At 41.8% G+C, this 144,179-nt stretch overlaps 1 protein-coding gene across 1 annotated transcript; it reads left to right on the plus strand.

The window, feature by feature from the left end:
* The first annotated feature begins 22,671 nt into the window (after positions 1 to 22,671).
* Positions 22,672 to 105,569, plus strand: LOC147882075 (Vacuolar protein sorting-associated protein 26). Its single transcript, XM_087401714.1, has 11 exons — positions 22,672 to 23,130; positions 23,362 to 23,454; positions 23,545 to 23,609; positions 26,143 to 26,197; positions 35,755 to 35,844; positions 46,765 to 46,849; positions 64,138 to 64,236; positions 92,771 to 92,955; positions 100,163 to 100,251; positions 100,516 to 100,615; positions 105,143 to 105,569. Exons 1-11 carry the CDS (start codon positions 23,080 to 23,082, stop codon positions 105,179 to 105,181), a joined length of 951 nt encoding a protein of 316 aa, XP_087257840.1. The 5' UTR covers positions 22,672 to 23,079; the 3' UTR covers positions 105,182 to 105,569.
* The last annotated feature ends 38,610 nt before the right edge of the window (positions 105,570 to 144,179 follow it).

Here is a 144,179-nt window from a genome sequence, read left to right on the forward strand (position 1 = left end):
CTCAACTTAAGGACTAAAGTTTTGGGAAGAGATGAAGTTGGTAGCTTGCTCTTGATGAAATCCATTTTGTAAACCTTCTCCATTTGAATCAAGAAGGATTCTCATATGTCTCAAGGTCAACAATCTACTCCATGCTTATAATCTCCCTTTACTAGCACCATCAAGGGATCTTATTATGGGTAGTGGTGAAGGACCTATTGTTTGGCTTGGAGATCAACTAGTTCCACCCTATTCCACCACCAAAGAGGGAGGAAATTCTTTGAATTCTCTAGAGAATAAATTATTTCTTTAAAGAGATTTCAATTAATTAATGGATAAATGATATTTCAGAATCTCATAGTTGCTACAAAATATGACTAGGAAGAAATGTTCTCTAGCATGCCTTTGGTGAACCTCCAGTGCTAACATTTTTTGTACTATCAAGGTGTGGATATTGATGGCTAGATAGTGTTTTTTGACCAGGAATGATGAAGCTTGAACTATATTCAGACTTACATACTAGATGCTCAATTAATGCCCAAACAACTTGTGGATCAAATTCAATCAGAAGGGATCATTACCTATATTCTCACTAAGTTTCCACCCATTCTTGCATGTTGCATCCCCCTTGTCTGTCAATGTTGTGTATGGGGTGCATGTACTCCCTAATTGTTGCATTTGAGCTCCACAATTTGGATGGTCCTTAGTAGCCAAGATAACTCCTTGCTGTGCAATCCACAACATTCAAGAAATGAAGATACCTAAAATAAAGTATTGCAAGTTTCCCCCCGCCACTATCTTTTCTCTCTAATGTAAAGTATCTCTATCGTATCAGGCTCTAGGTATTCATAACAGAGGAGGATATCTAGGTTCGATCCTCTTAGGTTCTTATCAATCTCTTTGAATGATAACCCTTTGAATACAAAACCAAATGAGGTCTTCACCATCTAATTGATTGTAGAAATAATGTGGGTTGGTGAATCCATGCGAGATCTAGATTTCCTAGAAAATGAGGAGGTTACACTTGAACACCTTGTTCTTTACATCTTTTGTTGTATCCCTAGAATGGGTTTATAGAAAAGTATTCAATGCCTACATCTTTTCTTGAAATTAGATTGAAAGTGGGAAATTTTCAACATAATTTAAATTCTTTAACTTGATAAAGCTTAAGTACCTTACTTGATAAAGCTCAACTTATGTTTTCATAAATCCTTATCATCCTTGTCTCCTCGTCGAGCACTCTCATCTCCTTATAGCTTATTGATTGCTTTTGGTAGAGAAGTCTCCTATGAATTCATCTTTGCCAAAGCATTAATCTTTTCTCCTCATAGTTTCTTACTTAAATCTCAAGTTATAGTTGTCTGCTTCTTTACTTGGTAGAAAATTCTCCTCTACTCATCTTTACCAAAGCATTCTCATCTCTTTATAATTTCTTGCTCAAGCTTCCTTATAGTTGTCTACTTCTTTAGTTGACCTATAGTACTCACCTTGAGTTTTCAAATTTTGTGGAGTTACAAAAAATATACATACATGTATAAGGGCTTAGGGGTCCCATAGAAGGGTGTTTTAATTAAGAAAAGGGGTGCATAGGGGGTATATCTAAAACTAAAAAATATGTAAGTAGGGGCTTTTACAAATTCCCTAGGGATGCACATGCTATATAGGGTTTTCATGTACTAACATTTGTGAGGGGAAGATGCTCCTTATCTTTCATTGTTATTCCTATGATGTGGAAGCTAAAGTCTTATTATCTTCATGAGTATGTTCACTATGATACCTAATGGACATCATCTAGCTTAAGTATTAAAATATTTCGTAAATGAGTATTGTTTCTATGGCACTTTTCCAAAGCATTCACAATCTCTTTATAGCTGCTTGCTTCCCTCTCCCACAATAATCTCTGGTAAAGAAAAATGGGTTACTTTTATCGATCACATAGGCAACCCTATTTCTTCATGGCCAATGCTAAAACAATATCCCATCTTTGCAAGTATTCCTTGATCTAACATTATTAGGACTTAGCAAGATATCAAGATTTTCAAGGCCTATATTCAAAATATCAAGGTTTTTTTGATAGTTGCCTACAACCATTCCTTGCATAAATATTTTTCTTACATATTAAGTTGTTCTTTAAGATGCTATACATCACAACTATTAATATCCAAAATAACAAATGCTTAGAATAGAATTTTCTAGCTAGATCCTTACTAAGCACTAAATACATACAATCCTTAATACTTAAGAACTATGTACTTTTATCAACCTTTGTACATATTGTGAAGAGATTGTGAAATTTTCTAGCTAGATCCTTGTTAAGCACTTCACATACAATACCTAATACTTAAGAACTATGCACTTTTATCAATCTTTGTACATATTGTGAAATTTACATCTTAACACATGCTCTTAAATTGCATAAAATGAGACTTGCCCTAGCCAATTTTTATTTATGTTTTAGAGCTTTATTGTCCGCAGAGAGATGGGACCACTCATATTATGGATTCATGGGTGATCTTTAATACTAGTGGTCTCTTTTCAAGGCTTCAAAAGACCAAAATTGTGTTTAAGCACGAGACCCTCCTTGTCTAGAATGGCTCTCATAAAAGCAAAATCATTCATTAATCATAATATGCAGGTAATAGTGTGGATGCCTTAGAGTGGCCTTAGCACTATCCTTACAATGAGGGCTTAATGAGGACACATTACAAGGGAATCAGGAGGTGGAGGGAGTAGCAAGGGGGCATGGGGGCCAATTGGCCAATGGGTTTGATTCAAATTTTTGCACAAAAGATAAAAATTTGGTCATCTTTGAGCTGCATCCTTCTCACCATCACTTTCTTGCACCCCGTGCTCCTCTTGCCCTCTCTCTCCCTCCCCCTTGCTCCATGCTACATTGTGTGTTTGTGTGTGTGTGTGTGTGTGTGTGTGTGCGCGCGCGTGCGCGCATGCAATTTCAAGACAAACATTTTCCATCTTCAACTTATCAATCAAGACAATCTGTGATAAGATAATCTCTACAGAGAAAGATAATGAAAAAATCATGAAATCTTGCTCAATTATAAATGCCGAATGATATTGAAGGAGCTCTACTCACCTGCATCCATCCACAATAAGGACAAGTTAGAACAAGAACCTTAACTTATGGGACTATAGGCTTCAAAGCATAGCTCCATTTGTTATCGATGTCACAACATTATAAGATATTTATAATAGCAAATCTTATTGACCTTGGATGGTGGTGCATCATGTGGCACCCTAATGTTTGAGTCACAGGTATCCATATGCTCTATGTATTACACTCTCTTGGATTGCCATTATGCAAATTCCCCAGTATGGGGTCATGAGAGAATTCTTATCATGATTTGTAAGGTGCTCTCATTTATGACAAATATGGTCCATTGGTCAATATACTCAAAACTTACTATGATCATCATAAAATAGGGTTATATCCCTATGTGGAATCCATAGTTTCCCAAACCAAAATGACTTTTTATACTAAGGTATTTATTGCCATACCTACCCATATAACAAAGGAAAAAAGACTTGTCAAAGTCATTCACATTTTCTAACACACACCTAGAAAAACATGATGGGCTTAATTCCATAGGCATGGTGTTCCATATCCAATCCTTTATAAGGTGGTAAGAACCAAAAAAAAAAAGTATATATCTACAATAAGCCATCAAATATAAAAATATCACCTTCTTTGAAGTAGAACCATATTCTTCTACTCTTGTCCAACCAACAAATTCCAAATAGTCGTAATAAGCCTTTCGATCACTTGTTGTCAACACATTAACTCTGATCATCAACTAGCCCTTATAAAGCACCATCAAAGTCCAACTAGTAATGATAGTTGTTGGTTGATCAGTAGATTATCAGATTAAGTGAGACTATAAAAGAGCTATGGAACATCAATTAGTCACTAAAGTACATCATCTAGTCAACTGTATTGTTGATCAACCATGTTATGATAATCCGTAATAGGTTGAATGTGCAACCTCATTAGTGGATGCTCACTCCTCATGATTCTACAACCTTTATGCTTACTCTCTTTGAAGTATGGAGAGCCAAGTAGTATATTTGCATGTCATATTGTGTTGAATCGTGCTCTCAAGCTTCACATACTGTGTGTTCTCAAGCTCATGAACTCAAGTAGCCAGTGATCTTGATGTAGGCAAACAAGGTGCTAGCCAGTTCGGTAATTCTGAGATGCAATGGGAGTGTTGGTTGTGGGCACAGCTCTCAGATAACTACTCGTATATAGCCGGAATGCTAACATGCAGATGTTAATAAGGACCTTAAATATAATCGATCGATGGTTGGTTACCAAGAAGCAGTTATCACGTCAAGACTAAAAAAAGATCATTACATGTTTTGAATTTCTTACCTACATTAAGCTTGACATTGTAATAGATCATGCTTGATACTATAGAGACTTGAAGGAGGTGACTGCATACACTCACGTTGCATGCAAGCTCAAGCGATGCCTCAGGCAAGTCAAAACTTTAGCTCAAGATGAATCTCATGGGAGGCACGGCCGTATCAATCTCAAAAGGTAGGCTGCAATGGCCAAGGAGGCGAATTGAATTGTGAGTGTGGCTAGTCGAATGAAGTTTGAGTTTTCATGGTGCATTTAAATAGCCATTCATGCACCCAGGCCAACCTAGTTGGTTAGTCTTCAATCATCGTTACGTATCTAGGTGCGCATTATTATGTAAAGTCTCTTATAGTATGCTTTATATTTTTCCATGGTTGAATGTGCCATGTCAGTTCATGTTCTAGTGTATATGCAAGTTATAATTATGTATACCTCTCATGCACAATTTCAAGACAAACATTATCCATCTTAAACTTATCAATCAAGACAATCTGTGATAAGATAATCTCTACAAAGAAAGATAATGAAAAAATCATGAAATCTTGCTCAATTATAAATACCGAATGATATTGAAGGAGCTCCACTTACCTACATCCATCGACAATAAGGACAAGTTAGAACAAGAACCTTGACTTGTGGGACTATAAGCTTCAAAGCATAGCTCCATTTGTTATCGATGTCACAACATTATAAGATATTTATAATAGCAAATCTTATCGACCTTGGATGGTGGTGCATCGTGTGGTACCCCAATGTTTGAGTCACAGGTATCCAAATGCTCCCTGTGTTACACTCTCCTGGACTATCATTATGCAAATTCCCCAGTATGGGGTCATGAGAGAATTCTCATCATAATTTGTAAGGTGCCCTCATTTATGACAAATATGGTCCATTGGTTGATATACTTAAACTTTACTATGATCATCATAAAATAGGGTATGTGGAATCCATAGTTTCCCAAACCAAAATGACTTTTTATACTAAGGTATTTGTTGCCATACCTACCCATATAACAAAGGAAAAAAGACTTGTCAAAGTCATTCACATTTTCTATCATGCACCTAAAAAAGATGATGGGCTTAATTCCATAGTCATGGTGTTCCATATCCAATCCTTTATAAGGAGGTAAGAACAAAAAAAAAAAAGTATATATTTACAATAAGCCATCAAATATAAAAATACCACCTTCTTTGAAGTAGAACCATATTCTTCTAATCTTGTCCGACCAGCAAATTCCAAATAGTTGTAACAAGCCTTTTGATCACTTGTTGTCAACGTATCAACTCTGATCATCAACTAGCCCTTATAAAGCACCATCAAAGTCCAACTAGTAATGATAGTCATTGGTTGATCAGTAGATTATCAGATTAAGTGAGACTATAAAAGAGCTATGGAACGTCTATTAGTCACTAAAGTACCTCATCTAGTCAACTATATTGTTGATCAACCGTGTTATGATAATCTGTAATAGATTGAATGTGCAACCTTGTTAGTGGATGTTCACTCCTCATGATTCTACAACCTTTATGCTTACTCTCTTTGAAGTATGGAGAGCCACGTAGTATATTTGCATGTCATATTTTGGTGAATCGTGTTCTCAAGCTTCACATACCGTGTGTTCTCAAGCCTCATGAACTCAAGTAGCCAGTGATCTTGATGTAGGCAAAAAAGGTGCCAACCAGTTCAGTAATTTTGAGATGTAATGGGAGTGTTGGTTGTGGGCACAGCTCTCATATGACTGCTCGTATATAATCGGATCGCTAACATGCAGATGTTAATAAGGACCTTTAATATAATCGATCAACGGTTGCTTACCAAGAAGTAATTATCATGTCGAGACCGAAAAAAGATCATTGCATGTTTCAAATTTCTTACCTGTGTTAAGCTTGATATTGTAATAGATCACGTTTGATACTATAGAGACTTGAAGGAGGTGACTACGTACACTCACGTTGCATGCGAGCTCAAGCGATGCCTCAGGCAAGTTGAAACTTTATCTCAAGATGAATCTCATGGGAGGTGGCCGTATCAATCTCAAAAGGTAGGCTGCAATGGCCAAGGAGGCGAATTGAATTGTGAGCATGGCTAGTCGAATGAAGTTTGAGTTTTCATGGTGCATTTAAATAGCCATTCATGCACCTAGGCCAACCTAGTCGGTTAGTCTTCAATCGTCGTTGCTTATCTAGGTGCACATTATTATGTAATGTGTCTTATAGTATGCTCTGTATTTTTCCATGGTTGAATGTGCCACGTCGGTTTATGTTCTAGTGTATATGCAAGTATATAATTATGTATACCTCTCATGAGTCATACTACAAATCCCATGCAAAAAATTTGGATGAAAATAATGCACCCCCATGAGCATTTTTTCGGCCATAAAGTAATAGTATATGTATCATGAGGCTTCATTTGTTGCTATCAATGTTTATTATAGTTACATATGTCATGCTATATGAATTCGACCTTCATCACTAGCTCTTACTGGTGACCTATAGTTTTGAAAACAATGCATGATAAGGTCTAGTCAAAGGTTTGTTTTTAGTCCATATAGTTGCAAATGTAGGTCAATTATGGGCCACACAATTTGCCTTAACATATATAATTTATCGGCAATGTATATCCATGTTCAGTTAGGAAGAGACTTGGAATCAATTCTCTATCAGGTGTATATAATGAGAAAAAAATATATCGTGGTCTAGCAAAGATAAGCTTGCCAACCCAAATCATGTATACACAGATACATCTAGAAAAATACAATTAAACTTTCAAAAAATGCAATTGACTCGATCTGGCCTTTGTCCCTAAAGGGGACCCCCCAAGGGCCATATCATTAATTGCATTTTCCTTGGTTGCACAAGGAAATACATTTTCCTTGGTACACAAATATATAACTCCAAGAACCAGTGCGGTGGCTGTCATACATCTCCTTTTGTTTGCCAGTGCAGTGGTCATCATAGGCTTCCTCCTATAATAAATAAAAATAGGTAACGGAGCTATAACTCCAAGAATCAGTGCGGTAGTGGCTACAAGATAACCTTGAATTCTGGGTGATAATAGGTCATTAGGCCAGAGACTACATTGAAGCAATGTTCAGAATGATAGATTGCGTCTCATTATTATGCCAAAAACCAATGCGGTGGTCTCTCCAAGCCAACCTATGATCTGCATGGGCACACTACCCAGAGGCATGTGGCAAAGCTACAGAAAAAGGCTGCACAATGACAGGTGGTCAGGACAGAGACTGTGCTGTGATGATGTTCAGAATGATAGATTGTGTCTCATTATTATGCCAAAAACCAACGTGGTGGTCTCTCTAAGCCAACCTTGAATTTTAATGAACTACATGGGCACGTTGCCTAGTGACAAGTGGTAAAGCTGTGACAAAAGGCTGCGTAATGACAGGTTGCACTGCGAGTAGTGCAGAGATGCACGATGTAGTGCACAATTGCTATGTGTCGAGCTCTATGGTGCTTAGAATAAATAGATTGCATCTCTTTATTATGCCAGTGTAGCATCATGATGTCAGGAAAATTTCTGGCGAGAGCGCACGTCTGCCAAAATTCAAAATTTCACCTAAGAGCATGTTGTATCGTGGCCCCAAAAAGAGTTTCGTGATTGGTTACACCCAAGCAAACATTGACCCTATACATACATACATACATACATACATGTATTGGAGCCATTTTTGCATATGTTTACCAAACAACTGCACTTAAATCATGTTTCTTTTATTCGCAATCTTTTAGTAAAAAACATGTCTCTTTTTAGAGCAATCTTTTAATGAAAAGCTATGTCATGAAAAAAGAAATAGTACTAGGAAATGGAGAATTAAAAGCCATGTTTCCTTTTAGAGATTTTTTTCAAATAAAAAACTGTCATTAAATAGAAATAGTACTAAGAAAATGGAAGCATTGGGGCATGAATGAGATTTTCCTAGAAATAAGGTAGCAAAGGGTTGTGGTTCTCCACGTGAAGTGATTTTCCCAAAAATAAGTAGCATCATTCCCAAAAATAAGTGGTTTTGGTTCTCCACATGAAGTAATTTTCCCAAAAATAAGCCAAGGCTGCTACTTGAAGTGTGTTTTGGTTCTCCACATGAAGGTTTTGAGAAAATATAGAAACCCATGGGGAGAAAATGTAGGCCCATTGCAATGAATTTGTTATAAGTGAAAGACACGCTTAGTGGGTATTGGTTCTCCATATGAAGTTGTGAGAAAATATAAAAACCCATGAGGAGAAAAATGTAGGCCCATTGCAATGAATATGTAAAGCCTTCTGCTTGTTATCGTAGTGGACCTCACTTTGCTTTACAATTGGCCTTGTATGGGCAAGGATTGAAAGTCACATGGCGATCACATGTAGTTGCAAACTTGGTGCTTGTTAGTCTTAAAGTAAACATCATATCATTGGTGAAGTAAACCTCATGTTATTGGTGAAGCAAACCTCAAATTAGTTGCTTTCTAGAAGGCAAAAGCACACCACCTAATTCCTCCCTGTATCTAACCTATTTCAAACCATGAATAAGGGGGGGGAAACATATAGCAAACAGAGGGGTGCTAGAGGACACCCATGGCAAATTGATCTTGTAAGGGTAAAACAACCCACCACCCTGCCATTGAGACACAATGTAGCTGAGGCATTTCCAAACAAGGTGGATACCTTTTTTATAAAAGCAAAACCAAATCACAGTCTGTCAAGGACCTCCAAAATAAAATCCCACCTAATCCTATCATAGTCCTTATCCAAATCCATCCTAAATAAAATGCAGTTCTGCCCAAAGGCTAAGGCATAATCCTGGCATAATCTAAAGCTGCATGCGGAGACACTTGTCAACAATCCAAAGCTTTGCTGAATTTAAAAACGGATCTAAGGGTATAAGTGATGTACTTTTTTACATGCTTGTGGCAGTTTTATAGCAACCCTTCATCTAATTGTTAGTAAAATAAGTGCCATTTGCAATGCCTTGAAAAAAGGCATGATTCGATGGATAGGCGATTGTGAGGAACAATTACACTTAGTAGGCTATTTGTGAAGCCTATTTATAAATTGTATGGAGATAATTTTTCTTATTAGGTTATTTATAAATTGAAATGAAAGAGAAGAGAGAAAGGAAAGGAATAGAAAAGCACAAGGGACGGGAGGAAGGCAGTGGGAGGGAGAGAGGCAACGGACAAGAGGGACGGGAGGGAGGTAGCCAGGAGGGAGGAACATGGCAGCTAGGTCAACGTTTTCTTGGGCATAGCCAATCGTGAAACTATTTTGGGGCCATTTTGGGGCCACAATGCGACACATTGGTGGGTGAGATTTTGAATTTTGCACAGACCCGCGGTCCCGTCGAAAGTTTTTTCAACATCATGATTACCGCACTGGTGTAATAATGAGACACAATCTTATCATTGTCAATGGCGCAGAGCTCGACACATGGCACTATATGCATTTACTCATGAGCACAGATATTGTTGCTCTGTGTCTCTGGCCTGCTGACTACATCACACAGCTTTTGCCTTGCTACTTGTCATTGCGTAGCTTTGCCATCTATCACTGTGCAACACAATCTTTTGTTGCGTTGACCACCGTGCTAGCTTGAGTAATGATGCTGGCATGGAGCGACCACCACGTTGACCTGACTATAGCATAAAAGTTTTGCCTTGCTACCCGTCATTGCGTAGTTTTGCCATCTATCATTGCGCAACACAATCTTTTGTTGCGTTGACCATCGTACTGGTTTGAGCAATGATGTTGGCATGGAGAGACCACCACGTGGGCATGAAGACCACCGTGACATGTCAATCTCTAAAGGGGACCCCTCAAGGTCCATATCCACAACCACCGTGCTGGTTGTTGGAGTGATTTTAATTCTAAATCAAGGAAAATATAGTCTTATTTTGGAGATATCTAAGCTAAGGAAAATGTAGACATTTACAATTTATGATAGTTTCCTTGCAACCACCGCGCTGGTTATTGGAGTTATTATAGTTTTAAACCACCGCGCTGGTTATTGGACTTATTATAGTTCTAAACCAAGGAAAATATACTCCTATTCTGAAGCTATTTTAGTCCTACTAGTCCTTGTGCAACAATTTTTGCTAGTTCTTGGAGCTATTTTAGTGCTATTTTAGTTCCAAGCTAAGGAAATGTAGTCCTGTTTTAGAGCTATTTTAGTCCTTCTACAACAATTGTTTGTGCTGTAATCGCACCGGTTGCACTGGTTCAATAAATCCTAAATGAGGGCATTTGTGAACCATTTTCACTACAGTAACAATAATTTTTTCAACAATTTCTTGTGCAACGATCCCTATGGTTACAGTAAAATGTAAACAAGGGCAGAAATATGCCATTTGTGCTTCGTTAGAGCCACTTTCATTATCGAAGTAATAGCAACAATAGTTTTGGTGATAATGGGTACTACATTGAAATTAAAACAAAAGAAATTACATCCGATAGTTTTTCCCATAATAGTATTACATCGAAATTGAAACAAAATAAATTACATCCGAGGCAAACATTTAACATAATAGATTACATCCAAAGATGCTAGCACTTTGTCTTTATGACACTTCTCTAAACACTCTTGTCAACACCACTGCTGTGATGGTACCTAGTGTCACTTTTTGCCCTTGTTATCACTTTCTTACACTTTTGACTGGTGCCTCGTATGCAAGGGACAATACGAGCACCTCGTAGTGCTATCATAGTTAGGACTACAATTTTGACCCGAAACTCCTCATATGAAGGGGACAATATGAGCACCTCGTAATTGACCATAACCTTCTTCATAGCAACTTCTTTCAAGGCATTGGGAGAGAGAACTCAACTTGGTGGTGAGCACAATTGAGCACAACATTTGACAGTGGACAGGGAACTCAATCTGGTGGTGAGTTGTAGCACACTGAAGCATGCTCTCAGTGTGTTAGAGCTCATCACCAAGTTGAATTCTCCTTCCCTAGTGCCGAAGGTTGTGCTCAATTACGAGAGGCTCATCACCAAGTTGAGTTCTCTCCTAGTGCATGATGGAAAAATGACGACAAACATATGTAGCTAAGAGCAGGATCAAATGCAATGGACCTGAAATCCATTTTGCAATCCCCCCCTTAAGACCCATTTCCCTTATCTCCCCATCCTGCAACTCCCTTGGTCATGGCTATGGCTGGTGGAGTGTTATAGGATGGAGAGCCAAGGCAAACAATGGATCCCATGACTTGGGTAGCATAATGAAGGGGCATCGAGGTTGTAGCAAAAGATTCTTCATAGGGGTGGAAGGGGGATTGGAGAGCATGGAAGGGGGTAGGAGAGGAATTTTCCTAGTGCAGTGAATTGTTTCTCTGCCCTTATGGCCTTTATAGAATTTCCACCATCCCACTCTTTTCCCCTTTGTTTCTTATGTTAGCTTGTGTGACTCTAGGTGCCTATCACTACTAAGAGCACACAATCCACCCACATTTTGCTAGTAGCCCAGCCTAGTGTAGGCAGTCATATACCTCATCATCTGGCCATGACATGTGATTAGATAGTTTTCATGGCATAATTTCTCAATCATTGGAGCCAAGATCATAATAATTCAATGAGATGAGGTGGGAGGAGTAGTGGCACATGCACCCAGCTTGCTAGTAGCCTAGCCTAGCATAGGTGGTCATATACATTATTGTCTAGCCATGGCGTGTGATTAGATGGTTGCCATTGGATAATTTCTCAGTTATCAAAGCCAAGATCATAATAATTCAATGGGATGAGGGGGGAGGAGCAGAGGCACATGCACCCAGTTTGCTGGTAGCCTAGCCTAGCAAAGGCGGTCATATATATCATTGTCTAGCCATGACGTGCGATTAGATGGTTGCCATAGGAGAATTTCTCAGTCATCGGAAAATTCTAATATTCTGATATGTTCTCATAGTCTATCTCCATCTTAATGCCAATCTGAGCATGTGAATTAGATGGTCCCTCATGCAAAGTCATTGTTATTTCAGTCTAATTCTGACTCAATGCTAATCTAAGCCTATGAACTAGATAGCCCCACATGCAAAGTCATTGTTATTATAGTCAACTGAAGAAAGTCAAAATCAAAATAGGACATCATATTAGCATTGAGTCAGTTCATCAGATTGTAATAACAGCAGTTCTTGGTCATAAGAATGAGAACTATTGTTATTACAGTGTGATAAACCAACTGAATGCTAATCTAATAGTCTGATATGTTCTCATAGTCTATCTCCATCTTAATGCCAATCTGAGCATGTGAATTAGATGGTCCCTCATGCAAAGTCATTGTTATTTCAGTCTAATTCTGACTCAATGCTAATCTAAGCCTATGAACTAGATGGCCCCACATGCAAAGTCATTGTTATTATAGTCAACTGAAGAAAGTCAAAATCAAAATAGGACATCATATTAGCATTGAGTCAGTTCATCAGATTGTAATAACAGCAGTTCTTGGTCATAAGAATGAGAACTATTGTTATTACAGTGTGATAAACCAACTGAATGCTAATCTAAGCTTGTGAACCAAATGGTCCCCCATGCAAAGTCATTGTTATTATAGCGTGATTCTGGCTCAGTGCTAATCTAATCCTATGAATTAGATGGTCCCTCATGCACAATCATTGTTATTACAGTCTGATTCTGACTAAATGCTAATCTAGACCTATGAATTAGATGGTCCCTCATGCACATTCATTGTCACTAAAATAAGCACGGTGGTTATTGGGATTAGTATACTGTTTGGGATTTACATTTTTCCTTGTTTGGGTTTTATTGATTGGGATTTACTAAAACAAGCATGATGCTTGTTTTGAAAGTCCAACAATCTCTTAGTTCAAGTTTTCCTAGATGATTTTACTTCTTGGGGTGGGGTGGTCATTTGGAAGATGAGCCCAAAGCATCACAACAATTTTTTAAAATAGCATTAGGTATTACCATCGCAACTCTTATAACAATTTCCTCCCAGTGGCTATTCTCTTCCAATGGCTCCCCAATTGATGGCAAATGTTCTACAAAAGCTTCCATGAATTATTTGAGATAATGTTTATAATACACTCACTGAGACATGCCTTTAAAAACCTCTACACAATGATTGTACCGACCTCATAGTTTCTTTACTCATGGGCACCTATCCAAGTGGGTAGTCAATCCACCAAGTGTATTTGATTTCTAGGATTGTATAGTCACTAGGGAGTGACTTGTTACATATACAAAAGAAGTTGGGCTGATGCCTCACTGTGTGGCAATTCACTCATGTCCTCCAAAGGTTCAAGAAGGTATGGCACATGTTCATCCCTTTGTTTTCTAAACTTACAATCAAAACCAAAGGGGATTTCCTCCTCATAGAGCTGCAAGCCAACAAGGATATCTTTAACTTTTGTGTGCATGCTCTCGCAATATGCCTCTCACATTCAAGCACATCAAAGTTCCATAGAAATTATCTTGAAAGATTATTGCCTTAAAGATTGTTTCATCGTCTACGTATAATATATGTGGCAATTTTCCATGCGATTACCACATCATGTAGGCAGTTTACATTAGGTGCCTAACTAGCACCTTAGGAATTTGAGGTGCCATTTTGTTCAGTGTGTAGCTTCACACACACACAAACTTCTAATCACTCTTAAGTTTTCAAAAATTCACAGTGTCCAAACTACTAACGTTTTTCAAACAGAATAAATTGCAAATGATTTGTAATTTCATAAAAGAAATTTCACAGCAAACAAAAATAGTAATTTCATTACATTTACTATGGATGCCAACCAAACTAGTGGATCTGTGGCAACTGCAACCAAATTACATAGTCCCAAAAAAGAAAAGGTCTCCCCTACAAATTAAAAAAAAGTATTTGGATTACATTCCCTTAACTACAAGCCATTACATAAAAAGTTTTCAAGCAATATAGGTTCCTACATTCCTTACTATAACAAAAGGTATGAAATCGGGAGGCATTCAAGGAGTTGTACTACTGGTTGAGTCACTAGCACAAACATCAGCAGTAGCTAGTTCTTTTATAGGCTATCTACCTGGAAATTTGCTTACACTGTCATGGGCCTCACCATCCACATTCTCAAGACCCTTGTTTCCACTCTCTTCACCACAGCATGTGTTATCATAGTAATAGGAGACACTCACATAATAGGAGACGCTGGCTGAGAAAACTTGAAATACCTTGGTCGCCTTCACATGACAACCAACACGAGGAAAACCAAGTGGAACATCCACTTCTCGACCCTGGTAGGGGATCACCCATAAAGCAACCCCATAGTAGTTTTTGCTCTACAACATTTTCAACAAGCACCTACTCTCCACCTACTAAAAGACACACCAAACCTACAACTAAGCTTATACTTCCAGCACATGAAACACCTACCAAAGACATTTTGACTATTCAAGCAGACCCTATTTTTCGTTTCATTCACTCCATATTTGACATATAACTCCACTCCTATCTTCATATCCTCCGAGATCACATCTTTGGACATGAACTTGAAGTGCGACAGTCCTGCTTCCTTAAGGCAATACCCAACCATCCCATGAAATGTATGCATGTTGCATTGCTTAAGGGCTCTGCACATAACAAGGCCTCTAGGGGGGCGGGTTTCTATCCCAACTGATATGATTTTTAATTAGCTTATTCATAGCTAGCACGCTGTTCACCATGATTCGAACAACCATCTACAAATGAAGATGATACAAATGCCCCCTCTCTCCAGCAAAGATTCATGCATACTTGTGCATCTTGTGAAAGAGATGTCCCTTGTAGGCATCGCTACTTGTCAATGGGATGTCCTTTTGTGAGAGTCTAGAGATCTATCAAGGGTCTTGTTCATCAAAGAGAAGGGCTTTTTAATAAGTCTCTATTTTACATGTGAATATTTGACAAGTGTAGATCCAAAATCTCCAAGAGTATGGAATGATGCAGATGATGAGAAGATATAGGTGAGTCTCTATTTTACATGTAAATATTTGACAAGTGTAGATCCTAAATCTCCAAGAGTATGGAATGATGCAGATGATGAGAAGATATAGGTGAGGTGTTGCAAGGAAAAGGAAAAAATGTTTAAATTATCTCATGAAACCCATTATCATATTTTTGCATCAGATTAAATGATTCAATGAATATGCAAATGTGGATAAAGATCAGTGAAAATGAGAAGGAAGATAGGTTGTAGGAGAGGAAAATGCTTAAACAAAGAAAAAGGGGTGGAAAGAAGTAAGACATCCTCTCGAGTTAGAGATACTCCCAAGAAATTGTTTTATGGATTGGCACCAATATTCTATAAGCAAGGCACACTCTAATGGAGGTCATGTTACTTGTGAGGAGGAGAAGATATGATTTAGGTGTGCGTGGCATGTAGTTGAAATTATTTCTTTATGCATCTTTGCATTCCATCTTGCAACTTTTACTAAAATAGGTAGATGCCTATGGTGGTATGTGGGCCTATGGTGCATCATTTCAACAACAAAGTCATGCAAGCATAGTGACATAATAAAGTCTATGATGATGAGCTAAATTGTGTCGAAGTATTGGAGCAAATAATTGAAAAAAACTATAGGCTTTTTGGGATTGTACTATTCATAGCATGATTGTTCCAAGTGATGTATGGGGGTCAAACTGCAATAGTGAGAAGGGAAATTTTTTATTTTATGCCATTCATTCTTTAAAAGTACTTTGCTCATCTAATGGATTATTTGTACTACCTAAGCATTGTTAGCAAGTGATTTTCAATAAGAGGATGCAAACGATGAGAAATGGTTACATGTGATACATGTAAATCCTCATGGGGTTATTTTGAAACTGTAGATGCGGATGGCCACTATGAAGATGACCCCATCATATTGATGCCGGGCTACACACATGGCTACCCTATTGTAGCATAAAATTCTCAGGGTCCATGTGTTATCCATGTGGAATCCTTCCTTGGTACCCACATGGAGTGAATTCTCACCTCTTCTCTCTTAGTTCATGCTTCTCTTTTGCCATTTGGCCTTTCTTTGATCCCTTCCCATGCTACTAGTCATCCTCCCCCATGGGCACTTTTGAATCTACTTCCTCATGGCACCTTTAGAATCTAGCAATCTACATCCTTTCCTGTAGGCTATGGTGGGCCTCTTGATGGGCTTCAACCTCTTGCTAAAAGGGATTTCCAAAATGGCAGCACGAGGCCTCCCTTTACAAAGGTGAGGGCATGGCACCCTGCAACCTGTAGAATAGTTGATAGCAAGCCATATAAACATGTATATCCAACCCCTAATCATGGAATTGTAAGGTATATGGCAAATATATGGACCACTGTTTAGTTGCCTAGCAAGAGACCTTTAAGTTCTCCCTTCTCTCCTCATTTGAGGATCAAAAGTAGTAGCTCCACATCTCAAACACCCTCAACCTCATCTAGTAACATTTCAAGACTTTCAATTTTTGAAGTTCTATCCTCGGCACAAGAACTTGCTCACTCTTATTATTGATATCATCATACTCGTCATCAATGTTATCATCAATTTTTGTATTATTGCATTCATCATTCTCGTCTACCTCATCCTCACTTTCATGTACATGATCTCCTCTTTGTTGAATAATACAAAGTTTGGTAGCTTTGTCTACTTTATATTCATCATAATCCCCATCAGTAATGTTGGCATCAATTGATGGGTTCATCTTTATAATGGGCATCCACAACTACATCCATAATGGGTATAGGTTGCCACTTGGGCTTCATCCCAAGACAGTTTTAAAAGGACTAATAGGCTTGTATGTGGCTGGAGAGCTTTTCAAATAGGCGAGGTAGAGGGTGGATCAACAGAGGCGCCTTTTATTGGGTTTAGAAAATAGGACAATTGAGTTGATGGATATGCCACATGTTGGGCACCCATTGTTGGACATGTGTGCATGTAGGTTCCCTCACTATATAAAGGGGAACTTGTGCCTTCATTTTGGAAATCCATTCTAGCAAGGACTTGTAGCCCATTGAAGTCTATGATAAGAAGGCATGTAGGTTTCTAGTTTATTGGGAGAAAGTAGAAGATGGCAAAATCGAGGTGCTAGGAGCCCACCTCAAGGTAGCACCTTGTTTCTTGTTTGATGGTGGTACATTGAAGATCTTTCATATCATCGAGTGGCACACAACTACATGAATATATGATCACAACATGAAATGGGTGGAACTTGTCTAAACTACATCACGATCGCATGTACTTTGACTTTTGATTTGGTTTCTCTTTGAAAATTTGTATTGAAATTTAAAGGATTTAATATTAGTGTGCATGATATATGAGCTATACATTTATAAAAGCTAATACTCCAATAAAGTCCATTTAAAAATAAAAACATGCTTGAGCCTAATCTTCTTGACATTTTGATGACTACAATCCCTAAAGGTTGCTCCTCGTGCATGCATGTTGCTGATGGTACTATCTATCTTCTCACATGAGGCCAAGCTACCTATGCATACCAAGTGGGTGCTTTTGGTGTCATGGAGAGGTATCAAAATCATGAAATTTCATGCTTTATAACTAAGTGCCCATGCCTTGCATTGGAATGCTAGAACCATTTAAGCAAAGGATCATAAAGAGTGAAATTCACACACACACACACACACGCGCGCGCGCATGCGCATGCATGCACGCATAGACACACCCACATGCACACACACGTGCACACATATAGAGAGAAGGGGGGTGTTCCACCTACATGAACAATGCTTTACATATGCTTCTCACTAATATGTGCGTACAAGAGCTTGTCTTGACCGAATGTATATTTGCTATCATGAGGTATTATCCATACAGGTGGAGAACAATCATGTTTTGTTTGATCATTTTCCTTTGGTTTGGAAGATGCATAGTCATTATGTGGATGCTTATCAACTTTTACTGGGCAAGGCTCCTCTTAATGTTACCCAGACTTTCTTGGTTGCACGAGAATCAATAATTTTAATATAAGCTTTTGGATTGCATGGATGCCATAAAGGATGCTGATTATCAATAGCCACATCCCTTGTTTGCTCATTTGCAGGAAAAGCATGCACGTAAGAATATTGTCAGCATGCATGATAGGCAAGGAGTCTTGATTACAAGCCCTGCTTCTATTTTAAATGTGTGTTAGAAAAGGCAAGGAGGCTTGATTACAAGTCAAGCTTCTATTTTAGATGTTTGTATGGAATTTTATCATGATTTGTTGGATCCACTAGAAGTCATCTCACCTGTTTTATACGTTTTATGGCATTTTATCATGATTTGTTGGTAGTCATCTCACTTGATGTCATTATAGCCAGAGAATGCTTATTTCATTTTGATTCATCAGCAAGTATTACATGCATCTACCACTATGTTGTGCAAAGATATTTCTAAGGATGAGATTGAAGCTGTGTTGAAGCATCTGCCAAAAGGGAAAGGCCCAATTCAATGGGCTAACCAATGTGCTTTTCACTAAGTATGCTGATGAATTAAAGGCTCCTTTTACTTTTCTTTTCCAAGAGGTGTGTAATACAGGTCTCATGCTTGTGATTTGGCAAATTGGGCTTATGTGGTTATTGCCTAAAGTCCCTTTCCCAATTAATCTGCATCAATGGGGACCAATTACATTATGGGGCCATGTATAAGGTCTTTACAAAAGTCTTGGCCAGTAAGCTACAACACTTCTGTCCTACTTTGATTCATTGCAGGCAATACGGATTTATTGAAGGTAGGAACACCTTGCATAATATCCTGAATGTACAAAGTGGAATTGATTAAAGGTAGGGACATCTTGCATAATATCCTAAATATACAATATCTTGCATGGGCTTTGCGGTAGCAACAGCTCAATACAGGTCAACCAGATATTAATAAGGATATTGATAATGTTAGTTGGCCACTCTTTCATAGTTTATGCAGGCTATGGGATTTGGGCTTTGCAAGTCTTCTTTGATTTACACTTTTAGCTAGCAAGCATTGGCTCGACTTATGATTAATGGTTGGGTGGCTAAGCCTATTCATATGAGGCGATCAATCAGGCAAGGATGCCCCCTTAGTTATTTTTCATGATTGCTGCCCTAAAATCACATATCAAGGGAAGTTGTTTACTTGCACATTCTAGTGGGAGGCTGACCATGGGCGACCGATTGTGAAGTGGCAGATTGCTTTTGGTCATGGTGTGTTTTCTACTACATACGTGAAAACTTCTTCATGTCTTTTTATTTGATGCCCAGTGGCAATGGATGTGCCGCATGAAATGGACCACCTCGACTTTGTAGCTTTCTTTCATTTTTTTTTCACATGGATAGGTTTGTGGCATATTTGATTGACACGGAATGCTTTCATTCTTGATGCTGACATAAGTAGTATCAAAGGGCTCCTATAGTGGCATGTTGGAACACTGAAAGGAAAGAGTAGAGTGGACACAAACTCAGAATACTTGCTTATAGAATGAAGAAGAGTGAGGTCCTTAAGTAGGCACCTCATACATGCTCACTGACATCACTGATGACTTCAGAGCTCCACAATCATCTCCTCAATCTGCTCCTAGATTCTCTCAATCATCCTATGTGGCTCTCCACCACCTAACTGTGCTTGTGGGCACCTAACTGTGCCTCTAGCACTCACACATAGAAACATAAGGTGTGCCTGAGGCATACACCTTAAGATATCCCAACAAACCCCCCCTCAAGGAAATGCCTCAGGCTATGTCAAGGATACATCTAGTCTCATAGTTTCTCATGCCATCTCATGGTGGTCAAGGATAAATCTATGGCTGGGTTCTCATGCTAGCAAGGGTTCCCTTGGGTGTAAGGTAACCAAAAAGGAATACAGAAAGACCTACCAATGGTTATCTCCCCTACATGTACATGCACACAATGTCTGCAGGAGGTACCATGGAACAAAACATACACATGGCCTACATCATAAGGTGACCAGAGGTGTTTACAAAACACACAAAACACAATAGTTTATTTTCATTCATTTTGGAGGACTATCCAGGCTGAGTACCTTGACATAAAAAGAGAGATTTGGAGCATACATGGAGATGTTTTAAAATGCATAATCTTCAAAGGATGCCTCATCTTGTGGAGGCTCATTAATTGTAAGTGCATTTTCTGTCTTTGCTTTGTCTCTGCAAAACTTCTCATTATGGTTGTTCTTGCCACAGTGCTTGCATGGATTAATTTTGAAGCAGTCCTTTGAAAGGTGATTTGTCTTTCCACAGTGATTGCAAGGGGTATACTTGCCCTTCTGGAATTTTACAGCATAAGCAGAGTCATTGCCTTTCCTGAGCTCCATATGCCTTTCTTCTTCTTGGAGAGCAGAGATAATACCTTCAAGATTAGGATTAGGAAGATTTTTCAGAGTGCTCACTATGTGATCATAATGTTCAGGCATACTCTTAAGTAACACTGCCATAGCATCATCTGGAGTAATAGGAGAGTTGATAGAAGCTAATTGAGTCATAAGACTCCGCATATAGTTGACATGAGCTGCTAAAGTAGTACCACTAGCCATCTTCAATTCAAAGAAAGAGATTTTAAGTGATAGTTTAGAGATGTGAGAGCTAGCACCAAAAATCATGTCAAGCTTCTACCAAGCTTCCAAAGGAGACTCCAAGTCAGAGATATGGTGAATATAATCATCTCCTAAAGCAAGAGCAATGATACCGTATTCTTTTTCTTCTCTAGCTGGATCCCTTGCCGGTCGTGTCGGAGTTGAGGTTTCTCCAGCATTGGAGGCCGTAGAAGTAGCAGTAGGAGTAGGTTTGACAAGTCCCCATAAGTTCTCCCTCATCAATGCAAATTTCACCTTCATCTGCCATGTGTGGAAGCCCTTTCCATTGAACTTCTCGAGATTAAATAGGGTAGCCATGAGAGGGTCTAACCCAGATATTGGGCAGTGTCTATCTCTCTTACAAGGCAAAGAATAACTGAAGGACTTCCAAAATATGAGCACTTGATGTAGCAAAGACTAGTGACCAATATTCAATCAATGATGCTTCTTCTTACATGCTTCACAGAGGTGGCTTAAAATGAGAACTTTCCAATCAAAACCAGATCTAGTAATTCAAAGAAAAACTGAAGCCACACTTGTACTGATGCTATTGAAAACTTCAAAAACTCAAAATGCTAGAGTAGCATTTTATGTAGCATCATCTTCAAAAACTTGTCCAAAACTGTCAAAACTAAAAGACTGAACTTGGAGGGCTTATAGCTCACTCTTCAAAGCAAAGAAAAGAGGGGTTTCTGAGGCAAAAGAGAGCTGGTATACCATAGAAGGTCCTCTGGGAAGAAGAGGCACAAAAACGCATCAGGTCGCCCTGTCTTGCCTCTTCAAAGTCGACTGGTTTTTCTCTGATTTCTCCTTGAATATGCAACCATTGTTGCTCAGATTTCAGCACAGGATAGCTCTAGGATGGACTAACTCCCCCTGAAAGGAATTAGAGAAAGACGAAGTGTGCTGGGAGAAAACACAGACGGAACAGTCGACGACTTTCGTGCAATGGCGACGAAACGGGCGCGCCTTTCTTCAATTCCTCTCAGCCAGAAGTTCTCCCTTTTGAGATAGATCTCCAGCAGGAAGGACGTGGGAAATGGCTGAGAACCAGAGGAGAACAAGCTTAAGCAAGTTTGGGAAGAAGAGGGAGAGATGGTGAAGAAGAAGATGATGATGTGGCAGAAATGGGATCAAGGGGGATCAAATGGCTCTGATACCATGTTGGAACACTGAAAGGAAAGAGTAGAGTGGACACACACTCAGAATACTTGCTTATAGAATGAAGAAGAGTGAGGTCCTTAAGTAGGCACCTCATACATGCTCACTGACATCACTGATGACTTCAGAGCTCCACAATCATCTCCTCAATCTGCTCCTAGATTCTCTCAATCATCCTATGTGGCTCTCCACCACCTAACTGTGCTTGTGAGCACCTAACTGTGCCTCTAGCACTCACACATAGAAACATAAGGTGTGCCTGAGGCATACACCTTGAGATATCCCAACATGGCGCGCGCACACACACACACACACACACACACACACAAAGTGATGATGATGTTAACATCCTTTTTGGAAAGGGTGGGGGGGAGAGGGGGGGTTTGCTTGTAGAGAGGGGGAGAAGAGGCTCAAGAGGAGGCCATGGCAGTGCTAGAAAAAAACTGTCCTTTAGTGTATTTTGTCTTGGTTAAAATTGATAAAAACCTAATAAAATTTTGTGTGTCTTAAATACCGGCTAAGATCTTGAATAATTTAATGTAAAAACCTATTAAAATTTTAGGTATCTTAAATACCGGCTAATTTAATGTCTTGGAGGAGAAGAGCCTGCCACATGTCATAAAGAAGGAGCTCTTGGAGGGGGGAGGAGGCCGAAAGACAAGAGGCAGGCTTTGGGGAGGAGATGGAAAGACAGGAAGAGGCAGCTTTAGGGACAAGGAGGAGATAGAAGGTCAATGGAATGGAGGAAATGGAAGGTCACCTTCGGGAGGAACGAGGAGATGGAACGTTGAGGAGGAGGAGCCATGGGTTAAGACTTGGCCAAAATATAAGAATCAAAGATCCACCTTCAGATGGGAAGTGGTTGAGGATCGTCATGCATCTTTGCCCAAGCTGATTCAGGGCCGTACAGATTTACTGAACGTGGTAGCTTGCCTGAACCCAAAAGTCCAGCGATGCCACCTAAACCAGTTGCGTACCTTTCATCCTGGCTTTGAGAGCTTGCAACACAGTCTCGGATGGAAGTTTAGTGGTACAAAACTGGTGTTCTCACGCTTTTCAGCGCAGTTATGGCTTTGGAGCTTAAATTCTCCAGGCCCGACCGAATTTACAGACCTCCAGTGAGTTTTCAGGCAGTTTCTTTCCTCAGAGAACTTGGATGGATGGAGCTGTTCTCTGTAGCTCCTTGTCCAGTCTGTCCTTGAGCTCAGCCAGGAGCGTGCACAGTTGGGCAGTGAAATTTGTGCTGGATGCCTTGCTTTTGACTTGGAAACGTCCTTTATATGTCCACGTGATGTGATTTTTGGAGAAATGCTGGCCGGGACTTCAGTGTGTTTGGATGGTGGTTGCAGGATGTCGTAGACGGTTGCATTGTCGTTACAGCACCTTCGATAATATCCCATCAAGGGATACGAATCACAATTGCTGGCACAGTGATGCTACAGGTTCTTTTCCAAGCATTCAAAATATTGTGAGGGCTAGTACTGGATGATGTGATACATTGTTTAATGCTAACTTCACTTTGGGTTGAACAGCCCAGTTTACGATCTGTGGGGGTTCTAGAATCACTGTACAGTTCCATAAAGCCGATTGAATTATTGTAAGCTGCTGATCTCTATCCTTCCTCGCAAAACAGGTCATGATTAGAGCGCAAGATGCTGATCGGTGAAATTTTAAATTGCGATGAATGCAATAACCGACATACGTGACATGTTCAAGAAAATGAAGTTAAAAGCAGAATCAACCTGTTCCAAGCAATAATTGATGAACATGTTGATCCCCATCGGTATGATATTAGATGATGAACATGTTGATGCCCATCGGTATGACGTCAAATTATCTATATGAAGAATTGGTTCACAATCGGGTGTTTTGCACACCTAGTATTGCATTTACTGCTGTTGTGAAACAGGTGCTCATTGCCTATAGTATAGGCCATTCTTCGGTACAAAATAAGTACAAGCCATATAAAGATTAATTTTGTTTGCATGCTTGTATAAGCGGATTTTGCATTAGTGACATCCAGCCTATGATTTTGTTATCCTGAGTACAGCTCTGAGACGGCCCCTGCAAATTAAGGTCGACGGATCACCTAGCTTACAAATGCAGCTTTACACCGCACCCACCTTGCCCCTTCCCAATGAGAACGGACCAACATCTAGCTTCCTAAATAAGATCCTAACCTACCCTCACCAATGTGTCCTCCTTGCTGTCTAAAAGGAAAGACGTATTGAATGAATATCTCTGTAGTGTGTAATGAGACAAATACTTCTAAGCTCTACCTCTAAGCTCTGCATGTTGCGTTCATCAGGTTCTTGAAGTAAAAAGTACCTCAAAGTAGAAAAGTGAAACTATCGAAGAAGTATCTGAAAATTAGAGCTGCAGAAATAGAGTGATAAATTTACATGGTTGAAGATTCATCCTAGCTCTAAAACTTTCATTTGATAGCAGTCAAAACTGGAATGGCTCAACTTCAGGCTTCTCTTAAAGGTGAGCAGCTCAACAGAACCTCGTCTTTGACCATTAGTTTGACCCTATAAGCCGTAAACCAAACATAAATCAGACCATGGTTTTATACCGAACCAGTGCATACATCAATTTACACATCCAGGTCGCATCAAACGGTCTTATGGTCTCTTTAAAGACTTCTGTCAACCGATCCATCCAAGGTTATGTGGAATTCGATTAGAATGTAATATCATCTACAACCTAGCGCCCAAGGCTTTAGGAGATGTTTGTCACCCGAGTGCCCACATTGTCTCCACTTGACTTTGCAGCTATTAGATTAACAAGCATAAGAGCGTAACATGTGCAATCCACCTAGTGAGCCTTCACATGGTGACAGCCTTGATCGTACAAGGAACAATCCATGAAAGCTGAAACAAACTTCGATTGTGGGAGTCACTAACTACGCAAAAAAGTTTCAAAACATGGCTTATTTTTCCAACGAATTGGGTGCAAGGTGCAATTTTCCCTGTTTCCATATCAACAGTGCACACATCTACACTTGCTCGTCTCAAGTTCATAATATAGTCCAAATGTCTAATGTGATTTTACCTCCAAGAACATAACATCGTGTAGTCTTGTGTCGCAATGTGGAAGGAGGTCTAGACAGTACACAAGGAAGATTCTAGCAGATGCATTGAGAACATGATTCCACCCAGGTACTTGAGCTGATCTTTTTTTCAGCTGAGTTTTGACATAAATGTTTGACTTCCACCAAGGTTAGAACAGGAGGAATAGGAACAAGTAAGGATAATGTTCTCCAACAATAGTATATATGTAAGAGAAAATGAATAGGACAATAGACAGCAAATCATACAACTTGGAGCAAGAGGGAGCCAGTAGGAGGATTTCAATGTAAACAGAGAGGGGCTGGAATACAGCTGAAGTGTTTCCTATCGACTGTAGAAATTCTATACTATAACTTTTCACCGACCTATAGAACAATGGTCGCACAACAAAAACAGGGCACTTTCCTGAGTGCATGCATACAAGAAATCTAGTACGAAATTTTAGAAATGGCTTGTTCAATGGTGTGTCAAACAAAAAACCAGTGCCTGAAATGTGCCACATGTGCTGCCATGTCATCAGACATTTGCAGACTCATCACGCTGACTTGGCAGCAGTATGGGCATCAGCTGAAATCTCTCTGAATAAGATTTCCAATGTTATATACCACTCATCATAATGACTAATATATTGTGAGGTGTACATAGTTTTATGCAAGTGAGCATAGTGAGATGTACACAGTTTTATGCAAGTGAGTATAGTGAGATAGTACAAGGTGGCCATAATTGGTTCTAACAAAGAACAAATTATTTTTGCATCCAAATGCTGTTGACTATGCCACAATGCTCAATAGAGAATGGGATGAACTGGATGTCTGTGGATACCTTGTCTTTATTACAATAGTCTTACTTTCAGAGGAAATTGCTTTTCTGTTTTCCAATCCCGTCCCACTGTCGATAGATAAATTTGGATTTCTAAAGGAAGAGAAATATTGCTGTGATGGGTTCCCACTAAATTTTATATTCTTGTGTATGGTACTTAGTATCGATTATATGTGAAATTATGTCAAGAAGAGGCTTCTAATTTCCTAATGGCTGTTGCCAACTTCCCTCTTGCCACAGATACAAGTCTGTCCAGATAAGCGCACCTGGAAAGCTTAATCCAGGCAACAGAGAGGTGAGTGGGTTGTTTACTAAGGGGTGTGAATGATTATGGCATTTTAAGTAGAGCTTGGGAGAAATACAGAGTGGAAAACTTGAGTCCAGTATGTGTGTACACTTATGGAAGCTTTCATGGTCATGGGGTTCTAGATTGCATAAGAGTTGTTAAGGTAAAGAGACCCAAGTTTTAATACATATTTTCAGATGCCCTATCTATTGTGCAATAAGAGCAATCTCCATAATTCATATTTAAATCTGGGGACATTCACATGAGTTCGTGTATGTATCATGATACAAAATATAATGCCCTATGCCTTTTGGACAGACATTGTTGCATCACAATAGGTTGAAAGCTGATGGTGTTTACAAAGATCATGTAGGACTTCAAAGGAGAAGGATGAGCAATTTATTCTTTCATGTATGCCTTTGTAAGGGACTGTGTCTTTGCCTTGCGAGAGACTCAAGGTAGTTGTGGTACACATACTATGCAGAATCTCCTGTATGGTGGTAATAATGCAACACGTTCCATACTGTATGGTATGATACGGGATAATGTTTGTTTGTTTGTTTGATTGTTGTGTTTGTGTTTTGTGCATTTTAATTTAACACATCAAATTTAACGAAAGGGAGGTGGTTCAGATCTGTCTTCCTTCTTTAAACATATAACTGTAACTATAAAATGTATCTAAAAATTCCTCCGCATCTTTTGTGTACACTTGCCACCTCCTCCCTTATCATCCCATCTCAAGGTTGGTTGCTGCTCCTTCCTTCAGCCTACACAACCCCCTCTGCACATCCTCCTCTTCCAAGCTGTAGTCACTCCAATGGTTCACACAGCCCCATAAATTGTAGACTATAGAATCTTAAGTTATGACTCGTTGCTCTAGTATGTTCTACAATCTCGATCTAGTAATTGATCAGTTTCAAGTTGAATCTTCTTTTGTATTATTTAGTTCCATGTATGATGTATGTACATTAATACTCAAATTTGATAGATTAATCATTGCATTCTATGGACTATAGTCAACACTACTACATTGTCCATCTCCCTCTCTTTACCTCCATATCAGAGCTGAGGGATACTTGGACATGAGGTTCTGCGGGTGTAGCTGTCCTTTTCCGTTCACACTTGAGACTACTCATATCCATGATGCAGAAGGAGGAGCATGCACAATACATTTGGATTCGGATTCAGCCATGTGGTGCAGGGATTTTCATTCCTGTGTATTTTCATTCCTGTGGGCTACTTTCCTCCAGATACATCGACTTATGCACATGAGGTCAACAGAGGGTCACAGCCCATATGAGAGGATATATGATGAAATCATAGAGTTCTCTAGGCAAGGGGCGACTCTTCTTCTAGGCAACTTCAATGCACATACGGGGAACAGTTAGGTTGGCCTACTTGATTTCAAATAGGACCCTCTTAGAGTACCAGAGGTGGACCCTATAAAGCCTGGGATAGTGAGACATTCAGAGGATGCATCACATGTGATAGGCTATTGATAACACTTCTAGGAGATGGGAGCAGTGCACGACTTGATCATCTATAGCTGTCTCCATAGATGGCCGTAGTTTCTAGATGCCCTTTCCTCTATGCATTCCGCCAGATAGGACAAGAGTTCGAGGGTGCTTTCCGCCAGATAGGACAAGAGTTCAGCCAGCAACTTACCACAGCCATGGCTATGTAGGATACGGGTAAGCAACCCGCATCCCAGCAAGGGGACCATTCGGACAGTCAAGATGTTTTGTCTGCTCCACGCAAGGGTTTTATGGCAGATGCCCATCGTGCCTATGAGCATCAGTCTTTTGGACCATAGCATGCACCCCAGCTTGGGGATTATCTGGACATAGGTGATGCATTTTCTGTGCCACAGAGCACCTTCTTGCAAGATGTCAGGCCATCTTTTGGCTCTCAGCTTTTTGCATCTATGTAGGCTGAGCCGTCTCTTTTGGGCCGACCCGTTGGTGTGCATCCGGCTAGTGTTCCTTTCACTGCACTAGCAAGTATACCTGGAGCTGGCTTGGGTTTATATGGCAACCCACGCCCCTGGGAGAGAGGTCAGTTCTCTTCTCAGCCCATTGGTATGCCATCATTTCGGAGAGATGCATTTGGTAGACCCAGCCCGGGGTTCATGCACCTATCGCTCCGCCAGTGAGCACATATAGCCAGACACAGCCAGTGCATTAGATGGTTGCAACTTCTACGCAGCAGGGAGTTGGTGGTGGGCAGCAAGCCACTTTTGGTGACATGTTGGTAGATTCTTTGCATTCATACAGGGTCCTACGTGAGGCCATCAAACTTGAGATGCCCTTCTCCGATTATGTGAACCTCAAGCGTGATGATGCCTACACTTCTGGAGGTTACACACACAAGAATTATGCAGCCAAGGATATCAAGGATAAACTCACAGTGCATAACTTTAAAGGGGACACTCGCACTCCCAATGAGTTGAAGGAGTGGCTCACGAAGCTGGAAGACTATTTCCGCTTCTACCCCAAGTCTGAGGAGGAGCGCATCATTTTTTGCAGGTATGCATATGTGGACTATGCCCACACATGGTGGCGATACATGAGGGATTCGCCTCAGAGACCAACCACTTGGAGGGGTTTCAAAGAATTGATGGTCACTACATTTAAATCTCCACTTGTATTGGATCAATACTTGGCTGAATTTTATGCCTTGTCATAGATCGGTACGGTCCAAGAGTACTTGCAGCGCTTTTGGAGGCTTTCCTTGTTTGTGCAGGACGTATTTGAAAAGGGAAAGCTGTTGCGTTTCATCCACGAGTTAAATTCTTCTCTCCTTGTAGATGTGAAGGCATATAACCCTCAAACAATTGAGAGGGCAGCTCAGCTTGCAGAAGTATTCGAGCCTAAATATGCTGGCAAGCACAGTGGCATGGGCAGCTCGCATGCTATGGGGTATGACGCTGAGTCGAAGCCTAAGTTTGCTGAGTAGATTGACAAGAAATATGCAGCAGCACCATTTCCTCGCTTTCCTAGTGTCTCGGGTAGTAAGATGCCGTATGCCAGGCCTTACAAGTATCCTGATGCCAAGCCTGGAGACAAGCCTACTGCTGGAAATGAGCAGGCTGAGATAAAACAGCATACACAGGCAATAATGGACAGCAGAAAGAACGCCAACTTATGTTTTAAATGTGGCAAGAAATGGACTCCTGAACATAGGAATGTGTGCAAGATGCGCAACAGTGGTATTGCTAAGCTCAGCATGATCATTGACCTCTCAGATGACGAGGAATTGTTTGATGCCCCAGGTTCTTTGGATACGTCTCAAGATGAAAAAACACATGATGCAGGTGAGGCTCCTGACACTGGAGCCACGAAAGGCACTGACTTTCCTTTTGATCCTGGTGGTGGTAGTGTGCATGACACTCATGCTTCGCATTCGTATGAGATTATGCCCACTGGTGGCATGAGAGGCCGTAGGCCCACACTCTTCTCTATGGAGCATCACGATGCGATGCCTTTTTATGCACGTGAAGATGCAGGTGGTAATGCTCATGTGAACGAGGAGGAGGTTTATTGGGATGCCCAGCCAACACATTATACTATTTCCATGCATGCCCTGATGGGTGCCAAAAGTGTTGATACTATCAGATTAACAGGAATGATTAATGGAAGGATTGTGCATGTGTTGGTGGAGAGTGGTAGCACCCACATTTTTGTTAACTGCAAGACCTTACAAAGGGCGGGACTGATTGCTACTGAGATAGACCATGGGCTGAGAGTAGAAGTGGACAATGGACAGCATATGGTTAGTAGATCTTGTTGCCAAGATGCAAGGATTAAGTTCTCTGATGACTATGCATTTGCAGGTGATGTCTTGGCACTTAACATGGGCCCAATAGATGTTGTCCTGGGCTGTGATTGGTTGCAATCACTGGGCAAAATCAGCATGGATTTCAATGCCACTCAGCTTTGGGATGGATCAATTACATTGCATGGTATTGCAGCTCCTAAATTGCAGGTCATTTCAGCAAGGCAGTTGGCTAGAGAGCTCAAGAGGGGCAGTGCCATATATGCATTAAATGTGTCAGTGACTAAGGAGGATGGCACTCCCCGTGTTGATGATTGTGATATGCAGAGATTGCTTTCAGAGTTTGCAGATGTGTTTGCTGATTTGCCATCACAGTTGCCCCCGAGAAGAGATGTAGAAATGGCAACTCAAGTGAGGGACTTACTTCAGAAAAGTTTCATCACTCATAGCACTTCTCCTTTTGCATCCCCTGTGCTCCTGGTGAAGAAGAAGGATGGTTCTTACCGTATGTGCATTGACTATAGAGACTTGAATAAGGTCGCTATTAATAATAGGTTTCCAATCCCTAGGATAGATGACCTGTTGGAAGAACTCAAGGGTGCTCAGTTTTTCACTAAGATTGATTTGAGGTCCGGCTATCATCTGATTAGAATGAAAGCTGGAGATGAGGACAAGATATCATTTCGCACAGAGAGGGGACTGTATGACTTCAAGGTGATGCCTTTTGGATTGACCAATGCACCAGCTACCTTCCATTAGGGGCTGTGCTAAGGCAGGAACACGGGGTAATTGCTTTTAAAAGCAGGAAATTGGATGCCAAGGAACTGGATTATCATGTGTATGATCAGGAGATGTTGGCTATCCTCGATGCTTTCGAAAAATGGCACCACTACCTATATGGTAGCAAAATTAAGGTTAACACAGATCATAGGCTCAGGTATTTCCTTACAGCCCAACTTGTCAATGAAGCAGAAGAGGTAGCTGGCTAAGGTTCAGTCTTATGATTTCAAGTTTCAACATTGAGTACAGGAAAGGGAAAGAAAACGTGGTTGCAGATGCCTTATCCCATATGTGGGCTTGCAGTTTGTCTACCATTTCTACCATCTACCAGGAGTGGATTCATGATGTTCAGGAAGAATACATGCAGGATTCTAAGGCAGCTTCCATATTTGTGGAGTTACAGAGGCCATCGAGCCAGGGGCATGCTGAATTTAAGCTGCATAATGGGCTGTTGTGGTGCAAGGACAGAATTTATTTGGTGCCAGATTCAAAGTACCGACTGCTGGTCTTACAGGAAATGCACTCAGCTCCTATGGTAGGACATGCTTTGTCAGTGAATGTTTGCCCTGCCAGTAGAATAAAGTGGACAGCCGGTTACCCACAGGTCTCTTGCAGCCATTACTTATTCCAGAAGGCAAATGGACTCACATCGCTATGGATTTCATCACAGGGTTGCCTTCCACAGAGCGGGGATGGGATAGCATTTTTGTGGTGGTTGACAAAATGACAAAGGAGGCCCATTTCATATCCACTAAGACCCGTTATTCAGCATCACAGGTTGCTTGGCAGTTCATCGAGCATGTTTTTAAGCATCATGGCTCCCTCGGGAGATTGTTAGCGACAGAGATGCAAAATTTATGGGTCACTTTTGGCAGGAGTTATTGACAGCAGTGGGTACTTCTCTTACACCTAGCACTGCTTACCACCTTGAGACAGATGGATAGTCAGAAAGGGTTAACAGATGGTTGGAGGAGTATTTGAGGCATTTCTGTCATGACACACAGAAGTCTTGGGATAAGTGGTTGGCACTTGCTGAATTTTGTTACAACAGTACCAAGCACATCTCTATTGGCATGAGCCCGTTCGAGGCTATGCATGGATGCATAGTGGGTATGCCATCTTCAGTTGCAGACATGGCTGTGAAAAATCAGCAAGCAAGAAATGACTTGGAGAGTATGGATGCCCTTCTACAATTGGCTAAAAAGAATATGCAGGATGCCCAAGCCAAGTAGAAGAAGTATGCGGATGAACACAAGAGGTATTTGTCTTTTGAAGAAGGGGATTATGTGCACTTACGCCTCCTTAAGAACCGTTATGCCTCGCTGAAAGGTACACCAACACAAAGCTTGCTCATAGATATTACGGTCCATACAGGATCATCTGCAAAGTTGGCGAGGTGGCATATGAGTTGGAGCTACCCAGGACCTCCAAGATTCATAATGTTTTCCATGTGCCCTTGTTGAAGCCACATGTCGGACAGCATGTCCAAGTCCTTCCTGAGCTACCACCTATGGATGAGAAGGGCCACATACTCTATGTTCCGGAGCGCATCATGGGTTTTAGGGATCATGTACTCCGAAACAAAGTCTACACCGAATATCTTATCAAGTGGCAGGGACTCCCTGAGGATGAGAACTCATGGCAGCCAGAGAGCATTGTCCAGGACAACCCCTATCTCCTACCGGGCTGACTATTATTTGCTGTTTGCTGCACCTATTTAACAGCCTGCATATGAAATTTTAAGGGCAAAATTCTTTGGGAAGGGATGGCTGTAATGACGGGGAAAAAGAGGCCAAGTTAGAGGCCCTTTAGGTGGAAAATGTGGAGGGACTATATAAGTCTCCATCCACCCCCTACTATGTACCTTTTTTGATCTGACATCTAATCCTATCTACTCTCCTTCCTCCTCCTTGCTTCCTGCTGCCTACACTCACACTCTCTCTCGCCTCTCTCTCTCTATTTCTCTATCCTCTCATCCTTCTCTCTCTTTCTCTCTCTTTCCCCCCCTCTCCTCTCTTCTCCTTCCTTCTGCTATTCTCTCCCCATCTCCAAATCTGTCCCTCCCCCCTTCACTACACTAATGTTTTATATGCGTACTAAGCACATTGAGGTTCATTATAATTATGTTAGAGAGGGGCCGTCAGCAAGGATATTCACGTGTCTTATGTTCCGACACGACAATTTGGTGGATGTCTTCACCAAGGCGTTTCCTGGACCCAAGTTTGAAGCTTTTTGGCAAGCTTTACTTGATTCCATTTGTAACGTCATTCCTGTACTTCCATAGATTGCTATATCCTTTTGGATGACCATGTGTAACCATGGCATTACTTACAAGGTATCTTTGAGATGATTTCGGAGTACTCCACCCATACCATGGAGGTGGGTTTGATAGATTAGCCCCTATTTTGGCCTTGTAGGCTAGTGCTAGTTAGTGCACTAGTACTACTAGTTCATTTTGATAGCAACTCTCATAACATTGCTCCATGAGTTTACCACAAGCTAGGGTTTTAGGACTAGCCTTCATAGCCATGTACTATCAATTCAATTGTACCTTTTGCACTTGAATGCTGTTGCAATACTGTTCTACATCACATCTCCCCTTGCTCGCATTTTTTCTCCAATGCTTCCACACAACCCCACACATACCATAGTGTACTATAGTAGCCAATCTGCAACCAGCTCTGGGTAAAACCAAGGTCATGATTTTCAATACATCTCGAGCCATCATGCGTTAGGAGCAGTTCACATTTGCAGGGTCATTTGTTAAGATAGTTTCATCATACACTTATCTTGGGATTATCTTCTCCGGACCGAGCTTCACTATGAGACCCGCGATGCAGGCACGCTTGAGTAGAGGGTATGCCTCATTGGCCAGGCTAGAGAGGCAGTGCTTCCGCTCGCACTTTCAAGATCCACGCACCAAGGGGTTTCTTTTTGACTCCTTGGCTTGCCCAGCGGAGATGTACGGCAGCCCTTGTTGGGGGCCAGACTTGTTGGATATAGAGTGGGCCCGTGTGGAGCGGCTACAGGTTCTCATGTTATACGGATGATTCCTGGTAAGCCATCTGTTCCTCACCAGATCATTTAGGCTGAGTTTGGGTCACCCCCTTTACAGCTAGATGCTGCATTTCAGGTCATCACATATCTGTACCGAGTTAGGGAATATGGGCATTATACCTCGGGGCGTAGCAGGCTACCATGGATAGCTCTATCCTCTTCTATGGCACTTGCAACAGGAGGAGATCAGAGGTGCTGGTATGCACGTACAGAGAGATGGTTTGAGCGACTGGGGCTCCACATGGATAGACTACCTCCCTTCCAATATAGCATGGATGCTCCGTTCTCTCCCCTCTTATCACACGAGGTCAACCAGGTTATCCGTGAGGATCTACTACAGCTACACACTTTTCGGACCTAGTTGGAACCGAGTGAACTCCTAGTGAAGCTTAGCTTCTACAGAGATCACTTCTTACATATCACAGCGGAGGGTTTCATTGACCCACCAGGATACACACAGATTCACCTACCCCACTCGCTGAGGATCTCTCTTGGGCAGTTCCAGGTCTCTTCACACAGACTTCGCATCGAGAGCGGCAAAGCAGAGCGAGTACCCAGGGAGCGGCGCATATGAACAGTGTGTGACATACAAGAGATTGAGATAGAGGAGCATTTCATCTTCAGGTGTCCTGTGTACTATGAGATCTGAGGATGTTTCCACTGCCTCTTCAGGGATAGTTATGGGATTTTAGCCTATTTCCTCTCCTACCCAGACCAGTGGTGTTTGGCAGGTTTCATTCATGAGGCACTTAGACACCGCGAGAGGATACTCCGAGCACGGAGATAGGAGCAGACTTCTTCCTTGGTTGATCCCTCTCAGAGCTCTATCACGGAGTTCTTTCAGCTAGATCACATGGACCCCAACGAGACTAGGCCTCGACATGATTGTGACTGGGAGCCCGTGCCCCGACAGCTCAGAGAGAGGGTCGATACACATATCACACTTGGAGACATCCCCTCCTTGTTTAGAATCGGAGCCCGCCGACCGATGGGGGTCACAGTAGCCTTGGTTACACGCAGAGCTACGACTAGGAGACGTGCCAGGACCGCAGCTTTGAGTGGCCGACAGCACTCTATTGCCGACTTTATGCCTCCACTGCCTCATCCATCTTGATATCTTGCTGTTGTTGGGGATGATGATGATATTGATGATGATGCTGAGATTGATATATAGTCGACCATCGACATGACTATGTTGTACTCAGGACTTAGTACTACCATTCTGCATTTTTGCATTTTTTGCATTTTGCATTTTGCATTGGTATGGATGCTCATTTAGTAGCTCCACTACCACAGCTTGTTGTATCAGGATTTTCACAGTCTCATAGACCCATCGGTCTTCCGAAGACTTTAATAAACTTTCTTTCTTTATTTCTTCTGTAAGAAATTCCCACATACTAAAATGTATCTTTGAGGAATTATTGAATGTTGTATAAACTTATAAGGTAACATATGCTTGCTATTCTTTTACCAAAAATGTGCAACAGGACTGCTAAATGTGTAAGCAAATCTGTGTTTTGTCCACACAGTGAAAGAGTTTAAGAGCAATAGCTTTATCCAAAAGTGATGAGATTTCAAGAGTTTTTGTTCTGATGGCTTGAAATATTTGAAAAAGTCTTGTGCAGCATGTAGGTATGTTTTTTAGTTGGCATAAAAGCTGTGTTGAGCAGCTCTGAATGAAAATCAAAAGTTGCATAGTGATCTCATGTCTGAAATGACACAATACTTGCATTTGCAATTTGTCCCTGTTCCAAAGCATATCTGTGTTCTGGAGCATTGCAAAGACAATCATGTGAAATTTCAGGGTTGAGTAACACTCTTAGACAAATCCATCATGTTTGGATATTTTCTTATGTTCGTTACTATGAAAACCATATTTTTTAGAAGTGTTTTCTACTTATGGTTTTTTTAAAATCAGACTGAGGTACTTATTGTAGTTTTTTTTTCCTTTGCAGATTCCATTTCACATAGCGTTAGATGTACCAAAAAGAGGTTCTTTAATCAGCCTATACGAGACCTTTCATGGTGCTCATGTGAATATTCAGGTGTGTTTCATAGAAAACTTGTGATCTTATCATCATTGTATAGTATTGTGCACAACTAGTATTATAGAACAACCCTATGAAGCTTCCCTGCCTTGTAATTGTGCCCGCCTAGTCCAGGTCGATTGGTGAGGTTATTCTTCTTGTTAATTTTGCACATGGTTGCATGTAGCTTCAAGCTTTATGAAACACAGTCCTATATGCGTCTCTAGCTTGCATTTTTTTGTTTTGTATCAAATATTAACAAATGTCTTAATTAATGTTCCCTTTCCTTCCAACAGCCTCCTAGCCCCTTGCCAGGCTGCTGCTCCCCACTCCTCCTGCTGCCCTCCCCTCGACTCCCCTCCTTGCTGCCTCCTCCCTCCCCTCCCTCCCTACCTGCTACCCCTTCCCTTCCCCTCTCCTCCCCTCCCCCTCCCCTTCCCCTGCTGCTGCCCTCCCCTCGACTCCCCTCCTTGCTGCCTCCTCCCTCCCCTCCCTCCCTACCTGCTACCCCTTCCCTTCCCCTCTCCTCCCCTCCCCTTCCCCTGCTGCTTCGCTACCCCCTCCCGCGCTGCTGCTGTGCTACCCCCCCCCCCCCCCCGCGCTGCTGCTGCGCTGCCCCCCCTCCCCCGGGCGCTGCTGCCTACGCTGCCCCCCCTACTGCTGCTCCCATGCCCGCCCCCCCCCCCCCCCCTTTCCCCGCGCTGCTGCTGCTTGCACCTCCCCCCCCCCTCCAACCTCCCTCCTCCTTCAACCTATCCCCTACTTCTTCTGGCTTGCTCTCTCTCCTCTCTGTTCTCTTCCTTCACCCTCTTCCTTCAGGTGTACCCCTGTTTTTTGGGGGTCTCCTGCGCATCAGGAAAGCGGACGGAGTTTTTTTGGCGTGTTTGAGTCAGCCTTCCTCACCTCGATTGACGAATGGGCACCCATTCAGTCAATCCGTTACCGCACACACCGGCTGCGAGAACCGTCACATTTTCAAAAGACGAGCTGTAGCAGTTGCAAAAGGACTTGGAGCATGATTATTCCACGGCTCTCTTCGCACGCATCTTTGGTTCACACCCCTCCAGATCACAGGCTAGAGAATGGATGCTTGCGGCGCTTCCCCAGGCGCTCGTCCCCCACCTTAAGGATGTTTGTTTGTTGGGATGAGGTTTCTTTCAAGTGTGCCTAGATTCCCCAAATGTCACGAGAGACTTGCTACAGGCCGGGTTTCTATGTCTAGGCTACAGGAGGATTTTTTTGTTTCCCTTTCAACTAGGCTTTGACCCAGTTGAAGAGGACAAGCAGGGAGTTTCTGTTTTCATTAGGCTCCCTGGTCTCCCCTCAGTTTATCACCAGCTTCTTTCAGTTATTGGTGAGAGGTTGGGTGTGGTAGTAGAGATCCCCCCTCTTCCTGGCAAGCCCTCTTCGGCTGCTGAGGCGGTTAGGATGGATGGGGTACCCAGGGTTAGGGTCATTGTCTAGGACCCTAATATTTCAGATGACCACATCATGCTACAGCAACCTGATGGGTCTTTCTTCTGCTAGAGATTTGAGGTTGCAGGCCGGCAGGACCAGTGCAGGATTTGCAGATCCTCGGGGCACTTCGCCAGAGATTGCCCAAAGAAGAAAAAGAGGCCCAGAAAGCAACTAGCTCATACTAGCTTACGACAGAGAGCAGGAGCAGGACCTATCGCTCCACAGGCACGGGCTCCCTGTTGGGGAACTGAAGGGAAAGCATGAAGTGGACACAAAATGAGAATTCTTATTTATGGAATGAAGAAAGGTGAGGTCCTTATGTAGGCACCTCTTACATGATCACTGGCATCACTGATGACCTCTGAGCTCCACAATCATCTCCTCAGTCAGCTCCTAGATTCTCTCACTCATCCTATGTGGCATCTACCACCACCTAACAGTGCTTATGGGCACCTAACTGTGCCTCTAGCACACACACATAGAAACCAAGGTGTGCCTGGGGCATACACCTTGATATATCCCATCATACCTCCCCTCAAGGGAATGCCTCAGGCTATGTCAAGGATACATCTAGTCTCATAGTTTCTCATGCCATCTCATGGTGGTCAAGGATAAATCTATGGCTAGGTTCTCATGCTAGCAAGGGGTTCCCAAGGGTGTGAATTAAATAAAAGGGATACAAAAGACCTTCCAATGGTTATCTCCCCTGCATGTACACAATGTCTGCAGGAGGTACCATGGAGCAAAACGCATACACATGGCCTACATCATATGGTGACGAGAGGTGTTTACAAAACACGCAATAGTTTATTTCATCCATTTTGGAGGACTATCGAGGCTGAGTACCTTGACATAAAAAAGAGAGATCTGGAGCATATATGGAGATGATTCAAAAAGCATAATCTTCATAGGATGCCTCATCTTGTGGAGGCACATCTACTGAAAGTAGATTGGCAGTCTCTGGCTTTGTAGTTGCTTCCTTTTTGGCCTTACAAAACTTTTCATGGTGATTGTTTTTGCCACAATGTTTGCAAGGATTGATCTTGAAGCAATCTTTTGAGAGGTGATTAGTCTTCCCACACAATGTTTACAAGGTGAAAACTTGCCCTTTTGAAATTTTATGGCATAGGCTGTGTCATTGCCTCTCCGGAGTTCCATGTGCCTTTCTTCTTCTTGAAGAGCAGTAATAAGACCTTCAAGAGTAGGATTAGGAAGATTTTTCAAAGTGGTAACAACATGATCATAATCTTCAGGCATACTTTTGAGCAACACTGCCATTGCATCATCTGTAGTGATTGGAGAGTTGATAGAAGCAAGTTGAGTCATGAGACTCCGCATATGATTGACATGGGCAGCCAAAGGAGTGCCACTAGCCATCTTCAATTCAAAGAAAGCAATCTTAAGTGACAATTTTGAGATGTGAGAGCTAGCACCAAAAATAATATCAAGCTTCTGCCAAGCTTCAGAAGGAGACTTCAAATAAAAAATGTGATGAATATAGTCATCTCCTAAGCCAAGAGCAATGATGCCATAGGCTTTCTCCTCTCTAGCAGGATCTCTTGCCGGGCGTGTCGGAGCTGAGGATTCTCCAGTATTAGAGGCTGTTGAAGAAGAAGTTGAAACAGGTTTGACAAGCCCCCAGAGGTTTTCCCTCATTAATGTAAACTTAACCTTCATCTGCCATGTGTGAAAGCCTTTACCATTGAACTTATCCATATTCAAGAAGGTAGCCATGACAGGGTCTAACCCAGAATGGGCAGTGTCTACTCTCTTACAAGGCTAGAAAGAGTTGAAGAGCTTCAAAATACAAGCATTTAGAGTAGCAAAGGCTTGCAACCAAATTCCATGCTACAAAACATGATGTTTTCACTTGCATGCTTCATAGAGTGGCTAAATGAAAGCATTCCAAGCAAATTCAGGTGTAGCAACTTGAAGCAAAGCTGTAGCCACAATTGTACTGATGCTATTCAATATTTTAAAACATCAAAAATGCTAAAGTAGCATCTAATGTAGCATCAAACTCACAACTTTGTCAAAACTGTCCAAAACAGAGGCCTGAACTTGGAGGGCTTGTATCTCACTCTTCAAAGCAAATAAAAAAGGGCTTTCTAGGTAGAAACAAAGCTCATATACCAGAGAAAAGCCACTGAGGAGGAGAGGCGCAATTCCGCATCACGTCGCCATAGCTAGCTGCTTGAAAGTTGACTGGTTTTTCCGTGTTTTCTCCTTGAATATGCAGCCATTGCTGCTCAAATTTCAACACAAGATAGCCCAAGGTATGGAGAAGCTTCCCCTAAAAGGAATTAGAGAAAGGTGGAGTAGAAACAGAGAATACGCAGAAGAGAGTTTTGACGATTTTCGAGAAATGGCGACCAGCAGCGACGACCTTTCTTCAATTCCTTGCAGGTGAAAGTTTGCCCATACGAGAGGTATCTCCAGCCAGAAGGACTTGGAGAATGGTGAAGCGACGAGGGAGAACAAGCTCTAGCAAGTTTTGGGAAGAAGGGGAAGAAATGGTGAAGATGAAGAAGAAGAAGAAGATGGAGAAGAAGAAGATGATGTGGCACAAATGGGCTCAAGGAGGATCATAGGGCTCTGATACCATGTTGGGGAACTGAAGGAAAAGCATGAAGTGGACACAAAATGAGAATTCTTGCTTATGGAATGAAGAAAGGTGAGGTCCTTATGTAGGCACCTCTTATATGATCACTGACATCACTGATGACCTCTGAGCTCCACAATCATCTCCTCAATCAGCTCCTAGATTCTCTCACTCATCCTATGTGGCATCTACCACCACCTAACAGTGCTTATGGGCACCTAACTGTGCCTCTAGCACACACACATAGAAACCAAGGTGTGCCTGGGGCATACACCTTGATATATCCCATCACTCCCCCCCCTCCAAAGGCTACTCGAGTCCCTCTTGCACCCCACACCACCTTTGGCCCATGGTAGGTTCCGGCCGCGGTTAGGCCCTCTACTTCAGATTATACCTCCAACATTTCAGAGGCTTCCTCCTTGGAGCCTCAGGAGGCTAACGCCTTGGAGCCTAGTGTTTAGGAGCCTTCTTCCACTCCACCCCAGGATCAGGCTGTACCTCCCTCAGCAGCCCAGGTTGTTGGCATCTCGTCCGCAGTACTTCTTGATCAGGACCCAGTACAGGTGACTCCTTCCGTGGATAGAGGGAAGGGGGTCTTACATTCTCTCCCTGCTTCAGTAGGAATCCTTCGGACCCCCTCCCCAGGACTGGCTCAGTGGAACTTCTTTTCCGCTCTGGAGGACCTCTCTGACCTCCCAGATGACGATTTTGTACCTTCCACTTTCAGAGAGCCAATTATCGGCATTCTTTTTTAGAGATCTTTCTCTCTCTCACCTGTGGACTTTCCTCCCCTTGGACCTTGTGTGTATGGTAGGAGGTCAGCTCCAGTGGAGGGTTCTTTTTCCGCCACCAGGTTGGGTAAGGTATTCCAACCCGCTGCCTCCCGCCGATGAGGATAGCCAGTTGGAATATATAGGGATTGGGCGGTATTCCTTATCGCCGTCGCAGACAGTTGATCAGGAATCAGCTCTGTCCAGGTGTTTCAGGTGGCTCCTCAGACATTATTTTTCTTCAGGAACACAAACTAGATGTCAGAGATTGCTCTAAGTCAGGTAAGCTGCTTTCGAGCTGGACTTTTTGGCTTCTTGCCTTGGGAACTAGAGGAGGTACATGTACATCAGTTTCAGATTCTATTCTCCCTTTGGTCATTGGACACGGTACCATCACCCCCTCCAGGGCCCAGTGGGTTTTACTTCTGATTGATAGATGTAAGGTTGGTTTCCTCAACCTCTATGCTCCGAGCAACAGAGGGGACCGTGTTCTGTTTTGGAAAGAGTTGCTCTCGTGGGCTGACATTGCAGATTCGTGAATTATTGGAGGTGACTTGAACATGGTTGAGGCACCATCTGATAAGCAAGGGGGTAGAGAAGGTGGTATTCATTCCCTCGAGAGAGCAGCTTGGGATGCCTTCTTGTTCAGGTTCAGTGGCATAGATGTTTGGTCGGATGATGCATTTCATATTCAGTCTCAGTCACTTTTGTTTTCATGGTCGAACCGTAGGGTGCAGATGCCTATTCATGCTTGGATTGACAGATTCTATGTGGATGACTGGGCTCTTGATAGAGGGGGGACAGTTTGCATTGCACCCGGTGTTTCCACTTCCGACCATTTTCCGGTAGTTTTGTCTATCTCAGAGCCCCATCTGAGAGGACGGTCTCACAGTATCAGGATCCCCGATGCCTTATACATAGATGAGACTCTCACAGAGGCAGTCTTGGAGATCTGGGTTTCTCACATGCAGGGGGGGTGGCCGGTCCTTCACATGTGGCCACAGCACTTGCTTAGTATCAGCGACTTTTATCACTTTGTTGCTAGTGCTTGGCGAGGTGAGGTATTCAGGCGGGAGATTGGTATCCGCCGGCAGTTGGCAGCCTTGTAGAGGGAGGAGTAGAGACGACCATCAGATGCTTGGATACAAGAGCGCCTTGCTGCAGCAAGGACTCACTTGCAGACATTGCTTGATTAGAGAGTAGAGTATGCTTTCCATGCATGGGAGTCCTTTTGGATACAGATGGGAGGGAGAGTCAATAAACACTTTTTCTCTACACTTGGTCCGAGACATAGTAGAGAGAGTGTCAGGCAGCTTATTGACTTTGACGGCGTTTTGTAGTCTCACTTGGATACCGTCATGCACTTAGCGACATATTTCTATGCCTCCCTTCTTTCTATAGATCCTAACACACAGGCCAGAGATGTAGCTAGAGATTAAATTTGGTAGAGTTTACCTGTGTTGGTCACACCAGAGATGATATGCTCACTTGATGCACGCTTTACCAACACAGAGTTAAGCACTGCTCTCTCCGTCCTTCATAAGGGCAAGTGCCCTTGTTCCAATGGTCTTACTTCATCTTTTTTTACAGCCTTTTGGGATATGATAGGTGATCATATTACTTCAACCCTGCAGGGCATTTGGGACTTGGGTGAGATGCGTGACTCATTGACCGAGGAACTCATACACCTTATCCTGAAAGGTGGCAACAGGAATTTTGTATCCAATTGGAGACCTATCACTCTTTTGGGCACTCTATACAAAATCCTTGCCAAGGTGATCGGCATCCGACTGCAGCCCCTTCTTCCAAACCTCATCCATGATACTCAGACAGGCTTTGTGCATGGCAGGAGCATATTTGATAATATCTTTTCCTTTTGGGAAGCCACAGAGTGGGCTATGCAGAGCAGGTAGAGGCTGGCAGTTCTACTCTTGGACTTTGAGAAGCCTATGACAGAGTAGATTGGGATTTTTATGAGGGCACTCTTCTACGATTTGGATTTTCAAATGTATGGATTAGAGGGGTGGCCTCCCTTTACAGATCAGCCCACAGCCAGGTTTTGATTGGAGGGGTAAGGGGTGACAGGTTTCAGATTTCCAGATCAGTTCGTCAGGGATGCCCTTTAGCCCCCTTCCTCTTTCTTTTTGTGGCAGAAGCTATGAGTATCTTCCTTAGATCTCAGGCTGAGCTTTATGGGCTGAGATTGCCCTTGAGACAAGAGTAGGAGCTTCTTGACTGTGAGTTGGCTGATGACACTGCTATTTTTATTGAGGCCTCTTCGTAGTCACTTGATTCTTTCCGGACAGCCTTGGATATCTTTTGCTCAGCTACAGGGGCACACATTAACTGGCATAAATCGTTTGGCTTTTGGATCAGTGATGAGGACACTCCAGGCTTGGGAGTTGACATTGGCTTTCCTGGATTCAGAGGGGTGTTCCTGTCAGATATTTGGGATGCCAGGTAGGATTGGGGATCTCTCCAGCACAGCAGTTTATCCCAGTACTAGAAAGTATAAGGAAAAAGCTCCTTTTTTGGAGCTCAGCCAAACTCGACCTTGCATCTAGAGTTGTGGTAGTGAACCAAGTTCTTTTGGCCACCGCCTGGTTTGTGTGTTCTTGCTGGTGCCGGTCTAGGGATTGCATCACTCAGCTCGTTAGACCGGTCATGAATTTTTTATGGAGTGGACTTGATGGCACGGTAGATGTTGCAGTGAGGGTGGCCTGGGAGTCTCCCTATATGTGAAGGGGGCCTTAATATCATTGACCCGGACTTGTAGTGCAAGGAATTGCTTTGTAAGGTGGTGGTGAGGGGACTCATGCTTGGGCAGGAAACTTGGAAGGATTTCTTTTTTCGACGCATTCAGGCTTGCACACCTGCCTTGGGAGATGATTGGGTGGACAGCCCTCGCTGGATTTTTACTTCCAGCTCTCTTAGATCTCCTGCCTCTCCTCTCATGACTGCCATCCTCAAAGCTTGGGGGAGCTTCAGGAACACTCTTCGAAGGGTTCCGCCCTCTACCCTCGAAGAGATTGATAGGCAGCCGATCATTTGGAACGATAGTATAGTTGATGAGCATGGCAAACCACTGGGCACTTCCCATTACATGCAGTGGTCTAGATGGGAGAGAGGCCCTACCTACACAGTAGGCACTTGGAAGGCTTTTATCAAGCTACCTGAGGATCAGAGACTACAGTCCGTGAGTCACCTCAGAGGGGTAGCACGCAGGATTCAGTAGATAGATGCATCCATCCCGGTGGAATGGACAGTTGAGATGCCTATTACTTCCACCACTTGGATGGGAGCTTTTTCGAGAACAGCAATTCCTCCGCAAGTGATCGCTCTTCGAGGTCTCGGGGAAGATGCATTGGTCTTTGACGTTGGGAATGGAGGTATACTCTCTAGATCCACGGATGATATTCTTCTAGAGGTTGCCTTTCAGCTTGTCAGGATTGCTAGTTTTGTGGACCATGGAGCGGGCTTGCAGTGATACTTAGACCCCGACCCTCTGCTCTTGGCCCTGGGATCCTGGAGGTTGTGGTTATATGGAGGTGGACCTATCGGGTGCTTGCAGTGGGACCTAGGAAAGTGGGAGTGGATAGATCATGGGCATCGAGAGAGGGGGATTCCCTTCTTTCGTTTCACGGTTGGTAATGCCAGGAGATTTCAGCTGAGCAGTAGGGGTTGGATTCCCTCTAGCAGAGCCCCCATGGGGACAGCTTCTTCATCACCGTAGATTTGCATAGGAATTTTTCGAGGCTCTGGAAATCCCTCAGAAATAGAAAGATCACTCTTTTCTTTTGGCTTTCTATTCATGGAGGGATTGCAGTGAACCTGTGGAGATCACGATTTGGCGCTGATCCCACTTGCCCTCACTGTCATTCTGCAGAGGAGTCAGTGCGACATTGCCTTTGGGACTGCAGTCAAGTGAGGACTGTTTGGAAAGGGGTTGCTCGGATACTCAGCATTTTTCATACTTCCCCTTTCTTTATGACTTGGGGCTCGGTCACATGGTTATCCCTTACTGGGCCCCAGGTGTTTTATGAGGGTGAGCCTTCTTCTTGGGCACCCTCGATCCGCCGGCACGTGATAGAGCCCTGCTCTCTTCAGGATGTACCACTTACTCCCTTCAGAGCTTCGCATGCTTCAGTGGACACCTCTTGGGAGGTTTTGGTTAGCATTTCCTCTTGGCACATTTGGAGAGCCAGATGCACAGAGGCCTTGGATGGCACCCAGATACACCCATCACAGGTGTTCACGGGTATTTGGAGTGACACGGTTCACACTTTGATAGCCATATGGGCTAGCATGCAAGCCCTTCACGGGCAGCCTCTTCTAGGAGGATTGTATTTCTTCGAGTTTGGAGGGGTTCTCCCTTTTTCTCGGAGGTTTCTACCGGATTGAGATGGCACTATCAGCCCCAATCATTTCTTTTTGGCTCTTGAGCTTTTCATGCATTGCATGATGTATCCCGTATGGAGCTTGCTCTAACGGTCTTATTTAATACTTAATAGAAGTCTCTTTTTGCAAAAAAAAAAAAAGTTACATTTCTAGTTGGGACGATGAAAGTATGCAAGGAGAAGAGAAGAAGATTGATGCAAAGTTAGTTGATGGAGCATTTATAATTTATTAGCTTTTGATTTTATTTAAATTTGTGAGATATGTTTTATTTATAGTTTTTGTGTTGATATTCTATTGGAGGTAATAGAGAATGATTTGGTGGGGGCGATGGAGCCAGTATTAGTGCATCTGAGTAAGAGTAAGCAAATTGTGGGAGAGTAGAAGAAGCGAGGACGTGGAGATAAGAGAATGAGATTGAGGCAAATTTAAATTGATTGGACATTTATAAAGCTTGTAAAGGGAAGAGAATGAGATTGAGGCAAATTTAAATTGATTGGACATTTATAAAGCTTGTACTGGCTTATGATTTTTTAAACATTGTGAGGACTTTATGGATTTCAACCTTGTGAGTGACTGTCATGAGGTTGAAATTGTTGTATTTTTAGAGGATGATTTTGGGCATGTTCTTGGATCATCTAGATGTATGTTCCCACTGTATTAGCTGGCATGCAAATTTCATCCTGTGTAGTTTTCGTTCATGTTGCGGTTTCGAGGTTCCTTAGAAATGCTCGTTTGCTAGAGACTAAAATGAAATCATATAGTCTTCACAAGATTCTGTAGCTTGAATTAAGAGAATGTAGACTATTTTTTATTTAGCCTTCTCCTCAAATGCTAGCCTTTGTCATGGCTGAGTCTCCCCTTCATGTCCAAAGTGTAGACAAAAACTCAGTATGAAGACCCTTGTATAAATAGATGCTCAAGTATGTGTGAGTGTGTCGAGATGTATGTGTGAGAGCTTATGTTTATACTATGGTCTACCCATACCATGCTGATGAGGTCAGTGGGGATGTTAGTAGTAGCTAGTCCATGCTACGCAAGAAGGAGCTCTTGTTTGCAACCTTGTGAGTGACTTTCATGAGATTGAAAGTGGGCAAAGTGGATAGAGGTGAGAGAAGATGGATTGAATGAGGTGGGAGAGGTGTGGATAGAATGAGGTGGCAAGTGTGTGCAAGCAAGCACCAAATCAGCCCGATTTAAAGCAGCGATGGAATTTTTAGGTACGATTACAAGTATGTATTTAAAGTATGTATTTAAAGTAGAGAGACACATCTAGCCATCAAAATCTTTAAATAAAAAACACACAAAAGCAAAACAATTAACTAATTTTTTTTTAGGTGCATGTATTGTGATTCTGTATCATACTGTACTATATGCCATCTACAGCACACTCACCTAGCAATTCAAGGTATCTTAAGTTTGGAAAACCTTTTCGCATTTCAAGGGTTGATATTGAATTTTGTGCACTTTTGCCTTTTTTAAAAGGTATATATGTTATACATGTAAATCTAAGACACATAAAGTCCATAAAAACCAGAGATGTATACACATTTGCTTGTATGCATTTGTAAATGTTGGCTTGTGACAAGACGTATGTAAATATTTTTAAAATCATGAGATAATATTTCTCTAGCACAAATGATGATCACTAATTGCTGTCAGTGTAGTGAGGACACATGCAAAGCCTAATTTCGTTTTGTTTCATTATTGCAGTATCTCTTGACAGCTGAAATTCTAAGAGGCTATATGCAGAAAAGTCTTTCTACAACACTTGAGTTTATTGTTGAGAGTGGTAAAGGTATGTAATCCTTGCAAGTCCACCTTGATTTTGTTTTTGAAATAAGAGAGAGCATTCATGTGTCGTTCTACAAAAAGAGAGTATCAACCTTTTTGTCCAGTGACAGTTGTAGACATAGCTATCATAAAAGGAAATCATTTCGAAGTACCTTAATTTGGCTGTGCGAGAGCATGGTGAGTACACCATGTGGCTGTTGTTATGAGAGATCCTGACGGGTCATTAAGTGTTCTGTTTGTGCCTGGGCTCCTACTTCTAGGTGAAGCTCCCTTCTCCCCATCTCAGCACCCCGATCTTAGCTATTCTCTTCCTTCCTAGTCCTTCATGTCCCTTCCCTTGTGTTCCTTCGTCCCCTCCTTTTGCAGCTTTCTTGTTGCAATGCTCCGACCACAGCCCTTGTTATCCACTTGATTTATTCTCTCCTCTAGGCTCTTTTTCCTGTATTTCCCCAATGCATTGCCCCTGTTGAGCAATGCTTGATAGTTCTTCCCCTTTGGTTCCCTTTTTTGCTCGTTGCACACCTTTGTACAGCTCCCTTATTAACTCTTCCTTCCCACCCCACCATTCCTTTTTAAGCCCTCCTAAAATCCCTTGTAAGCAACAACTGGCTGCTCCCCCCTTTATCAACTCTATAAAGCACAATGCACTTGTGTCTCTCCTATACCTTCCATTCTCCAAGCTAAACAGCAAGCGTGCAAACCTCCCAAGTGCCATACCACCATGGAAATCTAAGGCCTACAGCTAGGTGAAGCCCCTTGTCTATGGTGATGAGGTCAAGGTGAATTAGGTTGGCAGTCGTCATCCAATTTTTGGGAAGAATATGGGAAAGAGGCCTAGGCAAATCCAATAAAGCGCATATAAGACTATCTATAAGTTACGGGCAGAAATTGGAAGTAAGATTCATTATCTATCTCCATGCAGCGTGCACAGTGTACTCAAGGTGTCTTCCTTCATGTTATTTACTTCATGAGGCTGTCCAAATAGCCTTGTCTCCATGGGGATGAGAGGTAGAATTTTTTTTGGTAGTGATGTGCCATATATAGCTGGTCTCCTTCTGCAACAGTTTTGGGTTGTGTGTGACCCTGGTTGTTGGGTTGTGGATTTAAGATCCAATGAGAGAACTAGCGATTTATCCTAGCATAGGGGACATGGGCATCAAGAGAAAGAAAGAAAGAAAGAAAGTTTATTAAAGTCTTCGGAAGACCGATGGGTCTATGAGACTGTGAAAATCCTAATACAACGAGCTGTGGTAGTGGAGCTACTAAACGATCGTCCATACCAATGCAAAATGCAAAAAATGCAGAATGGCAGTACTAAGTCCTAAGTACAACATAGTCATGTCGATGGTCGACTATATATCAATCTCAGCATCATCATCAATATCATCATCATCCCCATCAATAGCAAGATATCAGGATGGATGAGGCAGTGGAGGCATGAAGTCGACAATAGAGTGCTGTTGGCCACTCAGAGGTGCGGTCTCGGCACGTCTCCTGGTCGTAGCTCTACGTCTAACCAGGGCTACTGTGACCCCCGTCGGTCGGGCTCCAACTCTAAACAAGGAGGGGATGTCTCCAAGTGTGATCTGTGTGTCGACCCTCTGTCTGAGCTGTCAGGTCACGGGCTCCGAGTCACGGTCATGTTGAGGCCTCGTCTCGTTGGGGTCCATGTGATCTAGCTGAAAGAACTCTGTGATAGAGCTCTGAGAGGGATCAACCGAGGAAGAAGTCTACTCCTGTCTCCGTGCTCGGAGTATCCTCTCGCGGTGTCTAAGTGCCTCATGAATGAAACCTGCCAAACACCGCTGGTCTGGGTAGGAGAGGAAATGGGCTAAAACCCCATAACTATCTCTGAAGAGGCAGTGGAAACGTCCTCGGATCTCATAGTACACAGGACACCTGAAGATGAAATGCTCATCTGTCTCAACCTCCTATATGTCACATATTGTGCATATGCGCCGCTCCCTGGGTAGTCGCTCTGCTCTGCCGCTCTCGATGCGAAGTCTGTGTGAAGAGACCCGGAACTGCCCAAGAGAGATCCTCATCGAGTGGGGTAGGTGAATCTGTGTGTATCCTGGTGGGTCAGTGAAACCCTCCGCTGTGATATGTAAGAAGTGATCTCTGTAGAAGCTAAGCTTCACTGGGAGTTCACTCGGTTCCAACCAGGTCCGAAAAGTGTGTAGCTGTAGTAGATCCTTACGAATAACCTGGTTGACCTCGTGTGATAAGAGGGGAGAGAACGGAGCATCCATGCTATACTGGAACGGAGCATCCATGATAAGAGAGTGAACGTTGTCGAGAGGAAGGCATGCCAGTGTGCTAGTGGATGTCAACATGCATGGCTTTGGGTAAGTCAAAACATCGAGTGACCGCGTTCGAGTGAGTCCAGAGTTCGAGCGATGCTTGTGACAAACTTTGTTTAAAACCATGGTTCCAATTGATTCTTTTAACACATTGATCATATGGAAATATAGTGCATTCTTGAAGTTTATTTTATTGAGAGGTGGACATGATTCGAGCAAGAAATCTGAATGATACCACATAGCATGACAAGTGGTTATTTCCATGCACTCAAATGGCACAATATGCATTTGGGGTTTATAACTCCATGGTGTTCTATAGTGCGGGTTTCCCAATGGAGTCCAAGACAGCAACATACTCTTTGACACAAAATGAAGAGTAGCGTTTAATACAATATAAATCCATTATTCATTCAATCCATGTCATTCTACATTATGCAATGCTAATATGGCTTTGGGGCCTACAATATGCCCAATACTCCAAAAGGCACAAAGATCCACAAAACACTTCAACCACTATCTTCACACTGGTCATCTACAAAAGGACTACAGATGCGTGAACGTTGTGTTCCAAGTTGATCAAACCGCTTGTCCTTCGCCATGGCTCTAGCCATTCCTTCAGCATATGTAGGCAAAGCACTACAAGGGCAAAATTAATAGAGAGTAAGTTGGAACTGCATAACATTGGCCACAGAGTAACAAGATAACGAAGACAAATCAACCATTTCACCATGCAAACAAAAATCAAACGTCTAACTTCAAGGATGACATAAACTCTGAAAATGTAAGTTTCAAGCACAAAATATAAAAAGTGTGCCACTAGCCAATGTAAAGCATGACAATAGGAAAGCAAAGTGTCTCACTAGTCATCAAAGGGATTATAAGTGGGATTTGAAGAATATTCATCCTCCTCCATATCCTTCTCATCCCTACGAGGTCTCTTTGCTAGGGATGCCTGCACTAGTGGCAGCACATATGTATCCACCATGATTGTATCGACATCAAATGAATAACAACATCTTCCACTAGCTTGGCATGCCCTCATGAGAGGGCCTGTGCCACATCCCATCTCTAGAACCAGACCTCTTGGCACACATAGCAAAGCCAAAATCATAGAGACAAATCCTGAGGAGCACTCGAGAGCACCCCTAGCACCTTGAAGCTGCGAGCTGGAAGATGAGGCACCACGAGTCCGCTCTGCCTCAGGCATTTAGTCGGTCCACATGCCATCGCTCACTCACACCCCATGCATATCAAATAGAGAATGGCTCTCGGCCTTGAAAATGGGTGTGGAGGCTCCATTGCGACATGCAAATACCAGCATGGAAGTACGAATCTACATAAGAATACTTAAATCAGCTTCATTGTTCACTTTTCCAATTGCGAAAGGCTTTCAAAAAAGAAGATGAAGCGTATACCGGCATGTCCTCCCCTAATTGTTTAACGAAGCCGTACTCATTCTTGTCCAACACCATCACTCTTCTTGCTATCTGAAGGTCTTCGACTTTGACATACCTCTCCATTCATGTCAAGCAAGGGCCTGTAAATTCGTTGCATTAGTTCAAATCATAGTAGAAAGCTTAACAAATGCACATATACATATTAAGACTCCTACTAACATCTCACACCACCTGCAATGGGACAAAGCATGGCAAGCCATCCATTGTCTCCTATGGTGGCTGCGGCTATGGCCAAAGCATACTTCACATGGTCCTCAGAAAGAATATTCCAAGGAGGTAATGGAGTACTGACACCCAAGATCCGTCTTGTGGGAAAGTCTAGGAAAATAAAATCTGCTGCCCATTTAACTTTTCTCCCCTTTTTCTTGTATTTCATAGAAGGGTCACGTGCGGACAAAAAGAACTCATGGATCTTAGCATACATATCATTTTTTCTAGCACGTGCAAAGTCCTGGCCCATCAGAATGTAGTCTCCCACAGAGCATCCATACGTAGCCAACCCTCCATAACGCATAGCATGTTGTAGCGATAGTGGTGGATAGAAGATAAATGGAGTGACAACTTTCACTATCTTTTTTCGTGTTGACAAAAGCAATCCATTGCTGAACATATGCAAGAAGCTCATCCCAAGTCTTATGCACTTCAAATAAAAAAACTCAAAGGTTGATGGAATTGAAATAATATCATCTATCCCATCACCAACATCAATAGAAGGCTATGTAGGTGCGGAGATGGTGTCCTCTCCACATCCTTGGCTGCCAAGAAAAAAAGGGCAAACGATCTCAAAATACTTTCGATTACAACTAGTTTGATTGATCCTACCCCCCTGTAGCATGTTTCAAACACACCAAATAAACCAACCTTCCCTGTAGTCTTTCTTCTCTATTTTTTGTGTCTTGGATTATCCCGATCCTTGCTTATTTCTTTGGTCTTTTTTGCTGTAGAATATTGCTTGTACAAATCAAGCTCTCGTGTAAGCACATTACCACCTGAAAAATCTAACCACCAAGGGCAATTGGCGAGCTCCCACTATGAGTATCCATGCATGGACTTAGGATACATACAGGTAGTTGGATTGGCCATCTCTGTCCAACCCTTGCAATGTCTCGGAAGCTCATCGATCTTGCCCTCATTCTTCAAACATGTGAGATATCTGAGCCATTCCCAATGGTAACAATGGTTAGAATTATGAGGCAAACAATGAATGGAAAAGAATACATGTTGGAAGAATCGACAAAGTGTTCCCCTAAAGACGATTCGGTGAGCTGCCTGATCGAGTTCTGTCTTCTTGGTAGCTACCTTCTTCTTCCCAACACCACTGAGTTCACTAGACTCTCTAATTTTCAAAGAGGTAAACATACACTTTCTTCCCTCCAATTTGATGTCGTCAAAATACTTACGAAGACTGTAATCAGAAGATAGGGCAAACAACTGCCCTATACTTTTTAGCTCCTCAAGCACACCAATGGCATGATTTTCAAACTTCTCCAAGAAAATTTCTCAAGCCAGCCACCTGTAATAGCAATATGCCATCGCATTGGAATAAGAAAACACAAGAAGTAATATTATGATTGCCAAATCAATAGCACAAAAAAAGGAGACTTGTTTGGCTTACGCTCGGTATGGAATATCTGAAGGAGGCATGTGATACATATTCCGCATGATTGTGCTAGCCTCCAACAAAGACATGTATTGAATTTTCTTCTCCAATTTCAATGGTGCGAGGGCAATGCACTTAATCTTTTCAAGAGTGATAACCTTCTCCGCAGCATCAAAGTTCAAAGAAAATAACTTGGCTTTCCAAACATCCCCTAGTTGGGGGTCAAGACAATTGAGCACCTACAAAACATTATTAGGCATGATCTTTGGAACTTTTTAAATTGACCAATGTACCTGAGCCATAAACCAAGAGTGAACTTATCTGTCCCATCCGATTGGATATTTTTCTTTGCACTGCATCTATCTCCTTCTTCTCTGCCGCTGCTCTCTCCTCTACTTGAACTATAGATTTGATCCTCTCTGGAGCTGTCTTGACATCAATGTTAAATTCAACCTGCAAGACATAATGAAAGCAACCAAAATGCACCTTTTAGCGTTGACAAACAATCAATGAGGCTTTTCATAACAATAAAATCTTAGGGTGGATAGAAATATTAGTATCACTTGGAATACAAGCCATACAAAATACCCTCTGCTCAAAGGGTACCAACCAGCATTCCCCTTAACCTCCTTGGTTCTAGCATTGTTAATTGCCCTGCGCTCTTGTGAGGACAAGGAGTTCATGAAAGCTTGGGCATCGCACTCACAAATGTTGTTGGCATTTATGAGCACATCCCTCAAGCTAGGCTTGATCACAGCATGCTCATTCAATCTACAAAGAAAAAATTTTGGAGTTCTTCCACCCAAAATTGAATGAAGACTAGAAAAAACGGTACTATTAAAAAAATTTTACGAGTTCATGCGTTGCAAACTTGCTAAAAGAGAAATTTCACACGTCTTTCGTGGGTCAATCAAGGTGCACATCACCCTAATATGCCGTGCTTTGGTCTCTCTATATGATTCCTCAATCACAGCCATCCAAGCCATGGTTCTATGGTTTCCTTCCCACACATAGAACATCTTGTTAGATAGGTATAGCAAATCAGGTTTTGTTGCAAGTCCCTTCTCGAATGCTCCTTCAACTTCTCGCCACATCAGTGACCAAGTCTGCCTAATCTCTGATGTAACCTCTGTCTCCTCTCCACTCCCAATGCAAAGAGAAACTATAAATGCACTCTTCTCAGGGAGATATCCCTCATACTGGAAAGCACTCTTAAGTGCAGCCACATCACTTCTCAAACCCTAACCTTGGCATATGTAAGAAGCCTACACAAGGGCAACCTAGGACACTCATCTGAACTGAGAATCGTGCATCTTGAAATAACATCACCCCCACTAACAAGATCCAAGGAAATATCTTCCACCACTGAGTCCATCTCATCTCCCACAACATCTGCATCATGCACATCAGTAGTCGTGTCTTCTGTGCTAGCAGGAACATCCATGTTTGATTTATCGCCACCTTGATCTCCCGCCTCGAGTTCCTCTTGAACCTTTCTGGTCCTCTTTTCGCCTTTTTTTTGAGAGGTGTCCGGGATTTCTCTTTGCCCCTCCCTCTCATCTTGGTAGGGCTCACACTTTCTCCTGTTTTCATCTGCACACATGAAGCTCTGTTATGTTAGTCACATAGTATAATAACTAGGTAGTATACTAGTACCATCTCAGAGTAACATCCATGTTGATTAGTAAGTATACTAACTATATGTGAGTAAAGTAGGTAGAATACTGACTAGTCACTATATTTTTCATTGTAGATTTGTTAGTATTGTGACATCTAACACCAGTCTGATAAATCATAACCACCCTGGTTAGTTTAGGGAATAGTAGCACTATCTGGTTAGTTTTGATAACTAGCTGGTTAGTTTTGAATGGCCACTCCTTGCTATTTAATGGCCACTCTTGGCTAAATTTGCTGACACCTCACGAGCATCAAAGATTTGCCGTCATTTAGGGTATTGCCACTCTTAGACAACTTGGATTGCTTTTTGCTTGCTATCCATACTCGTATCTAACTATGCCATCTTTCCTTGTGATCAAGCATGGAGCTCAAACTTTGGATATCAGATATGACACAAGTATTTGTGAGGTTTCTCTTTTGGAGTTGAGAGATTTCTTTCAACTGCAAGACAACAACATTCTTCTGCAAGAGCAGATTGGACTAGAGGATGTTGGTGTCATTCATCGACCCATTGAGCTTGAAGCAGGAGAGCTTGGGTTCAAGATAGAAGCAAAGTCGGAATGTGTTTTTCTATCATCATAGAGCAAAGGCATGCGGGAGGATCGCTGTTCGTGACGGGGAACCTTCGTGGTGGCGGAGGATTTCGATCAGGTGTAGGGAATAGCAGAACGTACAGGAAGGATTCGTTGAGAAGAATCGATTGCAGAAATTGGGACGCGATCTTTTCAAAGGGGAACTGTGGCTTACTTTTTCAAGTAACAGTCGTGAAGGCGATGCAAATTAATTAAATCGTGATTTTTCTGTAAACGTGGACAGAACTGTGGAAAAAGGGAGCACGGCTGTATCGAGGGACGGAATATAATTTGTAGATCAGGATCGTCAAGAAAAGAATGAACGGCGAATCACTATGAGAGAATTGCGATTGTGTATAGCATCGTGAAAGGGAATCGTAATCTGCATCTTTTTATTTCACCTGCCAAGAGAGAAAACAGTACCATATATATTCCATTAAGAGCTGCGAAGTGGGGATTTTTTCCTAACGCAGGTGGAGGGAAAAGATCGTGGTCAGCCCAGGATGCTTAAACCTGATCGTTGAACTCGGAATTAAAAAAATTGACAGCGAACCAGAGATAGATACGACAAGGGGAAAGACGCTTGCAGGCTGAGGACAGTTGGTGGCTGAGTTGGGAGATCAATCGACATTTTGAGAAAGAGATCAGGGAGCACCTTCTTTCGATATAGTTTTTACAGTTATTATTTATGGTCCTGTTATTCCTGCACAGTAAAAGGAAGGTTCGGAGTATTATATATTTGGGAGTTTAGTGTGCAGGAGAAAGAAAAACAGGAAAGCAAAATAGAAAAAAGGTGCATATATATTTTATTTGGGTTCTAGAAAAGACTGAAAACAAAAAAACTATTTTCCCTTTTGAAACTATGGAGGCAGAAGGATAAGATTCCAGGGTGAATCCTAGTGAGTCTAGAGCACGGTCTAGATTACAGAGCATTGAATAATATCACTGTTAAGCACATGTATCCGATGGCTCGGATTGATGATTTGCTAGATGCATTACATGGAGCCGTGATTTTCAGCAAGATAGATCTTAAGTGTGGCTACCATCAGATCCGGATTAGAGCCGAGGATGTGCATAAAACTGCTTTCAGACGCAGGTTTGGTCATTATGAGTTTTTGGTAATGCCCTTCGGACTTACGAATGCTCCAGCGACATTCGTCATGCTTATGAACGATTTACTACGTCCGTATATAGGAAAGTTCGTAGTACATTTTATTGACGATATCCTGATATTCAGTAAAAGTATTACTGAGCATCGTGAACACTTAAGAGTAGTGTTCAGTACTTTGAGGAAAGCTGTCTTTATGTAAATAAAAAGAAAACTATACTGTGTATGGTTAGGCTTGAATATTTAGGGTTCATAATTGGGTAGAAATGGATCCAAAGAAAGTAGCTGCGATACTAACTTGGCCAATCCCTCAGAGTCTGACCGTGTTGCGATCATTCTTGGGATTTGTCCAGTTTTATAGAAGGCATATCAAAGGATATTCCGGAATAGTATTGCCATTGACTGATCTGACCTCAGATAAAGTATCTTTTATTTGGGGACAGAATCAACAAGAAAGTTTTAACACCATAAAACAAGCTGTGGTCTCAGGACCGGTGTTAAAAATAGTTGATCCCTAGAAACCGTTGTTTCTAGAAACCGATGCAAGTGGCATTGCAGTAGGAGCAGTCCTCCTTCAAGAGGGAAGGCCAGTAGCCTTTGAAAGCAAGAAGCAGGAATTGGCCAACTCATGAATTGGAGTTGTGTGCTGTTATCCATGCTTTGAAAACATGGAGGCATTATCTGTATGGTTCAGAGTTTTATGTGGATGTGAATCATGATACTCTGAAACATTTTAGTAAACAGCCTGACTTGAGAGGCCGCCAAGCTAGGTGGGCAGAGCTCATGCAGGAGTTTAATTTAACGATTCGGTACCGAAGAGAAAAAGATAATAAGGTTGCTGATGCGTTGTCTCACATTATGCACAACCTGAGTTTCACGGTATTAGAGAGTGCTCTAATGACCGAGATTAGAGAAACTCAAAAGGTGGACGAGTTTGTTCAGAGCTTATGGCCTAAAGCTCATGTGTTTAGACCCGGGGAAAATGAAAAGGATGACCTGGCATCCAGAAAAGGCCAAACTTATGCAAGATATACCATAAGGGATGGTATGCTAGAAAGAAATGGCAAGGTCGGAGTACCTAGTCAGAATGATCTCAGGCAGAGAGTCATTCGACAATGCCATGATAGCCCGTGTGCGGGACATCCAGGGGTCGAGAAGACCTATGATCTCGTGAAGCGAGACTTCTTTTAGCCAAAGATGAAAAAACATATTCATGAATATGTGACACGGTGTTTCTCGTGTCAGGTAAGTAAGGCCGAGCGGGTGAAGCCACCCGGACTTTTACAGCCCTTGGAGATACCACTAAGTAAGTGGGAGAGCATTTCCATGGACTTTATTGTAGGGCTGCCTACAACACAAGGAGGGTATGATTCTTTCCTTGTGGTGGTTGATCGTCTAACCAAGATGGCTCACTTCATTCCGACTAGAGAGTCTGTTAGTGCCCCGCAAGTGGCGGATTTGTTCATTAGACATATATTTCGTCTGCATGGATTGCCTAGATCCATAGTGTCAGACAGAGATGTCAGATTTACCGGTCATTTTTGGACAGCGGTATTTGAGACACTAAGGACTGAGTTGGAAATGAGTAGTGGGGATCATCTTGAGACGAATGGTCAGACGGAGAGAGTCAACCAGACTTTAGAGGATATGCTGAGAGCATATGTGTCATTGAGGCAACATACGTGGGACAAGTGGTTGCCATTGTTAGAGTTTGCCTACAATGATAGAAAACATTCATCTACCGGGTTCAGTCCATTTGAGCTGAACTATGGTTATAGACCAGCCAATCCAACTATAGTTGGAGTACCTCAGAAAGTGCCTAGTGCCGCGAACTTTGTGGTTCAGATGCGGGAGATGCTAGCACTTGCGAGAGCTAATATCCGCCAGGCTATGGATAGAGTCAAGGTGTATGCGGATGAAAACCGGTCTATAAGAGTATTTAAGGAAGGAGAAAAAGTTTTTCTCAGAGTTCCTTCGCACTTGAAGTCGTTAACTTCAGGAGAGTGTGCTAAGTTATCACCTCGATATTGTGAGCCGTGGTTAATTCTGAAAAGAATAGGTAAGGTAGCCTATAAATTAGAATTGCCACCGGGGTGTAAGGTGCATCTAGTGTTTCATGTTTCTCGTTTAAAGAAATTTTTGCATATTGGTGACTCACTAATCGAAGGTGTGGTTTTGTTTCAGGAGATAGAGAATAATGCAAGACGCAAGCCAACAAGAATCCTGGACCGAGGAACAATGCAAATACGAAATCGGAAGATACCCACGGTGTTGGTTGCATGGCATGGTCAGCCTCTATCGGAAGCTACTTGGGAATCCGTATACCAGTTATGGAGAGTGTTCCCAGATTTCATCATCGAGGACGCTGATGCTTGAAGAGGGAAGGAATGTTATGCTCTAGCCGAGATAGCATGACCTTGGAAAGATCGGTGGGCATTTTCTCTTAGATGACCGACTTTTGTAATATTTAATGTGCGTAAATGAAACGGTCAAGAGAAGTAACTGCCAAGGTCCTAGGTGAGGGTGAAATGGCATTGACTAGGTGGTTCTGAGTGCTAAGGCCTAGGTGCACCTAAATGTGCAATAATGCCAAGGGGCAAAAGGTTTAAATGTGCCCCAAGAGAGGGGTAAATGGTGCACCAAGTGAAAAGGCTAAAATGATGACATGTGGCAAGGGGAACCATCTAGGGAGTTGAGGGTCTCGTGGATATGCATGAGGAGAACTAAAAAGACGTATCTATTGAAAAAATGCGATCCACAAGAGTATGGCTGGGTGGAACAATTGAGATGCCATCGCCCGTGATCTGAGTGTGAATTAGAATAGAGACTGTGTCAGTTTGCCACATGCTTGGTTGAATTTTGAGATTGGGTTTATCTTTGAAAAAACATTTTGTACAATTGGCATATCTATTGTGTCAATTTGGGACATATACAAGTATATTAAGCGCTCAAGCGGCCTCGGAATGTATTTGGGGAAGCTTTGGATTATCTTTGGGAACTTATGGAAGCATATTGTATGCTTAAGCTATTTTGGATAATGCTACTTAATTAATGTATTTGGCCGATGCTGTTAGACTTGTTAAAAATTTATTCTTGTAGTATTAGGTAGATGCTTAAATCAGATGCTTAAAGGTTTCCTATTTTCTATCTTTAAGAAAGTATTGAATATATCATGGATTGAATTGCTCTATCGAGGACATTGCTACCTTTCTTTTTTTTTGAATGCTAAGAAATAATTTCCAAATTATAAGGGTGCCGTTTTATTTCTATGTAAGAACATATTTTATTCAAAGTCAAACGCTACTTTTGTAACATAAATATTTGCATTGAAATGTGGAAATCAATAGCCATGTTCGCTAGAACCTCCACCTCGCTCGAACGCAGTCGCTCGAACTTTGGTAATTTTCCATGGCTTTGAGCATAGACTTGATGGTCTCAATCAGATGTCTGCTCTTTCTCTCTGGTATTCCATTTTGTTGAGGAGTTTCGGAAATGGTTAACTATTGCTTGATGCCATTCTTCCTACAAATCTTTTGAACTCATTGCTTTTGTACTCACCCAATTATAAGATCTAAAAATTCTTATCTTCTTGCCCCTTTCTTTCGTAACAAGAGGCTTGAGTTCAAGGAATTGGGAAATTGTCTATGTTTTCTTGTGCAAGAAATACACCCAAAGCTTTCTGAAATGATCATCTATGAAAGTTTGGATATCTTTCTTTCGGCCAAAAGTTTCAATGCTGATAGGCCCAACCAAATCTATCTGCAAGATCAAGAGGGGCTGCTGCCCTTTCCTATTCATATCTTTGGAAAGGCAACCTGTGCATCTTTCCATAACATGGCCCTCACGAAAAAAATATGTGGCTCCCAAGGCATCCACCGTCTAAGCCTTTTTAGCATGCAAAGGCTTTTGGGGTTGCTTTGAGTCATGCTTTTGTGCCAAAGATCAATAGTGAGCTGTTCGGATGTAGGACGTGCATGTTGTGGCTCCATCACTTTGCCATTTGGGGTTGCTTTTAAGTCAATCTCTTGCCACTAGTGAGCTGTTCAGATGTAGGATGACCATTGTATAAATGGATGCTCAAGTATGTGTAAGTTGTGGATTTGTATGTGTGAGAGCATACGTTTATACTATGGTCTAGACCCACTGTTGGGTGCTGATGACAATAGTGGGGATGCCATAGTAGCTAGTCCTTGCTATGCGTGATGGAGTTTATGGTTTCAACCTTACGAGTGACTATCATGAGATTGAAACTGCACTATGTGGTGTGTTTCTAGAGGATGAGTTTGGGCATGTTCATGAATTCATGCATGTTCTGGCTTCATTTACCATAAAATGTGTAAAGGCCTTCATATTTGCTGCCTATGCTGACAACCGTGGCAAGTGAAGCCTTTATTGTGCATTTTAATTTTGTGAAAGGAACATCATTCTTATCATCACATAATGCTGAAGCTCTTTTTCAGTGTTGGCACATACCTAATACTTTTTAGATACTTCACACATTTTGCATGTGAAGCCAATGCCGGAATTGTGCCATGCCCTTGGATATTCAACTGGAGGCATTGCAATCTCCACAACGCAGCTTGTGTTGAAATCACTCTTTGTGCTTACTAGCACTTGAGACTATCGACCATAAATCAAAGATGGTGGTGTTTGAGAGTAGGCACATCTGACTTGCTAATGAGTTGCTCACATAGGCACAGCTTATCCTCATTCAAAATCATTGAGGATGACATCGCCATGATTGTAAAAACCCTCATTTTTTGTGGCTGCACATGAGTGAACTGTTTTTCACCCTCAAAAGCATCAGATGGTTGTTCGATAGATGCATCCAAAACATCACATGAAGTGGCTGCATGCAGCCTATTCGAAGACATGTCATCCTCAATTATCTATGTTGTGAACAGGGTTGCCTATGTTCGATGTACGAAATGATCCGTACTGTTCCGTGCGGTGCATACGTCCCATACGGTCCAGTACAGTCGCCTGTGGAGTAGGGTTTCTAGCCGATTATTTCTGCCCGGATTTTATCGTTTGGGCCTGCCGCTCCTCCAAACCTGCATATAAACCCCTCTCACCCCTCCCCCTCTCCACCAAGCAGAGTTGTAGGTAGGCTCGTGAATTAGGAACCCCTAGCTGGGCTGAACCCCTAGCTCAACTAGGGGCTTAGCTCAGCCAGGGGGTAACAGGAGATATGGCTAGTAAAGAATGGCCCAGCCTACCCTCCTCTTCAAAATCACCCTCTACTCCAGCAACCTCCAATAGCAAAGCTGATACGCCACAGTTGTAGCTAGGACGCCTTCCCCGTATGCACATATCTATGAACAAGGTGGTCTTTTTCACCGACCCATTATTGTGTATCACGAACAGATTTGCTTCTTACAAGATCAAGTGAGAGAGAGATAAGGATGCAGCTGGCAGATGCCATAACTAGAGTTCAAGTTATGCCAGCTGCCAGTAAAATCATGCAATGCGTCCTCTCCTACCCCCCAACTAGTCTCTGCAGTCAAGAATTTAGTTCAAACTGAAGTGCAGACAGCCAAGCAAGAAGTGATTGTGGAGTTTGATGCAAAGGTCAACAAAGCTGATATTTAAAAAACATGCAGCTAGAAAGGATTCAGAATTGGGGGGCTTCTAGATGGATGGTATAAAGAAGAGGAATCATTCAGTGATACCTTTGCACATGTCAAAGCAGCCATGCCTACTATTGATTGGACAGCTGACGCGGATGACAATCTTGACAATCCTGATGATGATGATGATGGTGAGGTTCGAGTAGGATCGGTTGGCGTAATGATCATGCTATCATTACATTCAACTCGCGAGACATACGTATAAAAGTACTACGACAATCTCACAAGCTGAAAGGGACTAAAATATGGATAGTCAAAGAACTCACGAGAGTTCAACTGAAGGATAAGGCAAATGAATTAGCAAAGGTTCGGGCTGCCAGGAAGGACGGTAAATGGGCAGTCTATCGTGAAGGAGTAGCACTCATTAAAGAGTTTAAATCAAAACCAAGAGACTCTCAGTCTTAAACTGATGTATGGCCAGCTATATATATGTATGTTTTATTTAGGTTGCCACAACTTTAAATAAAATGGAGCTGCCTTTGCACTCCTTGGGAGCTGCCTTGTGCCCTACTGAAGCTGATGTACTAGTTGGTTTCTCACGTTGTCCCATAGACTTCTTGTTCTCCCTTGGATGTTAATAGACTTTCTTTCTTTATTTTTTTCTTTCTTCCCTCTCCATCTCCCTCTCCACCAAGCAGACCGCTGCCCACCTCTCCATCCCCCTCTCCACCAAGCACTCTTCCCTCTCCAAGCATCCTGATATATCTTTGGTCCTTTTAAGTTTTGCACCTATGTTACATGTCGAATGATTGTGTTTCAACTTTCTAGAATCAAGTCATGTAGATCTTCTAAGCATTGAATGTCCAATTCAAGAAAAGCTTGTACTTACTCAAACTCTAAAATATGTTGAAACTGCACTATGTTGTGTTTTTAGAGGATGAGTTTGGGAATGTTCCTGGATTCATCTAGGTATATGTCTTTTTTTTGTGGTATCAAATGTACCATTGAACATATGCTCAATGTTTTTTAGTTCTCTTAGTACCGCGCTAATATCAAACGGTACGTATCGAATGTGATCGGACGTGTCAACCATGGTTGTGAAGAGGTGTTTTGTGCATGATTATTTGCTCATCATTAATGGCTGATTTGCATTATTTGTAGGTGTCAAGACTGTATTACCTTGCTGTATTTGACTTGTTCTGCCTTTTTCATCCTGCATTCATTCTGACAATGCTCCAATTTTCCACAATATACCCTTTTTGTAGAACTTAGTTCCACTTCTTAACCTAGAGATATGCCATGCTGTAATACTCGCCAATCAAGAAGACTCCATAGACGCATGTACAGCTCTGAAAGATCATTTGCTTGATTGTCTACCCAAAGACCTGGAATTTCATGAAATAGCCTATAAGGTTGGTCTGTTGGTCCCTCTTCAAAATCAAAAGTTTTGTGGATCAAGCCTCTCCGACAATCTTATAAGCTGAAGGGTACCAAAGTATGGATAGCTGAGGAGCTTACATAAGCTCAACTCAAGAAAAAGGCAACAGAATTAGCAAAGATCAAGGCTGCCAGGAAAGATGGGAAATGGGCAGTATATCGTGAAGGAGTAGCACTTATTAAAGAGTTCAATTAAAAACCAAAAGACTCTCAGACTTAAACTCATGTGTGGCCAGCTATATATGTGTATGTTTTATCTAGGTTATCACGTAGGTACTTAAAATAAAATGGAGCTGCCTCGGCACTCCAGCCCTGTGCCCTCCCTAAGCTTTTGTACTAGATAGTTTTCATGTTGTCCCATGAAGTCAATCATGCAATTATTATACAGGTTCAGACTAGTAAGGGCATAAATGTCAAGGCATTTCAAGCTGATTGTTAAGGCTGAAGGAGCCAATGCATACACAGTCTTGACACACTAAACTGCCACATGACTTGTATCTTTAGATTGTCTTAGCTCTGTGTGCTGAGAGCAGGACAACATGCTGCTTGATCTTTATAGGTCCAGGCGTTGTGTGTTTATGTTGTAGGAAAACTGGTTTTATCTTGTGCAGTGGATTTTACTTCATAGGTTCTTTTTACTTGAAGGATTAGATATCACATGGGAAAATTCCTCTGTAGGATCCGCTTATTTTTTGCTTGCCGTGAATGATGATGCAATGTGTTGTGTGTATACTAGTTGTAACCAGTGCCATTAAAGAGTGAGTACAATAGATGAACTACTGCAATTTTGTCAGGCTGGTGATATGTGGTCGGCAAGCCATGATGCACCTAAAATTATGTTTGTGGACTCTAGAGTCTATACATGAGGAAGTAGAAATTCTTTGTCAAAAATCTTCCTAACAATGGATAAGAAGGCTAGGCTCTCCTTGGTAAAGTGAAGGTTGGATGACAGCATTTTGGCCCTAATTGTTTCTGATATGGATATAGCCTAAGAAGGATTTATTCTTGGAAAGCTTGTCTCACAGGACATGAAAAAGGCGCATCTCTTTAGAAGCCCTGGAATTTTTGATGCATTGTAAGATAACTATGAATTCATCTTGAAACGTCTAGATGGTACCATTTCCCTGCATTGAGCAATACTTCTATTCTTAATTTCTCTTGGTGTTACAGTAATATTTAAAGCATTGCAAGTTATTTTATTCTCTCTTTGTATTTGTAGATGCCAGGCTCTGTTCCACATTGTAAAACTGTAAGATAACTACAAATTCATCTTGAAACGTCTAGATGGTACCATTCCCTTGCATTGAGCAATATTTCTATTCTTAAGTTCTCTTGGTGTTGCAGTAATATTTAAAGCATTGCAAGTTTTGTTATTCTCTCTTTGTATTTGTAGATGTCAGGCTCTGTTCCACATTGTAAAACCCTCCCTCTCCCCTGCCGCAGTCTTCTTCTTCTTCTTCTTCTTCTTTTCTCTCTCTCTCTCTCTCTCACACACACACACAAAATATGATTTGAAAGCTATCTTTGAGCTGGATAGTAATCCCAATCCTGCTTGTTTGTTTGTGTAGGGAAGGTTCCACGTTCTCCCACAGTTCAGACTGAGTCAGTTTGCTTTTATATTACACAAGATACACAAAAACATCCGCTTTTGCCTTCAATCCGCTCTGGTATGTTTCAGGATTCAGCTTCCTAATATTTCAATAAGCTATTGAATGTGAGGCTATGGCCAGCATACTTGATACTTTTAAGATATTATATATTAGACTGGAGCAAGATACTATATATTGGACCAGAGCAACAATGGCTGGGATATGGTGATGGCGTTTAGAGTTCTGTGAAGACAGAACTCTCAGGATTATGATGATGATGGCTCTTGAACCAGGACTGCAAAAGCGGAGGAGTAATTCAATCCATTAAAAGCCTGTTGTACAGAAGTAGGGCTGAACTTCCTCTGGGGTGCTCAGGAAAAACATGTGTGTGGGTCTTTGCGGCACAACTGAGAGCTTAATATTTGCTTTTTATTGTAGAGTAGAGTCAATAGTCTGCAACTCCTGAGAAACGTTTTATGTGCTCACCAATTTTGTCTCTTGTTGTACATTTTCCCGTGACAAAGAGATGTATGGGATTAATAGGCGTTTGAACTCTGACATTTTTCTGACCTATAGGACCCTCATGGTTCAATTGCTGAGTTCTTGGTAAATCAAGGATACAACAACACTATGAGTATCATCAATGCGCAAATCTAGTGTTGAGAACCACCGTAGGTTTTAATTGGTGCCTTGGCAGCTTCTTTTTTTGGCAAAAAAGATACTTCTATTAAGTATGAAAGAACCTTTGAGAGCAAAGCTCAGTGGAAAAGTACACCATGCAAGGCATGAGAGAAAAGAACCAAACTCAAATCAAGCTTTTAGAATAGAACGAGAAAATAACCAAGGTTAGGGCTTTTTTGCCACCTCAACCCTGAAGAAGCTTCTGAGGAGAATGGGGAGCCATGGCACTCCTCAAGAAGACATTCCTCTTGGTAGAGGCTGCTTGTGAAGACCCTTGCATAGTTCCCCAAATGGCTACCAAAGTGTGTACTGTGTCTGTCCAAATATCAGCCGACGTGTGTAGGTGGACTTGGGAACCATTCAAGGCCTCATCTCCAAATATGCCATGCTGAAATGCTCGCTGAAATCTCTCATGAAGTATCCACAGATGCATGCGCAGCTCTCTACAGGGAGCCAGGAACCTCGTCCAAAGAACATGACTCAACTAAATGTTGTTGAATTGAAAGAGCCCAAGAAGAGTCATGTCTCTCGTAGAATACCTGAGGCCCCTAAGGTGAGAGCCATGCTACCGAGCCCCAACTAATGAACAAAGGAGAACTCATAAAGGTGCTCTGTAGTCTAGCAATCCCCTTCCAAATGATCCTTGCATGTCTGTAGTCTCATAGGTAATGCTGAATAGATTCATTAGCAAAGAGGCAACGAGAACAAGTGGGATTAGTCCCAAACTTCGACCTCCACTAGCTCACAACAATTCCTCCATGAATATAGAAAGCCAAAAGAAAAGAGTGATTTTTCTATTTCTAAGGGATTCTTAGGGTTTCATCCAAAAGGATTTCTGCAGTTTAGGAGAAATCTGAAAATTCTCCCAATGAGGAGCTCTGATGGGCTTCTAGCCTTTAAAGCTGAGCTAAACCTCCTGGTATTACTAGCTGTGTATCGAAAGAAGGGGAGGCTCTCAATGCCCTGTAATCCATTCCCACTCCCCGGGGTCCCACTACAAATACTTTATGGAAACACCTCCATAGAGCCAAAGCCTCCATGAGTCCAAGGGATAATGATTTGGATTGGGACCATCCTGCCTCCAAAAACACTGTTCCACATGATCTACAACCTTGACAAGCTGAAAAGCAATATGCATAAGAATATGATCTGCGGATCTAGATAACCTGCCCCCAAAGTGAACATCGAAGAGCAAGGCATTCCCTTCTGCAAGTCCTAGGGATCCTTGCTTCATAAAGCCTCCCAGCCTCGTGTCCGTAGAGTGAGTCATGTGAAAGAATCCGATCCAAGAGTATGGCTGCATCAATCTGTTGGATTCTCCTTACGCTTCCTTTAAGGTGGCCTACTAACTGGAGTCTATGATCATCTGGAAGGCATCTAAAAGTCCTTTAAGAGCCGTCCTTTAAGAGCCTACGAAGGAAGCATGTACTCTCTCCCAAGCAGGCCATTGCATATCGTGAGTATCTAATGGTCTTCCATGCTCATTAAGTATATTTTCATTCCACATGATTGGCTTGCTATCAATCTCTTTTGGAGAGGAAGAGTGGACTCTCCGAAGAGTAGTCCTGAAGCTGGCCCAAGGAACTCTGAGATGGGCTGAAATAAAGATCCATCTGGTACTATCTTTCTAGTCTCCACGAAGGGAAGGAGTGCAAGACTGTATGCATCTCGAGAAAAAATCCTTCCAAGGTTCTTGCCTTGGCAAGAGTCCTCTAATCACCATCTTGCATTACAAAGGTCTGCTCTGCAGATGTACATGTAAAATATTGAGGCCACCTTACTACTTGGGTAGGATAAGAGTATCCCAAGCCACCTTGGCTCTAGTATCGGCTAAACCATCTTGACCACTCTAAATAAAATTCCTTATCAATATTCTGAGCTGAGTGATGCAATCCCTAGAATGGCACCAACAAGAACAAATAAACCAAGCCGTGTCCCGCAATACTTAGTTGACCATGAGCGAGGTCAAGTTTGAGTGAGCTCCAAGAAAGAAGCTTCCTTGTGACACTCTCCAGCACAGGGGCAAATTGCTTCCAAGGAGATATGCCCACACCGACCCGACAGTCCAGGGATCTGACAGGGACACCCCTCTAGATCCAAGTAAAACCAATATCAACCCCCATAGGCAGGAGTGTCCTCATCACTAGTCTAAAAGCCATTGGATTTGTTCCAATTGATGTGTGCTACAACACAAAACAAATCCAAGGCTGCTCTAAAGGAAGTGAGGTTATGTGAATTGGTATCCAAAAAACAGCAGCATCATTAGTCATCTCCCTATCCAAGAGCTACTCATTGTGTCAGTAGAAGTCTCAGCCCAATAATATCCACCTAGGAACTCAAAAATCTGCTCATTGCTTTAGCTACAGATAAATTCAAGAAAGGGGCAAGAGGGCATCCCCGACGAAGACCTAGAGATCTGAAATCTCTGCTTCCTTTCTCCTCTGATGAGCACCTAGCTGTGGGCAGATTTGTATAAGGAGGAAACCCCTTTAATCCATGCATCTGAGATACCAAAGTGTAAAAGAGTACCTTCTAGAAAACTTCTACTGTGTTATATGCTTTTTCAAAATTTAAGAGTAGAATGACGAGGCATTGGCCAATCTGCATAGCCCAATTTGGCTTCCTAGAACTTGAAAATATTATAAAAAATGCTTCTGACATGCATGAAACCAGTCTGCGTATCGTGAATAAGATAAGGAAGAATGGGCTGCAAACGCAAAGCGATTGCTTTGGTTAGAATGGGTCTCCATTGGAGATGAGATTTTTGCAACCTCCTTTTGGGATAAGATGAATGAGACCCTCTGTAACTGAAACGGTCATCGTACCAGAGTCCCAAACACCTTGCAGGGCTAAGGTAACATGGCCCCCCCATATCCCAGAAAGCAATAAAAAGTGAAGGTGCTAGTCGATCTGAGCACGAGCATCTACCCTTGTGAAGGGCAAGAAGTACAGTCGTGTTTGGTGAAGGGGGCATCAAGTAAATATATCATATGAGGTTTCACCAATTCTAAATACTATGCCAAACACCATCCCTAGCGGGTATATCAGGATTTGTTGAATGAAGGGAGCCACAATAATTTGTAGCAACCTAAATGACAGCATCAAGATCTGTCTGCAAAACCCTGTCTGAGATACACACTCTCTACCATGTCGCGGGCCGAGAATACTAACAAAGTGTTTATTGGCTCTTCCTCCAATTTGGATCCAGAAGGATTCTTGTGCATGAAAGGCATAGTCTGCTCTCTGATTAAGCAAGATCTGCATATGAGCCCTTACTGTAGTATGGCGCTCCTGAATCCAAGCATCTGTAGGCCTTTTTTGCTCTTCCCTTTGAAAGATTGGTTATTGTCGACGAAGTCCCCTCTCCTGCCTAAGAATCTCATGTCTCCTGGTGTTAGCAATAGTAGGGTAAAAATCACTAACACGTGACAGGGCTGCTGCAACATGTGAAGGGGGCGACACTCCACCTTGCAAATTATAGACCCAAATCTGCAACATGTCCTCAGTGAGGCCCTCCTCCACATACAATGCATCTGGAATCCTGATACTAGCCTCTCGTTAGGCTTAGAAATCATAAGAACCACTGGAAAATGATCCAAAGTGGTTACCTCTTGTGTAATGCTTAGTGAGCCTCCTCTATCACGTTCACAATAAATCAGCAACATAGAATCTATCTATCCGTGCATGGATGGGCATCTGGAACCTTCTATTCAATGAAGAAAACTGGAGTGAGTGTAGCAAGGCGTGAAAAGCATTGTATGTCCAAGCATCTCTACCACTGTACTGAAAAGGAAGGGCATCCCAAGTTGCTCTCTCCAGAGAATGAATGCTACGTTCCCCCCCGTTTTGTTTGAAGGAAACTCCACCATGTTGAAGTCACCTCCAATAATCCATGGCTCTGTAGTGGGGGCCCAAGACAGGAGTTCTCTCTTGAGGACACGGACCCCGTTGTTGTTGAGGGCATAAAGATTGACAAGACCAACCCATCCTTCTTGATGTAGAGGGTGCTTTCCACGGGACTATTATGTAATCCCTTACTTGCCAGGAATGCATCTATCTTGGCATACCATGCACGTGGAGCTTGTTTCAGCCCATATAAAGCTTTGTTAAGCTTGCAAACCTGAAGTGCATTGCCAGAAAGTTCAAATCTAGGAGGTTGTTTGACATAAACCTCTTCCTGCAAATCCCCATAAAGGAAAGCTGTTTTTATGTCCAACTGATGGACATTCCAAATAAAATTTGCAGCCATTGCAATAACTGACAGTATGGTGGTCATCCGGGATGTAGGAGCAAAAGTCTCCTCATAATCTATGCCCTTCTTCTGTGGAGAGCCTTTGGCAACCAGCCGTGCCTTGTACCTGTCAATAGACCCATCTGGCTTCCTTTTTATCTTGAAAACCCGGTAATCATCTCTGAATCTGGAATGACTTCATCAATATTCAGCAATTGTTCCCTCAAGTCTTGAAGCTTTGTGAGGTGAGAATTCATGGAATCTCCCTCATCCATATGCGTATGAGAAAGCTCTCGCTTCAGAAAGGAAACTTTGGCATCATTTCTTGCTGCAAACATACTCTCTAGTATCTCCCAAGCTGCCATTGATGTCTTGCATGACCGAATGTGAGGTATAATGAACCTCTTGATAGAGAGAGAAATCATTGAAAGAGCTTGTGCATCTCTAGAGTCCCATCTTTTCTACTCTGCTGTGGGAGCTCCTGGAGCGGCAGCTCCAACTACTTGTGCTGTATTTTGACCTCTGCCCCTGCCTCCAGCTGTAGGAGTGACAGGTGTAGCCACTGTATCTGGTCTTGCTTCATCTCCACTGACATAATCCCAAAGATGTCTGCCAACCAAGATATTGCGAACCATGAAACTCCACGAGTAGTTGGTGCCATCCAACTTATCCTCCTATGTGAGAACTCCGAACACCTGCGAGATAAACTCAAAAAATACAGCAAACTGACCGAGTAAAATCCCTTCCTGGGATGTCAAATGCACAAGTAAACTTTGCAAAGAAAATCTGCCCACAGTGACAAATACTGTCACAACCTATCCAAGGCTCAAAATGCACCAAAATGCTTTGCTGAATACCCAAAAATCTGCAAATAGAATCTGCAAAAAGTGGCAAAAGTCTGCAAATTGACTCGTACTTAGTCTAGAACTACTTGCAAACTTCCAAAATGCTCTTTTACCTGCAAAATTGCAACCCAAATGCAAAAGCCTCAATTTCTTGCGGGAAATTGCATATAGAAGAGGGAAAATGATCTGAAAGCCCCAATTGTTGCATAAATTGCACTCTGCCTGCAAAAGCCTCAAATTTCACTGCAAAATTGTAGTGTAATTGCAAAAGCCCCAAATTTCTCCAAAACTTGCAGATCAACTGCAATGTCTGCTAAAGCTTCAAATGTGCTCCCAAAAGCTAAGCCAAACAATGGCTGAATACACAACTGAACTTGCAAATGAACTCTGCCAAAAAATGACGGACGCCTTCAGCCTGCAACGAGTTGCTAGTACGGAATTTTACGGAATCCATACGGTATACGGACGTCTGTACGACGAAATGTACGGAAGCTGCAAGTACAGAATGCAGGGCAGTACGGATTGCCAGTACGTACTGTTGTACGGACGGCACATGTGTACGGACGAAATCGTACGGTTGTAAGATGAAACCTATATGGGTTGACAGCTATGTACGGGCGGGAGCAAGCAGCTGGCACGGAATCTGTACAGTGGTACGTAATGGAAGTTGTAGGTCACGATGAAGCTATACGGACATGAGGCAGGAAGCTTGGCGATGGAGCTGAAATGCGGGAGCTGGAAGAGGAGTAGGTCCGGGAAGGAGAGCTGCTCTGATACCCAATGTGAGAAAGAAAGGAAGCAAGAGCAAGAGTGAGCAAAATGGAGAGAGTGAGCTGAACGTGGCTCAATCCCCAAAAAGTGTACTGAACTGAAGTGAAAGTATAATGAAAGAGATAAGGGTTTTGTCTAAGTGACAAAACCCTATCTAATCACTAGCCGTAGTTACAGATTAGACCGTGGTTAGGGGGAAAAACCTCTAAGAGGGAAAAGTGCCCCTAACCCACTTATTACAATACATGGCCATTGCCTAGAATATAATAATAATTCTAACAAGATTGGTATGGGCAAGCCTACTATGAAGTGTTGTGCCTCAATCACAAGCACCACTAACTAAAAGAACAATAAACATTGCAAGGGGAGGCGACACCAAATGGGTATAATCTCCCGTCTCTAGATGAGTGGCTTATGCTTTCTTTTTGCAAAAACAGGCTTCCATTAGGTATGAATAAAACCTACAAGAGCAAGCTCAAGGCGGAGATACATCATGTGTGTGTCTCCGATGGGTATGATACTTTGCATAGACCTTAATCTTACTCACATTAAGGCCTTTGCAAAGTATCATATCTATAGGTAAATATTATTTGCATGGTTGGGCATGCATATTTCCTTATTTCTTACCATACACCATGCATGAGTGTTAAAAGATATGCATCACTTTGCTTTAGGCCGTGTCTCCGATGGGTATGGTACTTTCCATAGGCCTTAACCTGAGTAAGATTAAGCTTGTGAAAAGTATTATACCCATCCAATATGTTTGCATGGTTAGGCATGTATATTTTCTAGTTTCCTTTTCCCCCCCTTAACACACATCATGATAAAAACCCCTCAAAATGAGGTCGAAAATAACCAAGGTTGAAGCTGAAAGTGCCACTGCAACCTTGTGGAAGTCTTAGAGAAGAAGGGAGAGCCCCTCCATTCGCTGAAGTAAATCACCCTCCTGGTAGAAGCTGCGCAAGAGGATTCCTGTAGATTCGTCCAGATGGCCATCAAAGTATGTATAGTGTCTGTCCATATACTGGCCAAAGTGAGGGAGGGGTGAACCTAGGATCCATCCAAAGCCTTCGTGCATCTGGCTCTCCAAATATGCCACGTTGATATGCTTGCCAGTATCTCCCAAGAGGAGTCAACCAAGGCATGCACATGACTGAAGGGTATGGCAGGAACGTCCTCCGGAGGACATGACTCGACAAAGTGTTGCTTGATCGTTATGTCCCAAGATGAGTCATGCACAAGTTTATGCTTTCTCATCTAGAGTATTTGGGATATTTCCATTAAAGCACATAGAGCCAAAAATATCATTTTGAAAATGATCCCTTTGTGACTTGTCACGAATATAAGGGATTCTTTCACATAGCCCCATAGGGCTTATTCTATAAAAAACGATTTGTCTTCTCATGGCATAAAATAACGATGCAAATTCCAAAACTGGCCAATGGCCATATAATGTGCATCGTGCAACAGGTCAGTCGATTTCCTCTCATTGTCTCCAATCCTCGTTATAAGTTCCATCAGGTGTACTCACATTAGTAACAAGCAATTGAACAAATCACCGGATCAATCAATTCCAATATAATTGTGCTTACCATACAATAGTGACATCACAGCGCCATGCTCCAACAAGTGCTAGTAGAAAAGGGGATGAAGTCGGTCTGTAGTCAGCATCTATGCCATTTTTGCAGGACAACAGGAAGATCAATGTAAGCATGCTCAAGATTTTGAAAGCCGTCAAGATGCTAAGGATAATCATACAAAGGAGGTGTCTAAATGGCGCCCAAGTGGTGACATGCAAGGTGACAAAGGGCCTATCAGGTCAGGGAGGTTGTTGAGCTCAAAAGAAGTAACATGCAAACTGTTAGAAGGTCAAATCTGGTTCCCTCCCTGTAGATAAAGTACATATGTGGTGGATTATCTCGTAATTAAAGGTAAATCAGGTGAGAAGAAGAATGAGGTTGGACGAGAAGGCTGTCCAAAGGTCTGGTAAGTAGCCTATACACTTGCATGAGGGTAGCCAGTCAAAAGTACAAGGAGAAGCCCTAGAGAAGCCTCTATGCACGCATGTGCACACATGCATGCACAATCACACGTTTAATCATGAATACATATCCTGTTGGTGTCCAAAGTTTATGCACTAATAGAATAGCTCCCTCCCCCCCTCGTTTCATATGGTTTTCTCCTCTACTCGTGGCATGTTTGAACTCATCGCCTAGCCCAAGGGGTTAGGTCTCAGCTTATAGCCTCCAAGAAGATGAGTTTGCTTCAAACTGAACCTTAGGAGATCCCTCACTGGCCGCCGTTCTCCTCAACTCGATGTTTTACCAGGCTATTGCTCCTGATTGGTTCTTCATGGGCAAAGATACAACCATAACTTTCCGAGGTTTGCTTGGATCACTCTAAACTGAAAAGCTATTTATTCCTTAGAAGATAAGCTAGAAGATAAGCTATGTTTTTGTCTTCTAGGTAAAAGATAGAATCCACGTCATTTGGTCCTGGCGTACGTTGCAAGAAAGGAGGGGGGGTCTCTAGCAACGAGTTCCTATACTACAACAGTATCATCACCTCTGCCTAATACTAGGTAGAATGAACTCATACTCCTTCTCCATCAGGAGGTTGCCCTCCTCTGAAAGGAGAATAGTGAGCGGAGGTGCAGATTTCAAGAACTAGCGGAGAGTGAAAGGTGTTGAGCTCAAACTAAACAGTCCAACTCCCCACTTAATTTTAGATGACGAGCTAGTCTCTATTCAAATGGAAGAGAAACCTAAGAAGCTTAAGGGAGAGATTCAAGAGAAGATCAATGGTGAAGTGAAGAGCTCCTTAGGATGGTAGAGATTGTGCCAAGTCAAGTAAGCTTCTTTTTTGCCATACTTTTTGGTGACCTGCCTTGGGCACTAAGGGAGGTATTTGCATCTCTATCTCTTCTTCGATGCTCCCCTTGGTCATTGGACACAGAGTCATAGTCCCCTCTAGAGCACAGTGGGTTATTTTGATGATTGGTGGGCATAAGGTCGGCTTCCTTAACCTTTATGCACCCAACTTGAGAGGGGATCGTGTCCTCCTTTGGAAGGAGTTGCTCTCTTGGTCACATATTGCAAATTCTTGGATTATTGGGGGCGATTTCAACATGGTTGAAATGCCTTCAGACAAAAGAAGGGGTAGGGAAGGTGGCATTCACTCCCTAGAGAGAGCAGCATGGGATGCCTTCCTTTTTCAATTCAGTGGCAGAGATATTTGGTATGACGATGCTTTTCACACTCAGCCACAGTCTCTTCTGTTTTCTTGGTCGAATAGGAGAGTAAGGATGCCTATCCATGCACGGATTGACAGATTTTATGTGGATGATTGGGCACTGGACAGAGGTGGGACAGTATGGATCAGCGTTGGGGTGTCCACTTCATATCATTTTCGGGTTGTTTTGGTGGTTTCAAAGCCTCGTGCGAGAGGCCACTCTACGAGTATCAGGATTCCAGATGCCTTCTACGCAGAGGAGGGCCTCACAGAGGTAGTGCTACGGATTTGGGATTCTCACCTGCAGGGTGGGCAGCTGTCCCCGTCAGATGTGGCTGCAGCCCTCTCTGATATTAGTAGCTTTTATCATTCTGTCGCTAGTATTAGGAGAGATGAGATTCGCAGGAGAGAGATTGCCACTCGACAGCAGCTGGCAGCTCTTTAGAGAGAGGAGCAGAAACAACCTACAGATGCTTGGATTCAGGAGCGCCTTCCTGCAGCAAGGGCTCATTAGCATACACTTTTAGATCAAAGAGCAGAGTATGCCTTTCACTTTCTGGACGCAGATCGGAGGTAGAGTCAACAAGCATTTCTTCTCTATTCTCAGCCCTAGACATAGTAGAGAGAGCGTTTTGCAGCTTGTTGACTCAGACGGGATACTTCAGACACATCCGGATGCCGTCATGCAGATTGCTTCAAATTATTATGCCTCCCTTCTGACTGTAGATTCTGATTCACAGGCCAGAGATGATGCTAGACAGGTTATTTGGCAGCATATTCCTATATTGGTGGATAGAGGTATGAGAGCCTCACTTGATGCACGCTTCACCAACATAGAGTTCAGGACCGCTGTTACTGCCCTTCATAAGGGTAGTTGTCTAGGGTCAGATGGGCTTACACCTTCTTTTTGTTTTTTTTTTTTGGGATCAGATTGGGGATTACATCACCTCAGCTCCTTCAGGGCGTTTGGGACTTGGGTGAGATGCCGGACTCACTCTTGGAGGGTCTCATTCATCTTATCCCAAAAGGAGGTTGCAGAAATTTAGTGTCTCAGTGGAGACCGATCACCTTACTGGGCACTTTGTATAAGATCTTAGCAAAAGCCATCAACCTGCGATTGCAGCCCATCTTGCCAGATCTTATACATGACACACAGACAGGCTTTGTCAATGGCAGAAGCATTTTTGATAATATATTCTCATTTTGGGAGGCTTCTGAGTGGGCTATGCATGAGGGCCATAGACTGGCAATTCTACTCCTGGATTTCGAAAAAGCATATGACAGGGTAGATTGGGGTTTTCTAGAGGGAACCCTTCTTCGCTTTCGATTTTCAGATTTGTGGATTAGAGGGGGTTTTGCTCTTTACAGGTCAGCCCATAGCCAGGTACTCATTGTTGGAGTTAGGGGACACAGGTTTCAGATATCCAGATCAGCCCGACAAGGATGCCCTCTAGCCCCCTTTCTATTCTTATTTGTGGCTGAAGCTATGAGCCTCTATATTAGAGCTCAAGCTGATATTTTTGGGCTAAGACTTCCGTTTGGACAGGAAGAGGAGTTGCTTGACAATGAGCTGGCAGATGACACAGCTATTTTTTTGGATGCCACTCCACAGACACTCACCTCTTTCAGGACAGCCTTGGATTTATTTTGCATTGCAGCAGGGGCTCACATTAACTGGAACAAATCCAATTGTTTCTGGATTAGTGATGAGGACACTCCAGATTGGGGTGCTGATATTGGATTTACTTGGATTTAGAGGGGTGTCTTTGTCAGGTATCTTGGATGCCAAGTTGGGGTGGGCATTTCTCCAACACAGTAGTTTGCTCCCGTGTTGGAGAGCATTAGGAGGAAACTCCTATTTTGGAGTTCGGCCAGACTTGACCTTGCATCCAGAGTGGTGGTTGTAAACCAGGTACTGTTGGCTACAGCCTTGTTTGTTTGCTCTTGTTGGTGCCGATCGACAAGCAATATCACTCAGCTCAAGAGACCTATCAGGAATTTTTTGTGGAGTGGATTAGATGGCACTTCGATGTGATAGCCAGGGTGGGTTGGGAGGCTCTTATTCTACCCACTGAGGAAGGGGGCCTCAATATTATTGATTTAGACTTGCAGTGTAGAGCCTTGCTCTGCAAGATGGTGATGAGAGGTTTGATGCCTGGTTAGGAGCCTTGGAAGGATTTTTTCTTACGCAGTATACAGACATGCACACCTTCTCAGGGAGGAGATTGGATGGACAGCCCTAGATGGATCTTTATGTCAGCCCATCTCATATTTCCTACTTCCCCTCTCATGGCTGCCATTTTGAAAGCTTGGGACAGCTTCAAAAGTACTCTTCGGAGAGTTCCACCCTCCTCTCGTGAAGAAATTGACAGGCAGCCCGTCATGTGGATTGATTGCATACTAGATGAGCATGGCAGATCACTGGGCATGTCACATTATATGCAGTGGTCTAGATGGGAGTTGGGACCTGCATCCACGGTGGGTGCTTGGAAAGCTTTCAAGATGCTTCCAAAGGATTAGAGAGCTCGTTCAGTTAGTCACCTCATAGAAAGTGCAGCCAGGATGCAAGAGATAGATGCAGCCATACCAGTGGAGTGGATGGATACAAACCATTTGCCTATTTCTGAGTCCACCTGGTTGGGGGCTTTTTCAAGGACAGGTATCCCTTTGCAGGTTATAGCCTTGCGGGATGCACATGAGGATACCCTTGTCTTTCAGGTTCATGCAGGAGGCAAACTCGACAGATCTTCAAAGGACATTCTTTTGGAGGCTCCTTTTCAGCCTGTCAGGATTGCAGGATACATGGAGATGGGTGGAGACTCACAGTGGTATCTTGATCTAGACCTTGTTCTCCTGGCTATTGAATCTTGGAGGCTTTGGTTGTATGGAGGTTCCCCTATTAGGTCCTTGCAGTGGGATCTAGGGGAATGGGAGTGGATAGTTGCAGGGCATCGAGAGAAGAGCATCCCCTTCTTTCGTTACACGATCAGAAATGCCAAGAGATTCCAGCTCAGTTGTAGGGGCTGGAGGCCCTCTAGAGCTCCTCATTGGGATACTTTTCAGATTTCTGCAGAGATGCAGAAAAACTTTTGGAGGAGGCTTTGGAAATCCCTCAGGAATAGGAAAATCATGTTATTCATCTGGTTTACTATTCATGGAGGAATTGCAGTGAACCTGTGGAGATCTAGGTTTGGGGCTGACCCTACATGTCCTCGATGCCACTCAGCAGTTGAGACAGTTCAGCACTGCCTTTGGCAGTGCACTCAGGCGAGGACGGTTTGGAAGGGGGTTGCTAGGATACTTCACACTTTTCATAGAGCACTCTTCTTCATGACTTGGGGATCGGTTGCTTGGTTGTCACTCACTGGTCCACAGGCTTTTTTTGAGGGACATGACACGGACACAGATTTCTTTGTTCGACGACATCTTGTGGAGTCATGCTCCCTCCGGGATGTTCCGTTTACTCCATTCAGAGCTCCCTACGCTTCTGTAGACACATCTTGGGAGATTCTTGCTAGTATCACAGCATGGCATATTTGGAGAGCCAGATGTACAAAGGCTTTGAAGGACTCCCAGGTTCACCCTTTTCAGACTATGGCCAGTATTTGGGCAGATACTATACACACTTTGATGGCCATTTGGGCGAACATACAGGGAACCTCCAGGACTGCTACTGCTAGGAGGGTTGCTTTTCTCAGAGTCTGGAAGGATTGTTCATTTCTTCTCTGATTCTCCTTTAGGGATGAGGTGGCATTTTCAGCCGCCACCCCAGGATTTTTGTTTGCTCATTCTGAGCTGTTTTTTCATGCTTGACATGATGTACTCTTGCACTGAGCTTGCTCTGCGATTTTAATTCATACTTAATGAAGTACTTTTCCTGGGAAAAAAAAAGGGAAGTAAAGGAGCAAGTTGAAAGGTAGCTAAACGCAAAGAAAGCTTAAGATCCGAGAACTAGTAGACAGTTGGAATTTAGCAGAAGAATTTTGGGAAGAGATCTTCAAAAAACTCAGTAAAGCTTTGCCAGACATTGAATGGGTAGAGTTAGAATTTGACATTGCAAGATGGAGTTCATGCAATTCTTACATTCAATTCAAGAGCTGAAAGAACACAGATGTTTAGACAATCCAACAAGCTGAAAGGATTACCAATGTGGATTGTAGAGGAATTCATAGAACCTCAACTAAAAAACAAATCCTCTGAATTTACAAAGGTGAAGGCGGCTAGGATAGAAGGCAAATAGGCTGTCTACCGAGATGGCAAGGCATTGATCAAGGACTTCAAAGTTTAACCAACAGATCCTTAGTCTATAATTGATGCATGATCTTCATTTTCTTTCTTTTGTTCATAGTCTCTTAGTTTCTCAGTCTCTTGGTTTATCATGTGTGCTAGTTAAACCAGTTGTAATTGGACTTCAATAGATTATCTTATATTTAAGACATAGTATCCAAAAAAAAAAATCCCCCCCAAAGAAAGTGTACCTTGTTTGCAATAAGGCATCTCAAGGGACCCGTGAGGCCTTTTGCAGACAGAAATCTCTCTCTCTCTCTCTCAGACACATAGGCACCATACCCTCTCTAGATCGCCGAGCCACCCTTATCACCCACTCCCTTCACAATGCAGCCCGCCACATCTTTCCTTCCACTGCCCGGTCCACCCGCCCTCCACCCGCTGGCTCTACCCCTTGCAACAGATGGTATGATGACGAGTGCAAAGCATTACACGGCACACTCCGACTCACAACCCAGCAAAACGCTAGGGCCAACCCACGTCTCACCAGGGATTATCGTCGACTAGTCCGTCACAAGAAGCTAGCCTTCCTGCGCCAGAATGAGGATACGCTACTGAACATTCTGTTTAGCAGCAACTCCAAGGATTTCTGGAGGAAATTCCTAGAACGCCGATCCCCCTCCCCCCTCACAGACACTTCCCTCTGGCACACCTACGCACGCACACTCTATGATATCCCTGATCAGCCCCCCCCGACCTCTCAGCCACCCCCCGCCCCGTTTCTTGTATCCTCTTCACAACCCAGGGAGTCACCCACGCAGCACATAAGCTTCATAACGGTCGAGCTAAGGATCATGAGGGCCTATGCACAGAGTTTGTTGCCTATGGCATCAAAACTCTAGCCCCCATCCTGGCAACGCTGTTCAATGAAGCTATCTGTCACGGGTGCCCCAGAGCCTGGACCCTGAACACTATCACACCCATCCACAAAGCAGGAGATCCCATGGATCCAGGGAATTACAGGACCATCATGGTTAGACATGTTATGTCCAAGATCTATGCATCAGTGTTAGATGGCGAGGTCAGTGCTCGCGCAGAGATACAGGGCTCAGGGCATCTGGACAGGCCGGCTTCAGGGTGGATCACTCGACTTACGATCACATTTTTACACTTAGAGGGATCATTAAGGAGGCCAGACACAGGAGACAGAGAGTATATTGTTGCTTTGTGGATTTCCGCAAGGCATTCGACACCGTTCCCCGCGCCCGACTCATCAGACGTCGGTAGGAGTTAGGCTACGACTCGGCGATTATCTGGGTAGTAGTAGCTCTCTATGAGCGGGTGACGGGGCAGGTTAGGATTGGCATCAGCTGGACCCCAGAGATCACGAGCACTATCGGAGTCAAACAAGGATGTCCCTTGTCACCGACTCTATTTGGCCTCTACATCGACGAGCTCGAGACCACCATCAGGACACTCGGAGGTGCAGGCTGCTCTCTTGCGGGGACTGCCATCCAGATTCTCCTATACGCAGACGATGTAGTACTACTATCCTCTTCTGCTACTGGTCTTCAGCGACACTTGGATGGACTTCAGGCCTTCTGTGATACACATGACTTGAAGGTCAACCTTGGGAAAACCAAGGTGATGATCTTCAACACTTCCAGACCCGCTATGCACCGAGAGCAGTTCCTCTTCGCCGGCGACCCTGTTGAGATAGTTGACGATGGAGACCAGCGATGTTGGTATAGTTGTCTTTCCAATTGGTTCACCCGACTAGGCCTCGACTTAGACCGGTTGCCTCCTTTTCAGTACAGCCTCGACGCTCCACCATCTCCTCTCTCCCCCACTGACCAGGAGGTCAACCGGCTCATTCGGGCGGATCTGCTCCAGCTCCACACCTGGTGGACATGGTTTCTTCACTCCGAGCTTCCTGTGAAGCTCGACTTCTACCGCCGACACTACCTCCAGATCTCACAGGAGGGCTTCATCACACCTCCGGGTTACACACAACTTCATCTACCACATGCGCTCCGGATCTCCCTCGGTCAGTTTAGGGTCTCGTCACACCGATTACGGATTGAGAGTGGACGCGCAGAGGGTATCCCACGAGAGGACCGCCTTTGCCCACTTTGCTCCTTACAGGAGATCGAGTCGGAGGAGCATTTTGCTTTCAGATGTCCTATCTATTATGCCATTCGAGGCCGATACCACTACCTCTTCCGCAACAGATTCGGCTCCCTCTCACACATGCTACAATTCCCGCATCAGCGATGCCTTGCCGCTTTCTTACATGAGATGACCCGCCACTGAGATACTTCTCTCCGAGCACGGCGACACGAGCAGCACACACAACGTGAGGATATCCAGCGGCCTATCACTGACTTCTTTCAGCCACAGGATACCTCTTCTCAGTCTAGCCGACGACGCGGACGTGAGCGAGAGCCAGAGTCACGACAGCTGCGTCAGCGGACAAATTCACACATCCAGGTCCATGACATCTCGTCTCTACTCTCGGCCCGCCCCACTGGGGTTACCGTTGCCCTCATCCACAGGGCCACCCGCCGCCCCCGACGACCGAGCTCGACTAGGCCGCGTGACGTCAGAGGCCAATCATCTATCGCAGGGTTTTTTCCGACTTCCCATTTGACGGCCCCTCTATGATTGGTCTCTGACGATCACCACCTGCACATGTATACTGTATCTCCCCCCTCTGCCCCACTTTTTTGTGCCCCCCCTTTCTTCTTCTTTGTATCATCTGGAGGTAGAGACACATATTTTTTTGTATCAGGACTAGACACATAGTCCTTCATAACCTCTTTTTTTGTAGAAACGGTTGGTTGGCCCGTTTTGAGACCACCACCGTTATGCTCATTGTATCAGTTATCTTTAGTCTCATAGACCTTCACGGTCTCCCAAAGACTTTAATAAACTTTCTTTCTTTCTCTCTCTCTCTCTCTCTCTCTCTCTCTCTCTCCCTCTCCCCCGCTACCCCTCGCTCCCCGCACCACCCCTCGCTCCCCGCTACCCCCCGCTCAGCCCCCTGTCCCTCGCTCCTGCTCAGCCCCCCTTCTCGCTCCTCACTCCGGCTCAGTCCCTCGCTTCTCGCTCCTCGCTCCCCTCAACCACCCCTGACCCCCTCACTCCCCTCAACCACCCCTCGCTCCCCGCTACCCCCCGCTCAGCCCCTCACTCCCCTCAGCCCGCTCAGCCCCCCGCCCCTCGCTCCCGCTCAGCCCCCCTTCTTGCTACTTGCATCCCCCCTTCTCGCTCCTCGCTCCTCGCTCCTGCTCAGCCCCTCGCTCCTTGCTCCCGCTCAGCCCCCCTTCTCGCTACCCGCACCCCCCCTTCTCGCTCCTCGCTCCTGCTCAGCTCCTCGCTCCTCACTCCCCTCAACCACCCCTCACTCCCCTCAACCACCCCTCGCTCCCCGCTACACCCCGCTCAGCCCCTCGCTCCCCTCAGCCACCCCTCGCTCCCCGCTACCCCCTCACTCAGCCACCTCCCTCCCTCCTTTTCCGCTCATCCACCCCCCCCCCTTCTCTGCTCCCCTCGCCACTTTTTTTTTTTTTTTTTTTTTGGGGAAGGGGGGGGGGGGGGGGGGGGGAAGGAAGGCTGCCTCTCCACTTCAGGCTTCCACACTACCTCTCCACCACCTCGCACTGGACGTGCCTCCCATTATGGGGGGGGAACCGGTGCTCCCGCTCCCGGCTGAACATTAACACTAAGATCTGCACCCGCACCCCAAGAGAATGGGGGACAAAGCCAAGAAAGACGAAAATAACAACAAAAAAAAGCAAACGACACAACTGAATTTGGAGGATGTGAACACACGTTACAACCGAAGTGGACTCGGGGTAAACACAGCAAGGCAAAGGTAGGACCCGCCTCAGCTTCTTCAGCCTCTATCTCTACCTCAACCTCAACCTCAACCTCAACTCCCGCTACAGTGTCAGTTTCGTTTTCAGCTCCAACCTCAGCTCCCTCTATCTCTATCTCTACTTCGACTTCAGTCCCCGCTTCAGGCCCAGCTCTAGTTCCAGTCTCAGCTCCATCTACATCAACGATTAGTGACATACTCATGCCCATGGCACCGGTTGTTATTCCCTTTCCCTCTTCTCCTGTTACAGCTCTCGCACAGCTTATGACCCCTACTTCGGAGGTGTCATACACTGTGCCGCATTACGCTTCACTCTCCCCTCTCCCTCTCATTCAGCCCACCCTTCCATACCCCGTTGGGACTGCCTCATCCATTCCACTGTCATCTCCGTTCCTCACTCAGCCACCATCCAGTTTTCGGACTGAGTCCCACTCTTTCATGCCACAGTCACCACAGTTTCAGCATGGACATGGGTGGACTGACACACCAGAGGCCCATGAGACCCTACTCATGGAGATACATAGTTTTCGTGAGCGTGAGATGGAGCTGGCTCGCTTCGCATGGGAGCAGGTCCGCTTCAACTAGGAGCAGAGCCGCATCATACAGGAGCAGGCTAAGGCCATTCGGGAACAGGCGGGTCTTAGTCAGGGACTCAAACAAGATATTATGTAGCTCCGACAGGAGGTCACAGCCATACACACTGCCCCAGGGAGTACCCCGGTGGTCGAGGCACATATTGCGAGCATGCAATCTGCTATTGAGGAGACTTTCAGATGGGTTGACATGGCCAAACGAGAACCGGCAAGGGTCACCGTTTCGGCTACCCTCATGGAGTAGCAACAGAGAGCTAGTAAGGCTCTCAACATCAGAGTACGCGGGATCCCACGCACTGAGGCTACACCCCGATGGTAGATGCGATTGCATTCGTGACCGCTACCCTGGGTGTGGCTGAGCACAGGATAGAGAGGGCATGGCGAGTGGGGAGAGATCCCAACCGAGAGCAACCCCTGATCATACGATTTCATGACACTCAGGCACGACTTTCAGCTCTACAATGCAGGTCAGTCCTTCGAGATCAGCCAGCGATCTCTATGGATGAGGACCTCACACCTCTACAGGTTGAGGAGATGCGCTCTTTGCTGCAGTAGCAGGATCAGGCCCGAAAGGAGGATAAGTGGGCAGTGGTACGAGAGGGACGACTTCTTACAGTCCCTCGTAGGACACCTGTCCCCTCCCCTACATAGGGAAGCGGGGCCTATGAGACTCAGATATCCGAGACCCTGTCCTGCACCATTTGGAACTGTAATGGTACCTTATGGTCAGAACCAGGGAACTTCTCGGAATCCTATACAGGCCATGACATAGTCTTCTATACAGAGACACATCAGAGTCCAGAGTGCCCTCTCCCAATAGTCAGCGGATATACATGGGAGTCTGCCTACAGAGATGAGACGAGGGGTACAGGAGGAGTTCGAGGTTCAGGTGGAGTTGCAGTCCTTTTCAGATCCACACTTCGGGGGATCATTTTAGTAGAGCAGAGAGAGACACATTCCAGATTTCTTTGGATCCAGATACGACACATGGACAGCCAGGATCTGTTTGTCATAGTTTGCTACTTTCCCCCGGAGACCTCCCACTTTGCCAGAGATATTCAAGGTGATGATGAGACATCCCCATTTGCTGTCCTTTATGAGTCCATCGTTGACTTTTCTAGCCGCGGAGAAGTCCTTCTAGTGGGGGACTTCAACGCGAGGACAAGGGCCCGTGAGGTACCACTTCTTGATTTTAGAGATGATTTCACTCTACTGGCAGATGTTGACCTTGAGGAGGCAGGTATGCTACGGGTTTCGGCTAACAGGCGAGGTCCACTCTCATCCTATGGGCAGGCCCTATTGGACCTAGGCAGAATACATGATTTCATTATCTATAATGGTCTTGACAGATGGCCCGCTTCAGGTGGTTTCGCATGCTTTCCACATGGGGGGGGCTCCAGTGTTGTTGATTACATCATGGGATCCCCTGTCTTCACATCTCGCATTACTGACTTCACTGTAGCACCTTTCCCCCAAGGGGCTGATCATACATACCTTTTCTTTCGCATCTCCACCTCCCTTCGCACAGCACCTTCCACCCCACTCAGTGCTTACTCCACCTACCATGATATACGCTTTGATCGGGATCACTCACCTTCTTACTCTGGCCATCTGTACATACTTCTCGCTTATATTGACTTCATACCCCTTTTAGAGGATCGTACTACCCTTGTCACTCCCTCACTACACGAGGTTGCCATTCACGCTTTTTCCCACACCACCCACCCACCACCCCCTGGAACCGTACCCTGTAATAGTTGGTACGATGATGAGTGTAAGGCCTTATGCCGTCAACTCAGATTCGAAACCAAAAACAATCTTCCGAGCGTACCAGATACGCTACGTGAATACCGTAGACTAGTACGGAGGAAGAAACTAGACTTCGTTTGTCGAAACGAGAAGGAGCTACTAAACATTTTGTTTAGTAGCAACTCTAAGGACTTCTGGCGGAGATTTCTTCTAGGACGGTCCCCTCCGCCACTCACTAACACCCAGATCTGGTTTGATTATGCACGCACACTTTATGACATCCCAAATCAGCCAGTCCCTAGCCTCTCACACATGCCTCGTCCCACATCCTGCACCCTCTTCACTAGAGGAGGGGTAAAGGATGATGTAATGAAACTTCATAATGGCCGAGCGAAGGATCATGAGGGACTATGCACTGAGTTCATTGCATATGGGATTAACCTCCTAGCCCCGATCTTAGCAAAGCTTTTTAATGAAGCGGTTTGTTTGGGATTTCCACACACTTGGACCATTAACACTATCTCACCCATCCACAAGGCAAGGGATCCCATGAGCCCGAAGAACTACATGACCATTATGATTGGACATGTCATGTCCAAGATTTATGCATCAGTACTTGACTCCAAGGTTAGTAGACTTGCAGAGTGTTGAGGACTCAGAGCAGCAGGACAAGCCAGATTCCGGCGTGATCATGGAACCATGGACCACATTCTGACGCTCACATGTATCATCGAGAAGGCGAGGTCATGGAAGCAGAGGGTTTATTGTTGCTTTGTGGATTTTCGCAAGGCATTTGACATGGTCCCGAGAGCCCGCCTCATTTGGGTTGTCATGGCACTTTACGAGAGAGTTTCTAGCAGAGTTCGGGTAGGATCCGGGTGGACAGATGAGATCATGAGTACCATCGGGGTCACCATCGGGGTCAAACAAGGGTGTCCTTTGTCGCCTATCTTGTTTAGCCTCTACATTGACGAGCTTGACACTGTGATGCAGACATAGGGGGTGTAGGTTGCTCTCTTGCAGGCACGCTGATCCAGATTTTACTCTATGCAGATGAGGTGGCTTTCTTGTCTTCCTCAGCAGAGGGGCTTCAGAGACACCTAGATGCACTACAGTCCTTTTGTGAGTCTCATGATTTGAAGGTCAACCTGAGTAAAACCAAGTTCATGATCTTCAATACATCTTGAGCCTTCATGCGTCAGGAGTAGTTCACATTTGCGGGGTCATCTGTTGAGATAGTTTCATCATACACTTATCTTGGGCTTATCTTCTCCGGACCGAGCTTCACTATGAGACCCGCGATGCAGGCACGCTTGAGTAGAGGGTATGCCTCATTGGCCAGGCTAGAGAGGCAGTGCTTCCGCTCACACTTTCAGGATCTACGCACCAAGGGGTTGCTTTTTTACTCCTTGGCTCGCCCAACGGGGATGTACGGTAGTCCTTGTTGGGGGTCAGACTTGTCTGATACAGAGTGGGCCCGTGTGGAGCAGCTATAGGTTCTCATGCTATCACGGATGATTCGTGGTAAGTCATCCGTTCCTCACCAGATCATTCAGGCTGAGTTTGGGTCACCCCCTTTACAGCTAGATGCTACATTTCAGGTCATCACATATCTGTACCGAGTTAAGAAATATGGGGATTATACATCGGGGCGTAGTAGCCTACCATATCCTCTTCTATGGCACTTGCAGCAGGAGGAGATCAGAGGTGCTGGTATGCACGTACAGAGAGATGGTTTGAGCAGCTGGGGCTCCACATGGATAGACTACCTCCCTTCCAGTATAGCATGGATGCTCTGTTCTCTCCCCTCTTATCACACGAGGTCAACCAGGTTATCCGTGAGGATCTATTACAGCTACACACTTTTCGGACCTGGTTGGAACCGAGTGAACTCCCAGTGAAGCTTAGCTTCTACAGAGATCACTTCTTACATATCACAGCGGAGGGTTTCATTGACCCACCAGGATACACACGGATTCACCTACCTCACTCGATGAGGATCTCTCTTGGGCAGTTCCGGGTCTCTTCACACAGACTTCGCATCGAGAGCGGCAGAGCAGAGCGACTACCCAGGGAGCGGCACATATGCACACTATGTGACATATAGGAGGTTTAGACAGATGAGCATTTCATCTTCAGGTGTCCTGTGTACTATGAGATCTGAGGACGTTTCCACTGCCTCTTTAGAGATAGTTATGGGATTTTAGCCCATTTTCTCTCCTACCCAGACCAGCAGTGTTTGGCAGGTTTCATTCATGAGGCACTTAGACACCGCGAGAGGATACTCTGAGCACGGAGATAGGAGTAGACTTCTTCCTTGGTTGATCCCTCTCAGAGCTCTATCACGGAGTTCTTTCAGCTAGATCACATGGACCCCAACGAGACGAGACCTCGACATGACCGTGACTCGGAGCTCGTGACCCGACAGCTCAGACAAAGGGTCGACACATAGATCACACTTGGAGACATCCCCTCCTTGTTTAGAGTTGGAGCCTGACCGACGGGGGTCACAGTAGCCCTGGTTAGACGCAGAGCTACGACTAGGAGACGTGCCAGGACCGCACCTCTAAGTGGCCGACAACACTCTATTGCCGACTTCATGCCTCCACTGCCTCATCCATCCTGATATGTTGCTGTTGGTGGGGATGATGATGATATTGATGATGATGCTGAGATTGATATGTAGTCGACCATCAACATGACTATGTTGTACTTAGGACTTAGTACTGCCATTTTGCATTTTTTGCATTTTGCATTTTGCATTGGTATGGACGCTCGTTTAGTAGCTCCACTACCACAGCTCGTTGTATCAGGATTTTCACAGTCTCATAGACCCATCGGTCTTCCGAAGACTTTAATAAACTTTCTAATCTCTTTCTCCACAATTTGAGTGGACGATGCAATGCCCAAATCTGATTAGCTTTGTCTGACACCAAAGGTGGTGACAACAAAACTTTATATAGAGAAGGGACTGTCATATGAGACAGCTTCAAGATTCCTACTTTACCCCGACTACACAGCCACATGGACATCAGCTACATGCTTTATGTGCTTACCCTCCGTCGTGTGAAAGTTTCCACTTGATGTTGGCTCATTTGTCAACCTTGGTAATATAATTTCTTCTTCTTTTTTGTGACTTATAGATTCTTCTTTTTTTTACTACAATTCCTTACTAACCCCCCTTACCTACTATAACCCCTTTTAATCCTGTTCTTGTAACATTAAACCCCTACTTTCACTCATGAGTTAGTTACTTTTTTATTACATGCTTGTTACTTTGGCGTAACGTTTTAATTACGTTAGTTATCTGCCCCCTTCTCCCAAATATATATATATATATAAGAAAATAAAATGGTGTCTATGCACCGAAAGGAGTTAAAAATAACTAACTAGCTAATAGGGAGAAAGCTATGTAGACTAAGGGTGAACACTGGCGCCGTGAGTGAGGCTAAGTGTGCGCAAGCAAGGAGAGGGCCGTAGCAAGTAAGCGGTTGGAATCCCTGCAAGGGGGTCGCAACAGCAGGAGAGGGTGTGCCTGTCAGGGGAGTGCGACGCGAGTGAGGCTAAAGGTGCGCCAGCAAGGAGGGCACAACATTTAATGTATGATGTTGTCGAATACGATGAAAAAAGGAACATAACACAGCAGTAACCCACCATGCATATCAGGGAAAGAATGTGGGGTGGTGGATTAAGTAAAGGGTAAAATAAAACCGTGGTTTAGGTGAAGTGTAAAGCAGTTATAGGGGAATTTTGTTAGATTAGGTTAACCTTAGGGGGTTATTTATTACATATAAATAATTAGAGGGCCACGGGCAAAGGGAGCCATATAATCAAAAAGCAATCTACAGTTTGTGGTTATCAGAGCCTACTAGAGGAAGTTACAAGACCAGTTCCAGAGAGGTTTAGTTGCCGGTGGTGGTGGAAAACGCTAAGTCGTACAGTAGCAGCAACTTAATGGCATTAGTACTATATCAAACACAAATCGTAAGAAAAACTTGTTAATTATCATCAAAGGTTCAGGAAATGGTACGTTTTGGCTCTTTACTCTCTTAAAGTCATTAAACAATTTAATACTTTAATTGTTTATATATATTCTTTTGATTAACTTTATTAACCCTTTATTCCCCTCATTTCCCTTTCATGTGTATATATTTTATTGCTGACACAAGGTCGTATATTTTATTTAAATTGGATCTTTCCTCATGTTTTTTTACACAAACTTTTTCCTTTACTTAAATTATAATTTTCTTTTAGGGATGCTTGATAATATGTATGTATTTATCTATTACCTTATAATTATGTATATATATATATATATGGGAATGTACCTATATCGATATATGTCTCTCTATATATACACAAGTATATATAGAAAATCTTATATATGTTTATAATTTTTATTTTTGAAAGTCTTTTGTCTAGTATACCCTTTCTGGTTTAAAGTAATTTATTATAATTTATTTTTTCTTATCATTTAAGTTTTTCTTGCCACTATTTTAGGTTCTCTCTTTTTCTTGCCTTTATTTTAGGTTCTCTCTAGTTCTCTCTATTCCTTTTAGTGCTCTCTCACCCTCTCTTTAATTTTTTATTTTCTTCTCTTTCCCGTTATTTATTATATTTCTTCACTTTTTGCCTCTCATTCTCTCTCCGTATTTTTCCATATTTATTTGCATATATACAGTCTAAACAATTGCAAAGATTTGTACCTTTAATGGTCTCTTACTCCTAAATTTTTCTCCCCCTTGGCCCATATTGCAATTGCTTCATTCGAGTTAATTTATGCATTCAAGTGCTCTAATTTTAATCATGTATAGAACATGGGTGTGTAAGACCCCCCATGACTTTAATTTCCAAAGACAATTAATCCCCTTGTTTTTGACAACCCCTCTAAGATTCTTTCATTTTCAACTCTTACTCAAAAATGTTAATCATGGGTGTGGAATACCTCCCGTGGTTCTGTTCATTATGGGTACGGACTACCCCCCATTTTACAATAAGTTCCATTGATGAACAATACTTTTCTTTCAGTTATTTGGGCGTGGAATACCTCCCTTTTTTTTTCTTTTTTTCAAAAAAATAACAAGCTGGTATAAGCGATAACAAGCTGGGGTTTACAGGCATTACCTGTCTTCCCTTATAAAACTATGATGTTCGTGTATGCCCCAACGTGTAGACAGCACCGCTTGGCCTTTTGGAGGAGGCTGTCAGAGTGTCTTCCGGATGTAGACTCTTGGATTGTTGGAGGTGACTTCAACAACCTGGAGTTTGGGGAAGACAAGCAAGGCGGTGCCTCTTTCTCTGAGATGCCAGCAGCAGAGCGTAGCACCTGGGAGCAGTTCATTTTCATGATCAGTGGCAGAGACCCGTGGAGAGAGCCAAATTTCAGCAGGACACCTGGCAGCCTCATATTCTCCTTTGGACAGAGGAGACACGATGGATTGTTAGAGAGACTAGACCGTTTCTATGTTGGGGACTAGGCACTACACAGAGGCAGATCTACTGGGTTTCTGGCAGGTACCACGATGTCAGACCACTCTTAACCACCTCCATCAAAATCCACCTTGGCTTTATAAACTCGAAAGCTTTGGAGGAGAAACATACGTGAATGAATCTTTTGGAATTTTTTCTTTCCACAAAAAGACACTTCATATCATCAACTTGAGTATTCCAAGTCTATTGGGGGTCATCATTCGAAGGTGATTTGCTTGATAGTGTCGGAGACGTCATTGTATCTCTTGGTTGCACGCATGGGTCACTTGAAGGAGTGGGATGATGACGATCTCTGTGAAGTAGAGACTCTGTATTTCTTGAAAGATCTTCCTCAGGTTGTGAGCCCCTTCAAGAAGCTGCTCTTGAAACAAGTAAAGCAATGAGACTGATTCTGACTTCAAGTAGTAGGGAAGCAACCCACGCAATATAAGACATAGAATTGACCTTTGGGGGACTCAAGTTTAAAAAGGTAATGGAGGTTGTTGATCAAGTACAAAAGGACTTGGTTCAACCACATAATCGAGAAAGTACTTCCAGACCTTTCCCAAGTAGAGCATCGACATTTGATATATGGCCTATGGATATTCTAAAGAGTCTTAACATACTTCTTGCCAGTCTTTTCAGTAGGGATTGCTTTAATATGAAAATAGACACAATGGTTAGCACACTTGCAATGATCAGAAGTTTGGAGAGAAAACATGGGGAGGGTGAAATTAAGATCAACAAAGAGGAAGAGTTTGCCTTTCCATACGAACACCTTACATTGGTCGACAGCATCAGAATAAAGACTGCATAAGGTAATGAGAGACTTAAGAGTGAAGAGAGCACGGTGGTTAATGGTCTCAAATATCCAAAGCTTGTGAACAAGTCTGATGGAATCCAACTATAGTTGACGAGGGGAAAGAAGAGGGATGAAAGAGGCAAAACTCGGCAAGGGGATTATTAGAAGAACTCTCAGATAAGGCAAAGTCTTGGGTTAAGTAAGCTAAGAATTCATTTTTGGCTAGATCGAGACCATCAACATCGACAACCGTATCAAAGGGAACAAAAGCGACCTGGGCTGGCAGGAAAATTAAGGACATATTATTTACCACCAATAGCTTCTTGACAATGGAAATGCGTGACTTGTGGTAAAAATCTAGGTCTTGCTCATCTGAAGTGTTGATGTGAATGAGTTATCGAAGAAAGGAGTTGAATGTGGCATTGGCAATGTGCGGTTTCTTTTGGAAGATCAAAAGTAACTATAACCAATCATTGATGGACGCAATGCCGATAGCCAAGGGTGTATCCTTCCCTTTCGCTCCCTTTTCGAATTGTATTAGCTTTGATTAAAATCTAGTGCCAGGAAAGCACGTGAGAATGGTTTGAATGCCTTTTGTAGGTTGGGGACTGATGTCGTCTTTGAAACCAAGACGTTGCAGGGAATTTGTTCCAACATTCTTGCACGACCTGAAAAGAGTTTAGCGAGCACACACACACGAACGAGTGCGCGCACACACATGCATGCACGCGTGTGTTATCGATTGATTTGCTTTCACATGTGCAGTGTTGACTTCACATGTGTAGTGTTGACAGAAGCTTAGTATGCATTAATGGATGCTCAAGTATCGGAGTGTGTGGATATGTATATACGAGAGCATATACTTGTATTATGGTCTACATCTATCGTTGGGAGTTGATGATGTCGGTAGGGATATGGTAATAGCTAGTCCCTTCTATTTGTGATCATGGTTTTTAGTCTCCTGAGTGACTGCCATGAGATTGAAATTGCACTATCTGCTTTGTTTTTAGAGGATGAGTTTGGGCATGTTCTTGGATTCATCTATATGCCTCATTTCCTTCGGAGGGGATGAAGGGAAAACTCATCAAGACGAATGATACTAATTGTTATCTATGAGTTTGTTTGTGCAAAATGCAACACTAAAGAAAAAATTCCACCTTGGAAGCAAGTAAACTAGTATGTACAGTGTTTTGTGTAGGAATGTACATACAAGTGTGGGGTTCATACATTGGCGTGAGCTTAAAATTGCATTGCTGAGCATGATTTCAATACTCAAGACTAAGCTTTTTAAGGGACCATCTGATGATATGTGCAGTGGGTGCAAGGCTAGAGGGCATAGTAATAGATCTAATGATGGTCCCAATGCATGTTTAATTCCAAATCCAAATCCAAATTTTTGGTTGGGTGTACATATCATATGAAAAGTGTTTCTTTCATTTACGTATATCAGTAGCATGTGTTGAAATGCAGTCTCTTAATTTTTATTGTATTTGTATTTGTTTTTTGATTTACGATATTAAATTACACTAGGTACCACCTACACTGGATTCTTAGGTTCCCAACGATTGCATGCTTGCTGTGTTCTCACTTTTATCACTAATAGAATGGTAAGTGCAGCAGTGTGTTCCTTGTATGTCATTTTCCCCTAGAAGGATTGTCATGGCCAACCTAGTTAACATGACAAAGAAGTATTGACTTCGTGTTTACCTCCAGCCAGAGGAAATCCGTACTAGATTTAATGCATTTTGCTCCGGCAGGAGACGAATCCGAATGAATGTATCTCTTGGTCTAGAGATCCTTTTTTTGGGTTTTCAGTTGTGTTGTTACTTTGGTGCTTGAGGAAGGTAGTGGGTCTCCCTCATATGAACAAATACGCAGACCTGTGCACATGCTCTAGCATTGAAAAAACTGTTATTTTGCACAGCATCATGCATGAAGAGCTATATACAGGACGCATGTTTAGAATACAAGGAGCATAGATGGTTCTTTTCTTTGAGAACAAAAACGAAAAAAAATACAACGAGCGCTTTGACATGCGAAAATATGGCTATAAAAATTTCCTTTTGGTTCACTTGCAAAACTTTAGAGAATGTTGTTAGTATAGTCTAGTAAAGATGGGTGGTTGTGTATCAGGTGGGTTTCGTGTCACAGGAAGGGTAACAACACAATGCTGTCTAACAGAGCCAGTTATTGGTGAAATCATAGTTGAGTTCTCTGCTATGCCTATTGCCTCGATCGATGTGAGTTTGCTACGCATTGAGTCAGTTGCATTGAATGAAAGAATGACCTCAGAGACAACAGAGATCCAAATGACCCAGGTATGTTCCGTAATTCCATCTTGTCAATATTTTATCATCTTAACCAAACAGCAATGCCCCAATTCAAATGTGGCCTCCTTTATACAATTTGAAAGAATGCATTATTTATAGTCGTGGCAAAATTGTTTCCACCATGCAAAATGAAATCTGTATTTTCCTAGTCTTGTGTTTCACGTTTGCAAAAAACTCTAGGGCAATATTTCAACTTATTGGCATTTTTTATGGAAAGTACATTTTGTGTGCAATTCTGTATAATAGCGGCCAACAACATTGCTTACTCTTTTAACATGTTACATTGTCATGTTAAAGTTATTGCTATCATGTTAGTACTCAATCTGATGCATTTATATCTAAAATCATTCTTTATGTATGCACCGCATTATTTGATATGTTTTACGACATCATGCATTTGATATCACTAGATGCTTGAGTCATGAATGTATATCACACTTGTTTAAGGACATTGCTGTGTCATGGTTGGCCTAAATCCCATACCGGAAATACAGAAATTGGATTGAGCATGCTCTTGACATCCCTTAACTTTTTTTAAACCATTTCCATGTTCTCTTGAATTTAAGGAGGATCTATGTGGTAGCAAATCACACATCTTTGCAGCACCAACAGAGATCAGATGAAGTGGCTCAGGCTCTTACTCATAAGAGAGCTCTGTTTCCTCAAGCCTCTTCTCCATGAGCTAGACACTAGTGAGTTGGAACGTGCATGGGCTCCACGACTGTGCACGTCAATAGTCACAATACATGGTCCTTTGCCAGGAGCTTAAGAGGATAGTGTCTGATTCAGGAACATATGTTTTCAGTAGCATACGTCAGCCCCGACGGCACCATCTTTTGCTAGGGAGAGGTTCCGAGGTGTGCTGCAATGGGAGGAGTGGAGGAGTCTGCATTTCAGTCTCTCTGGCAGTGGTTGCTGCTGACGTTTTGGACTAGGGGGAGCTGATTATAGTAGGCAGGGTAGTATGGATGAGGATTAATGCTAGGGGGAGCTGATTATAGTAGGCAGGATAGTGTGGATATGTCAACCCCAGCGGCACCATCTTTTGCTAGGGAGAGGCCCTAAGGTGTGCTGCAATGGGAGGAGTGGAGTCGTCTACATTTCAGTCTCTATGGCAGTGGTTGCAAACGTTTTCGACTAGGGGATCTGATTATAGTAGGCAGGGTAGTGTGGATGGGTATTAGTGCTAGAGACTGTAAGATAGGCATCCTGAATGTCTATGCCCCGCATGTAGAAAAGCCTTTTGGAAACAGTTGACGGAGAGCCTCCCAGATGTTGACTCTTTGATCGCTGGTGGCAACTTCAACAATCTAGGACAAACAGGGTGGTGCGTCCTTCTCGGAGATGCTAGAAGCAGCAGTGAACAGCACTTGGGGGCGGTTCATTTTCACGATCTGTGACAGAGACCCCTTGGAGAGAGGCAGAGTTCTCCAAGCTTCCAGGTAGTATCACTTTTTCTTTTAGTTAGCGCAGGCATGATGGACTCCTAAAGAGGCTAGACAGATTCTACCTGGGAGGCTGGGCACTACATAGGGGCAGAGCCAATGGTATTTTGGCAGGTACAATGATGTCTGACCATTTCTCAGCGATTTTGCTGCTTGAGCAGCCTGGAGAGGGCTTCCCCCGAAGGGGATCCGCATTCCTGACGCTCTTTTATAGGAGCAGGAAGTACAAGAGGCGGTGGCAGAGATTTGGAGCCAGCCGATTGACAGTCTAGAGGGAGGATGGGCTATGTGGACAGCAGAGGTGATTTAGAGGAGCAACGAGGAACTGCATTCCCAGGTTTTGCAGCGATGCTAACTTCTCCAGGCACGGTGGCAGGCTCTGAGATGGGACTTGGCCTCCATTGGGCGTATAAAGCAGCAGGAGACACGGGGTCGGACTGGCTGGCAGATAGGTATAAGTGCACACGCCTGGACCTTGAGTACGCTGAGCAGAGTTCTCCTATCACTCCTCTAGATCCCGGTGGGGGCAATAGGGGGGCTGGATGACCAGGCAGTTTTTTCGAAGTGTAGTATCTAGATCAGTAGGGACATAGTTTCAGAGAATGAGAGGCTCGGACGGCTACATGCACTCGGATCCCCAGACTATTTTCAGGATGACCACCAAGTTTTACAATAGTCTATTCCAGGCAGAGGAGGAATCCCCACAGGTGATTGCTGCCAGGGAGACTGTATGGGAGCACATCCCATCAGTGGTGTTGCAGGGCATGAGCAGGCAGTTAGAGATGTCTTTCATAGATCAAAAACCATTGGAGGCTTTGCAGGCACTTCCTCTACAGAAGTGTGCCGGAGAGGCCGACTTTCTTCAGGTGTTCTTGGGAGCACATTTGTACTCCTTCCGGCATGCAAATGTTCAACACAGGCTTGCTTTCTCAGTCCTTGAGCAGAGTGTGGATTTGTTTGATCCCGAAAGGTGGAGATAGAGCTGTGAGAGTGGAGATCGAGCACCTTGCTAGACACAGCCTACAAGATCTTAGCTAAGATCTTGAGTCTATGTCTGCAACCACATTTGGTAGACATCATCCATGACACTCAGATAGGGTTTGTCCAAGAACACAACATCTTCACTTTTTGGGAGGCTCTTAACTAGTCTCAAGAGGAGTGTCAGCCTCTTGCTATCCTACTCTTTGATTTCAAGAAGGCGTATGAAGGATAGAGTGGCCCTTCCTGGTAGGCTTCTCCGATAGGTGGATCAAAGGGGTCTCGGCCCTTTACACAGGTAGTTCCAGTCAGATGCTTATTGGCGGTCTTACATGCAACGCCTTCTCTTCTCTAGCTTAGTTTAGCTAGGTTGTCCCCTCACCCCTTTCTTGTTTCTTTTTGTGGCAAAGGCAGTTAGGAGGGCTCTAGCCTCTTAAGATCAACTGGGCCAAATCAGTGGGCTTCCTTATAGCCACCACTAAGGAGATTCAGGAGATTCGAGATTTGGGTGCAGCCCTTGGTTTCGCATGGATCCCACAGGGGCAAACAGTGCAGCATAGATATTACAGCGGAGCAAAAGATAGCCCCGTCCTTGTAGAGCATGCGGCGCAAGCTAGGAGAAGTACAGTGGAGACTCTGGTTATGGAAGGGGCATCCTCTCAGGGATGTTCAGTGGGATCTAGGAGAGTGGTTTTGGCCATAGTTGCATCTGTACGCGTACGGACATTTTTTTCGCACGTGTTCCGTACGGCCGTACGTACGGATGTCCGTACAGCTTTCCATACGATTTTTTTTCTTCTTTTTTAGGGGAGGGGGGGGGGGGGGTTTTGGGCGGGTTTTGTTTTTTGGGTGTGGTTTGGTTTTTTTGTTGTGTGTGTGTGTGTGGGGGGGGGGCTTGGGGGGGGTTGTTTTGTTTGGGAGAGGGAATCGATTTTGTGTCTAGCCAAAACCTTGGAAAACACATTTTTAGCACTATTCTAATCCGTACGTTGCTAATCCGTACTCCGTACACTATTGGCCAACTTTGGCTGTGGTTGGCCTCAAGGATGGTCTCAATGAGGAGAAGAATGAGGAGGAGGAGGATGGCACTGATGCAGAGGATGATGAGGATGAGGATGAGCAAGAAAATGAGAATGAGGATGCAGACTACAGCTTGACACTTGAGCCTCATCGGTTGTGAATCGTGATGCATTTCAATTTTCAGCTTTATTTCCGGGCTGTGGCAGCCTTTTTTTCTATGATGTTTTGCCTTTGATGTTTTGGTGTAGTACCTACTTCCAAGTTTCTACTGTTTGGTGTAGACTGTAGTATTGATCTATCATTGACACTATGTATCAGAATCCAGATTCCAAATGACTCTGGTCTCTGGAGAAAGTTTGTAGCTCTATGTCAATGTAATGTGTACAATGTATATCTTTCTAAATGTTTTTGAGTAAAATTAGGGTCACGTATGTTTCAACCCTAGGGGCTGAACCATACTCCAATCATACTTCCATACTCGTATGACGTATGCGTATGGTAACGTATGGAAAAAACTCTGGTTTTGGCCCGCTTGAGTAGGGCACTCTGACAGGGTGGAGGAGGTGCCCTTCTTCTCCTACACGACCCATATTGGATGCTCCTCGCGGTTGGAGGTAGCAGCGTGGACTCCCTCAAGCGAGTGACACTGGGTTGAGCAGGAGGTCCCTATAGAGATCATTCCCTAATTTTGGTCACACCTGTTGTCCAACCTACGACCACAAAGATCTCCTATTTTGTTTGGACGGTAGCACATGGAGGCTTGGCCACTGGTCCCTAGAGCAGACGAGGGCGGATGGAAGATGCCATTGTTGTACAAACGGAGTGACTGAGACGATTCCTCACTATCTTTGGGGATGCCCGGCAGCATAGAGGGTCTGGTCAGCAGCTTTGAAGATAGTGGCAAGTACCTAGCACATGGAAAGAGGCTTCACGTGGGGGATGGTTGCTTGGCTCACGGAGGGTGCGAACGTGTTCAATTGACCCCACTGCTCCAGCCTTTTGGATTCAAGACTAGACAGTGACTAGGATCGAGGCACATGAGGCAGTTCCTACCAGACAGGCGTGCCCTGTACGCTTGGTAGAGTGTGTAGGAGACAGCTGCGAGCATCACTGCATGGCACATTTGGGTTGCCTGCTGCAGTTGGGTGATGGGAGGCCAGCAGATCACTTTGGTGGCATCTTAAGTCCCATCTGGCTCTTTGAAAAAAAAAAAAAGTCCCATCTGGCAGTTATTATCTACACTTTGCAAGTTATTTGGGAGCATGGACTCCGGGTCTAGAGCGACCGCCGAAAAGGCAAGAGCATTTTTGCAAGGCATGGCCTAGCCTGCCACTGTGGTTGTTAGACCCCTAGGCAGTATGTTGGGAGCTTGACAATTAGTTTTCTTTTATATTTCCCATGGTTAGTATCTTCTTTGGTTTTTGCTGATTTGTATGGTGGTTTATTTCAGGCATTAATAGAACTTCCTTTTCTCTGAAAAAAAGGAGGCATAGACCATTATGAGATGAAAGTATTGATAAGTATAAAGGTAGATTGGTTGTTAAAGATTATGCCCAAAAAGAAGGCATAGACCATTATGAGATTTTGCACCAGTAGCTAGAGACAATACAATTAGATTGATCATTGTCCTTGCTACACATTATGGCTGACCTCTTTATCCGATGAAGAAGAGCTTTCCATTGTCATCGCATACCGTACCCACTCTTTTGCATTGCCAAAAGAGACAAGACCACTTTACTAAAGGTGTATGGAAAAATAAAGTTTATATGGATCAACCTCGAGGATTTGATGTTAAAGGCAAGGAGAAAAGGGATTTAAGCAAGCATCTCGTGGTTGATATTATTTTGAAAATTTTCAGAATTTTTGTCAAATAAAAGTTAATCTGATTATAATCTATATACAAAAATTGATGACAAAGGCAACATAGCTCTCATTGAATTATATTTGGATGATATAGTCATCACTCAATAACAAAAAACAATGAAACGAGCCAAATATGAATAAATTGTGTCATCAACCTTGTCTAGTATGAGACATTCATCTTCTTCAACCTTGTTATTTTACTTGGTTATGGCACTAACTGGTAGAAGGTTCCTCTTTAGACCAAGAACATACAAGAATATTGGTACATTACTAAGACCATTTATTTGATGAAGTCTAGAGTGTCCTAGCTCGACATGGTCTTTTAACTTCTCTTCTTAAGATGAGAAAACCACCCTTTATTTTGGAGTCAAATGAGCGGGGACTTCTAAGTCAATGAGTCATGACTCATCAGCTTGACTAGTCTTGTTTGGCTTAGATATAGCCAAAGCTTTGATTACTAGTCTGATGTGTTGCTATGTTCATAGGGTTCTTACTGGTTGCTTTAGACTCATGTTTAGCCATATCTGCCTTTTTCATTACAGTCAGAAGCAGAATAGCCACACTTGCTACAAAAACTATCATGTTATTTTCGTGTAGAATTAAATCAGGGTTTTGAATATTGCTTTTTAAAAAAAAGCTATTCAGGCGATATCCTCTACACTCGCACAATAATCCTATTACTAATGCTAGGGGGGAAAACCTTCTAAGCAGAGGTCTAAGGGTAGGTTCATACCACACCACGCATAATCTAACAAATCCTCCCTAGTGGTTGTGAATATGTACAAAGAAATGGACTGATCTCCAAAAGGAAATAAGTCTAAAGCTTTGCAGAAAGCTTTAAACTTTTCTCTGGGCAGTGCCTTGGTAAAAAGATCTACCACGTTCTGGTCTGTAGGACAATAGATCAAGCTGATCTCTCCTGCATGCAATCTCTCTAAGACGGAATGATAATGTACCTCAATGTGTTTTCTGCGTGCATGAAACACATCTCTCCTAGTTTTTTACTTTACCTTTCAGTTTCTACAGTAATGAGGTACCATGAAGTTGAGTGAGTGTGGGAGGCGTCTCACTGTAAAAGAGTGTGATAAAATTATCCCATCAGTCTGGTAGACTCATGAGAGTGTGGTGATATAATAATCTCATCAGTCTGGAAAGGCTTCTCACTGTAAGAGAGTGTGGTGATAAAATTATCCCATCAGTCTGGTAAACTATTGAGAAGGTCACACCATGCATAGACAGGTGGTCTGTTAAGTCCTTAAATTGATTTATGGTTACTAACATTTTGACTTTCTCACATCTTAATCCTGCTAAGTTGTCTTTTAATAACTAAATCCTTTGCATATTGGCATCTTCATATGTAGATTGAAGTGCTTTCCAGGGTTCAATTGGTGTTTTGAGACTTGTAACTATTATCCTCGATGCTTAGATTGATGAGAGTGTGAGCCTGTTGGCTCTGCTCATCATAGGTACCAAAGTTTCTTCTAGGTCTTTTCAATTCCCTTCAATATACCCCATAGCTTCTTGGACTTGCAACTTGACTATGGTTGTACTAGCTAACCTGGCCTAGCTTGCAAGATATGGTTTGCAGTAGGTGTGGGAAGTATTATGTAGATTGTATGTCCGATTCCGCTCTACCTATAGATACCTTCCTTGCAAGAGGTTTTTCTGGTATGCTTTATAGTTATCCTTCGTAAGTATCTTGAACCTTGTGTATAGATGTTGCAATCAGCTATGTTGTTCATGAGCATTGCAAATCTTTCATGGAACATCTTTTTGAAAGTATGATGCAATGAATTTGGTGAAACAATGAATTCTGACAATCGAGAATGGTAGTCAAATTTATAGACATTATAATGCTCTGTGCCTCTTTAAATGACCTGACCATGTAGGTAGCAGATGGAGACATATGTCGTGGACTTGCTCTGCCAATTTATTTGATTCTACCTCGCCTTCTCACATGCCCAACTCTTTCTTCAGGGTAGGGACAAAGCATATATCTTGAAAATTGTGAAGTAATTTCATGTCATCATGGTCTCTTTGATGGTTTTTAATTCAAGAGTATTGCCTTGATTAATCTGATGAAAAAACATCCTTGTATCTTTCACTTGGTGTGGAATGCTTGTATATTAAGGACCCTTCCAAATGTATGTTGAATATCATGATGATTGTTGTTTTGCATTTTAACTAAAAGCTTTATAATGCTTGGATTGTTCACTCTGTTTCTTTACTTCATGGATTGCAGAACTTTCTCTATACAGTTTGGACTATCCATTGTCATAACATTTGAAGCTGACATTTCCAGATTCTACTCCCATTCCGACTCAATGACACCCAAGGAATGGGTAAGTATGGTTTCTTAGACGTTTTTGGTTTTGTTGGATTGCTTAAAGGAGTATACCTTCACTTTTGGTTACAAAGTAATCATGTATATAAGTAGTAATGGGAATTTTATGCTCAAGAGATTGGTTTTGGAATGGTTTCAACTTCTTGTTTCTTGTTGACTATCAGATGTCTGTAAGGGTCCTCCGTTTCTCTGCAATCACTGCCTAGAGAAATAGTACTTTTGACCTTTTTGGTGAAACGGAGAAATAGATTAGGTCTTTTTTTAAAAACAATCCATAAAAAGGATATTATTAGACATGTGGGAAGGCCAATAAGACCCACAATCCCCTATACCAAGCTCTACCAGCTCCTAGAAATGTTCTTCTTCTTTTTTTTTTTCCCAAAAGAAAGGAACCTTCTATTAATGCTTGAAAGATTTCATACAAGACAACAGCCCCAAAGGTGCTAAGTATGGAAAAAACCGGAAAAGGCTGAAAGAAAGAAACCGGCCTGTTCCAGAGAAACCCAGCTCACTGCCTAGGGGATCTCTGGAACTAGGGCTAACAGCCAAGTGGGGGGACTATACAGCCAACGAATCCCTCGCGGAGTGAAGATGTAGAAAACTCCTGCAGGCCAAGCCTTGCAGAACGAGCACGCCTCTCGATAGTCGCCCTGGAGCCTAGAGTCCCACGCTCCCAGGTGGACTGTAGAGTGTAAATGATATCCTGCCAGATGGCAACTAGGGTAGCTCCTAGAAATGTTCTATTGGCTTCTACACAACATAAATCCAACTATGCAACCTCTTGCGTGTCTCTGTGTGGTTTTCATTTAGACTAAAATTGCAGGTTATGTTGACCTTCTAACTAGATTTCAAATTTACAATACGAATTCTTCCCACTCAATACTTTTCAATCATTGCCAATCCATAGTTCCAAAGAAAATACCTTAGACATTCAAGAAAATTTTGCATGCATTTGCTTAAGGTCAAAAATCCTGGCTTGATTTATATGCATAGAGGTCCAAAAGCTCAAGCTAAAGTGGAAGGGATCAATGAACGTGGAATATGCGCTTGCTACTTCCCATTACATTCATGTCTAGGCCAAAAGTTTTGTCAAACCAAGGAGGGCATTGCATCTCCGACTTCATGTTGCAAGGTAGCAAACGGGTAGCCACAGTATTTGGGATAGATCTCCGTCTGTTGAGGAACAGCACAACTGACAAGTTTGATTCCAGGCTTAATGGACTGTTAGTCAGCCTCATTCACTTTTGCTCTATTAAGCTTGACATCGCTTTTTCTTCTGGGTTGCTCACCCAGATTATGCACTGCCCGACAATCAGGCATTGCAACACAGCCAGAAGAGTCCTCAGATATGCTTATCTACTTGAGTTACATCAGATCAAGTAAATTAAGCTTTAGTTTGGGTAGGAGATGTTGACTACAGACACTCTGCATGGAAGCAGAGACTCTCTCTATCCCCCAGTGACGACCTCCAGTGAAGTAGGCTACTACATTAAATTCCTGGAAGACAGTAATAGACCTTGAAAAATCTTGGAGACAACGGCCTTCTTGGGAGAGATTCATTCTAGCCATTGGTGGTTCTGATGACTTCAAGTCATGACTCTCCCAACTTAGTTAATCACTTCAATTCTTTGGTCATGTTCTAGCTTCATCTTTCTTGCTCAAGAAAGGTTAGACAGGCATGTAGCTCATAAAGGATGGTCTTGTGGTATTATCCCAGGCCTTAGGATTTTGGAGTTTCTTTCAAGATGTGCCTTTGCATAGGCAAGTACACAGATTTGACAGCTGAAACACCCCAATGACGGATGTACAGTGACCTGGTGCTCTTGCTCGCTCAACAGAGTCAATGCAGCATGTGGGTAGAGCACTTCTGCTACAAATTAAACTGATGGATAGAGAGCTCTCAACATGTTTTGGCATGGCTCTAACGACTATCAGAGAAACATGCTCGTTTCTCTTCCTTTCTGGTCAAATTGTTCATCTTAGGACAAACGGCTAAGGATTGAGGGTCAGCAAGCTAAGTTTAGATTCTATGTGAAACAGGCCCCTCATAATAGGGAAGATGGACAGTGTAGGTGGCTCCACTACTTCATTGCCACCCACATTGAGTGCAAGATAGTGCTATGCAACGAAACAAAGGAGTACCAAATCATGCAAGTAGACTGATGGCACCAAGGTGCAGGCTCTAGCAGAAACATCCATTGAACTGCCTTCACCGGAATTTCCCTACGGTAGTCGCTTATTGCGAAAAGTCGAAGAGCTCTTTCAGGGAATCAATAACCTCAATCAGATCGAGGAACAAGTTGTGGCATTCCAGTGATAGCACAATCCTCAAAAGTGGTAAATACAGAATCCCGCATGTCATCTACCTCTAAAGCACGCGACAGATCTTTTTTGAAGTGTAAACAATATGAACTCCAATCAGACTTGATGTCTCAAGGCCATTCCTTACATGTTTCAAAAACCTTCAGTATGACTTGGACATTAATGACTATCAGGCATCTCATGGTGGTCAAGGATAAATCTATGGCTAGGTTCTCATGCTAGCAAGGGTTCCCTTGGGTGTAAGGTAAACAAAAGGGATACAAAAAGACCTTCCAATGGTTATCTCCCCTGCATGTACATGCACACAATGTCTGCAGGAGGTACCATGGAGCAAAATATACACATGGCCTACATCATAAGGTGACCAGAGATGTTTACAAAACACACAAAAACACAATACTTTATTTCGGAGGACTATCCAGGGTGAGTACCTTGACATAAAAAGAGAGATCTGGAGCATACATAGAGATGATTTAAAATGCATAATCTTCAAAGGATGCCTCATCTTGTGGAGGCTCATCAACTGAAAGTAGATTTGCATTTTCTGTCTTTGCTTTGGCTCTGCAAAACTTCTCATTATGGTTGTTCTTGCCACAGTGCTTGCATGGATTAATTTTGAAGCAGTCCTTTGAAAGGTGATTTGTCTTTCCACAGTGATTGCAAGGGGTATACTTGCCCTTCTGGACTTTTACAGCATAAACATGTCATTGCCTTTCCTGAGCTCCATATGCCTTTCTTCTTCTTGGAGAGCAAAGATAATACCTTCAAGATTAGGATTAGGAAGATTTTTCAAAGTGCTAACTATGTGAACATAATCTTCAGGCATACTCTTAAGTAACACTGCCATAGCATCATCTGGAGTAATAGGAGAGTTGATAGAAGCTAGTTGAGTCATAAGACTCCGCATATAGTTGACATGAGCTGTCAATATGAGTTTGATAATATATGACATGATGACATGTGTGATGGTTCACCCCAAGTAGAGAAATAGGTCAAAGGGTAGATTTATCACCAGGCACAATGCCTACGTTAAAGCCTTTATTCTACTTAAATGAAAATGAAAGGCAACTTAAAGAATATTGAATTTAATCTAGCAATGTACCCCCTTGGGCTTCACTAGTGTTGTTGGTGAAATAAAAAAGTGGGGCCCATGTGTTTATGCATAGGGTTTCAAATAAGGTAACAACAAAGAGTAAGTTCTCACATACATGAGATGTTCGATGAGCTTCAGGATCCAAGTACGTTTCTAAGGCCGATTTTAGATATGGATATTGCTAGGTTAGGTTTAAACCAGGGGATGCACCTTAAACACCATTCAAGACTTACTACGATTATAAAGAGTTTTGCCTTTCGTTGTGACGAACACTCCAAGAGTTTCATGAATCTTGTGAATATTGTGCTAAGCTCCTAGAGAGTTCCTATTTGTGCAAGTTTGTCAAAGAATTTATTGCAAGTTCCTAGAGAATTTATGGCCTTATCATCTTAGGCACATCAGTTGTAATGAGAAGGTCAACTTATATCGACAATATATCAAATCATGCTTACATAGGAAAAGATCTCACGATAAATGCCCACACATTTTTAAATCACAACTCGTCAAATATATCCTTTTGGCTGGAGGCAAGTATCCTAGCTTGTATGCTCCACTCCAAAGATGAGCAATTTCTTTCCTCTTCAAGCATGTAACAATTATAATCTTGCTAACCTTATCTAGAGTGGTCCATAATGATCGAACTTAGCATTACAATGATTATAAACACTTTTGTGATATTATTGAGGGATGGTTAGGCTCTCTGCATCTTTTATAATATGAAATTTAAAGGAGAATGGCTTAGCAATTTCAATGACTATAATTGATGAACTTGTTGCACTAAAAGGTTCTTTGCTTCTTAAGTATGCCATAATAGAGCTTATATTCTTTGTTCTTCCTCTGTCTTTGCCTTGTTTGCACATAGGCATGCAAACAAACATTGACGACTTCTTTTTTTTTTAAATTCCATGCAAACCAATGCGTGTAGTGTAGAGCTTGTCCTACGCATGTGTGCCTTACATAAACCTTAGGAATATTTTTTATGTAAGTGTGCAAGTGTGGCTAAGTAGATGTTTGTTTATGTACTCTCCCTATATTGTCTAATAATATGATGTCTTTGTTTGCTAGCAATAATTTGATGCTTGTCTAGCTTACGAAAATTATTGAAATCAGGTGGCTATGGAGACTTTGCCACTAAGACTACTACGATGATGGTGGGACTAGCGAAAAGAACATGGGTTGTGAACAACCTATTAGTGTTGCATATTTCTATTTACACCAAAAAATGGGCCATTCGAATTGTCAACGTGTCTGTGAAGTGTTTTTTGGCAGCTACAAGAGTACCTCTAGGGAAACAGGGGTAGATTTGATTGTTTGATACATCTACGTGTAGATAATCCTATGTTTGGATATGTTAAAATAATATTTTATATTGCAAATAAGCTCCTTATTGTGCTTGTAATGTTTTCGGATGAAGATGATTTAGTGCACTCATGTAGCCAAACAACCAAAAAAGGCAAATAGGGATAGACAAATTTTGAGGACATTGATGAAAATAAGGGCTTCTTCTAAGGTATGCTCATGCATCTACTGAACACAAACACTTTATCAACTCTTGTACATATTCTAGGCTTGATATGGAAATAAATCTATTTTAAGCCAAGCAATAGGTGGTTTAGCAAAATATACAACATATGAGAAAGCACATGGAAACATATTGCATTTCTTCTTCATAAGGTTTATGTCCTTTCATTAGGGTGTGCATTAAATCACAAGTTTCTAATTGGAAAATATGAAAGTTATGAAAGTAGGTGCTTTAATAGTGTACACATCATTTTTCCATCATAGTAAGTATGCTCTTTTTAAGGAAAATAAAGCTATCTTTTATCAATGATACATACAAAAAAGTGCATGAACTATTTGCTCAAAAAGATTGTCCAATTGCACAAAGTTTCCAACCGCGCTCTCAAAACTGACTAAAAAGAACCAACTACGTGTGACGTGAAAAATTATACTAAACGATTGTGTACAAACCAAGGTAGAGTCAGAAATGATCATGATCAAAGTCAACCTTAATTTGCATCCAGAAGGGCCTCCACATGTTTGGTATGCAACTCCCGCTCCTTTAAGATTATGTCAACCCCTTGATTGGAATAAGCTATAGTTGAAGAACAGTTTCTTAATTTCTATTCATTAAGGCTTGAATGTGTGTGTCCATGAATTGTCACTTCCTCCTTTGCCACTACATGTCTCTATCTTGTTAAAGTGTTCATACATCTCATAGGGATTAATAACAATGCTTCAAACTAATTGTCGTTTTGTAACACAACAAATACTACAAAAGTCAAAGGCTAAGCTCTCTCTCAACACCCCATGAGCACCCTTAGGAAGCAAGCATCCTTATTGCATTTCACATTGAACATACTAACAAGTCTCCAAACTCTCCTTGGTCAAGGGTCGGTCATAAAGAGATGAAAGACATCCTCTTTTATGTTAAGACATCTTTTGCAACGTCGACCAAACTTGTCTATTCTACAAGATCCTACATCGGTACATAAGGCTTGATGGAAGATTGTCAAAACAATAGCACTTTGCTTTCAATGGATACCCTTGCACCAAATCAAGTCAAATAAAAATGCCCACTCTTATTGCCTTTCCTCTTCCTCCATTTGGGGTTCAAAGTATTGATAAATTCTTTGTTGTCTGAAAAAATGGAGTTAAAATTCTAAGAGAGTCCATAGGAACTTTACCTTCACATCACCCTTCTAGTTGACCTTCTCCCAAAGGGTGAGACTATTGATAATGAGAGGTCAACCCCTTTAAGTAGTTCAAACTTTTGTTTGGTCTCCCTCTAAGCCATCCATTTAGTTTGCTCTTGATCCCAACCTTGGATTGAAATTCCTTTCTTTGCCAATCTATGGGCATGTACTAACTCGTGATTTTGTGGTAGCTCTTTATTATAAATGGTTGAGAACAGAATTGAGTTGAATTTAACTTTTCCTTTCTATCTGGTATTCCACCTACAGTAGCTTCCTATGTTATGTAGATAGCTTTCCACGTGTCACTGCCACTAATTGGTTGAGAAGAGTAGAAGCTTTCAAAAAATAATTCCTTAATGGTTCAAATATCTTTAGGTTTCGTAAAACTATGCATGATAAGCTTCACTGCTAGTTTATAGGCTGCTTGTTGAATGTCAATTAACTCCCAAACCAGCCTAGTCCTTGCCCATAATGCAAAGTTCCCACTTCATGAGTGAGACACATTAAATTAGGATCACCACACTGTAAGAAATTTTGAGAAAGAGATGAATCAATTCAAAGAATTCGTAGTTGGCATCCAACAAGAGAGGTAGAAGATGGCCACAAGATATAGAAAATGATTAAGAATATTCTTAAACATGGTAGATTTAGTTGATAGTCCCATCCACCCTTAATGTAGTTTCTAAAACTTGTTTAGAGATCAGTCCCATCTAGCTTGCATAGAGACTCCAAATTCCCTTGGAAAGCCAAGTAATCTAAATTTTCCTTTTCTAAATCCTCTTGCATCAAGACAGTTCATAACCACCCTAATATCAACAATTTCATTTGTGGAGCTAGATTATATCGTTAGCAAACCATTGATTGCTTGCCATTCTGGTGAGGCGATGCCACCTACACACCTCTACCTCAACTTCATGATGGATAAGTCATCCAAGTGCATTAGATGCTTTTCCAATTGAAAAGAAGAGGTTTGGACAACCTTGATGTATTTTTCCAATTGAAAAGAAGAGGTTTGGACAACCTTCATGTATTTTTCCAATTGAAAAGAATATGATTTCATATGACGCTGAGTAATCCACATAGATTCTAGCATTACATAGGACAGCAACAATGCTATACATCGCTAGACCGCCCTTCCGAAGTTCGATCTTTTAAAGATTGCATGATGAGATCCCAATTTAGCCTAACATAGACTTTGGCAAAACCAACCTTGACAAAACAAATGTCTTGATCTATTTCTTTGGCATATTCAATACCTTCCCACATGTTTATAATAGCATCTAGGATATGTCTTCCTTAATAAATTCACCGTTTTTGGTCCTAATGAATTAAACATTATCCTTAATCTATGTGCAAAAGCTTCGGAATAAATGATGTAGTTATACTTCATCATAGTTAATGGTCTCCAATTTTTTAGTTGCTCTCTTTCACCTTCTACTGGAATCATCTTTATCACATTGCAGTTTAGGTGGTCTTGAAGTTCAAATGAAGACTCTCATTCCAAGTGTCCAAAAGCTATTTTTTTAAAAGAAAAAAGAGCCATAGGAATTTTACAATATAACATCTGTCAAAGTCCACCTTTCATGAGCGATATACAAAGAAATCTAAAAAACCTTTAAAGATCACTTCCTATTTATGATGAAATCAATATTATAGAAGAAATAGGCTCAAATTGGCTCGTGAGCATCTATCTCTTTCTGAAGTCCCATGGTTGACACGCCCAATCACGGTCGCGATACGTACCATTTGATATTAGTGAGATACTAAAAGAATTAAAAAATATCAAGCATACGTTCGATGGTACATTCGATACCCAAAAAAGAAGAAATATTTTAGAGTTTGAGTAAGTACAAGTTTTTCTTAAATTGGACATTCAATGCTTAGAAGATGTACATGACTTGATTCTAGAAAGTTGAAACACAAGGATTCTACATGTAACATAGGTGCAAAACTTAAAAGAACCAAAGATATATCATGATTCTTGGAGAGTGAAGAGTGCTTGGTGGAGAGGAAGACGGAGAGGTGGCAACAAACTACTCGGTGGAGAGGGAGATGGAGAGGGAAGAGTGCTTGGTGGAGAGGGGGAGGGGTGAGAGGGGTTTATATGCAGGTTTGGAGGAGCAACATGCCCCAAATGATCAAAACGGGTAGAAATAATTGGCCTTAAACCCTAATCCATAGGCCACTGTATCGAATAGTACGAGACATACGAAACACACGGTATAGTATGGAATGTTCCATTCATCGAACGTAGGCAACACTGGGTGGTCCTCATTGAAATTAAACACTTTCGTGAAGTCTTTTTTTTTTCATGTTCATCCAAGATATAAAAGCATCCTCAACATTAGTATGAACCTAATTAAAGTCCAAGTTGTTTCTGGTTATCCAACTTAACCAAAGTGGATGAGACCTAATTTGAATCCATAACTTCTGCTGCATCTCCTAATAATATGGCCTCACAATTGATTGACTTCCCTATCTGGATTTGCACTATTTTTCCAGACTTTTCAGGCATTAGGACAAGCCATGAATAATTAGAAAATGTCTTCCTTGTACCCTAGACATTTCCTACAATTCCCATCACCCTTCCCCATCGGCTCTCCTCTACCATTGGTCCCAATTGCTTTGTGAAAATGAGCGAGAGTAGAGTAGATTTTCTCAAGAATAGCCTTGGTCCAAACATTAGTAAACCTAGACCTTTATTCAGCACTCTATAAACTTTCTCAATGTCAGTAGAGGGAGCAAGAATGTGGAAAAAATGAAATACTTCAACCCAGTTGAATTCTCTTCTATATACCATGGATCTCCCTTTCCATCGAGTGTTTTCTACCCATTAGTAGCTATAAATCCTGATTAGTAAGTAGAAATACCCTTCTTGTCTTAAATCAATACTTCACTTTCATCTCATCTTTACGCCACAATTAACCCCAAGATTTTTAAACAATAGCCTTTCCTTGTCTTTGTCTCCATCATTGAGTGTATTCTCTTTAAATATTATAGAAATGTAGATACAATCAATGCCCATGAAGGAGCCCTTGATAGAAAGAAAAAGGATTTTCAGTTCTTAAGACATCCATAATGACTTCCACAAAGGGTTGCCTTTAGTGAAGCAAAATTTAGGGTTACACAGGGCGAAAATGGTTGGATATCTTTTCCATTTGGGGACCCTAAGTGTCTTACTTGTTGCAAAATGTTCCTTCAGAGCAACGAAGCCCAATCAAATCCAAGACTAAGTGTTTTCTTTATTATCCAAGAGGCTGATAATTTCAAAGCATCATTTCTATTACAACCACTCTGTTGTCACCGCCTCTCCCAAGTCCAAGTTCCGAGGGTATGGGCACCTACAATCGTGTTGTTGCTCATTGTAGCATAGGTCCTCCGATTGTATTCCAATGAGAGATGTAGGCTAAAGTGTGGAAATTAGATCATGTGGGTGTGGGTGAGAAAGAGGGTTTGGTCACAATGATGGATGGAGGCTCTCGCCTCCACAAGAGTTAGAGGTTTAGAAAGGGGTTGCAAGGTTCAGAAGGGGATAGGGTTGATAGAGCTATCTAGGGGTTCTAGGGTTCATAGAGGGTTGTAGGATTTAAGAGGAGTCCAGGGTTGAGGAATGGAGAGCTAATCTCCTTCGTGACTTCGAGGAGTAAGGGTTGAGGAAGAGAGACAAGGGAGAAGGAGGGAGGAGGGAGGAAGAGTACGATGAGGACGAGGATGAGGATGAGGACGAGGAAAAGAGAGAAGGAGGAGGGAGTACAAGGGTAGTGATTGCAAGGATAAGGGCATGCTAGAACACGATAGTGTAAGCGAGCATGGAAGCAATGGAGATCAATCACATGAACACAATAGTGATCTTGAACATTAAACCCCAAAGAGTGGGAGATTCATTACATTGAGAGGTTTGTCTCTACACAATCCGTAGGTACCTCCAGGGTGGGACCTCTTTTGTAGGAGACCTTTTGGACAAGAGTCCCTCCACTTTTTTTGGGTCTCTACACAAAGTAAAGGGACCTTTTGAGTCTTTACAAAAAGTGGGGGAACATTATGAGTCCCTACATGAAGTGGGGGGACCTTTTGAGTCCCTCCACAAAGTAGGGGGATGTCAAAAAATGTAGGCTTTGTCTTTCTCTCTCTAGATCCTAGTTTTGCAAGTATGAGTGGATCTATTCTAGAGAGGATTTTGGCTATCCTTATCCTTTAAGATCATCATACCATCTTTCAAGCTCAAGATATTACAAGCGGAGCTTTGCACATATAATGATCTCATCTTCGTTTCTCTAAACTGTACTTCTGTCCCTTGTTTCCACAAAGTGAATATTCCCTTAGACCGATTTGATTACCCATTATTAGGTATCCGATGCTTTGAGTGGGAATATTTTTGAACTTTGTTCCTTCCATGGAGTTGTTTGGGTGTTGGGGTTGGTTTATTGTACCTTCTTTTGATGTGATTGTGTTATTCGCAGTAGTCCTTGCCTTGTTGAGTGTGTGCAAAGTTTCTCTTCTCTTGTAGATCACGTGCATGCCTAATTTTTCCTTTTGATAATTCTTGGAATTTCTCATCTTTGTCTTGTACATGGTATGTAGATGCATATGTTGAGAGGCCTTGTATTTAATTACCTTGTCTCTAGCATCAAATTTGGCTCACAAAACATTCTCTTTTGCTTGATGCATTCTTTTTGTGTAGAATGTATGTCTTCTTGGATCTTGGAATTTGATTCATTTTTTTTCGAGAGGAATGCTTAAGAGAGTAAAGGATGAGGTGTTCGATGATGAGGTTTAGCACTTGCATGTATGGCTTTGGAGCCGATGGGCAAATTTTTGGTTTTGATAATGTTAATAACTTGAGTTGATTGTACCTGGTTTTGTGCTGATTTGCATTAATATCCTATGTGGTGCTTATATCAACTTCCTATTGTCACCTAAAGACTGTGAAAGTACATGCTTGGAGCTTGTTGCGTGTCAAGTGCTGCCTAAAGCAGATATTCAACGTGAACGCCTATTCACCTAAGGACTCTTGAGGACTGTGCCTTGATTTTGTGATTGAGTGCTTGACATGTTGGTGCCTGTAATTTTCAATGGGGTTTTATTTGTGCTTGACATGTTGGTGCCTATCCTTTTCAATGGGCTTTTATTTGTTCATCTATTGTGTCTAAAGTGGAAAACACATGTATGTGTTTGTGGACCTAACCTATTTGTCTAGGTATAGACTTACAAAGTTACAGGATCCGAGAGAACTACAAATTTTATTCATTGACGCCATGGATGAGAAACCATGCTATTATTCATGGTTCGATCCCCAAATGGAGTTTTACCGAATGCCACTTTATTTTTTTTTAATTCTTCTTTCTTTCAAAGACCGAAATCATCATTGGCAACATGTTCTTGAAGAAGTATCATGTTGGCCTTTGAATTTTGTTGAAGCTTTTCTATTCTTATATTTTATTTGATAGGGATGTTGGCAAGCTTGAAGAGTATAGGGAGTTGACACTTGAGTTCATATGTGTGAGAGTGCTCTCAACCGAAGCAAAACGGAAGAGGGAGAGAGAGAAACAGAGAGCCACACAAGTTTTTGGTGGGTGTAGAACACCCGAATCTTCTTTTTCATTCATTTATATATGTGTTTGAGTATTGTACATAACCGGGGTAAAGGCACAGTGACCCTTAACCCCCATAACCTCCCACTTAAAGGACAATGTGCCTTTAAGGGAGGACAACCAGTGAGCATACTATCCAATGCCCATCAATACATGACAATACTCAAACCGCTAACTAGGTAGACTCTTCGTCAGCATATCTGCAGGGTTATCATCTGTATGAACCTTGACAAGCTCTATGCGCTTGTCCTCAAGTACCTCCCTGATGAACTGGTACCTAACCTCAATGTGTTTGATCTTTGCATGAAAGACCGGATTCCGTGCTAGCTGAATAGCACTCATGGAATCACTATGTACTGTCGGTGCACCTGTATGAATCCCCAAATCTCCCACTAGCTAATCAAGCCATATAGCCTCCTTGCAACCCTCTGTGGCTACAACATACTCAGTTTCTGTGGTAAACAAAGCAACGCACTTCTATGCACGAAACATCCATGACACTGCACCACCTGCATCCTACTATCCACATGCCCTGCATAATCTGAATCTGTGTACCCAAGTACACGCTGTCTCCTCTACCAAAGTAGATGCACATCTCCTTGGTACCCTTCATGTACCTCATGATGCACTTAACTGCCTCCCAATGCCTCTTTCTTGGATTAGCCATATACCGGCTAACAACTCCCACTGCAAATGCAATGTCTGGTCTAGTAGCTATCATAGCATACATAAGACTCCCAACCACTGATGCATAAGGAACCTTAGCCATCATGGCCCTCTCCTCATCCAATTTGGGACTATCTGTATGACTCAGTTTCACATATGGAGGCAATGGAGTACTCACTGCCTTCCCCCCCTCCATATTGAAACGCTGCAATACTTTTGTAACATACTCCTTTTGTGAAAGCCAAAGGAGTTTCCTACTCCGATCACGCGTGATGCGCATACCAAGAATATGACATGCAAGTCCCAAATCCTTCATATCAAAGGCCTCATGCAACTTGGCCTTTAATGCATCTAGCTCATAAGTATTCTTGCTAGCCAATAGCATATCATCCACATATAGTGCCAGGAGTATCAGGCTATTATCCTTAGCCCTTTTAGTGTAGAGGCAGTGATCAATTTCACTCCTTCTAAAATCCTGGGACCGAATGAAAGTCAAACTTCTGATACCATTCTCTAGGTGCTTGCTTAAGACCATAGAGACTCTTCTTCAGCTTGCAAACTAATTGCTCTTTGCCCTTTTCTTCAAAGCCTTCTGGCTGCACCATGTAAATTTCTTCATGTAGATCCCCATGCAAGAAAGCTATCTTGACATCCATCTACATAAGCTCCATATCCTCTACTGCCACTAGGCCAAGCATGCATCTAAGTGTGGTCATCTTCACAACTGGAGAGAATATCTCATCAAAGTCCACACTCTTCTCTTGCTTGAACCCTTTAGCGACCAAACGGGCCTTGTACCTAGGCACATCATCACCTGTGACCTTCATCTTGTAGACCCATTTACAAGGCAATGCTTTCTTTCCATGTGGCAAAGAAACCAAGTCCCAAGTCTTATTCTTCATAAGTGAACTCATCTCTGATTGCATAGCATAGTCCCACTTGCGTTGATCCTCGTGCATCATAGCCTCTCTATAGCAAGAAGACTCCCCGCAATTAGTAAGCATCATAGTCTACCCCTGGAACAAACCTATCAGGCAGTCTAGACATTCTAGATAATCTTCTCAAAGGCATTTCAGCTTGCTGTCCCACCTGCATATCAGCCACATTTGGCTCATCATTTCCACCAATAGATGATCCATCATCTACCCTTGATTGTATACCTGTGGGAGTACTTGGTGGTACCATTTCTTGCACATTTGGTGCATAGACAGCTTGCTGTCTATCAACATATGCAGGTGGATTTATGTCCTAGAACGTGATTCTCCTCATTTCCACATCCCTCATGGGTGCCTTATGCATCTTCTTCTCATTGAAGGCTAGATCATGGTTGCATATGATCTTCTTTGCTTCTGGATCCCAGAGATGATAGCCCATCTCTCCACTTTCACCATAACCCAAAAAGATGCATTTCCTAGACTTAGGATCTAGCTTGTTTCAAAGCTCTCTTGGCACATGTGCATATGCAAATATACGCAAATGAGAGTAAGAGGGCTTCTTGCCACTCCATGCCTCTTCAAGAATACCACCATCCAAACTCTTACTAGGTGATCTATTGATAAGGTCTCTTATAACTTGAAAAAGTACTTGCAATAATGCATATTGCATTATTACAGGATTATCACATGGCACATATTGGAATTTAGCTAATAAAGCAAAGTATGGAGTAAAATTTAACATTCATGGAAACATAGGAAGGCCCAAAACAAGAGCCTAAATGGCTGCAGCAACAACAATTTTGAAAGACTACATACATAAAAATGCTTTACCTCAACCCCATCTATCTGAAATGCATCTTTCGATAGGTTTAACAAAAAGAAGTATTTAACTCTATTGGAGAAACACAATGGAGGCATTCTCCAGCATCTTTTTATACTTTGCATACTCGGCTCTATGCTTTTGGCAAGGGGTGCCAAGTGTGGGACTTTGTATCCCTTGCATGTATCAGGGGTGTTTGATCATGTTGTTGCAATAACCGAGTAGCCAAGCACTTCTTTATGGCAATTTCGATTGAGCCATATGAGCCAAAATGGGATGAAACTCTTATGCCGTTTGGGTTATGTACCGCATTTATTTTGTGAGCATTGTCTCTATGGGAAGTAGACTAAATCAGCCCATAAAAGAAGGGGAAAGAAAGAGTTTGAAAAGCTTGATTTGGTGCATTTAGATGTATGTGGTCCCATGCCTACACGATCATTAGGCGGGGTTGAATACTACGTGACATTTTGATGATGCAACTAGGAAAGTGTGGGCTTATGCTATAGCTTGGAAGAGTGATGTGTTCCAAGTATTTCAAAAATGGCTGGCCTTGGTTGAGAATCAGTCAGGTAGAACGCTTAAATGCCTACGGACTGACAATGGTGGAGAGTATCTCTCATGACTTTCGGCATTTCTGTGATACATGTGAGATTAAGAGGGAGCTCACATCCCCTCATACTCCAAAGCAAAATCCAGTTGCAAAAAATATGAACCGTACCATTCAAGAAAGGTAGCAATGCATGCTTTCCAATGCAAGTCTTTCTGGTGGTTTTTGGGCTGAGGTAATGAAGACTGCAGTGCACTGAATTTTCCAACTCCGAGAACCAAAGATGGGTCTGAAAACTAGCATCATCTAGCTAACCTATTGAACTGAGACTCTTGGTCAGCTTAGGCACATGTCTCACATTTTTCAAAATAAATGCAAACCCATTTGCAAAAGAAAACTTTATGTCACCTACTCCCACTATGTCACATGCATAGTCATTTCCAAGATGCACACGACCTGTCTTTCCACTGTCATAAGTGGAGAACCATTCCCTATGGGGAGTAACATGGAATGAAGCACCAGAATCCAAAATCCAATCCTGGGAATATGCATCATCTGAAGTGGTAAGCAACTCTGCAAATAAACTAGACATGAAGAGAATGTCATTGTCACTATCATGTGTGACTGCATTGATCTCCTTGATCTTCACTTTTCCTTTGTCCTCCCTTAGACTCTCTTCCTTTTGATTTGCACCCCAATTTGCATTCTTTTTCTTATCCTTTTGCTCTCTTTTAAGCTTGTAGCAATCCTTTTTCATGTGGCCCTTCTTGCCGCAATAGTAACGCTCAATGTTTCGTGCCCTGGACTTGCTACAGGACTTCCCTCTTTCTTGAAACTTCCCCCTAGACTGTGATCTACCCCTTTGCACATTTAAGGCTGCAGCTTGTTGCCTTCCATTGACTTCCGTCTAATCTCCTTGGCCAACAAGCTACCAACCACATCATCAAAGTTCAATACTCCACCAGGTGCAGAGTTAATGATAGTAGTATGGAAAGTATCCCATGAGGATGGTAATGAGCATAAGAGAAATATTGCCCTCATTTTTGCATCAAAATTCAGCTTTTGAGCTTGAAGCAAACTGAAAATTATATTAAATTCATTCAAGTGCAAAGCTATGGATACTCCCTCCTTCATGTGCAGCTCAAACAATCTCTTCATGAGATAGACTTTGTTTAAGGTAGTCTCTTTCTCATATGTAGCACACAACTTTTTCCATAAAGCTTCCATAGTCTTTTCAGTGACTACTGTGAAATGAACTCTCCCCAAGATGAAGTCTAATGGTAGACTTTGCCAATGTATCCAACTCATTCCATTCATCTGTGGACATAGCTGCAGGCTTAGCTACAATTCCTTGCAAGGGTTTTATCTGCTTCTTTTGAATAAGCACATCCCTTATCTGTACTTTCCACAAAGAAAAGTTTGTATCTTGGGGAGACAGTTTATTTCATAGTAGTCACTGAAAAGACTACGGAAGCTTTATGGAAAAAGCTATGTGCTACATATGAGAAAGATACTTCCTCAAACAAGATGAAGTCTAATGGTAGAATTTGCCAATGCATCCAACTCATTCCATTCATCTGTGGACATAGCTGTAGGCTTAGCTGCAATCCCTTGCAAGGGTTTTATCTGCTTCTTTTGAATAAGCACATCCCTTATCTGTTCTTTCCACAAAGAAAAGTTTGTCCCATCAAACTTTTTAATGCTGAAAAACTCCTTTTTAGACATGGAAGAGGATGCCATGATGCAAATAAAGCAAAATCCCAAATGCTAGTGCCTGCAAGAGAGAATCACACCAAATACCAGGTGCACCCAAATGTGTAAGCCACAATAGAGTGAAATATCACCAAAACTCAAAGCTCAAAGCATCAAAAGATACAGCTAACTCATGTGCATATACTATGCATCCATATGAGCAATTTGGCCCAAAAGAAAATGCCAACTGCAATGGCAATCCAAAATGCCAATAAGTGCCAAATAGCTCAAGCATAAACGCCATCCATGGGCATATTCATCAACAATATCTCATCCAAGAGAGCATAACACTATCAATGCATCACCTGCAAATGGCTGTCCCTCAACATCAAATAGCATCCATGTGCAAAGCGTCCATAAAAAAATAGCATCCCATAAGGCAATCTGGGCCTATCAACGCATCCAATAAGGATTGCAATGCATCCAAATGGCCTATAAATCATCCACTGCAACCTAATGCACACCACAAATGAGCGCACATGGCTCAAACTGCAACCAAAGTGATCTGCATAAGGTATGCTCAAGAAATCATGGTCCCATGGCAATCACCGCTACTAAAAATAGAACTCGAGATGCCTCAAAACATGGGTGCCATTGCATAATCGGGCTCAGCAAGACAATCTACAAATATCTCTCTTCTGTTGGAACTCCAAAATCCCAACCAATGAGTGAGAAATGGGAGTCAACACTTATCCACTGCCATGTGGCATAAATCTAAGGTTTCAAAATCTTAGAATGAAAAATGCATAACAGAGAGACGAAATCAAATACACAGAGATCTATAACTCTAAAAATACTCAACCGAATCGTGCAAGAACTAACAGATAGGGGTTTTTAGGCGTCCGAAATGCAATGGGATAGACGGTATTGGAAACTGTGGTCCCAATCACTGAGTCCAACACATGTACTAAAAAACATTTTTGGAAACTGAATTGTTTGTAAACTCCACCAGAGTATGAATGATGAGCAACATAGAAGATTTAGGACCTCCTGAGTCCATTGGTATTGACAGATTTGCAAATGGTTGCTCCAAACTTGAGTTCCAACACCCGGGCATAAAAATGTTAAAACTGACATAGTGAATCAAAAATCCAACGAAATGATCCCAAATTCAAGAATGAAGGTGTTTCCAAGCTCCTGAAGTGAAATGGATACCAAAAGCAAGTAATGGTTGCCTCTACGAGTCAATACGGAGTCTCTGTCATTGAACGGAATAGGGAAAAGCTAAAAAAACGACTTTTTCTTTGAAAACACTTAACAGGCTCTCAAAACCACTTCGCAAAACCAAAGTGACTTTTCCAAAGGTTCCTTCAAGGTCTCATGCGCTCGGATGCAAGTAAAGTCACCCACAAAGCTTCCCACAGAGCTTCTCCTTCCTCCCACAGAGTTATTAAGCTTCCAGGCATTCATGCACGCTCAGCTAGATCACTCGAGCTCTGATACCAATTGAGAGTGCTCCCAACAGAAGCAGAACGGAAGAGGGAGAGAGAGAAAGAGAGAGCCACACAAGTTTTTGGTGGGTGCAAAACACCCTAATCTTCTTTTTCATTCATTTATATATGTGTTTGAGTATTTTACATAACCGGGGTAAAGGCACAGTGACCTTTAACCCCCATAATGTGAATATGCTTTCGAAAAAAGTGCAACCTCTTCATTTTGTAAGGTGGATGGGTGGATTGTGTTCCATCCTTCAATGATGCATGACTCTACTGATTTATATGTCTTTGATGATGCATGTAGATTAGTACCTGCTTTTCTTTCAATCTCTTGGGTTTGATTGTTTTCATGTGTTGAACACATTCCATTTGTGGCTACGATGGGCTGAAGATCTTCATGTTGAGGAACATTTGTAAATTATGACTCCATGCTTGGCATTCGTCCCATCTTTGTGGATATAGTCTCACTCTTTGTAGGATCTACACAATGTCGTTGAGGCACCCTTACTTCTTTTAGCACATTGCATGGCCTATTAATAGTTGCAAGTATTGTTGGGATAGAAAAATTCCCCACTTTCTTGATACATATTTTGGGAATCGATTCCCACCTTAATCTTCTATCCAAGTGTTGATGTCTATTGGGGACAAAGTGGTGCACATCTTTCTTTTGTATCTAGATAGTTTTTTCCTTGGTTGTTTGAATTACATATGATTATAGGAATACTCATTGTTGCTGAAGGACTGATTCCTATTCTATTGATGGTCCATGTTGATATTTTGTTGGGTAGGCATTTGATTGAGTTGATTGCTTTGGAGTCCTTTGTTGAATAAATCATGTCTGGAGAGTCTTCGTGTCATCTTGATATTGTTAACAAAATGTTGTCACCATCTCTCCCAAGTCCAAGCTCCGTGGGTGTTGGTCACCTACAATCATGTTGTTTCTCGTTGTAGCATAGGTCCTCGAGTTGGATTTCGATGAGAGGTGTAGTAGGCTAAAGCATGGAAAGTAAAACTCATGCATGCATGAGTGAGAAAGAGGGTTTGATCACAACTATGGATGGAGGCTCTCGCCTCCACGACAGTTTAGGGGTTTAGAAGGGGGTTGTAGGGTTCAGAAGGGGACAAGGTTGAGAGAGCTATCTAGGAGTTTCAGGGTTCAAAGATGGTTACAAGGTTTAGGAGGAGTCCAGGGTTGAGGAGTGGAGAGCTAGTCTCCTTCGCGACTTTGAGGGGTAAGGGTTGAGGAGGAGAGACAAGGGAGGAGGAGAGAGGAGGGAGGAGGGGGGAGGGAGGAGGAGGGAGAAGGGGGAGGAAGGAGGAGGAGGAGGAGGAGGGGGATGGGGGAGGAGGAGGAGGAGGAGGGAGGAGGAGGAAAAGAGATATTTTCATAATAGCCAACACTTTCCCTTGGAGTGAAAAGTCCTCTCCTACATTTGTTGTGACAATTCCTCCTTAGACTCATTAACCTCGAGTAGGCCTGCAACCATTGCATCCCCCTTATTTATCTCATCCTGAAAACCTTTTGATGATCTTACCTTAACCTTAATATCCTCAAAGTGATTTTGGTGATCTCAAACCTCCTCATCAATTTCTTGATTAGCTTGAGCCTCTAAAGCATTCTTGGACACAAAAGATATTGCTTTTTATTTATTTCCCTTGCTCATGTTGCCTCTTGTGATTGTAGGTATTTGAAGATTCAACTCGAGCTTTAGCCTTGCCCTTTCTTTGAGTGTAATTCTTAATAATGTGACTTGACAATCCACACAAAAAATAAGAATTTGGTGGGTTCTTGTATGTAAGTTGTTCTTTGAACACTTCTCTGCTTTTATTGAGAATAACCAAGTACCAGGGACATGTTTTGCAAGATCCATCTATACACAGACTTGGAAATTTTCTATTGGGTTTTTAAATTGTTGTTTTTTGAATCCTAGGACCTCACCAAGACTGTTGCATAAAGAAGCTAGTTGCATAGTGACAATGGTAAGTCAGGTAATTCAACCCATGATGGGGTTCTTATGGACCTTTATTTGTTTGGAAAAAATTTAGGGGACCAACTCTCAAGATAGACCAGTTGGTTCCTCATAGTCAAAAGTCCTTGGTATAGGAATTTGGCTGGCATTTCCTCTTTTTCAAAAAGGGACATGTAGCATACTTTTCTCAAAATGAAGCATTAGTGGTGGCGATCATCCCCTTCTTGGCCAAGTGGACCTAATCCATGACTCTAGGATAGCCAGGGTGGGATGGGAATTGTTAAGAAAACCCTCTAAAGCATGTGATTTGAGCCATTCCATAGAATCCATAGGATGAAGCTCTCATGAATTAACTTGTGCACCTAGAACTCGTTTGGCTACAAATGCACTGTCTGCTACAAAGGAACCTACTTGTGTGATGTTATTTTCCTCCCCTAAATGCATGAGGGGGTCCTTTGGGGAAATATTGCTATTGATTTTTTAGATGGGTGATTGTAGGGGTAAAATAGCATGCTATTAATTTGATATTCCCTTCCTTTGCCATGGCCTTCTTTTATAACTTTTGCTATTTTTTCCCATGCTATTCTAATGTAACATACTATCCCACCAAACCCTCATCCCCTATGTGTGAGTGTGCATTCCATATTGATGTTTTATGAAACCCTGAATTTCCTCTTCCAGTGCGATGGCCTTTCAACCTCCTATGTTCCACACTTTTACTCCAAGGGTCTCAAGTCCTATGCTTGTTTCATTCCCCCCTTAGTCTTTTATGCAATAACAGCCTTTCTATCTTTCATGTGTGCATGTTTACCATCATTTTTTGCTCTTTTGATTTTTTCAATATCCTTGACTATTTGGGCATATTTGCTCCTCGTAAGTTCCTCATTAATCCATATGGAATTCCCCTTAAGGTGATGCTTGTGATTAAGCACTGTGAGGTGAGAGTTCATGTGTATTTGCCTTGGTTTTTCTCCTGTCCTGCCCACCTTAGAAGGCTTCATGCTAGTTAGTGGATGATATGTCCATTGTTTTTTGAAAAATGTGGGTGGGGACTTTCTCCATGTCTTTATCCTCACTATCTTCAATTCCCACAATCCGAAATGCTAAGTGCTTTTTCCTTTTGTTCTTGCCACTCTTTGACTATTAAAGGTACCTCCTAATTGTGTTCTTAACAGATCATCAATAGTATTGATGATGTTTTGCTTTGGTGACTCGATGACTCTTGTGGGGTTTGCATTTGATCTTTTTCTCTCAACACAATTTGTCCTGAAATATTGTCTTCTATTTTTTGTTCCATGTTATTGAGTCTGTCATAACCTATCTCTATGTTCTTCTCCCTTTCCGATAGTTTTGATGCATCTCATGCATCTTCTATTGCATTTTATTTGCTCCTTGCATTAGCAATATATGTTCATTCTATAATTGTACGATAGCCTCATATATTTGCTTCCTTGTTGACCTGTAGAACTTGCATATGCGTGACATATTTCTTAGGAGTAAACATCATTCTCTTAGGAGTCAATGTCTTCTTCTTCTACCCTTAAGCTAGATTATTATTTGTCTTTGAGCTTGCTACTTCAAACTCAACAGAGGTTTGAAATCTTCCAATGTGTTCTATTTTTTGTATCTATTTTTTGCATCTAACCCCTTAATGATTCGTATGTTGTACTAACCTGATTTGATTTCATGTCTTGATTTTAGAGCCAAAGGTCCCTCTCATGCATTGTTTAGCTAGATTGATTTTGATTTTTGATTTGATTAGAGATGTTGCAAGTATGTCAGTCGAGGTTTCTCTTGCCTTTGTTTTGCAAGTCTCGATAGGTTTTGGTGTGCTAAAGGGATGCAACAAAGATGCAAGGGCTTGTGGAGTAGACCCGTTGGCCTCTGACCCAAGTGTAGGTAGATGGCCTTTGAGGGCCATGGCATAGGTTGTTTGATGGCCTTTGCAGGGCTTGGCATAGGTTTGGGGTGCGCACCTAAGGCTTCAAGGCCTATAGTAATTATGATGCCCTTGAGGGGTGCCAATGCAGGTCCAGGTTGTTTTGGGAGGGTTCAATAGAAGCCACAAAACTTTACTCTATTTGTAGCAATTGAGACATGGTCTAAGGGAGGCCTAGAGCTGCTCATAGGAGCCAACCTAGATGTGTCTTAGGGACAACTCACAGTAGTCACATTGCCAAACCAGTAGCCTAAGGTTGCTCTATGAGATAGTAGCATCTGAGGATGTGTAGCCTAGACATCTTGAGGCTATCCCGCAACATCTAAGTCAAATGACATAATTTGTGGTCTAGAGGCTTGGAGGGGGGTGGGGAGAGAGAGAGAGAGAGAGAGAGAGAGAGAGAGAGAGAGACTTGTGTTAACATCTGTGGGAGGCCTCACAGGCCTATGAGACAAAGTACAATAAGTAGAAAAGATTGTACAAGCTGCAACAAAGGGCTCACTACAGCCCTTGCTGAGTGCTTAGCTAAGCTAATGATCTTTAAAAAAAACTCAAAATCCACCCACCTTGCTTCTTCATTTTAGCTAATGCTTTGTCCACAAGTGTTTCCTCAGGTAGCAAGGCCACGTTTGTGGCTTCCAGATTATCTATCTTTTGGATAAGGGCTATGCAAATCTTACTGAGGCTAGTGAAGATAGCCTTATTAGTTATCGCTCCTATGTAAGTGCCATGGCATTCTCCAAAGCTTGCTTTCCCCATCTGTCTTCAACGCATCCTTGCATAGGCATTGCAAATAATCTCAACACTCACCCTTCTATTTTTGCAGAATTGCAGAGATGCAGAAAATGACAACCCCCCTCACATTTATATGTATGTTGGTAGCCCATAGTGATCTTCAACTTAATTGGTACTCTTCCTTCCTCTCTTCTAGTAGAGTACATTGTGTGACCAACATATGGTGCCCATAACTCCCCACCACACTCGGGCCCATCGATACCCTCATGCACCATGTGGGGCTGCTCCCGCACCACTCATATTGCAATAAGCAAGGGAGGAGGGGTAGCGAGTTGGTGAGGACGGGCTAGCAAGGCTAGGTAGGAGCGTTGATGGGTTTCAGTCGAGAGTGAAAAGGAAGAAGAACTCTTAACAAGAAGAGGAAAGGTGTAGTCAGAGTGAGGAAGACACTTGCGAGTCGAGAAAGGGTGAAAATAAGGGGCGGCAAACTCTATAGACAATGTGCCTCCAAGACTTTAGCTTTAATTCACCAGTTCAATTCTTGGAGGCTCGGCTTGATGTGCCCTAGCTTGTGGATAGTGCATGTGTGTGGCATGTGTTTGAGTTGACAATGGCTATGGACCTTGTGCCCATCGATCCAATGTAGTGTGCCCCTCGATAGGATCACGAGTGGGTGAGTGTGGGATGGGGGTGTGTAAAAAAAAAAGAGGTGTTCCAACAAGTGAGATTGCTCCAATGGAAGGCGAAGGTGAGGAGGAAGCCATGACCATGGGCGCAAGGGGAGGAAAGGGGTTCCAATCAAATGCCACCACCACCTTCCTTACAAAGGGTGCTATACCAAGCAATCATGTGGCAAGCTACAAATTAATCCCAACTAAGGTATAACCTAACCAATGATCAAGTTTTCTAATCATAATGACTAGTAAACCTACATCTAACCCCATAATCCATCAAAATCTGCGACTCTCCACCAAGATATTAGATCAAGGTGATTGTAAAACCAAAACATGAACAACTCAACAAAATCTAGAACCTTGCCACAACCTACTCCTCTCTAAAATCTATGATCATAGAGCCTTGCCACAACCTACTCCTCTCTAAAATCTATGATCTAGAACCTTGCCACAACCTACTCCTCTCTAAAATCTATGATCATAGAGGTTAAATTTTCTTTGTGATGATGAGCCCAACAATCATGTCAACTCAAAATCTACATTTGACATGTGTGTAAATGTATAACCACCAAAATCATTATCCATGTGATCATATGGATCCATTCAATTGGGTTGGGACCCTTTACCACATCTCAATGTTGAACATCTCGATCATATATCACCAAAACATGCAAGTGCCCAATATTATATGAGTGCATAATAGAGTGAAGCATGTACAAAGTATGTGACAACATCTAATAGAAATGGCAAATGCAAATGCATGGGAAATTGAACCCATAATTTCATCCATAATAAACCCAACTACATAATGCTATTATGGACAACTACATTGAGGGTAATGTATGCTTGTATACATTGAGAATAATGTATGCATGTGTAATAAAAACATGAAAATCTATACATTACTTGACTAAGGTCAAGATGCTACCATCAGCTCTCACATCACTGAAACATTCCTTCTTTTTTTTTGCAAAAATAAAGATCGAAATTTTACTATAAGTTCGCAAAATAAAGGAGACATGTAGCCACCTATAACAGGTAGGCAAAAAACAAAATTTCATCGATGATTCTTCCTATCATAAGGATTTTTCTTAATAATTGTATTGTGCCAGTGCATGCATCCAGCGATACCTTGAACTTTGCAAAGCTGGCCGTGAGCATCTACTTCTTTAGCGAAAGAAGGGGTGGTTCTCCCTCTGATTCAATCTCCTTGAGGTCCACCATGAGTATAGCTTTTTCCTCGGTCGGGCTCTTGCACGAGCTTTTGCGAGCAGGGGTGAGAGAATTTTTGTGACCCCATGTCTGCATCAAGGAGCGTTGTATCGCTTAAGAGTTCAAGGGTTGGCTCTAGCTATTCTGAGGTGCTGGGAAGTGTGAGATGATGGCTTCTCTTGGGCACTATTTGTAGATCAATCACGTGGGAGAAGGTTGCATCGATGTGTCGTGGCGATGGAAGGTCAGTCAGCTCAACATGTAGGGAACTGGCAATGCTTTTCAGCAACTGGGAGGGACTAGTGTTGATCTTGTGTTTGGCACTGTGGGTGTTATACTCCATGATGAAGTTCGTCACTTACCATAAAATCTTGCTTATGCTCAGCCCACAACCACAGCTTGCCAAGCTCCACCTAGGCCTATTGCCTACACTCCTCATCGTAAAGTCTCCAATCATTAATAATACATTGATTGAAAACTCTAAACCTATGCAATGTACATCTACATGTAAGAAGGTGTGCCATTGATGCAATACAAGATGTACCTAGGGTAATTAAATGGCTTTTTGGCTGTTTTAACGTTGGAAACATGATCTACAATTTCAAACAATGATTCTTGGGGATAGCTAAAAAATGTTCCACAGTGAAATGAAATTCTGGAAAGGATATGTGTATTCTTGAGCTATCAAATAGATAATTCTAAGTGGATTCAAGCAGTTGTTGAATATTGGGATAGTGGGGATTTGTTCCCTTAGAACATCAAAGACAAAAGATGTTAAAACACCAAAGACAAAACACCAACTCACAATATCTTAATTCTGGCCAACAAAGGTCAATCTTTTATCATAAAATTCTATTTCCATAAGAAGTTATAAGTGATTAAAGAGATGCTCATACATGGGAATATAAGATCTCTTTACAATTTCAAAATTAATTATTTAATTTAATAATAACAATTAATGGGTATTTTAATATATTAAAAATTGAAAAGTAAATTCTTACCAAATTTCTATAAAAGGCTTAAAGGAGAGATGGGGGATAGATGAAGGGCGGGAGGGAGCTAGCACTTCTTTAATAGTGCGGCTGATGGGGGTAAGAGAGCTAGAGATATGTGGGGGTAGAAACTTAATCTTGTCCATGGGATCACAAATACTTGAGACCATGCAAATATAGGAGTGGAAGGTGAGTCGAGACCAAAATAAGTGCAAGAATGAGAGGGGCAAAGAGTGTGCATGTGTGTGTGGAGAGAGAGAGAGAGAGAGAGAGAGAGAGAGAGAGAGAGAGAGAGAAAGAGAGGGGGGGGCAGGGGGTGGGACTAGTAAGCCTTCTTCTTTAATATTTAGTGGTGGTTAATGTTGGCAATGGCATTCCAAAGAGCATGGAAAAATATGGAATCTCATCTATACATGTTTCCCTTTCATTGGCTGAAATTCTCTTTCAAGAGACTTATAACCTAATATTTCTTCTCGTCAAAATCCTATTCAAACCATGAATGATGATGGCTCTCACTCCTACAAGATTACCCATGCACTTTCTCCTTTTAGAGGATGATGGTAATGCTCCCAAGTAGAGGCTGATGGTAATTCTCCTTCTAGAGGATGATGGTAATGCTCCCAAGTAGAGGCTTAACCAATCTAATGCTTATAGCATTCTTTGATAGAGGCCTATCCACTTCTTCAATGTTCACCCATGTCAAATAGGTGCCCATGTTGATTTAATTTCCGTTTGCAAGATTTCAGTAGGCTTACTTCTACACTTTTTGATCATGTTGATTTCTTGAAGAGATAGTTGAAACTTCTAAACAAGTAGAAGAAAAAGTTGAAGAATATTAAAAAAGTGTATGATTCACATTTGCCAAATATTTGTGAGAAAAGTACCTTTCTTTTAAATAATTCAAATTTGCCATGGAATCACCTACAAACCTTAGGAGTTCTAATTTTGAGAAATCTATAACCCTTCACTTACCATAAAATCTTGCTTATGCTTAGCCCACAACCACGGCTTGCCAAGTTCCACCTAGGCCTATTGCATACACTCCTCATCGTAAAAACTTCAATCATCAATAATACATGATTGAAAACTCTAAACCTATGCAATTTACATCTACATGTAAGAAGGTGTGCCATTGATGCAATACAAGATGTACCTACGGTAATTAGATGGCTTTTTTAACGTTGGAAACATGATCTACAATGTCAAATAGTGATTCTTGGGGGTAGCTAAAAAATGTTCCATAGTGAAATGAAATTTTGGAAAGGATGTGTGGATTCTTGAGCAATCAAATAGATAATTCTAAGAGGATTCAAGCAGTCATTGAATATTGGGATAGTGGGGATTCGTTCCCTTAGAACATCAAACACACAAGATGTTAAAACACCAAAGACAAAACACCAACTCACAATATCTTAATTTTGGCCAACAAAGGTCAATGTTCTATCATAAAATTATATTTCCGTAAGAAGTTATGAGTGATTAAAGGGATGCTCATAAATGAGAACACAAGATCTCTTTACAATTTCAAAATTAATTCTTTAATTTAATAATAACAATTAATGGGTATTTTAATATATTAAAATTTGAAAACTAAAATTTTACCAAATTTCTTTAAAAGGCTGAAAGGAGAGATGGGGGATAGATGAAGGGAGGGAGGGAGCTAGCACTTCTTTAATAGTGTGGCTAATGGGGGTAAGAGAGCTAGAGATGTGTGGGGGTGAAAACTTAATCTTGACCATGGGATCACAAATACTTGAGACCATGCAAAGATAAGAGTGGAAGGTTGTGCATGTGCATGTGTGTATACATGTGTGTGTGAGTGTGTGTGTGCATGTGCATGTGCGTGTGCATGTGCATGTGTGTGTGTGTGTGTGTGTGTGTGTAGTAGACATTAACAACACCCCTTTCATAGTGAAAAGTAGACAAATTTGGAGTGAAAAAAGAGGAATGTTTAATAGAAATACTTTGCAAATAAATATCGACAAAAAAGGAAGTGACATCATTAAAGGAAGAACAATCTTTTCAAAAGAGATAACGCAAGTAGTAGTGCTTTGAAAAGTCATTGGCAGCATCACTTTTATTGAAGAGGGGAGTCTGCCTACTTGCCACCATCCAATAAGAAAAACGGTAAGAACCAGCTTTAACTTAAGTTGGGAAGACAGGTGTCATAAACACCCCTCCCTTGTTATCGGGGTCACAATAAATTTAACGCTTAGCCTTAGACAAATCAAGCTTAATCAGAAATAGCAAGTGCAAAGTTAATTGAAGTAACCATTAGGAAAAGGAAGGGGAATAATAAATAAGGAAATTAATGTGAGCGTCTAATCACACTAATATTAGTACAAGAGATAATAAGCACATAGATGTAAATTAAAAAAAATTATGAAGAGAATTATTTTAAAACATGGAAAAATTGAAGGAAGGAGGGTCATTAAAAAACTTCAAAAAGAGAGAAATTTATAATAAAAAAGGAAATGGGTATGGGGAGATAAATCTAAAGAGAAAGGGGAAGGAAAGAACATTCATAAATATCGAGAAGAGTCAAGTTCAAGGGTGAGTTTTGAAAAAATATTGGATAGAAAGAAAATAGAGTGGCAAGAGGGTGTGAAATAGAAAAGAGGCTGGAGGGTGTGAAATAGAAAAGAGGTTGGAGGGGTGAAAGGAAATTACAAAAGAAAAAAAGAAAAAAAATAAATGAAGGGAGAATAAAAAGGGAAAATAAGAGGGAATTAATAGAGGTAGAGAGGTGGAGGGACAATAAAAAAGCTATATATATAGAGAAGGGAGAGGGAAAGAAGACATAAATACAAAGAGAGGGGGAAGAGAGATAAAAAAAGGGAAAGAAGGGAAAATGGGAAGGGGGGGGGGGGGGGAAGTCTTACAAAGTGGTAAGGGAAAGATGAGGGAAGGGAGAGGGAGAGGGAGAGGGATAAGGTAAGAAAAAAGGTGAGGGTCTTTAATAAAGTTAAGAGAATTATAGGGGGGGGGGATGGGGTGTAAAATTTAAAGGGTGGGGGAATGGGGTGTAAAAGAAAATTAAAGGAAGAAGGGTATGACCTGTGAGTCCATGGTGGAGTGTATGGCTCGGAGCCAAAGGATGGAGAAGGTTTTAATGAAGGTGGCGAAGTACTCAATGTAGATTCTTGCACAAGGTGGTACGAGGCACGTGAAGCAGAGAAGGTAAGTACTATGCACTAGGTGATGCCATGGTAACAGCACTGTAGCAATGATGGCAGGGGTGGGAAATAAGCCACACGGTGGAGCGAGGCCTTAGGGAGTGTAGTGGCTGGGTGTAGCACTAATAGGCAGTGTCAGAAGTGCACAGCAGAAGGCTGCAATGGCAACTTGGGTACTTGATGGCAGGGGCAGTCAGCAGGTAAAGAGCGTAGGCTGGCAATAGTGGACTAAGGAGCAGGAGGTGATGGCTACGGTAATGAAGGCAGCGTATTGTGGGAGAGAGAAGCTAGCATAACAAGTCTTTAAATAGGAGTGGGAGAGGCAAGGTAGATAGGGGGTTATTTAGTTAGTTTGGGAAGGCGGCCCATCAAGGGTCATGCAAGACGAGGAGGGATGTTAGATTTAAGAAGTGCGCAAATGGGTAGGGCCTATTAGGTAGGACTAATTAGGGAGTTTAGAAAATTAGGGGCTAAAAAAGGTATATAGGAGACTTAGGGAGGTTAAGGTAAAATAGAAAATAAGGGAAATTTTAGATAACTATAGGAATAAGGGGAGAAATAGGGAATATTAGGAAAGTAGGTAAATAAGGAAAAAAGGAGAAATAGGAGAATTAGAAAAAAAGGAGAAATGAGGAAATTAAAGAATAGGAATTTAGGGAGATTAAGAAAATAGAAAAAAAGGGGGAATAGGAAAATAGGAGAAATGGAATTATGAGGAAAAACAATAGGAAAATAGGAAGATAGAAAAAATAGGACAATTAGAGAAATAGAGAAGATAGAGAAAGTAGGGAAAAAGGAGAATATGAAAAAATTAGGGGGTTAGGAAAATTAGGGAAATATTAGGGGTAAAAAAGGTTAGGGAGTGTAAATGAGAGAGAAAGGAATGAGAGTGCAAATGTAAGGGGGGGTGAAGGAGTTTAGAACAAGAGAAGGAAAAAGAAGGGGGGGGGGTGGGGTTGAGGAATGAAGTAAAGTAATTGTAAAGGAAATTAGGGGAAATTTAGGGGGAATTAGGGGGATTAGGGAGTGTAAATGAGAGAGAAGGAACTAAGAGTGTAACTGTAAGGGGAGAGGAATTTAGTAAAAAAAGAAGGGAGGTGGGGTTAGGGGGGGGAAGGGAAAGGAAAAATGTACGACCACAGACCAAAAGAGTGGGCCATAAGGAAAGGAAATTAAAGGGATGGCTCTCAATGTTGGGGATAAAAGGAGCCAATCAATGGCCAAGGATTTGCATGGAAAAGGAAGGACGTGGGTTAATGGAACTACTGGTTGGATCTCTATAAGGAGGGTGGATGGCCTTGGTTATCTTTTGGCTCATCTCAAGATTGCAGAGAGCAGCTGATCATGTTTTCATGAGCTTTGTGCTCATTTCACTTGTGGTGGAAGTTGCCATCTTGGTTTGAGAGGTCAGGAGGCTGACCGATTTGTGTTCCTAGTTGTTTGGCTTTGCTTTGGAGCATCAGTCTCAGCGAGAGCAGCTGATTGCTCTGCCACTAAGCTTATTGTTTGTCACCACAGTTAAGTACTCAAGGTGTTTGAAGGGAGGCCACCTTAGCGCCATCAGAAGGTTGTGCAACTGGTAAAGGGAATTCTCAAAGTCTTAGGATAATCCTTAGAGGACGATTCACTATTGATTTGCATAGGTAGAAGGTTCACTCAACAGCTGAGGAGGTGTAGCGCCATTAATTCGTGAAGGTGGCTGATCATCAATTACATATTTTGCTCATTCCATAGATCTGAAGCATTAAGGGGTCATCGATGTTCACAATGACCCACTAAGTGCTGAGGTTAATCACGTAAATATTTTAGCTATAGCTATATGCCTTCACGGACATCTACAGTAGCGATTAGATGCTAAAGCTCTATGAAGTGTTCATATTTCATCCAAAGGCTAGTTCCAGAAGACATTTTGGCTCATTAACTGGTGAGAAGTATTGTAGGTGGCACGGTAAATTTTCTCAACAGCACTAGATCATCATCATGAAAGAATCCGTGTGTTGCCTAATCACATCGATCAGTAGAAGCAAGAGGCCCATGAAAAATTGATGACCAAGTTCCGGCCTATTTTATGTATAAGAGAAGCCAGAGGAAGATCATGGGCACAAACCTAGAAAAGGCAAACAATTCATCATCACCTTGTATGCGTAAGGCTATCAACTTGTAGTTTGTCTGGGAAACCGAGAGTAGGTTATTGCATAAGCAATCGTGGAAACAAGATCGTGGAGGCAGGTGGATGGAGAAGCACTCCGTCATCATCAGATTTGTTAGCACAGGCCCTGTATGAGCACAGGCCCTGTATGAGCAACGCATGCATATTTTGGGTATCCAAGAGAAAATACATAACCGGCTGAGCTGACTCGAGAAAGTTGCTTGCAAGTGAATTCTACTCTCATGAACTGTGGAAAGCTCTTTTAAGATTGTGCATAGCTCGACTGAAGTGCTAGCTGGCCGTAGTTGAAAATCACGGTGACTATTTGTGTATGAAATCGTACTTGGATACAAAGGTTTATCTTATCAGTTGAGGTGACCACAAGTGGAGGATTTGGAAGATCCAAAGTGACGATTAGGGATGATACTAGAAGCCCATGAAGAAGCTCGTGGCTGTAGCAGTCTGTCTCTATGTTTTTGAAGGGACACAAAAAGATTCAAGGCAAGTCTAGAATAGAGAGAAATATGAGTAAAGAAGCTATCCATTGATTGGCTTGAAGGCAAGTTGGAGTGAGGAGGGAGGTCTATGGAATGAACCCTCTTATGCTTGGTGGCTTTCAAGTGGCAAATTGCAAGACTCATGGAAGCATGTTGAGCTGGCTCTTTGGCAGTATTGATAAGAAGGGAGGTTTCATGCGGTTGTCTCAAGAGGAAAAGGCTGCTAGGTGGGTTAAGAAGTAGTGCAATTAAAAGCAAGGTCCAAGGTTCCATCCAAGCTTCAAGGCATCCAGTCGGTCTTTGGCAACCAAGGTTCTATCTGATCCTACAGGGGGTTCTGTCTACGAGTTCATGGTTGTTTGGAGGTTGTGATCTCTATACATTTTAAGTGATCTTTGTATTTTCTAGAGTTATTGGTGGCTATCAGTATATGGTATTTCTCAGTGTTTTCCCAGTTCATGGTGTTTTGAGTTCATCTTGGGATTGTGTTTCCTCTCGGTGTGTTTGCAAACGTGACAGTTCATCTAGCTATAAAGGCATTTCAGTGTAGCTCTACCAGTCTCATCACTGTCTATCTAAGGTGGGAGAAGGAGAAAAGATGATCCAATGGTGCAAGTTGTAATACTATTTAGGCAAGAATGGGAGCAAGCACACAACGCCTTACATAGTTTTGGTATGTCCTTGACCCCATAATGGTGGAACATGAAGCATGAAATTATCCATGTGGTCCTAAATGACTTGACTTCCCATAAGGTGGTGTATGCTTATCCATATAATCATGATTGTGCAAGGCATTGCAATTAGGCATCCAAGTATTGATGTAAGGAGAGTTCATTAGCATCAAGTAATGTTCAAGAATTGATAGAAAGCACATACACTACTTAGAAATGGTGGATGTTGAGAGGTGCTAGTTGTGAGCTTTTGTATGCCATTGTTATCAGGGTCTTGCTCAAACATGCTCCAACTTGGGATTGGAAACAAACATGTGTCACTACAAGTACATCCATAGTAATTTGAGAAATAGGCTCTTAGAGGGTCATGCTATGAATCTTGTTTATATTTATGCTAATCCAAAATATTCTAGAAATGTTGGGGGTTTGGGATATGAGGAGCAATTTCCAAAGAGGGTATATGTTGTCCTACCTGATTCCACCCAATCTAAAGGATTCCCTTCACTCCAAGCCTTGTATGCCTAGGAGGAGGAGGAGTAGAAGGAGGAGGAGGAGTAGAAGGAGGAGAAGGAGGAGGCAGAGGAGGAGACATTTGATGAGGATGATGACAAGTATGAAGGTAATGCTAGGGATGAAGATGAAAATGGAGGAGGAGGATGCTAATGAGACATTTGTTAGGAACAATGACAAGGATGAATAGAATAGTTGGGGTGAGGATGGAGATGGTATTTACCTTCCAAATCTATACAAGGAAGAAAATATCAATGATGATACTGATGATGGTAGGGATGTCCATGGTGATGCTTGAAACTTATCTGATGGTACTTATGGTGATGCTATTCACTAGGAGCCAATGATACTGACGACTCAAGTGCTTTCTACTCTAGCCATGGTTTTTTATTCCTTTTAGTGGTATGTGTGCACAATTATAGCTATTTGATATCGTTAATTATAGTGACGACATTGTCTCTTTCTTTCAAGAACTATTGATTATGATTGGCATTGCAAATATAAAAGAGAATCACTAATGTATAGGATGACTTGCTTAAGAGATTGAGAATCTAGAAATCCTTTCATGAAATAAAAATTTGGTGCACTCTATCATTTCTTGGATGAGACAACGAATCACCTCTTGAGTTACTAGAGAGCTCCTAATCTCTAACAATTTGATTTATTAGAGCAATATTCTAGCACAAGATCTCGGCCCTAAGGAAAACACATAGCTAAGGAGCACCACCTCACATATTTAAGAATTGAATTTTTTCTTACCAAATATAGATTCATAAGGATCAAGAAGAATCATCTACTTACCCTAAGGGTTGTGATATATCCTTTTGTTGCCTCAAATTTGGAACATAGGGTCCAAATTTGAGGTAGAAAATGGATGCATTACAACTCTTACATTGAGGTATTCATGGTTTGTGAAATAGAATAAGTTGTGACTTTGGAATTTAAATAATGGTCTAATGCTTGTTCATATTAAGGTTATAATATTAATTTGATGCTGGTGTAACATTTTTAATCAAACCTCGGTTAGTAGTTGATTGTTCTAATAAGTATAGCAAGAAAAAATGGTTGGAATGTTTATTAAATGTTGTAATTTTTATAATGTATTTTAATGTTCTTATTGCTAAGTTGCAATGCTTCTTGATTCATGTTTTATCAACCAAACATATATATGCTATAGTAGTGATCAATACACAACAAAGACATAAATAAGATCTTTTCATAATTTATACTTGGCAAAAAAGCTCTATAGGTACCATATGCTATACAGCACATGCTACATAATCCATTCTACATAATGTCTTTTAATGTTCTTGTTGTGTTAAGTACTATATATGCTACAATAGTGATCAATACATAGCAAAGACATAAATAGGATCTTTTCATAATTCATACTTGGCAAAAAAACTCTATAGGTACAATATGCTATACAACACATGCTACAAAATGTCTTTTAATGTTCTTATTGCTAAGTTGCAATTCTTCTTGATTCATGTCTCATGAACCAAACATATATATGCTATAGTAGTAATCAATACATAGGAAAGACATAAATAAGATCTTTTCATAATGCATGCTTGGCAAAAAACTCTATAGGTACAATATGCTATACAGCACATGCTACATAATCCATGTCGTAATAGAGCTATTGCAATCATATTTTTCAAAGGTTCTATTTGATTTCTCTCAATAGAAAAGACATGGCAATAAAAAATGGATGTTATACATTCTTGGAGTTTATACTATACATGTCATAAGCTCATGGGTGGTGTAGATTCTCCAAATATTAAAGTTGACAGTAAAAATGCTCTAGTTCCAACACCACCTTGACAAAAAAAATCTAGATCAAATATGGTATGTAAGCATGCAGCATTTTGACAATGATTGCAAAAAGCATCTCAAGTGACTAGATTACTATGCTAGGAAAATGGTCATGAGCTATGCAACTTTATCCCTTAATTAACTCAAGAGGTTAAGACCTCTTAGGTGATTAGTTCTAAAATAGATTGACAAGTGTCAATTACAAAATATTTTGGTTCAATACTAACACATGAAGGTCAAGGAGGCTTAACTATTGGCCATTTGCTCTTATGTAATCTCTACAAAAGCAAATCCATTGAGCCATTGGGTAGCTCTGAATTTAAAATTGATTACTTTAAAATAAAAGTTATGTGCCCCAACAATTTCTATTGAAAGTAGAGTATGTAGGAAAATTGGCCCTTGCATAATGAGGGTCTTTTAGTAAAAGGAGGTTTTAACATTGTTGAAAAAAAAGATGAAAAATGAATGCATTCGGCTACTATCATGATAGGAGATAATTATGCTTTCTGGGACTCAATCAAAGACTTAAATGCATTGGACTAAACTTGAGTTTCAATTTATCAAACTAGTAGACTAAAGATGCCTACACAAAAATCTATATTCTTGAGTATATTTCAAGGTCAATCTTTGATGGTCATTTCATAAGCCTTCCCTAATCAACCTTGACTTTGGGATGGGCAAGAAAGGCCCATCTTTTGGCTTAAGGAAGATCCATATATTTTTTATTTTCTATCAATAAGGTACAAAATTTTTGAGGTGTAGATATTCAAACCAAAAGATGTTAATGGACCAAGAGAGGATAAGGGCTTTGCAAGACAAAAATTTCTTAGAGAGTGGTGGATGGGAAAGATTGATAATTGATTAAATAATGGCTTTGGATCATTGGGACAAAGAATAAATTTGAGGAATTTACTTGAATCGGATGATGAAAAAAGAAAAGCCAAAATATCCTCCTATTAGTTTAGCCTTCAGGCAAGAATTGGAATCTCCATTGATTTTAAAGGAAATTAGAGTAGGCCATTAGTGCCATTGGTGATGGGAAGGCCCCAGCATAGATAGCTTGGGATGTGAAATTTACAAATCTTCTTGGATTTTGCAAGGCCTAAATCATTGGAAGAAGGAGGGCTAGCTCAAATTGAGGTGGGAGAGAGGGATAGAGGATGACTTGATGGGATTGCCCATATTCTCCCTCCCCCTAGCCCCTTTAGACACACATGTATAAGCACTTTGAGCCAGATTTTCTTGACTGAACTGTACCCTTCTATAAAAAAGACAATGTGGATGTGACAATTCCATTTCTTAGAGGAACAGGTTGTTCACTATGACTACCATTTCCCCCTATTGCATGGAAAAATAAAATATGTGATACTACTAATTTTCCTCTGCTTCACACAAGGAACTCTTTGATAACAAAAGCTTCAGCTTCATGGATCCAATAGACAACCAACTAACAAACCTACCATCAGACAATATTCCTCTATAAAAGAGTGATCTCCCTCTGCCTCCTGGACCTCTTACATGAGCACACTTCAAGGGAACTCAAGGAATCTCACTCTGCCTTCTAGACCTCTTACTTAAGCATGCTTTAAGTGCATAAGGTAAGATTTTTTTCCATTCCTCAAAACACAAAGTGATGTTGGCTTTGCCAATGCCCAAAAGGTGGGTGCCTCCCCACTAGAAGCTCTTGATGGAGAAGCCAATAGTTCCAAAAATTCAACAATTATTTTAACATGGGATTTTAATCAATGTAAGGTGTCATGACAATAGAGAGGGGAGATCCAATATGGATCGATGAAGTGGAAGAGGATAATGAAGAAAGAAAAGGATGGAAAAGGATATCAATTGATGCAAGGGAAATTTTCATATGGGAAGGTAGCTTCACACATTGTGTGGATGCTTTGGGCTACAAATATGTAATGGTACAATGAATTATGAAACATGAGAGGATACACATGCAAGACAACTAAAGGGCAATGCACATGATTGAATATATGAATATTGAGGAGGAGTCTTTTACATCTAACCATATTTCAATATCCATTGGCATGATGGGCATAAGTAATGCTTTGAAAAAACAAAAAATCATCACACATCCTAGGTTAAGAATGGACTACAAATTATGAAAGTGAGATAGAGGTAGCAATTTCACAAGGACAAATTCTACATGCCATGAAATGAGCAAATATATATGTTGCTATTTACAACACAAAATGTTTCACTCAAAGCAAGGGGAGAAGTGTGGGGATGCCATGAAATCACCGGTATGACTAGGATTGTAAGGATGCAAATAGAGCCTAGAAAATAACAAATACAACAGAGAAGGAAGACAAAGCTCCAACATATAAACAAGTGGTAAGGAACAAAAAAATAATATTTCTTAGGAGTAAGCAGATTGAGAGCTATGAGGAGTTGAAACAAAATCCCATAAAGTTTTTTTAGAAAATTCATGGCAACAAACCCCAAGAGAGGAAGGCACAATGGGAAGACATGATAAGGTTTGTCAAAAGCATTTACAAAGAGAGAAGAGGAAAAAATATTATCCACAACTATATTATCAAGGCAATGAGTGGAATCATAACAGAGGAAGACATAGAAAAAGTCTTGAAAAAGCTAGCTAATGGGAAAGCTCTAGACACTGAATGGCTAGTAGAAAAATGATGACATGGGGAGGCAAGGAGGCAAAGAAAATGCTTATTCAACTTATGAATATGGCTCTAAAGAAAGGGTTCAAATAAAATTGGCAACTTAGGAGGATTGTATCCATCCATGGGGGAAGATAGCAAGATGTCAAAGAATTATTAAGTAGCCTAATTGGCAAAGCTATATGACACTACCCTCGAGCAAATAATTAGCAATTGGTGGAGGAACAAGGAATGAGGGCACCAACCCAATCAAGATTTATCCCAAGCACTCAATGGTTCCTCATTTGGTTGCCACACAGGCTACAACCAAAGGAGCCAAACATAAGAAAGAGGTTGTAACTGTTGATAGTGATGCAAAAAATACTACAAAACTATGGCAAATATTGGGGACAAAACAGTAGGTTTACAAACAAGAAATTGAATCAATGTGCATCTCAATATTTAAAAGGCATCTAATCTAAAAAATTAGAACTAGTTCACACGATCTCAAGGTGGAGAGGGGTAGGTGGGCAAGACCTAGGATCGCAACCTATGAGCAGAGGTAAAGGTGATGAGCTATTTGTACACAATGAGCGTGCATGTGTGGAGGATGGGTCGGTGACTATGAAGCAAGTGATGGGTCAAGTAGAGGCAAGCTTATCTCGCAGTTTAGTCAAGGGTACATGTTGATGTTAGAAAGATATCAATTTACATAGAGCTATGGAGTCTATCGTGGTTCAATTAAAGGTATAACATGTAGCGTGACTCTCAATAATGATGTGGTAGAGTGTAAGGTAGCAAAGGTGTGAGTTATTTTAAAGCTAAGATCTTGTTCATTATTTTATCAAAGATTTTATTTTCTTCCACATGGAAATTAGACACATGTCCCACGCATTAAGCCTCTTGTATTTCTTTTGGACTATGAATGGGAACAACATTCTAAGTTGTAGGGTTCAATTATTGTGGTTTTTCTCTGAATGCTTCCAAAACTTATATCTTGAGATCGAAAGATGTGAAATGCAAATAAATTATAGATTGAAAAGCTATCTTTCTTGATTGAGAAACGGTCTTATGTTTGATGGATGTGATGTCATTTGGGAGTTAATCATGGTTTCATGATGAGAATGCTAGGAATAGCATTGAAGATGCCCATGGATGGCCTAGAGCATGAATTTCAAGGTGAAATCCTACACTAAGGTGTTGATGGTACATGTTTTGGACGTTCTATTTGATGCACATTTCCCACATTTGTGCTTGTGTCTTAGGCAATTATGCACTAGTGTACTCCAAACATGATGGCATAGGTTTTGTTTTGGCACTATAGGGGTGTCCTTTGGTCATGCTAGATTGGTTTTCAAATGCCACCTTTTTGCCATGGTACGGCCTTTTATATTGATGATGTTTTTTTGGAAAGAAAGTATAGAGCTCTTTCACTATGGCATGGTGGGCCTTTTGAATATGTTTTGAAATACAATTTTCACTCGATGACATGCCTAATATGTTATATTCAAACATGTAAGATACATCTCATGTGAGAAATAAATAAGAAAACTCACAGATAATAGTGACATTGATTACATGGAAGCTATCGCTACAACAAGATTTTCTAGCCATAGCAAACCAAGGCCATCGATGAAAGAGAGCTATATGATGAAATAAAATTGCAACAGAATACATCCACCATCTGGACATGTGTATTGTTTGGAATTTAGTGATAATTTTTTGGAATTCTCTCTAAAATGTGTATGTTTTGTTTAAAATCCAGTGATAATGTCTTGGAACTTCTCCCTAAGTTGTATCGTCCTTGTATGTAAACTATGCATGAAGTTATAAGTTATAATTTTGTGGAACTTTTCTCTAAATTGTAAAGTATGCATGAAGCTATAAGGCACATTCTTGTTCTCTATCAAGATTCATATCTATATATTATAAAATATATATTGCTAATGAAGTGTCGCATAGAAACATTTGAAAGCAACAATAAATAATTAATCATTAAATAAATCAATAATTGGGAATGGTATTTGGATATTGCTCAAAATTATTTTAAATACATATTACATTTTACCTTGGTCATGTAAATTACTCCATGTTTAAATATAATACTTTGTCATGAACTATGGGTTTTTTAAAACCCTAATTTAAAAAAAAGAGGTTCAACATGATAAGAGTCATTTAATGTACCTTACCATTGCAATTGTAAAGTAATTAAAGGTACCATGAGCATGATTTGAAATAAGAAGTCTAGTCATAGATTCGTATTGAAAATATCATATTTCTTACAATCTACCTCTTAAACACATGGTCTTGAAGATCCATGACTTCATGATTTGTGTGTTGTGGCTACACAACTGAATATTTTGTGATAAGATGTTTATTAATAAATTTGTATGGCAACTTAATGACTTGGTGATTCAATTCCCTTTACATATCGATGGCAACTATATATGGACCTGGCAAAAGTAAACTTTTGATGCTAAATATCCAATCCTTTTCTAATTTTAATGCTTTGGGTTTTGGTTCACACATTTAAAATTTTAGATTGACACATCATGTTCTTTGTTTATAAACCAACACAAAATTTTCAAAAGAAATTGCCATCTTCTGCAATACCCTATGTTTTCTGTAAAAGACTTTGATAAAGAAAGAAGTACACAAAAGTAAACTTTTGATGCTAAATATCCAATCCTTTTCTAATTTTAATGCTTTGGGTTTTGGTTCACACATTTAAAATTTTAGATTGACACATCATGTTCTTTGTTTATAAACCAACACAAAATTTTCAAAAGAAATTACCATCTTCTGCAATACCCTATGTTTTCTGTAAAAGACTTTGATAAAGAAAGAAGTACACAAAAGTAAACTTTTGATGCTAAATATCCAATCCTTTTCTAATTTTAATTCTTTAGGCTTTGGTTCACACATTTAAAATTTTAGATTGACACATCATGTTCTTTGTTGATAAACCAACACAAAATTTTCAAAAGAAATTGCCATCTTCTGCAATACCCTATGTTTTCTGTAAAAGACTTTGATAAAGAAAGAAGTACACAAAAGTAAACTTTTGATGCTAAATATCCAATCCTTTTCTAATTTTAATGCTTTGGGTTTTGGTTCACACATTTAAAATTTTAGATTGACACATCATGTTCTTTGTTTATAAACCAACACAAAATTTTCAAAAGAAATTTCCATCTTCTACAATACAATATGTTTTCTGTAAAAGACTTTGATAAAGAAAGAAGCACACAAAAAATGGAAGAATACAAGAATGGAAGATATGTAAATTGCCAAACATAACAGAAAGACAAACTTACGGAACAATCATGGTATATATGAATTGAAATTGTAACAAGATTCAAAAGAATTAAATTGGCAAAAGATATAAATCCAAATAGAGTTATAAAAGAGCTACATTATTACCTTATAGGTTTTTCAATGAGAATTATGCATTTGGATTTATTGTATCAAACAATCAAATTTAAGTCTATACTAAAGCATCTTTTGCTGTTGCAACTATTATTTTGCAATTAAACATTCAATGCTTTTAAATAATCTGATAGATATTGACCTTCACTTAGAATCTAGATTTCTTGATTTTGAATTAGACTTTCCTACACTACACATTCCTTGTGCTCGTTACCTTGCATGTGCACATATATAGCTCTATCACCATTTGTTTAGTCTTGCAAGCTAAAACCCAAATTTTCTTACATTTCTAATAAACCCATGTATGCTACATAAAGACTCCCCATGCCTTTCCTAGTAGTCTTTGTTGATCCACGGGCTAAAATAGGCATCTTCTATAACAATTAAAAATTTACGTTTGCTAAGTTGAATAACTAGTAATGTATAAATGAAAATACTTTATTCAAACATTTTCATAAATGATAGAAAATCAAAAAGCTTCTCAATAATTACATGTGTGAATCATGACGTGTCATATCAAACACATATAACGATACACCAAAAAGACATATAAAAAACATAAATTCATATATTTGTAAGTTTCAAGGTGATCATTCCAATTTTCACAATGTTCACCAAAACAACCACACACTTTTTCATATCATTCTCAATTCTCAAATACATATGATGTACATCCTTGTATAACTTATAGTGTGCGTGACAAAACCACAAATTCTATGTGCTTGTTTGTTTTTTTAACTGTTTAAAGAAATTGATAAATAAGGTTTCACCTTTACATTCAAATTCTTTTTGAATTATCTTATTTATTGAGCACAAAAATTTGTCGAAACACTCTCACTAAACTAAACATTTGCAAAGCAAAGACTCTTTGCTTGTATACAACCTCTAGATCAGGAACTTTCCTTCCACTATGAAATTCTCAGTGCTAGGTCAAGCCATGTTATAGCTACTATGATAACAATCATAGGTTATTCTATAATTTTTTCCTTTCTATGGATTAACTTAACTTTTTTTTTAAATGTGGAAATTCACAAAGGGACTTCAATCACCCACAATAGCATTGTCTCTGAGAGGTAGTGCTAATAAACATAGATTGATTGTATGACTCTTTGCATTTCTATGTTTGCAACTAGTCAAACCATCCAAAATTATGTACCACATGAAAAGGTTTAATTAATTAACACGGTAATTGCTCCAAGCTTGCTCATAGTAATTGGAATCACAATAGTGAATGTTGCAAATCAACATGAACATGGATCGAAACTTGGATTTATATTTTTCTTATCATAATTAGACATCATCACACCAATTGCTCAAGAAGGTTAATTTTTTGCAATCTTTAGAACATGTAAACCTTGTTTTTTTGAAATGTCACCAAAACAAAAAGAACCTAATCAAAAAGTTGTAAACTTTTATTCTATCCATGTCTCGTCCATCATCTCATGTAACATGCATCGTTATCAAAAGTATCAATGTTTCCATAAATTCAAATCATTATATCATATCTTAGATAACAATTCTAACTTCAACATTCACTAATACTCTTATATTAGGTGTTAAATCTGAGAATGCTAATGTACCTTTGCAACCAAAAAGCTATTGTTTGTTTTTGAAACTAGTTTGAAGTACAAACTTAAAATGCAAACCCTTTAAATATACAAAGTCCACAGTTTGGTTCTTCCAACTTTGTTGTTTTTTAATTAATACATCCATGAAAAACAACGTTTGAAACACAAACTTAAACTACCTAAATATATTGGATACATGAATCACAAAGACATGTGATCTAATGATGTTAACCACTCAACATATGTAGATTTTATTCTCTAGTACAAATTCAAATCTAGACTAGGGTACACATGAGTGCGTGCACGCCCTACCTCCTAGTATAGTGGTAAAGTAAGCACTTTTGGATGCAAAAGAGAAAGCAAACTAATTTTTAAAGGGCATTGTGCTATTGAAAGAGGCAATTTATATCGGATGATCTTCATAAATGGCAATTTAAAACACATAATTAAGTTCATTTGTTCAAAATTACACTTGAAAATTCACAAAAGGAGTTTCAATTCTCCCATATAACACTTTCTTTAAAGAGGTAGTGTTCATAACAATAACACTTATTGTGGGGGTTAAAGGTCACTGTGCCTTTACCCCGGTTATGTACAATACTCAAACACATATATAGTGGTTCTGCACCCACCAAAACTTGTGTGGCTCTCTATTTCTCTCTCTCCCTTTTCTATTCTTGCTTCCGTTGAGAGCACTCTCAACTGGTATCAGAGCCTGGGTGATCTAGCTAAGCATGCGTGAATGCTTGAAGCTCAGCAGCTCTGTGGGAGGAAGGAGTACCTCTGTGGGAAGCTTTATGGGTGACTTTACTTGCATCCGAGTGTTCAGAGACCTTGGAGGAACCTTTGGAAAAGTCACTTTGGTTTTGCGAAGTGGTTTAGAGATCTTGTTAAGTGTTTTCAACGAAAAAGTCGTTTTTTGAGCTTTTCCCTATTCCGTTCGATGACAGAGACTCTGTATTGACTTGTAGAGGCAACTATTGCTTGCTTTTGGTGTCCACTTCACTTCAAGAGCTTGGAAACATCTTCATTCTTGAATATGGGATCATTTCATTGGATTTCTGACTCACTGTGTCAGTTTCTGCGTTTTTTTGCCCAGGTGTTGGAACTCAAGTTTGGAGCAACCATTTGTAGATCTGTCAGTTCCAGTGGACTTAGGAGATCCTAAAACTTCTATGTTACTCATCATTCGCACTCCCGTGGAATTTACAAATAGCTATGTTTCCAAAAACGCTTTTCAATCCGTGTATTGGACCTAGTGATTGAGACCACGGTTTCCAAAACCGTCTATCCCATTGCATTCCGAAAGCCCAAAAACCCCTACCTATCAGTTCTTACGCGATTCGGTGGAGGACTTTCAGAGTTATAGATCTCTGTGTATTCGATTTCGTCTCTCTATTATGCATTTTTCATTCTAAGGTTTTGAAACCTTAGATTTATGCCACATGGCAGTGGATAAGTGTTGACTCCCATTTCTCACTATCGGTTGGGATTTTGGAGTTTCGGCAGTGTGCGCTCATTCGTGGTGTGCATTGGGTTGCAGTGGATGATTTATAGGCCATTTGGATGCATTGCGGTCCTTATTGGATGTGCTGATAGGCCCAAATTGCCTTGTGGGATGCTATTTTTATGGACGCTTTGCGCATGGATGCTATTTTATGCTGAGGGATAGCTTTGACACATTGTAGGTGATGCACTGATAGTACTATGCTCTCTTGGATGAGATATTATTAATGCATATGC

Source organism: Dipteris shenzhenensis, chromosome 30 (assembly GCF_047967505.1).
Source record: "Dipteris shenzhenensis isolate YYH24624 ecotype China chromosome 30, Dip_SZ_1.0, whole genome shotgun sequence".
NCBI classification, from domain to species: Eukaryota; Viridiplantae; Streptophyta; class Polypodiopsida; order Gleicheniales; family Dipteridaceae; genus Dipteris; species Dipteris shenzhenensis.

Coding starts and splice junctions, on each gene's coding strand:
- LOC147882075 (XM_087401714.1), top strand. CDS start 23,080: ATGGCTTTGGAGCTTAAATTCTCCAGGCCCGACCGAATTTACAGACCT. Junction 23,131..23,361: donor ACCGAATTTACAGACCTCCA/GTGAGTTTTCAG, acceptor TGGTGGTTGCAG/GATGTCGTAGACGGTTGCAT. Junction 100,616..105,142: donor CAATGACACCCAAGGAATGG/GTAAGTATGGTT, acceptor TATTGAAATCAG/GTGGCTATGGAGACTTTGCC.